The sequence below is a fragment of the Aquila chrysaetos genome, chromosome 2 (genome assembly GCF_900496995.4).
Source record: "Aquila chrysaetos chrysaetos chromosome 2, bAquChr1.4, whole genome shotgun sequence".
Classification (NCBI taxonomy): domain Eukaryota; kingdom Metazoa; phylum Chordata; class Aves; order Accipitriformes; family Accipitridae; genus Aquila; species Aquila chrysaetos.
In genome coordinates this window covers 16,976,024-17,097,919 of record NC_044005.1, presented here as the reverse complement: position 1 = coordinate 17,097,919, position 121,896 = coordinate 16,976,024, and the positions used below count along the sequence as shown (strand labels likewise).

At 41.2% G+C, this 121,896-nt stretch overlaps 1 protein-coding gene, 1 long non-coding RNA gene and 1 pseudogene across 3 annotated transcripts; 1 reads left to right on the top strand and 2 right to left on the bottom strand.

Moving 5' to 3' along the window:
- Nucleotides 1-17,730: 17,730 nt before the first annotated feature.
- LOC115350523 lies at nt 17,731-18,691 on the bottom strand (annotated as a pseudogene).
- Nucleotides 18,692-21,190: 2,499 nt separating this feature from the next.
- On the bottom strand, nt 21,191-22,220 carry LOC121233792. The gene is made up of 2 exons (XM_041128674.1): nt 21,590-22,220; nt 21,191-21,551 (listed from the first exon to the last, which is right to left on the bottom strand). Exons 1-2 carry the CDS (start codon nt 22,129-22,131, stop codon nt 21,191-21,193), a joined length of 903 nt encoding a protein of 300 aa, XP_040984608.1. The 5' UTR covers nt 22,132-22,220.
- A 15,855-nt stretch (nt 22,221-38,075) lies between these two features.
- LOC115335591 lies at nt 38,076-83,999 on the top strand. 2 transcript variants are annotated; one of them, XR_003921470.1, is made up of 3 exons: nt 38,076-38,573; nt 48,057-48,351; nt 77,621-83,999. It is a non-coding gene; the product is annotated as an uncharacterized LOC115335591 (long non-coding RNA). The 2 variants fall into 2 exon arrangements; XR_003921468.1 differs by lacking the exon at nt 38,076-38,573 and adding an exon at nt 47,048-47,601.
- Nucleotides 84,000-121,896: the final 37,897 nt, after the last annotated feature.

Below are 121,896 nucleotides of genomic sequence, written 5' to 3'. Positions count from 1 at the left end.
GAAAGGTTGATTAATGACTATAAACAAGCACAAGATCTCTTAAACCTATCCAAGTAGTATACTGGTAGTAACCGATCTAAGTATGTAAAATACTATAATAACTAGCATGAGTGACAAATTCTTCAAGCAAACTGCTTTTGCAATCATACAGTGTTTTTCGATATTCATTCTTGCTGGGGAATTGAAACAGTGGTTGTTATCTAGATTATGTAAATTGAGTTTTGCGCTGGAAATATAATTTTATTTTTTAAGATGTGTGATATGAAAAAAATACGAGGGTATTTAAAATTTCCCCTTGAAAAGCCATTCAAATTTTAAAGAGGAGTCACAATTAAATATTACTGTTAAAGATGGATAGTAATTTTTTCATCCTTGCCAAGACAGGATTTTTTCCCCACAGTCCAGGATACTTGAGTGCTTTGTCTTCTATGGGGGCGAAGTCCTTGATTTTCTTACCATGATACATATTTTGGTGTGGAACCTGCTGCTGTTCTTGGTAGACTTATTCATTGTGTAGTTTTACATATAGATCTAATAACAGGGTCATTGGCTGATTTTTTTTTTTCCTCAGTTCTGTTTCATTGTCTACCCCTATAATTTCATATCTTAAGCTGATAAGGCATGAAGTTGTCTACCAATTTGCTTGTGCAGTGCCTGGTAGACCTGAATTCAAGTGGGATCTCTCAGTATTATGTCCATCACAATTAGCTGTTTGTGTTGCATCAGCAGGAACAACTCTTCTGAATTTGTGCAGAACTTTTAAACGCTCATTTTATGCACCCCTTTCAGTTATAGACTGGCTACCTTATATTTTGCTAATCATGCAGAGATGTTGCATATTTTTATCTGTGATGCCCTTTTCAGCTCTGCCTGTACTATCTGCTCCTTTCATTTACCTGCTTTTCTCTACCCTTCTGTTCTGCTCTGCATGTCCGTTTATCCCCTTCTCAGGTAAATGATTCACAACTTTTTGTGGTATATTCCACAAAGTCCCAGCTGACAGCTTTTGTTTGGCTTTTGTGCTTATTTGACTGGACCCTGTACAATTGGACAAAATCCTGACTGGGTTTAGTGGAGTTGCTTGTGATATAGATTAGGACAGAACTGGTTTGCTAAGTGTGTAAAGTCTCCAAAAATCACTGCAGTATAAGGAAAGGAGTGGTTAAAAAGGAGGTCTCCTGGGTCTCCTGAAAAACTTCCAGCAGGTTATTTCCAGTTCAGATCAAAAATACTTCAATGACATCTCCCCTGGTACCTTGATATTTCCAAATACTGTCTCGTTTAGAAACCAGAATGGCAAAGACACTTGCAAATGAGAGTGGGGCTGATAAAGAAAAGAATCAATATGACATTTCAGCTCCTCAGGTAATGATGGCTGCTGTGTGTGTGGAAGAATGAGCTTACAGTTAAAAAGCACAGTTTGTAATCATAGCCTGTGATCCTTTTCTACCTGCACCACAAATTTCTTGTAAATCACTTAATTTCTCCCAGTCTCAGTGCCTATAGCAATACAAGTTCTTTACCTTGCAAAGGAAATTGAAGTACAACTTTGTTTCTCTTGCAAAGCAGTATAGTATCCATTTGTCGAAAATCAGTTTGGGATTCATGGACTGAAGGTGGTTTTTTTTTTTTCTTTCCCTTTTTTTTTCCCTTCCCATGCAAAATATTTGCACTCCTGACCCCTCTTTCATCTGCTTCATGTTCTAGTCGCTTGTCAATATAAACAATCTGAGAGTTGGCAATATTTCATGTGGGGCCACTGCACTATCTTCAGCTTCTCTGCAATTAATATTCTGTCTTGTCATTTAAGTTCAGCCCTGTGTTCCTAATGTCAGGCTGGCTTTGTTTAATATGACCAGCAAGGTAGCATATGTTTCTAGGTTGGGTCCCACTGCGGCTTCTGGAGGTACCTCCCATTAATCAAGAAGGCTACTTTGTCATAGTGCAGCTAATGTTATCACCAAACTTGAAGTACAAGGGTGGAATAATAATGACTCCTGTTTAACTAAATAGAGTTAACACAGCTGAATAGCTTCCTTGATGGTTTATTATATTAGTCTTTCAGAACATTGACGGATTTATTTTTATTACGAAGAAAGCTTTTTTCTTATGAAAATGACTTGGGACCACAGGTCAATGTTTTTCATGTCACATCTCCATAAGAAGTACATTGCTTCATTATACTTTGTATTCTGCTACTGCAACCTGCATGTCACTTAAATTTATTTGTCATGATACCACTGCCAGGCTGCCATTAAATTGTTAAAGGATATTCAGGAAATGTTGTTGCAGTAACCTTTAGAGGAAGACATATGGAAATGGACTATATCTGTTAATTAACTTTTTGATATGCAAACCTTTGGAAGTGTAAGGCCTGGTATGGGTCACTACATGTGAGCAGAATATTTAGTGATGATGATTACGTTTTTTCTGTGAGACAACAGACACTCCAAGTTTGAATTATCTATCTACCTATTTAAACTAGGAGATGAAAAAGTTGAAGGACAAAAATGAAGTCCATAGAAAGACCACAATATTTGTCTCTCTTCTGTCCATCCACACTGGTCTCCAAACACAAAATGGCCTGTTACGCCTGCCTGTCTCGACAATGTTTAAAAATTGCAGCTCACAGAAAACGAACAGGCAGCATAAGGGATACATTAGAAAGTAAAACCTGTTAATCGGTTTCAGAACTCATGGGAGAAGCTCCTGAGGTGTTTCAAGTTAAGCTGAACGAGGGGCCCCAGGTCTTGGACAGCTCACCCTCCCCTTTGGAGAAGGAGCTGTCAGAGAAGAGGTTGCTAGCTCTGAGCTAACAAGCTGTGATGGTTCCCAGGCATGTCCTGGGAGTCAAAAATCGGACTGCAGGCAGATAAACTGAAGCTGGGAATGATTAAGCTTTCCTGCTTCAGAGACTATGATCTCTGACAAGATCAGTATGTTAAGTGTTATTTAGAATATTAATTGTTCATACTTAAAGGCTGCTCAGACTTTCTGAAGCTAGAGTTCTTAATACTGATCCCACAGTAATACAAGTACTTGAAGATGGCATAATGCAGCACTGCTGAAGAAAGAGGCTTGCTGCTTTTTTGCTTGCTAAGCTTTAATCTGCACTGTTTGCCTGACGTGGTTTGGTGGGGGCCTGCACAAATCCTTGTGGGAGCATAACGTAGCATAGGAACATGCTGGTGATTTGGAGGTGACAGAAAGGAGGAGCTGTGTGTACCAAACCAAGTTTGGAGTTACAGTGGGAGCAGTAGTCCCAACAGGTAGGTGCTGGCAACATGGAATAGCAATAAAGGTAGAGTGACGTTGAAGCAGGATATGTACTTGCCTAGGCAAGTATGCTTAAGTGAAAATGTACATGGATAAGTGTGATATATGTGAAAAGCATAGTGATAGACAACAGAAAGGAAATCCACAGGCTAGGGAAGACAGAATTGTTTGCTCTGAAAAGAATGATGTTGTCCATCAAACATGGCAGGAAAACCCAATTTTGCAAGGTTTGACCTACCTGACCCTATTGTATATTAGGTAAGAACTGCAGCACAGTCTGAACAGCCTGAAAAATGGGTAGGGTGCAATTGAATACAAGCTTTGTTCCTGTGCACGTCAAGGTAACGAAGAAATAAAAAGTTTGTGGTAAACTCAGACAAAAGACTGATGACTAAATCAAGCTTTTTCTACTTTCCCAAGCGTTAGATTAGCGGGAGATTTCATAGATGGCATTGTGAATTCTGATTACGTGCACGTGGCTAGGAAGCTATGCTCACAGCATCTCTCCAAGCGTTAGCCTGTCTTTGTTCTTTTGGGTTATTGCCTGGTACAAACAGTATAAAACAGGCTGCAGGAGCTCTATAATCAAGCTGAAAATATTCCAAGAATGCAGCTGTGGCATTACATGTTTGAGAGGAAAAACTACTGAGAGACCAGAAATATAGGAAGCCAATATAGTTATTGTTTCCATGTTCATTGGTGTCTCACTAGGTGAAAACCAAAACAGAGGCACTAGAAAGAACTGCGGTGTATCTTTCACGCAAGTTGCTTCTCACTACAGTGTATTTCAGTATCCAAAATTACATTTCTGGAAAGGTTCTTCCTGCTGAATTTGCTGTTTTCATTAGAGTTATTATTTTTCATTATTGCTTATAAGATTAGGGATAACCAGTAATTCTCAATTTCTTGCTTTTCTGAAACCAGTTGGCTCTATGAAGCACAGGCCTAGATGTGGATGCCCACAAGTTTTGCTTGAATTTTGGGGTAGCAGTAAACCCCTAACCTGTTTAAGAATTTGCAGTTTTCACATGGTTTGCGTGAAATAAAATGCATTGTAACATAGACATAGAAGAAGATAAATTGCTTTAAGGAATATTCCAATGCAGTTCACTAACCATTAAGTATCGTTCTACTTTTGTGAGCTTAAATCTCTACTGACATGAATCTTTTATATCCTGCAATGCAACTTGTAATACTTGGATAACTAATACACTTAGAGCAGTTTTTCATTAGACCTGAGAAAGTTTGGAATTGCTCATGACCTTTGAGCAATTGAGTCTCCATTTTGTGGTATTGAAAATTTTTTATGTTTTAATAAACAAGTATTCTTGAATGTGTTCCTGAACTTGATTTTAGCCATTACTGGTGGAAAATAAATAAATAAATAAATAAATAAATAAATAAAAATTTGAAATGTGTTTTTGAGACCAGCAATTTGCAGGTCTATTTTCTGTGTTAGTGGTATACATTATTTCTGCACCCTTTTTATCTGTGGCTCTTAATGTGAGTTTATTAGATGGGAATTAGAACTAATTACATTAAATAAGATGAGGAGACAATGACAGAGAAATAAAGGGGTATTGCGAAAGTCACAGATGCAGTTATAACAAAACCAAGGCCAAAACTCTTCTATACATATAATCATGTGCCAAATTCAGCAACTATTTGTGGAAATTATATATACTGAAATGATGGCATGTTTAACTGGAGTAAGACAGAACAAAATTGTTGAACTTTTTATTAATTTAAAAAACATATTTGGGACTATCCTGAAACTAATCATATTTTTAGGCCAAAATGGGCTGAAAACATATGTTTATTTTGCTTAGAACTCTAGGTTGGTACCACTGTCCTTTCTGATTGATGGCTGTGTGGTTGGGTTGGCCTCTGAGATGTCTTGGGGCCCAAGTTAAGTGGTCCTCTGCCCAAAACAGCTTCAAGCCCCTACCATCTGTGCAACCCCACTGCCAGGATGCGCTGGGGGATGCAGTTTCCTATGTTGATGTAATTCCAGGCTGCCCAACAGTAGACACTGAGGACCTCCCAGTGGCTGTCCACTATGCAGGACAGGCCTCAGGGACCTGCAGTCCAAACCTGTCCTGCCAAATGCTTTTTCATTTTTGTCATGTTTACTAAGTTATATGCACCAGCTGTACTATAGTAATTGTTTTAGTACTCTAATGCACAAGGAAGGTAACCTAGATTCAACAAGGTAAATCACTTTTAACAATGAGGTAAATCACCTTTAAGAATAAGGTAAATCATCTTAGATCAAATTATTCTGTATTATTCTGAAGATGTTGAGGGTAATACTCCATACATGTGCAGTAACCAAAGAATAGTTGCACTACAGTAACTTTGTGCCTCACTGCTTGTGTTTAGGCTCTTACCTACTGGGGACAATGAGGTAGTCTGATGTGTTTCTCTCCTCAGTTAATAGAGGTTGACTTTTTATATTAAACATACCATGGAGCTAAAAGGTTGCCCTAAGGCAGCAGGGCAGGAGGTACATCAGATGAGGAACAGAAACTTGTTCCTGTGTGACTCCTTAGTTTGCACCAAGGACCTTTGAGCAGCACCCAAGACTGTACTTAGGCTTGTGTTTTCAGGTTTGTAACATGGACTTGGGATGCAGGAGGCAAGAGCTGGAGATGGTGAAACACATGTGGTGGGAGGTATGAGGGCATGGAGAGCTGGATCCTAGTAGAAGGTGTTAGTCATGTGCAACTGGAGAATGAAGGAAACAGAATAATTTAGAGATAGGAGGATGACATGTGAAATGGAAGTACAAATACAATTCTTTACAACTGATTGTGATAAGTCATTCCTGGGTCTCTTTCTGCAGGGCTGCTACTTGCCCAGTAGGTTGCCATGCTGTACCATGACATGGGGCTATTCCTCCCCAGGGGCAGAACTTTGCATCGTTCCTTGATGAACTTCATGAGGTTTCTGCTGTCCTAGTCCTTGAGTTTAAGGCCCTGTGTATTGAATCGTGGCTTGGTATCTGTTGTAGCCATCATTCCCCTAAAGTGGACATTATGTTAGCCTTTAGTAATCAGGGACCTCTTCTGATTTGCTGCAGTTTTTCACAGGTGATAGGCAGTAGCCTCACAGTCATGTTGGCTGCCTCTGTGGGCATCCAAACCAGCACCTTAGATTTGAGTATGTCTAGCCTGTAAGCAGTTCCTGGCCTATTGCTCCCCTGCTGCTGGTTGCCCCTCTTCTTTGCAGACTATGCTATACACAGAGGTCCAGGAGGAGGCTTTACCTGTGAAGACAAAGGCAAAAAAAGGCATTCAGCCTTTCCAGTGCTGTTCACTACTAGTTCTTCTCTGCCCATCACCACACCCACATTTTTGGTGAGCTTCCTTTTGCAGGCTCTGGGACCTGTAGAATCCCTCCTTGTGAAGCCTTTGACCTTCAGATGGCTTTGGCTTTCCTGATTTTGTCCCAAACCATGCAGTTGTACTCATGGTTCATTGCCTCTTCTTGCTTCCATTCCTTGTACACTCACTTTTTGCATTTTAGTCATCAGCAAGCTTCTTCCTAAGCTAGCTGACGCTTCTCTTTTTACTAGTTTCTGAGACTGTGAACTGTTTTGCCTGTTAAAAATATCTTAAAGATAACATCTTCTCTAGTCTTTTTCTCAGAGATGGATGGATGGATTGGAAAAGAGAAAACAGTCTGAAAGAAAAAACTTCAGTATAAGCAATCTGTTTGACAAAATCATAATCAAATGCAAAAGTTATTAGGAGAAACTCTAGGGCTACAGTCTTTAGCAAAAAATGTTTTACTGCTATTGATATACTGAAATATTTTTTTCTTGGTCAATGTCTGTTCTTCATTGACCTCTTCTCTCCCCACTATGTGTAGGGAAGGAGCACCATGTAACCAGACAGCTGTAAACCTTCAGCTGCAAACCACCGATGGGAGTCTATAGACCACCAGTTTGGGAAACCTCTGCTTTAAGCCTCTAAATGATTCAACATTTGTGTAAGTCAGATACATTCTTGTATTATGTAGCTAAATAATTTTATAGCCATGTTCATTATAATGCTAAGAGGTTCAGACACTGTATGAACTGTTTACTAATGTAAATTGTGCCTCTAATAGTTAGGTGATAAAAGCAGAAAGTGTATGTGAGCTATAAATATGTCCTTAAAATGTGCATGAAAAGCTGTGTGCTGTTTACAGTCTGTTAAAGGGATCCTTGCCACAGTGACACATGACTGTCTTGTATAGGTATTTTAGTGGTTATAAGGTTTGGGATTTTTTTTTTTTTTGTATGAAACTTTGGCTTAAAACAATATTGCTAAACGACTAAGGTCCCATTATGTTGGTATTTAAGGCAAGGCTCAGCTATTCTTGTTTAATAATCCAAATGACATATAGAAAATACTGTGTTGACAAACACTCAGAAAATGTTATATTGTCCTGGCCAACTTGAGTATTTCAGGCAAAGACAAATATTAGTATTTGGACTTTTACTTCCTCAGCTGCTCTGCCCTTTTTTACTTTAGAATGAGAGATATTATGTAAATGCTAAAGTATTACAAGGGGAAAACAATTTGACTAATATAGGTTGAAGTGTCTTATGAATGGAAACTGAAACACAAGCTATAGACAAATCGCTTAAGTCACTGTTGAGATGCATCCATCTCTGGTAATGCATAAAAGCTAATTAACAGTGTGGTAAACTGGAAGTAATTCAGAGGGAAACATTATTAGATGAGAAAGTACAAAAGCAAGTGAAATGTCTTTCAGTCTACTGACTAAGGATAGGTGAATATCTACAAATGTCCATAAGTGACCTTGACAGCAAGGAGGAAGAGTCTGTTTGGAGATGTTCCTTTGGGTGCTGTGTCTGTAGTAGTAATAGCATAAAAGAACAGGTGATCAGTTTGTAATATAAAAGACTAAGGCCTTTTCCATGCTAATGTCTGGCAGCTATTGAGGGTGCATCCATACAGCCCCTAAATGCAGATAAGAAGTTTTTGCTGTTTGAGCACACTCTGGTATATGACGAGCTAATGTAAGTTGTGGCTTTCTATTGTGTATATATAGCATCCGTAAGTGGAGAACAGCAAAAGCACTGAATACTGAATCCCATGCTTGGATATATTTCAAGGCAAGGAATAGAAAAGCCATTGTTTCATGCATTTAAAGCTAAGCTAGAAACTGTTGCTTGGAGCATTTTGAGAACAGTCCTGCTCTCACAAGGAGGTGGACTTAATACTCTTACTAAATTCTTTTAGACTGTATTTCTTGTTACTGGATGATAGTTTCCTAGTGCCAGCCCTGGCTGACTAGGCTCAAAAACATTACTCACCTCATACATCCGTTGCTGTAGACCTTGCTGTTTTCATTCTGGGTTTTGCTTTGTAGGGACACTTGTGCTTAGAACACTTTGTGGAAAATAAGTGCTCAATCTGTGCCAGCTCCTGGTAGTTGAATTTTCCTCTCCTGAATTTTCTTACCATTATCTAGATAGGTTTGGGATATGGAGTTGGTGAACAGCAACAGGTTACTACTGATGTGATCAAGGACAACTAAAATGCAAGACGAGCCTCAAATCTCCCTTGATTGCATGTCTTTTGCTGTCAGTTTCTTTCCTCCTAGATTTTTCAGCATTTTCCTTTGTTGTAGGTCTTCTATGCATGTTATATGTGTTCTTACATCACTGTCAGAATGATGGGACTTTACAGCCTGAGCCCTATTTCTTCTACTAAAGTGATAAAATGAAATGGATCTGTCTGCGTCTTTATTTGGGTTAAGAATAATTAATGTTCTAACAAGTTATTTCCCTTCCATCCATGATCAGTTAATTCTAGGAGCTCTCTTTGTTGATATCCAGAATGAAGTTTTAATAGTGCTGCATCTTATTTTGAGTGCTATTGGTGAAACTCAGTGATTAGTCAACCTATCAAACTGTGCCGTTTAAAAAAAAATTGTAAAGAAATGAGCTTGCTCCTTGCTTGTTTGAACTGAATGCTTGCTCTATGTCTTATTGACTAGCCGGTCATCTGAAGAGTTCACATACAACTCATTGATGCCCATCAGAAATACAAGAACAAAAAAATACCCGCCAAAACTTTTTAGAGTATTTTCATGAACAGCTTTTGATGAGTTGCTGTTTTGATGGGTGCCTGAGCTCTGCAGATGAAGGTCCAGCAGAATTCCTGGGAAAGAGAGCTCTGTAGCAACTGGAAGCAAAGCTGTAGTAGATGGATACTTTCACTTAGCCATTGCCCTAGTCTGTGTGAGCTTGCAGTCAGCCGGCAAAAGGAGCCAGAAATATTTTCTTGAAAATGTGTCTGTTTATATGAGTGAGAGTATAGATCTTCTAGTTATATTGGAATAAAAGCAAGACTGAGAGAGATGGAAGATGGTATGAAAATAGCAATTTGAGTTATTGTCACAAGGGAGCATTACACATGGCACCACATAGTGCATGAGTTAATCATCACAAAATTCTTTGGAAGTGAAATAAGAAAGTAGAGAACATGACAAGAATGATATTCAAATGAAATAAAATCTTATCTGAAAGTTGTTTACATTTTAAAAAGTAGATCTGTAAATTAAGTGTAGATGAAACTGATTCATGAGAATTCAAAGAACTTGGCAGAATTCGCCCATCCAGTGAAATTAATTTGACGCTATTTTTTAACAGTTGATCTATTTTCCCCCGTAAAGTGTTTATTGATTGCAGCAGGCTCCTCCTTGCTGGAGACTACCTGAATTCTGTGCAGCACCCCTTAAGAAAGCAGTGCTGGCAAACCAGGCTCAGACATGGTGAGTGAACTTCAGTATCTTTGCACCTTACGTGGTTCCTTCACAGGCGTAATTTAGAGAAGTGCTGGCAGTGCATAGTGGCTGCACTCTTACCTGGACTCTGCAGCAGCATGACAGATTATCACCAAACCTGTGACACCCAAGATCAAACCTCCCAGCAATTTTCCCAATTGCTTCTGACGAGTATCTTCCCATTGCCAAGTTTGGCTGTTTTACTCAGTAGAAAGGGGCCAAGTGGGGCTCCCCATAGGAGTTGCTATCCTGGTGCTAATCCAGAAGTAACCAGGAAAGAGAGAAACAGGAGGAAACACAAATCAAGAATGTAAAGTGAGGAAGAAAAACATGAAAGCGACAGAGACAAACCACTTCAGAGAAAAAAAAAAAAAAAAAGGACCGAGGGGTAAATCTGCTCCCTGTGTCAGATGCATCCCTGTAGCTTCACCAGTGCAGTCCTAACCACAATGGATAACCTGGTGGAGCTAAGGCATTCCCTGAAACATGGCATTTGTATACAGGACATTTCTGCAGCATGATGTCTTCTAAAAAGCAGCTGTGTAATGTGTGCTATCCAACCTGAAAAATTGGGACTTTAATGTTGGTATGGGTCATGACATGGTTACAGATCTTAAGTAGTAAGAGTTACATATACCCCTGAAATTAATTTGACTGCTGTGTACCAAAATCTAATTTATTTTCTTATTGTCTCCCAACCATTAAATTGCTAGAGCTGAGCTGTATAAATGCTTTAAAGAAAGGCATCTCCTAGTCACTAAGGAATATTGCAGAAAATTTGCCTTCCAAACATGGTTATATAACACCCACTTATTTTAATTAGACTTTTGCTCTCAAAGTCCCACTTTACCTAAGTGGCATGATCACTGAAACACAGTAGATAGCAAATGCAATCTATCTGCTCCTTTCAGCAGTGACTTTGCCTTTAGTATTATGTCTCTCAGGCATGTGAGCCCCCAGCAGCTGCTTGCAGTGTTGTCTGTTATTAGTGCTTACTCAGAATGGGTCTTGTTCTCTGCTATTAGAGGTGCAAGAAATGTCAGTGTAAGCATTGCATAGCTTTAATTCTCCTACAGAAGAGTAGTCCTCTGGGAGGAAAGTCAAATAAACATCAGCCTAAACTGTACTCCAGATAGCTGAAAACCAGGATCAGGACCAAACCCAATTGTTCACTAGATGATGCTGACATTGGTCTTTTCTCAAGAAGAAACACCAAGCAGAGACAATTTTTTTAAAGTAAATAAATTCCAACTAATTAAAGGTTTCCCTTCCTTCCAGTCTTACTTGAGAACTATTACTGTATTAAAGTCTTTGGCAAGCATGAGAAAAGTGTTGTGGTTATATCCATTAACTCCTTTACCCCTGCAGCCAACTGCCTTTTCTTCCTGTGTTTTCTGTGACATGTCCTGTTGCAGAACATGGAGACCTATTTGGGCAAGCACTGAATACAATTTCAGTGTACAAACAAAAAAAGAAAGCCAAATTGTACATTTGTCATATCATAAAAGGATAATTTGTGTATATAGGTGGCAACAATCCCTGTCTATTTTTTGGTCCAGGATTCTTGAGCTTCTACCTGAACAGACCAAACAATTTGTTTCCATGTAATTTTGTTAAGCCTACAGGAAATTCCTGATAATTGTGCTATGCTTTGTTATGATGATGAATTACTGTGTATGTTTCTGCCATGTTCATTAGTCTTACTTTGCAATTCTCACCATGCATGTGCATTGAGATGAATTGGACATTGAGCCTAAAAGGCAGTGCCCTTGTGAACCATATTGTTTTAGGGTCACCTTTTGTTATTTTGCTTTCTGACATCAGCTGCTCTTTTGATTCTGAAAATGGGAGACATCATAGTTTTTTCTCTCACTGTCTGATTTAGAGACTGAATACTTTATAGAACATTGTCATCCCTTAGTCAAAAAGTGGGAATTAATTCCAAGAATAAGTGCCTTACACAAACAATAAAACAATCCTACATACATATGTTGAGAAGTGTTTTAGAAAAGAGGGAGAACAGTCTTGGAGCAAAAAGGAAGTGTGGGCTCTGCCTGGGGAGAAGAGATATAGCTGATAAAAATTCAAGAGTATATATAATGGTAGGGGAATTTGAGCAAAGCTGTTTAGGGAAAGAGAATGAGCAAGGTAATAATCGAATGATACAACCCATAGTAAGCATTTGCAGCAGTTTATTTTACTGAGTGGATTGTTTACTTCTTAGAGCAGTCACTGCAGTCAAGCAGGAAAAGAAATGCAGTCAAGCATCTGCTGTATGTCTTCTTTTTCTCAGTGGACACTGCAGTTTTTGCCAGACATGACACATACCCAGAAGAGGCATGTTGGGAGGAAGCTCAAAGACCTTACTCAGTCGTCTAGCAGTATCTAATCTAATAAAATAGCTAACCACTTAATGGATAAGTTACATGGGGAACTATACTTGTGTAAACCTGCATCCATAATCACATTTCTTATGGTCAATCCTACAAAAATGCTGTAGTGGAGAAGTTAAGATGAGACTAAATGCACAGAGATCACATGGTTAATAAGATTGTCTGAACTTTTTTAGGGAAATTGATTTAGGGAACTGATTTTTACAGAACATTAGACTATTGGCAAAATTACTACTTTTTGCTTAGGTTCTCTTAATGAAAGGCAGCTTCTCTTTTTTTGTCAAATACAGACTGTCAGAAGATGAAGTTGTGTTTCTATGTAGATACACTGCTTCAGTGCTTTGTGAGTCTTTTGTTGCATGATATCTCAATTTACCAAAACTGTGGTGATTTTACAGTAAGGGGGTCAGCACCAAAGTGTCTGAATACATTTAAATGATTAAAGGTTGCTAGCTGATGCCATCCAAGCTCCAAGATATTGCAGCACAGGCCAGGTCCAGCTTGGAGTGTAGCCAAGTTTGCCATCTACTGAGCCTGCATGAAGAAGCTAAGAGGTGTGAATTTTTAGCTCAAATACTATCCTGTGATAATGCATCTAGATGGCTTGCAAACCTGAGCTGATATGAAATGTGGAGCGAGTTAACTCATGACCATCTAAACCTGACTGTATAGATATGCCTTAAAATGACCCTTAAGCCCCAAGATCACTCTTCTGTAACCCTTTTGAAAGTGATTACTGGTGCTTTCTGCTTGATTGATTCTGAAGACAGAGTATGCAACACATCCTTGTACTCTTGAGGAACATATATAAATGAGCTTGTGCTGTGCTTTTCTCGTTAGTCTCCTCTTGAATTATAAGAGGGAAACCATCATAAGCCACTTCTTACAAGTGCTGCATACACTGTGGCAGTGACATGGCCTTTGCAGATATAGCTCCTGTTCAAGTTCCTAAATTCCAGAGATTCAGCTGGCAACTGAGATGCCTAAATTTGTTATGCCTACCTGTAAGAGTCTGTTTGTGGGATAGAGGCTTGCTTCAGTTGCCCATACACAGGAACTGCTGCCATTTCAGATGCCCTAGAGTATGCAGGACACCCTGATGGGTCTGGGAGACCTATTGTCAGTGGGAGGATAGGCAGGTCATGCTGTCTCATTTCAAATGGCACTGCCTCCCTCTGTGTGGGCAATGGATTGAGCCCTCAGTATCAAAGCCCTTATTAGAGTCAATAAAGATCAAGCCTGGAGTCACTGGAACTGAGCGAGTGATTCAGCTCAGCAGCTGCTGGTTCCCTAGGTCAGGGTGAACTCAATCTTGCTCTAGATTGCATTGGCTAGATTTCTGCCGAGTACAGGAGGTGGATGAACAACTGATGCATGTGTGCGTGCCTACATGTAAATAACTGTGTTTAGATAGCCTAAACACAAAGTATTTTGAATGGTCAAGAATTAATTTTTAGAATTTGAAAGGATAATTGCAGAAGCTTTCTTTCAGAACTAATACAGAGCAATCAGAGTACCTATAAAGTTTAAAGATCTTATGGTAGGTTATAACAGGAAACAGAGGTATTTACCTTGTATAAAAAAGTTAACATATAAGGCAGACCAACTAACAGATGACCTGTCAGGCAGGTTCCCAAAGGAAAACAGAGTCTATTGCTTTAAAATAAGTTGTTTTTAAAATGCTAGAAGACACACTAATGATCGGTGAAATATCAGCAGAAGCTGGACAGGGAGTAGATAGCATCACCACTGTTTTTGGCTGCTCTGTTCCAAGTAGCTTTGAGGGAAATGTTTTCCCATTCCTCATTAATGAAGAGCTAACAGGAAAAAGGTGCATCATTTCCTTCAGTAGTAGATTTTTCAGGGAGTAAAGGGCTGAGCTTTATGTGCTGTTTCTGTGCTACAGGGCTGGCCTTGTTGCACTGAAGACAGAGGTGCAGTAGCATTCACATGTGCAAAATTTAATTACTCTGATTTATCAAGCAATTATTTTTCCTACTAGTTTTATTTAACTGTGGGAGATCTCATCCTTTCTTTGGGTGTAATGAGTGCATTTGCTCCAGGAGGCAATTTGCCATTCACAGATGAATTCTCTTTAGCAGTGACTTTGCCTTTATTTTTCATTTTCAAATGAAATTAACATTCTCAGTTTGTTAGTAAATTTGAGTAGAAAATTTATTAGTATATGAGAACCATGAATTCTTTATTGCATGATGACAGAGCTTCTGCAGGAAAGTGATTCCCATCCAAACCTTCCTTTTAGCTAGTAATGTTAAGCCATGCTGGTAGAAGGTGGAAATTTTGAGTTTGCACCACCAGGCTGGAGAAGGTCTTGTATTCAGTTTCTATTTCCTGCAGGAAAGCACTTAACTTCTAATCTATAACATAAATTACAATCACCACTTCCATTTTTCAGCCATTTAAGTGAATTAAGTTTCCAAAATAATTTATATAAATGCCAACATCCAAGAGACAGTTTGAACCTGTAAGTGTCTGACTCGCACAAGCTTTTAGTACACAGTTTCAGCAAGGGGACAGCATGTAATCTTGTTACTCTTACCTGTGATTAGCACAGTGCTCACTATATTTACTGGTGATTCTCACTCCCATTCACAAGCATCTAACTCTTCCTTGTATCATGGGAAGAGTTTGTTTGTTCTATCTTTGTCTGTGGTTTCTTCTGAGGGATCAGATAAATCAAAGGAGGTGATCCTTATTCTGAAAAAATGGGCTCAGTGGGGAAGTGTGGTAGGTTGTCCTGCTCCCACTGCCCTGGGGATAAAGACAACCCTTCTCTGAGAGCCCTTAGAAAGAACCATTACTGATGAACCCTCAGTCACAGGATGATTGGGTTTGTATCAGTCACAAGATGTGACTTGCATATGGCAAAACTCCAGATTTCGGTGGTGAGGATCTACAACCTGACAGCAGCCCTCACGGGGCTGTGGAAGCTGATTCCTTTTGTTTTTGCCTCCATTCCCTGTCTTTTTATGCACACTGAACATTTTCCTGTGTTTTGTCCATTTTACTTTTAAGCGTATTCCATTGTGAACTTCTGTTTTTCTCATTTGTAATTTCATATTATGTACTCTAAAATACTGTGCTAAATTGGTCTTTATAACTTCCAATTCATGTGGAGCATCTCATCATGGTCCCCTTTTTACCAAGCCTTCTTACACTTTTTTGCATCACTGCTTATTGCATGCATATAGGGTGGCATCTTACAAAGCCTGTAACTTAGCTTTCACCAAATCCATTTCCCACACTGTTGGCAGCAGAAAACAGCCTAATTTTCATTAGAAAAACCATCCAGTTGGAACGAAAATAATTAGGATGCAGCAGAAAAAACCCATGTGGACCACGACAGGAGAGAAAATGCTCTTCACGTGGTTTTGGTTTTTTGTTTTTTTTTTTTTTGCTTTCATTCTTGAATTTTTCAGAGATTTTGCTTGATTGATCTGTAATAGATGCATTTAATATAGTTGCAATCTAGGATTCACAGGATCTCACAGAATCACAGGAGGTTGAGTTTAGAAGGGGCCTCTGGAGACTGTGCAGTCCAAACCCCTGCTCAAAGCAGGGTCAGCTACAGCAGGTTGCTCAGGGTTTTGAATATGTCCAGGGATGGAGATTCTGTAACATCTCTGGGCAATGTGCTGCAGTATTCAACCACTCTCAAAGTAAGTGTTTTTTTATGAAGTTTGAATGGAATTTCTTGTATTTCACTTAGAGATCACTGCTTCTTGTCCCTTCAGAGCCTCATGTACCACATCGTGAAAGAAAAATTCAGTAATATCTTTGACAGCACACAGAGTGAATTTTTTAATTAATCTATTTATAGTGTCCCAGATACTAAGGCCAGAAGAAGCCATTACAGCCATGTAGTTTAATCTCCTTCAGAACAAAAACCATAAAGTCACTGCCAGTAATTTCTGTATAAAGTTGAATAATCATCTGTTGCAAGACAGTATATTTCATAGGAAGGACTCGTATCTTCAAATGCAACTAGAAGTAATTGAGAATCTACCACATCCATTGGTGATTTGTTCTAGTAGTTATTTGCCTTTATCAAAAAATACAAGAGAAAAACAACTGAGAAATTCACAGAAAATAAAGCAGGAAGAGACTCAGGATGCCACCGCCCTTACCTGAAGCTGTGTCATTTATCCCTAAGTCTTTTTGGATAGGTGCTTGCCTAACTTTTTCCTTGATAAATGCTGGTGATGGAGACTGAGCTTCTTTTGTGGACAATTTAGGTTGTCCAAAAGTTTTTCAAGTGCCTGTCTTTGAATTTTCCTTGTTGGTATTTAAGTGTGAGACTTGCTTTGTCCTTAGTGGTCATGGAGAATTGCTTAGTCTCTTCTTTACAGCTATACTTCGTACATCTGAAAATTGTTAAATCTCCTTTCAGATTTCTCTCCTTTAGAATAAATGACCCCTTCAACCTTTCTTGAACAATATTTTCTTGAATTCTATAATTCTTCCTGCTCTCTTAACTCATTCCAGATGGTCTAGACTATTCTTGAGGAGCAGTGCTTTTAACTGAAAATGTGCTCCAGTGGATGCTGCACCAGCTCTTGCAGACAGCCTTTCATTTAGACAGTATGTTTGCCTTTGACAATGTTATTGCCACATGCTCAGATCTGATCTGCTTTAATCCTCAGATCTTTTACAGCAGAGCAGATCTGTCATTCTGTATCCTCTATTTGTGTAGTGTAATCTAAGTGTATAACTTTACTTTTTTTTTTTTTTTTTTTTTTTTTAAGCCCCAGTATGAATCCTAGTTTTGCAGGAGAGTAATCTAAACCTGTTAAGATTATTTGGAGTTTTGGTCCTAGACCTTTCAGTGCTTGAAAATCCAATTTTGGTATGATCTCCATATTTAATAAATACAATATATCTATAATGTCATGCAGGTTATTTATAAAAATATAGTATAATAGCAGATTCTGCATCCTTTCATTTTGAATGGAAAAGCCCAACATAGCTGTTGATACAACTTCCAGCTCTGAAAGTCATGAAGCTGCATATTGGTTGAAACCAGGACAGCCTACCACAGGAAAGTTAAGTATATACTTAGTGTATTTTTTCATGTTCTTCCCTGACACCTGCTAGTGGCTTATGTCAGAGAAAGGGTACTCAGCTCAGTGAAGTTTAATTTTGACTTATTATAGAATCATAGAATCACTTAGGTTGGAAAAGGCCCTTAAGACTATCGAGTCCAACCGCAAACCTCACACTGCCAACCTCACAACCACTAAACCATGTCCCTAAGCACCTCGTCTACAAGTTTTTTAAATACCTGCAGGCATCTGCCTCAACCACTTCCCTGGGCAGCCTGTTCCAATGCTTGACAACCCTTTCAATAAAGAAATTTCTCCTAACGGTCAATCTAAACCTCCCCTGGTGCAACTTGAGGCCGTTTCCTCTCGTCCTATGGCTTGTTGCTTGGGAAAAGCAACCGACACCCACCTCGCCACAACCTCCTTTCAGGGAGTTGTAGAGAGCGAGAAGGGCTCCCCCGCTCAGCCTCCTGTTCTCCCGACTAAACAACCCGAGCTGCCTCAGCCGCTCCTCATAAGACTTGTGCTCGGAACCCATCAGCAGCTTCGCTCCTCTTCTCTGGACGCGCTCCGGCACCTCAGTGTCTTTCCTGTAGCGAGGGGGCCCAAAACCGGGACACGGTATTCGAGGTGCAGCCTCACCAGTGCCGAGCACAGTGGGACCATCACTTCCCTAGTCCTGCTGGCCCCACTGTTTCTGATACAAGCCGGGATGCTATGGGCCTTCTTGGCCACCTGGGCACGCTGCCGGCCGGCGACCAGCGCCCCCCAGGTCCTTTTCCACCAGGCAGCTTTCCAGCCACTCTTCCCCACGCCTGTAGCATTGCATGGGACTGTTATAACCCAAGCGCAGGACCGCAGGACCCGGCACTTACCCTTGTTGAATCTCATACAGTTGGCCTCAGCCCATCCATCCAGCCTGTCCAGATCCCTCTGTCGAGCCTTTCTACCCTCAAGCAGATCAACACTCCTGCCCAGCTTAGCGCCATCTGCAAACTGACTGAGCGTGCACTCGATCCCCTCATCCAGATCATTGATAAAGATATTGAACAGAACTGACCCCAATACTGAGCCGTGGCGAACACCACTTGTGACCGGCCGCCAGCTAGATTTAACTCCATTCACCGCAACTCTCTCTCGTCCATCTAAGGGCATTGTCCGCTTGCTTCTTGAATACCCACAGGCTTGGGGCCATGACCCTTTCCTGGGAGGGGCTTGTTCCACTGCTTGACCACCCTCTCGGTGAAGAACTTTTTCCTAGTATCCAATCTGAACTTCCCTTGACGCAGCTTTAAGCCATTCCTTCGTGTCCTATCACCGGACCCCAAGGAGAAGAGATCCGCACCTCCCTCTCCGCTCCCCGTCCTGAGGAAGTTGTAGACAGCAATGAGGTCACCCCTCGGTCTCCTCTCCTCTAAGCTGAACAAACCCAGTGTCCTCAGCTGCGCCTCGTAAGGACATGGCCGCTAGTCCTTTCACCGTCTTTGTTGCCCTCCTTTGGGCACGTTCTAATATTTTTATATTCTGCTGACGTTGTGGAGTGCAAAGCTGCACACAGTACTCGAGGTGAGGCCGCACCACTGCTGAGTATAGTGGGTCAATCCCTTCTTTCCACCGGCTAGCTATACTGCGCCTAGTGCACGCCAGGAGATGGCTGGCCCTTTGGGCCACCGGGGCACGTTGTTGACTCCTATTGAGCTTATCATCAACCAAGACCCCCAGATCCCTTTCCAAAGCCCATACACTTCCGTTTGCCACCTGAGTTCCCAAAGGAGATTCCTGGTCAGCCAAGCCAGCCTTCTGTCCCTCTTGCCTGACGTGCGACACACTGGAATTGCCCGCTCCTGTACCCGTAAGAAATGGCTCTTAAAAAGTGACCAGCATTTATGGGCAACAATACCCTCGAAAGCAGATTCCCAGGGGACCTTGCTAACTAGCTCCTTGAGCAGCCTAAAGTCTGCTCTCCCAGAATCCAGGGGAGTAGCTCTGTGGACAGTTTTTCCCATATCCCCAAAGATTTTAAACTCAACCGTTTTCTGATCACTGTGGCCGAGACAGCCACCAATCATCGCTTTACCCACAAGACCGTCTCTGTGTTCGAACAACAGGTCTAGGAGGGCACCTTTCCTAGTCAGCTCCCGTAGTACCTGTATCAAAAAGTTATCTTCAACGTGGGCTTCAGGAATTCCCTGGGCCTGTTCATGTCTGCTCTATGACAGTCCCACTTAGCAGCTGGGAAGCTGAAGTCGCCCATAAGGACGACACAGGGCGACTGATCCAGAGATTTCCCGTGATTCCTTATGGATTCGTACGTTGGTGTCATCATCCTGGCTGGGTGATCCATAGCAGACTCCTGCAGGAACATCTGCTTTGTTAGCTTGTCCCCTAATCTTTACGCAGAGGCTCTCAACCATGTCGTCCCCAGCTGCAAGTGCTGTACAGTCCAACCCCTCCTTTACATACAGCACTGCCCCTGCGCCTCGCCTGCCCTGCCTCTCTCTCCTGAAGAGCCTGGAAGGGTCCGTCACTGCGCTCCAGTCACAGGACTCTTCCCAGCAAGTGTCCCTTAGGCCAGTGATGTCGTTGCTCTGGGACTGAGCCAAGGCCTCTAGCTCCTCCTGTCTCTGCCTCGCACCGCATGCTTTAGTGTACAGATGTTTCAGCTGCGCTCCAGTGTATTCAGTGCATCGTGGAGCAGAGTGAAAGCTCTGCGCACCGTTCCTCCAACATTGTCCTGCCGTCCCTTAGCTTATCACTAGTAGGCCTGATTTTATTCCTTCCCCACTTCAAACCTAGTTTAAAGCTCTTTCAGTCGGCCCCGCTGACTCGTGAGCAAAACCACTTTTCCCTCATTGAGAATGGTGAATCTCATCAGGCCCCAGCAGGCCTGGTGTCGCGCAGACCATCCCATGATGGAAAAACCCCGAATTCTGCCAGTGACGCTAGCCTCGGAGCCAGGTATTGATACGCAGCGTCCGCTTGTTTGTTTCAATGTTATTCCGTGCAACTGGGAGGACAGAGGAGAATGCTACCTGTGCTCCTGATCCCTTTACCAATCTGCCCGAGGCCCTGAAGTCTCTTTTGATCACCCTCGGGCTTCTCATCACGACTTCGTTGGTACCCACACAAAGAAGCAAGAGCGGCTAATAATGTGAGGGCCGTATAAGGCTAGGAAGTTTCCTGGTAATGCCTTCAACCTGAGCCCCAGGGAGGCAGAACGCTTCCCAGAAAGGCAGGCCAGGGGAGGAGTGAATGAATTCTTTAGGTTGCTTTGCCTGGGCGTGTAGCTCGTGCTTTACCTACTAAATTGTAAACCTCTCAACCCACAAGCTTTCCCGCTTTTACCCTTCAGATTGTCTCGACCATGCCACTGGGGGCAAGGGATTGAGTAGCTGTGTGATGCCAAGCAGCCTGCTGGGATTAGCCCACAGCACCTGGGAAGCCAAAGCCCAGTGAATCATTGAGACCAGAGCCCACTGCACCAGCTCTTCTGCAAAATGCTCCCTGACTCTGTGGCAGCTGAGCTGTCAGCACCCTATGCCCGCATTCCCCGACAAAGAGACGCACGGACACTCACGGACGCAGCCTTTGTCCAAACAAGAGATTTATTGACATCTTTGCACGCAGTAGATCTCCCGGAGGGAATGGACTCTCTCAAAGAGGGAGGGCGGTCACTGTCCACCTGGTAGCAGGCTTCTCTGTTGCAAGGCTCCTTGCAATGGCCCCTTCAGCTGCATCGGGTCCCACTCCGCAGCGTATGCTTTTGCTGTGGAGGAAAGCTGCAGCAGCAATTTCCACAGCCAATTGAGGAGCGTGTTTTCCATGTCCAGCGCGCTCAGTTCTGCAGCACAGCGTGTCCTCCACCAGCCGCTCCCTCGTGCAGGTGCGCTCCAGCTCCACGTGGAAGCTGGAGTTCCTCGCCGCCATCTCCCCTGCAGTGCCCAGCTCGAGGTGGAAGGTGTGCCCACGGTGGGGCTTCGGGGGCATGAGCAGGCAGGCAGTAGACAGCGTCATCCTCACGGGAACTCCGACCTTCTAAGGTGCTGCTCGTACCAATGGCTGGCTTCAGTCATGGCATGATAATTTCCCTTGCCTCCTTGTTTTTGGGAGATCCGGATAAACTCCTCCACCGTTCGGAACACTTCGTCCAGTTCCCTGAAGCGCTTGGCCCATTTTGTGCCAATATCCACTGCAAGATAGTCTTTTGCTTTTTGCTCCACCTCATCCGCCTTCTTTCTGCAGCTGGCCTCCTTGCTGCTGCTGGCTGGCTGACGGCTCCTTTTCCTGAGCCACCAGCAGAGCCCAAAGAGCGGGAGGAGCAGGAGCAGGACTCCAGCAACAGCCCAGAACTGCCACTGCTGCAAGGCAGCGAAGAGCGGGGCTCCCCAGGCCAAGCCGCTCTGCTCCTGGGTCCTCTGCTCCAGCTCCCGCGTCCCCTGCTCCAGCTCCTGCAGCAGCCGAGTCATCTTCCAGCTAAGATACTCCTCACGCTGCCGCACGCGCTCACGTGTGGCCTCATCCAGCTCATCACCGACCATCTGAGCATTCCAGAGGATGGTTCGCACAACCTTGGCGAAGAATTGTATGGCAGCCATGGCCTGCAGGAGGAGGGAGAGAAGGGGTTCGGTGGGGCTGGGAGGGAGGGAGCTGGCGTCGGGGGGAGCAGGGTCGGGAGCCGCAGGGAGCTGGGGGCAGGTAGGAGAGGGGGCGAGGCAGCCAGGAGGCAGCAAGGCCTGCGCCCAGCCCCGGTGGCGGCGGCACCGTGCCCTGCCCAAGGTGTTCCCGCGAGCAGCGGGGCCCTCGATGCAGGCTGAGAACCCCCCGCCCCGGGGGCCCTCGTCCAGCCCAGCCTCCCCCCGCCTGCGCACTCACCGCTCGCCCAGGCTGTACTGGGGCAGCGCTGCCCGCTGGTGCCTTTTATACCCCCCCCCCCCCCATTGTGACTCGTCCCCTCTGATGTCACAGGTGCCAGAGCGCATCACAGGCACGCCCGCCGGCCAGCCCCGGCCTTCGGCCTCACGCCGGCTCACAGCTGCCTTGGTGTACTGGTGGAGGCTGGGCTAGAGTTCTTGTTTTCTTCACGGGAGCTTGCGTGGTGCTGTATTTTGGATTTATTACCATCTGCCTGCCAATGGCAATCTCATAATCACGGAACATCCTGAGTTGGAAGGGACCCCCGAGGATCATCAAGTCAAACCCCTGACTCCACACCGGGCAACCTTAAAGAGAAATCATAGAATCACTTAGGTTGGAAAAGGCCCTTAAGACTATCGAGTCCAACCGCAAACCTCACACTGCCAACCTCACAACCACTAAACCATGTCCCTAAGCACCTCGTCTACAAGTTTTTTAAATACCTGCAGGCATGCTGCCTCAACCACTTCCCTGGGCAGCCTGTTCCAATGCTTGACAACCCTTTCAATAAAGAAATTTCTCCTAACGGTCAATCTAAACCTCCCCTGGTGCAACTTGAGGCCGTTTCCTCTCGTCCTATGGCTTGTTGCTTGGGAAAAGCAACCGACACCCACCTCGCCACAACCTCCTTTCAGGGAGTTGTAGAGAGCGAGAAGGGCTCCCCCGCTCAGCCTCCTGTTCTCCCGACTAAACAACCCGAGCTGCCTCAGCCGCTCCTCATAAGACTTGTGCTCGGAACCCATCAGCAGCTTCGCTCCTCTTCTCTGGACGCGCTCCGGCACCTCAGTGTCTTTCCTGTAGCGAGGGGGCCCAAAACCGGGACACGGTATTCGAGGTGCGGCCTCACCAGTGCCGAGCACAGCGGGACCATCACTTCCCTAGTCCTGCTGGCCCCACTGTTTCTGATACAAGCCGGGATGCTATGGGCCTTCTTGGCCACCTGGGCACGCTGCCGGCCGGCGACCAGCGCCCCCCAGGTCCTTTTCCACCAGGCAGCTTTCCAGCCACTCTTCCCCACGCCTGTAGCATTGCATGGGACTGTTATAACCCAAGCGCAGGACCGCAGGACCCGGCACTTACCCTTGTTGAATCTCATACAGTTGGCCTCAGCCCATCCATCCAGCCTGTCCAGATCCCTCTGTCGAGCCTTTCTACCCTCAAGCAGATCAACACTCCTGCCCAACTTAGCGCCATCTGCAAACTGACTGAGCGTGCACTCGATCCCCTCATCCAGATCGTTGATAAAGATATTGAACAGAACTGACCCCGATACTGAGCTGTGGCGAACACCACTTGTGACCGGTTATTTTTGTGTACTTATTTTCCACTGTTACATGTTAACAATTCCGATCATTTTCCCATACAATAAAGTAAATTGATTTAATATGATTTGATATTGAAAGGTCCATGTTGGCGGTCGCTTTTGTCTTTGCTGTCTTTTAGGTGTTTGTGAATGGTTTTTTTGACCATTTGTTCCAGTATTTTTCTGGAACTGAAATTAAGCTGAGTGGTTTTCTCTCCTCTTGCCTGTCTCTCCTCTCTTTTCCTTTTTTAAAAAACTGATGTTGGAGTGGCTTTTTCCAGTTTTATGGAGCCTTACTTATTTTTGCCAAGTTTTCACAAGATAATCATTTATCATTCCTGGGTTAAAAAGCTGGGTGAAGGAAAATACGTACAGAGAATTTTCAGTAAGCCTATCTTATCTTTTACCTATTTTCCAATCTTTTTGTCACTGTTCTGCTTTTTATTACTCATCTCTATCTCTGCTGCTAATTTTGTTAGCTGTAAGATCACAGTTCACATTTTTAATGAAGACAGAAGGAAAGATAACATTAACATTGTGACCGTCTCAAGATTCCTGCTGAGGAATAGACCAACATTTTTGGGTTTTGTTTTTGTTTTTGTTTTATTAATCTTCTACTACTAATAACGTAAATACGGAGTATTTTCTCCTATATTTTATATTCTCACAAGTTATGTTTTGCCTTTCTGATTTTATCCCTAGACTGTTGATACTATACTTCAGGATACTTTGTGCCTATGAGTTGTCCTTTTTTTGTTGTTTGTTTATTTGTTTTTAACAGTACTAACAGCTCTCCCCAATTCCTTTTGCCCTTTTTACTGACATTATGTAAAAATCTGGCACTTCCACCTCCCAGTGTTTATTGCACTCTGCTGTCCTAAGCTCCATGATTTACGACGCTCATGTTCTCCTTTCTAACCATCTGAGGACAGTTAATTCAGTCATCTATTTCACGGTCACTCTCAGACAAGTAACTTTGCATCTGCACATTCTCAACCAGTTCTTCCAGGCTGGCCAGAAAGACAGCCCAAAGACCTTTTCCTTTACTTGCTGTCCTCACATTTTATAGAAACAAAAATGTCACCAGGACATTTCAAGACTTTGCTGCTAATATGTTCCTGCTACCTTCCTTTCCCAGTGGTTTTCTAGATGATGAAAGCGTTCCATCACAAACCTGTCCTGTGCTCTTCATGTTTTTGCTGGTTACCTAGAAAATGCCTCATTCACCCCATCTTTGTGAACATACCCAAAACATCACAGCATCCTTTTACTGTCAACATTTCAGCAGGTTTTTATTCCTCTATCTCATGGGATTCAGACGAATATCAGTATACCCTTGATACAAAGAGAAACATGTCGTTTGTTTTACTTTTCATAGAGCTGAACAAGTTATATAGACTTATGTCTGCTAAATAATTAAGTTGGGTAGTATTGCAGCATTCAAATGCCGATAACTTCTGAGTCAAATTATCTGTTGGTATAACTCCAATGACTTCAATACGGTTTCTCCAGCAAAGAATGACCTATATTTTCCCCCTGAAAAGGAGGAAAAAATATGCAAGTCTTTTCTTAAAATCTGAAGTTAAGTTTTGATTTGAATATAAGAACACACAAAACATTTGTGATATCTTTTCTGACCAATGTAACTATTACTTTAAATGTTATATCCAGGATAGTTCCTAGGCCGTAAATAGTAGTATTTCAGAGAAAAAAAACCCACAAAACAACAAGATCATGAGAGCAAAGACTTAACTCAGAACAAAGAGAATATGGCAATGAGGCAATGAGGATTTCCCTTTTATATGATGAATTCAGATTTTAATAACTAAGTTCTTCTGCACAACTGCAGTCAATTTTTTCATCGCTAATGTAGAAGTTCAAAGAAAATGTTCTTTCTAAAGATGAATGGAGAGAAAAAGTTTATAATATTATTGACTTCTTTAAACCTATATCATATGATGGAATTATGAAATGGAAATAATATAGACATTCCTTAGACTGTGACAGGAAATACAAATCATGTGAATGGAAAGGAAGTTGTACTGAAATAAAGGCATTTCAGAAGATAATGAGTTCACTACAAAAGGGTCTTCTGTTAAGTATTTCCTATAATTCTTTTTTCAGTGGAGCACCTAAGAAGAGACAGGAAAAGATGCATATGGATACATCACTTTTTTGTTCACTAGCAGCTGAAGATGTATTCAGGCTGTAGGCAAACTGAATGCAGTGAGGGTTGGAAGAATAGAAAATTCTGTGTCCAATCTAGAGTTACTGTTTCCTGGTTAGTACAAAACCAAACCAAACCAATAAAACCCTACATAACTGAATTACTGATACTTTAGTTCTGAGTTAACTTGTTTAGCTAAGGGGGAAGATTATCCAGCCACAGTGATTAGAGGCATTATACCTACAAAGATCAATTGAATGTGTTTTCTGGATCTCAAATGTCATCAGGAAAGGTCTACTAAGTTGTGCAAAGCTGAGTTTAGTTCTATATTACATTTATACTGTTTCAAATAAATTTTCTTGAAAAGAGGGCCTGGTGCCTAAGGAGAAAATTTAGGGCTGAGAGTGACCTGTTGAATTGAAGTCTTGGGAATCATTGTTCTATCAGGAAAGAATGACCTACGAATTAGCACTTGCCATGGCTTTGAAAAAGGTATTCACACTCAGTGCTGGTGTCTGGGCTTCTGGGTTTGTACGTAACACAATATCATGGGTTTGTGCAAATAATTACAGAGGAAGATTTTTCTTTAAATTCAGTGAGCTGATCTCAAAGATATTTTTCACTGAATCCAGAGATTAACTTTAGGAATGATGGTAGGCCTGAACACACAGTCACTTGTATTCCCTTATTCCAAATGGCAACTGCTAAATGAATCCTCCTCTGTCAAAAGAGAAAGAATACCTTTGTTTTCTTGTGAAAGCCTTTTCTCCTTTTTTTTTTTTTTTTTTTTTTTTTAATACCATTTGGGACTATAATAGGAAGGAAACGGGACAGGCAGAAAATTCTGGTAATTCTTTGCTTAGAATTGTTTTGTTTTTTTTTTTATTCTTGTACTCAGATATAAATTCCCAACACCAAAGAATGAAAAAATAGGGGAACATTCTCAAAGGTGATACAACTGGAGCAAAATTTCCAGTGCCTGAAAAAGCATCACCTCAGACAGACAGAAGTGCCTTTCAAATAGGCATTTGCCTTTTTCTATGGAAGTACTTGGTTCATATTGTTTAAAACCCATCCTAACAGCATGAAAGTGATGTCTCACTTGCATTCACAGATGTTGATCCCCAAAACCATGTTCACAGAGCAGCAGATACCAAAATTGAAAACATCTTTGGAAATTTCATTGTAGAACACTTGAATACAGCCCTCCTCTGTGTTTAATCTTTGTCCGTGTTCTTTTTACCTAAAGCACATCCTGTGCCTCATGTGCACTGGAAATCAAATTCAGGAATTACATAATTGGCTACAAGAGGAATGAGTGGCTGCCTTAAAGGGTCATTTCCTGTTCTGCTACTTCACAATAAAGCTGAATGAATTCCTGTTTCAATGGAAGTGGTCACTAGAGGGAAATAGAACAGAATTTCGCCCCTATATTTTAACGCTGAAACGGGAAAACCAGAAGTCAATATCACAAAAGTGCTTTTGGTGTACCTGCCCTACTTTACAATAATTTAGAAGGTTTTATGTTTCCTTACATTAAGCAATTAATATTTCTTCTTCTTCTTTTTTTTTTTTTTTCTTTTTATGAAAAGGGCATGGGAAATATCAGACTTGAAAAAATATCATGTATTGGTTTTAACTTTCTCCAGTATACACCAAAAAACCTGCTAAATGAAATTTGCTTGTTGCCTTATTCTTTATAACATGCCCTTCTGGTGGAAAACCATACAGCTTTCAAGTTTTTGATGGGCAAAGCATCTGTGTTGAATTGGACTATGCATAATATGGGCTCTAAGATTGTTAGATTGATACAAGGGATTCTTTTTTTGAAGAGTTATTCTTTTTTTTTTTTCCTTAGGAAAGCCATATCTGCATTTTTAACTTTTCACACCTTTTCTTTCTTCTTATCTAATTGGTATTCTCTCATGATTTATAAAGAGGTATAGAACATGTATTTTGTTATAACTGTAGAGAAATCAAGTACTGTAACAATGAGATATTGTATAAAAGGATAGAGAAATATTTATGCAGATTCTTGTGGAATTTTTATGTGTTTGCTGCATATAAATTAGACCTATAACTTCACTGAGGAGAGACAAGAATAAATAAGTTCTGAGAGCAGAAAAAGTTGAAGTTTTAAATAACTTGCTGAAGGACAAAGCTGAAAAAACTGGTAACAAAAGAAAAAGGGGAAAAATATATCTGTTTTCTTGGGTGTAGTTATGAATACCACTGTCATTTATGATATATATGTACTTGAAAGTGTAAAGACTGTGAGATGAACAGCATTCTAAGAAATGGGCACATTAGAGAAAACCTTTCTGTAAATTTGATATGACTGAGGACTCTCTCCTTGTTCTGGCTTTCATTACGAAAGCTTTGTGGAATTACACTAAATAATAATTTATTAAGTAAATTTTGCATTAAAGTATAAATGGGAACAGAATTTCCTTTATTTTATTCAGCCTGAAACAGTTTAAATCAGAAATACAACTCTTTGTAATGATCACCCATGCAATGGTGTTGTATTTTATGAGAATCAGTTGGGAGAAGTTTGTACAGTAGGTGTTTAGAAAAAGAAATACAATGTAATAGATGAACTATATTGCAGAACTAGATAATTGGTCCTGGTATGTATGCATGCTTGTTAAATTATTCCACAGTCTATGAAACAAAATATATTTTTGTGAAAAATATTGCTAGTTGGTTCTCTTCATCTTCATGAGCATGTGTATAATATATTACATTAAAAAACCAAACCAAACTGTTAGAAGACCATTAAACTTGCAAAGAAAAAAAAAATTGAATATTGAAGATTAATGAAAGAACATGCATTATCACCTAGTATACTACAGTTCCTGATAACCTCAAAGAGGACTGTTTAGTGTGCAACTTACTGTGTATCATATTAGGGTTGCATTTAGGGGCTAATGCTTCCTAGTAAATGGGACCTTCCTCATAAATTATCACTCCTCTAAAATATAATCATTATCCCATCTAAACAAAAAAAGTACCTCTCCAGTTCTCCTTCCCCCTGCAAACCCAAAACTCATTTGCACATATTAGAAGCTGTAATTTATTAAATACCTGGAATTTTGTAATGAATGGACAACCTTTGTTCTCTTTCCTGTAGTTTACCTGTGAAAATATTACCTGGTCTTTGTTTCATGCTGAGTTTCACATGTATTTTTAAGATCATAAGGAGATGCTATGTTGAGGAAATAGTATATGAAAATGATATACAAAACTCTGTATGCCCATGACTGTATTAAGACTGTATATGCAATTACAATGCTGTCACTGACTGACTTTTAGGATCTTAATCTTCCATTTTAAGACAATTCTATGGCAGCTGTTTGATAGAATAAGTACTCGATATATCATTTGAAATACTTAGTGGAGAATAATATTATTATCTAAAATTAACTGTGGACAAAAATGTATGCAGTTGGAAGGCTATAAGCCTGTGCAGACCAAAAGAAGCTTAATGGCTTTGTCTTCACAGGCGATGATATTTTCTTCACAGAATATAAATATCTTTTTCATTCAGTATTAAGTATTAGAAGAAAACTTACAAGTGAGGGGTGGAAGTGATGTTTTTTAAAAAAGGTGTAGCCTTTAAACATATATCTTCTAGTACAAAGTCATTCAACATTTATGGAACTGTTTGAGTCTTCCAACAGGTCTAGGCATGTGTCTGTAAAACAAAATATGTTAAAAGTGATTTAGTGTGCACTTGGTCCTTGTGCACCAAGATGACCAAACTCCCCTTCATTCACAATAAACCTCACCCTGTTCAAGCTACTGGAACAGAGCTGGCTGAGATGAGGGGCCTTCTCAGAAGGTGTCACTGCCCAGGTGCTGCTGATGGCGAGACGCAGATAATGTTCAACTATGAAATTGCTGTGGGACAGCAGACCTGGATAGTGCTCTGGTGGCTTTGCTGAGTTATGTTTTTCCAAAACATTCAGCCATAATATTCACAGAACCTTGGTCCTAATGTTCCCCATAAATTTCAGGGTCATAATGGCATTACAAGCTAATTCAGGGGCTTTACTTGCATTTTCAAGCAGCTGAAAGTATCTAGCCTTTAACCATTGTCCTTCTCTAAATAATTCAGGCTTACAGCAATCAGCTAAAAACGTATTGTCCATTAAATCTGCTGTGTTAAAAACAAAGAAACAGGTCTTTTCTTTCCTTATGCTAAGAAGTCACAATCAGGCTCTAACAAGAAAGCTTAAAAAAGAAATTATTTTTCATCATTTTTAGGAGAAAAATAAATAAAAAAGAATAAGAAATTACCAATTGTGAAGTTAGATAGAGTTTAGTAAAATACTGTGTTAGCACAAGAAGTTATTTCTTTAAAGTAAGATGGCAAATAGAAAAGCTTGAGCTTTTATGGCTCCTTTGAACCCAGCTGCTAAAATACTTTGTGAAATTTAACTATTTAGGAGTGTTTGGAATTTAAAACAACCTGGTAGAATGGTCATGTTACTGAAGGCTGCCCAGCAACAGGAGCTTAAGGTGGAGAGTGGAGAAAAATAAATTACTCAGTTGAATTGGTAGAAATTATTTGATGTAGTTAGAAGGCAATTTCCTGAGTTGGATTTTGTCCAAGGTTCTGCAGTTGTCACCTGAAGCTTATGGGAAAAGCCACAGGATCTTTCATGAGCACAAGTTATTGTGACCTTTGCTTTAATGCCTCAGGACAGAAGATTCAAGATGGTTTCTCTTGACAAAGTGCTGGTACAGTACAGCTATGGGTAACGATACTATTTATTTATTTATTCCTTGCCTGTCTTAAGTTTCCGTATTTTGTTGTTCTTGGATAAACAAAAGAGTTATTCTTAAAAAAATAGTGTAACTATACAAGAAAGCTGGTAGACTAAAGTCAAGCAGTGTTACTCTTCAGTGGGGATTGTTAGTTAAGGAATGCAGAGCTAAGATTGTAAAAAGCTATTTGTAATGTGAATGATACTAGCATTTACGAAATTGAAATTTTGCTTCCTAATGACTTCATAAAATGGTGGGGCTCTTTGATATTCAGTAGGGCAAATGTGCAAAGCAGTATGCCAGAACCCAGTGTAATCTGCTTCCAAGAATGAGGACAAAAGTGGAAACTAAAGACCAAATAGCAGAAGATTCTGTAGGAATATAAAAGAGTAAAATATGTGAATGGCAGTGTGGAAGTGGACTGAAAAGCAAAAACTTTCTTATGAATAAGAATTGTTTGACTTCAGACAGTGTTTGCCATCTGTGGATTGCAAAGCGTTCTACTAATTATAATGAAAGCATCACAATGTCTTTTTGTGGGAAGTAAATATTATGTCTGTTTTGCATATGGGTAATGGTGATACTAGCTCTTGGTCTTCAAATACTGCTCTCAACTGCTCCCTTCAAAAGCTGCAAGTTGAAATGAAATTGAGCTGTGATGATGAAAAAAATAACAAGCTTTTTGGACCAAAATCCTTTTAACTTTTCCAGGTTATTTTTTTATAAGACAGTCACAGGAGTGTGCTTACACAGTGAGACTGCTCATTGTGTCTGGTTAAGCCATGTTAATTAGAAACAGGACTACAGACTCATTGTGATATTCTATTCCTCTGTATGTAGCTTGATTGATATATGATGGTTCTGCTGAGTTAATGAGTCACATGAGTTGCAAACATACTTTCTTTTTTGTTTAAATGGAATTTAAAAAATGTTACTGCATGTACTGTTCAAAGTACTTAGCAAGGGACTGTGGTCACTGTGTAATGCAGTGTCATGAATGGATGCCTGGGCTGAATCTTTCATATGTGATCTTTTCTTCAGAAACCCCAAAATTTTTCCCATGCAATGCATGTATCAAAACAGCAACTGATATAAAATATCTGCAGTTTATTTATCTGTGGTTTATTTATCTGTGTTTATCAAGCTTACAGACTAGCATATGGTGAGAATGGTTGTAATACATTCATAATATTTAAGCACTGTCTTTTCTTGAAGGTATGAAATTAGAGAAAAAATGAAAAGAAAGAACAAAATCTGTCACATCTGTTCAAGACACGTACACTAATAAAAGTCTGTTCCTACAGCTATGCTTGAGAGAAAGGTGGGTGCTTCTGGCAAGCAGACAAAACTGGATCAGAGTCAAAGGTTGACTAGATGACCTCCTGAGGTCCTTTCCAACCTGAATTATCCTATAAGCCTATGATTTTTAAAACACTCGTTTTCGCCCATACTTGTTGCCATTACATCCAGGGTTGTGATCCCTTTGGGATGCTAGCTGGGCAGCACTGACACTCACTAGGCCTTAAATGAGCAGCACTTGGTGGAAAACAATGTATGATATTAAAACTGAAGCAAGGAAGAATATGAAGTGGTATGTTTTTGTGGGTCAAAAGAAGTTAAAAAGCTACTACTTTCAACTTTTTCTTACCAGCTACGAGCTGGAAATTGCCATTCTGGTCAGCTGAGACACGGTAACCATCCGTAAGAGCATACCTAATCCATATAAATGCAATGCAAAATTGCATAACTTAAACAGCTCCTTTGGCAGCTTGTTGGTGGTGACTTAATTTATGAATGGTATTGAAAGGATGGGGCAGCATTTTCTGAAATTGCTCCAGCTCAGTTTGCAAGAACACGCCTGGGTCCTCAGTGAGAATGTAATTTGTTTCTAAGTGTCCAGATCCCAGACACCTATATGTCATGTAGCAACACTGAAGAACTTGAAAGAAATGCTTTCAGGTAAACTCTTCAGTAAAATCTTAGTCCTGAAAAATTGCCTAGAACTGTTTAAAAAGATGAATGACCAAATTAGGATAATGTTCACCTTCTTTTTTCAGTTATTGCCAGTGATTGGTTCCTGGTGAGTAGATCAGGAGAGAATTTGATCCAGGTAGTTAATTCCATGACATGATCAAATTGCAGTTCAGGGAATCTTCTTCCTTCTTACCTGATTCCAGATAGTTTCTGCTAGGATTCCAGGCTGTTAGCTTCACACCTTTGTCTTTTTGCATGTATTTCAATGCTATCACACATTGCCCTCCTCAACCTATACCTCTGCTCTCTCTATCCTTCTTCCTACACTTTTTTCCCCTTGATATTTCTATTTCTTCTTTGCCTTAAGCCTTTCCACCACTACTTTTATCCTTGAGTTTGCTTTCAATCATCTTTCTTCTTTCTGTTCCACTTCCATTTTGTAATTTATCTTTTATCTTTAGGGGGCTGAGGGGTGATTGAACACTTTAGAGCTTTTTTTCAAGAGCTGATGGACCTAGCTTCAGAGTGTGATGCACTTTTGAACCCTACATAGTTCATAAAAGTCTGAGGAAAAAAAAATGGCATTATATCCATGTATCCTGACAGCTTATTACAGTATTCCCCCATTCATCACATGCATCATGTCTGCAACAAATGTGTTGTAACCTTCTCTTAAAGCAGCTGAAAGATCAGAGTGATTTTCTTTGATGAAGGAGTTTCTGTCTCTTTCTGGACCATGAAAAAAATGCTGCCTTTTCATCAAGCTTGGCTTAGATATTTGGACACTTGAACATTGAGCATAGGACAATAAATAAAAAGTTGTTTGTCAGTTTAGGCTTGTGTTGACACATGCATTGGCATGCTCTAGATATGTTTATATACATGTTCTACTCTTTTGCAGGGAACATAATATACTTTGATCTCTAGGGGACTATCTCAAGACAGCCCAATGGCAGCCTGTCCATCTGTGCAGTGTTAGAACTGATTCTGTATCTAACATAAGGGAAATGTTTGATCTTAACCAAAACTAAACACAGTTCTTGAATTTCTTGCTGCTGTTGCTACAAGTAGAAATGATCACAAACTGTTATTTTAAAATATGGTGGAACTTAGGCCAAAACTGAATCTTAAGCTTACTGACTCAATTTCCTCATTCTTATGTATAGGGTCTTGTTCTTTAAGCACAAATAAATTTATTCTGCGTATGAATATGGATATGCACAGAGCACATCAGGATTTATGTTTCTGGTTAATGTGAGAGACTGAAGGAGTTAATGTCTCAAACATTGTGGTGGGGCAAGTTCTGCTTAAAGACAAACCCTGCACAGCAAGGAACCAAGGTGAAAAGCCCATCAGCTCAGACATCAGCAACAGGAGGGGGAGGGCATGCTGTGGGGTGCCCAGCTCCCTGTTCTGATAAGCTGTTCTGATACAAAGATCAAACAATGGCCACCTCTGCAGGGAAGGAGAAGTTACTCCGCAAAGGACCCCCAAGCCCAAGGGCTCACAAACTTCTCATTAGCCTGACAAGTTCGGGTGCCCGCCCGAAGGAGGGGCAACGATGATAAAAGGACACAAACTGAAGCCCCGGGGTGCGCAAGCCCAGCAGGACTGGACCCGTCGGCTGACTGGACCCAGGACCGGTGAAATCTCTCTTCCTTTTTCTCTGTCTTCTTCTCTCTTTCCTTTTCCTTTTCCACAATCCCTACACCTCATCCGTTTCAAGACATAAACCGTTGACCAAGTCTGAGACTAAGAGTAGATCCAGCTGCTCCTAGGCCCTTCTCCGAGGAGGAGTCTGGAAAGCAAGGGGGTCTGCTCTGAACCTCGTGACTCGACGGGAGGGATCTCCTTATTCCCTGAATTGATGTATATGGTTACATGGTTTACAGAAGTAGTCTTATGCCAATTCCTGTTGTGAGAAACCCTGCCACCTACTACCATGACTCCCCAGTTCAGTTTGCTTCTGTCATGAATAAAATATTTAACTGACCGTTTGGTGTTGTTTCACCTTGATTTAGCCTGAGGGAATTTCAAATTAAACACAACTCGTTGGTCTGTCCAGACTGGGTCGTGACAGTTAGGAATAAAAGTAACAATCATTGAAGACACCAGTTTCCACCTCTGTTTATGTCTGTGTTCCTTGCTTATTGTTTCTTCTTACAAGACTCTGTACCCTGGACAGTGCTAACTTTTAGTAGTAGTTATGTTTTTTTAGCATCTTCTTTTAGGTCTCAGGACTATTTTGCCATTTGATTACATTTCACCAAGGAAATTGTGCAGGATATATTATTCAGTGAAAATAACTTGCCAAGATGCATAGAGAGAATTGCTTTGGCAAGGATTCCCTGAGCAGGATACAAAGAAAAAGTATATTTGGAGGTCTTTGGTGCTCAGGGAGATGCATGTATTATCTAAAATGAATTGATCCCAATCTGTCAAAGGCTTTTTTCATGCTAGGATAGTATGTGGCAAAATCTAAATGACACAATACAGCATTATATCATGCTTGCTAGGATCCTGCCTCCTTGAGGGGCTGTATACCCTCACACAGTTTCTGCTGACTTGCAAAAGGAGCTGAAGATGCTCAGAGGCCTTCCTGGGATACTCAGACTCTCCCAGGATGAGAGGGGGATACCCATAAGCCCTCTGCAAGGGTAGTGTCACCTTCATATGCAAAAACAACCTTTGGAACAAATTCAATTTTTACAGTCAGTAGCTGAAATGCCATGTCTCATGGAAAACTATAGATCCTCTAGTGTTATTAATATCCTAGCTTTGGGACGTACACACGTTGACCTCTATTCCTAAAATGTGTCTTTGAGTGCTGGAAGTATTTTGTACAAAATATAAGGCAACCATTTTTACACAAGGATTATTGGACCTGATGGAAGAGGGGTAATTCAGACATTCAAAATAATTTCTAGAGGCAGGTGCATTTTGTAGTGTCAAAACATTGAAGTTCTTGATGCTTAACAAGATAGTGAAAAATTTCATGGCCACTGGCCTGTTTCTGAAAGAAGCTACTGATATCTTGCATATCTCTAATTTTTTTCTCCTGCTGCTTAATGCTAAAATGGTCCAGCCTTTCAAAAGTCCATTCAACATCAGACCTCTTGAAAGATTTCTCAGGCTGGGAACCCACAATGGGAACCCTGGGCACGCTAAGGAGACAGAATGCATGATAAGCATATTTAGAAGTCGAATGTGAGTTGAAAAAAAGGATGGGCATTGAGATTTCTGCCATATAACACTTTGGCAGTGTTATAACACTTTGACTTTGTTGCAGTGACAGTGCTGGGGGTAACCCTTCACCTGTGGTATCAATCTACCATAGTGGGAAATATACATTAGTGTGCAGAAAGCAATGCATGCTGCTTCAGTGGCAGTGGTGGTCGCTTTTTGGGTGGAAGTGCTGCTCTTTGCTTACGTATGCTGTGATAGATGGTGCAACCACTTTACTGCTTTTTTATCACACGGGTATTCCATGTGATGCTCTGTCAAAGGCTTGGCTGGAGAGCAGCCCTGTGCTAATGGGAAGATTCCTGAAAGGAGCAAACACCCAGCCAAACTGCAGAGTTGACAAAGAAGAGGGAAATTTTCTTAGGGACCCAGAAGGGTCTGAGTGGAGTTGATACAACTCAAAATGTCACTGGAAGTTGGTGGACTGAGAGGCAGGCTGAGATTTCCTCTGCAATGCTCAAAAAGCTGTGTTCCCACCTTCCTATCTGCAGCTTTTCCAGGCGCAGTGGGCTTGCTGAGCATCCAGAAAGAGTATTTGCCTTCCACCTGGGCATCAGATACAGAGAGGGAGTTGCCAGCATATCTAATGCATAGGGACATATGAGCAAATGCTTCCCCTACAAGAAGATCAGCAGCCAAAGCATTATCAAGGGGCAAGCAGTTTTCCATGCACATATAAGCTTAAGATATTTGAATTGCAGCAAAATACAGAATTGTGAATATGGCAAAGAAAGGAATATGCAAACTAAGTGCTACAGCATTTCCAGGCAAAGCCCTGAGCTATCAATGATTTTTTCTGTGCCAAGGACGTGGGATTTGCTGTATCTGGCGTGTGCAGTTACCCAGACCTCAAATGTGGAACATGGCCACCCCCCCATTTTTCATATTTTCAGTGTATCACCAGATGCACATTGACTCCAGCCTCTCTAACAACTGGGGTAATGGAAATAGGGGTTAATTTTTTTTTTTTTTTCAAAATGTGATGTTTTTACTGGTTGAAAAGGGCTAGATCAAGCTCTGCTGTGAGGAAAAAACAACCCAAAGTATGGCAGCGTTAATAATTAGAAAGCTTTAAATTCAAGAACCCTGTGTTCTGCAAGATTTGGTGGCACTGCAGGTGGGTAGTGTGTGTGGAAAGTATGAAAGGTGACAGCTGGACTGTAAATTCATGCAGCTGGGGAGTTTCTTTGTTTTATGCTTGAATAGCATTTGGCTCAGTGGCATTTTGGTCTGTGACTGGACTCATCACACAAATAAATGGAATGTTTTCTTTTTGGCCCTGAAGGGAACAGGCATGTGTTTGTGCTGCATACATTATCTGAGCAAATTCAGACCCAGCATCACACTGTTATGTCCAGGAGAGCTTCAGGTCAGAGCCAGGTTTCAACCAGCTCCTTCCAAGATGTTTTTGGTGACTTTGTGGTCTAGCTGGGTAGTGATGTCCAGGGACACAGGAGCCAGTTGGCAAAGGTCCTCATCCACAACCTCTCAAAATCTATTTTCATGGGCTTCAGTGAGATTTGAATTAGGGTTTTTAGACTGAAGTGCCTATTGCTTGATGCCAGTATTTGGGTCAGTTATTCCAAAGTGTTCAGCACTTATGATTCTTGTAACAGCTTTCATAGTCATATTTTCCAGAGAGTCCAAAAGACCTGGTGTGTTTAGGCTATAGAAAGAGCTGTCACAAATGTGTTTATTTGTATCTAGGGGATGCAGCATTATTAAATGTTCATTCTCCACATATGCTCCAGATGATACTGGTGGTAATAAAATGTTCTGTGGTACTGATAAATGCTGCTTTCACATATACATCTCCAGTAGATGTTGGAGCTATCTGATACGTTTCTCAGGGGAGCAGAAACAATTACAGTAGTTACATATACTGAATTTTCTTTCCCTCTTCCTACCTGTTTGCCTCTAATAAACAGAAATCTTCTAATTTCCTTTGCACTCTGGCATGCTAGAAATTAATTGGGTGAATGTACATGCTGTTTTACTTTGCCAGAGACTGGCTTATACAACAGATTTTTACTCTGTAAGACAGATTTTGCTGTATTTGTGCTTTTTTCATCTCCCCCTGAGGAGTATTAACTCAAAGCAATCACAAAACACCCATCCTTGCCTGCTGCTTCTTGAACTGCTATATCGTCTTTGCTTCTTGCTTCTTTATTTGAAGCTTCTTTTTTTTTTTTTTTTTTTTTTTTAAAGAGGAAAGAGCAACAACCAAAAAACCTAAAGGCTGTCTCCCTTCCTAAAATCATAACTATTTGATGTGAGAAAGCTTAAACATGTAAAACACTTTTGTTCACATAGAATTTACTTTCAACAACTGTGTTCTTTCTGCTCAAATCAAGATAGGTGGAGTGCTCTGTAGAGTACAGTATTGGAAAAGGAAGACATGTACACATTTGGAAAATGCTGAGCTGCTTGGGAAGCTGTAGACACTGCATGTTTATGACTTGGTTTTCTAAGCAATCTCCAGAGCTTGAACGGATTACAGTGATATTTTAACAAGGCTGCTGGCATCCATCACCAGCTTTCACTTACTGAGAAAGCTAAAAGATGGAAGAATGTAATTATTTCCACGTAAGCTAAATGCTAGTGGCTGATTGTCACCAGAACTTTGATGCTTTAAAGTTCTTTGTCTCCTGTAAGGCAAACAGGTAAGTCTCACGGGCTTCTCTTCCAGCGCTCATTTTGGTAAGGGAGCAGGGGCTTACAGGGCACTCGTGTCGAAGGGAAATGTGTTTAATAGGAAGGCAAACTGTATTTCTTAAATTCTAAATATGCAGTATTGCGCATTGTCATTTTCTGTCTGTCAGGTTACAAATCCACTACCTATAAGAAATATTATTGCTTTCCATAGCCAAAAGATCTGAATCTCACTCCAAATTAATCCCTAGCATATGCAACTATTGTATACATTTATATACTATTGGAAGAGGATGTGTATGTCAGTCATCTGTGCATAGTGATATATCTGTGTCTGAATCTCTTTTTGTAATCCTATAATTACTTCTAGATTGATTACTCTGGTTATAACAATGTTATTCCATATGATAAATGTAATAATATATATAGGATTGTACTTTCTAAAGATTATTTTTGTTGAACAGTTTTTCCCTGAAAACATGATTTCCTGAACAGAAATCTTTGGGCAGCTTATGTTTCAGATGAGTTCTGCATCATTGTAGAAATACCGTGGTAAACAAGGGGTTTCCTAGTTCGCAAGTGGGAATCTAACAGCCTCAAAAATAGATATTTCTTTCCCTTTCACCCTTGAAAGAACACTTATTCTCTTTGAGTAATGGCACTGCTGTGCCTCTAGAGGTGAGGCTTCCTATTTGAAGACTTTTAACATAAAAGCCCTGATTACCATTTAGAACAAAAAACCCAAACCCCTTTGACCATAAATAGTTTTTGTCTTAATGAAGTTTTTTTGTTGTCCTCTGAGAACATTTGCTAGCTTATGTATTATTATTATTATTGAAGGGCAAAGATTTTACATGGTTCTCTAAGATTTTTGTTTACAAGAATGACTATTAGAGAAGAAAGCATTTTGAGCTAAAAAATAAAAATTAATACTTATTTTTTGTTTAAAATATGGTTGTTTACAGAAAGCAATTAATTTAAGCTCCATTTCCAATCTGGCTATGATAATTGAAACAAAGCCTGCTGGCAGACACAATTATAAATAAACTTCTAAGAATAATTAGATGTGTAATTAACAGAAGACTGAGTTATTATCACTTTCTCCTCTGTATAATAATTCTGCATAAAAAACATGAGAAATGGCTCTCATTAAAATCTCACAGCAGATCAATCCTCAAAAGGGAGTGAGACATTAAAACAAAGCATTCAGGATGTGCAAACACTGTGATTAATTAATTAAACAGAGAACAGCACCAAGGAAAAGCCTAAAAACAAATAGAATACTTAAGAAATCGATATATTGTAAAAGGTTAACATGCTTAGGCTGGTTTTAGTTTGGTTTGTTTTTTTTTTTTGTTTTGTTTTGTTTTTTTAAAGGGATACCTCAGAGTACCTTGCAGATCTATATTTGTATATTTTGCTTTTATCTTTTGGCTCTGAGAAATCCTTCTGAATATCTGTGCTTTATTCATCTGTAAAGTTTTCAAAATATTAATCAATGGAGTGAGTAATTACTTAGGAAGGATTTAAAAGAGCCTCACAGAGAATGGCTGATGGAGTTTGCTTTCCCCTCAGCTAAGGGGCATTCTCTGTCAAACTTCAGGGACTTGCTGAGCTGTTCTCAGTGACTTTCACCAGAAAGCTGCTTACAAAGATACCTCTGCTAGTGGCAAACAGAACACCAAACCAAACCAGCTGATGAGTCTTTTGTGAAGCAAAGAATAAACAGGCATGTTTTGAAAGGCTTCACCAGTCAAAATACTTGGATTCTGGAGAATGATGGTATTCAGAATAGAAATGCCAGCAGTTACTTAAATCTGGCTTCTGTCAAATTCCTCGAAATGCATTTATTCAAGTACTGTGCAGTATCATGCCAAAACTCATACTCTGCATTTTAGAGTATTTAGTAATGTTTAGGACTACTTTGGCTGCTGTGCAGTATTTGTTCTACTAGTATCCTGTGTGTAGTGCAGTAATTAAGAGCTTTAGGTGTTAATCATATGAATATTCAGGTTATGTTACTTAATGCTTGGAAGTTAACCCAGGAAAGGAAATTTCCACCTCTTCTACTAAAGGGGGAAAAAAAAAAAGAAGGAAAAAAAAAAGGAAAAAAAGAAAGGAGAGAAAAAAAGAAAGGAAAAAAAAGGAGGGGAGAGAGAAAGAAATTTTTGTTCTATGGTATTAAATAGTAATGTCATGTAATACACACCCAAGAGCTTAGCAAAACTGTAGTAGAACTAATTTAGCTAGTGCCTGTCTAATCCTTCATTAGCATACTATTTTTTTTTGCCCGGTGGGTATATTGCCTGTTGAGAAATAATGTGAGTATTTATTCAGTAGTAATAACTGTTGCTGCTTGAGAGCTTTTTTTTACCATGTGTGAACATGCTTATCTAGAAAAGGATTTCAGGCAGATGATCACCCTTGGGATTCAATGAATTCATGCGTTGCAAGTCCTATCTTACTGCACGGCTGTACAGCAAGATTACTGTTTTTCTAATGAGGTTGCAGTTCGAACACAGACACTGCAAACATACCACCACCTCTCAGAAAATAGTACCTGTTTTCTGGAGTGGTTTACTGTACACATGGAACTAGTCTATTTAAGCAGCATTAGAGGTGCAAGTCTGTCTCTATTCGTGCAACAGGCTGAGCAGTTTTTGTCTGAGACTGTAGTAGTCTCCGAAGAACACAGGCAAGTCCTCTTCCCATAGAAACTGGGCAGCGTTTTCCTACCTAGGTCAGAGGAGTAGGATCAGACCACTCATTTTGGCATGTAACTTGTATTTGTTGGGGGGTCATCAATACTGAACACAACTGCCACTGTATCTTGCTCATACAAAATGGCATTTTATGTCAATATATCCCTTTTTAAAATAAGTTGAGAATATTAATTGCTGTTCCATTTGTGTGCTAAGAAGTTCATTTCACACCAGGTTTTCTTTTTCTAAAGAAAAAAGATACTTAGTGTATGTATTTCCTGCAGTGAATATGGCTGTGCTACTAGCCAGGTAGTCACATTTTTGTGCATACATTTTTGATACAGATATATGGAAAAGCTATTTTTAGTGTTATGGTGATGTAAGGGAAGCAGTGCTACATTACCGGTACATAGCAAATCTAAACTGAAGCCAGCTCTGCAACAGACAGTTGTTACTGCGTATCTATTGTTACGAGCTATGCTGATGTAAATTAAGGATGATTTCGTTGAAATCAGTGAATGTAGGAGGTTTATTTCTCTATAAATGAAATTCAAATCAGATCCATTAAAATTTATTTCAGACTAACTTGGGAAAGTATGAACAAGCCCAACAATAAGTAACCACAAGCTGTAACCTTCTGTCAGTCCTTAGTGAGTTAGCAGTTAAGTTGTAGTAAAGCAGCATTTATTTGAAAAGAAAGAACAAATATAAAATGTTTTGCATTTTACTGGCTTTACTTACCATTGGTTGTACTATTTTCTCACTGTTGCAAGTTTTTGACAGCTATGACATCCGAGTCTGATTTGCACTGATGGAAACTAGAAAAGAATGAGACCAGTTGTCATAGAATATTGAAAATAATTATTACAGTAATATTATATTTAAAGTATGTTACAAATAGTTTTTAGGGATCCTAAGTATACTGCAGATAGATGGAACTACATGTACATCCTCTGTCATAGTTTTTTTTTTAATGAAAGTCTGTTTCTTAGATTTTCCAATTAATTGCTGCTGATGATCTGGAAATGCACTCACTGAAGATCAGACTCTCATCCATGTATTATGGCTTTTAAACTAAAAAGGCAAGAAATCAATTCAGTTGTTTGTGCTGCAATTGACTGAATAGTAATTGCGGCACAGGATATTGAAAGGTCGAAATGAGAAACATATCCAGAAAACTTCTTTGCAAATTATTTTCACAGGTTTTTAATAAAAATTTGGTTCATAATTGAATTATACCTTTTATTTCATACTATAAATAATTCCCATGATCTGTGCATATCTTTGTATTTATGTTAAAATTACTGTGTCCTTTACATACAATGCTGCTTTTAAAAATCTGGCGGGTACCAGAAAAGGTGAAGCTTGCAAGGAATAAAGTGATGGTCTCTGTTAAGTATTAAACTACGACTGCAGTGAAGGCCAATGGTTTGGTAAACAAGTTATTTCATTTGGTTCTAGTGGCCACGAGATACTGTGGCAGGCAGCTGGGTGAACTGGGGAGGAGGTTTCCCCTGTCACTCAATTCAGAGCCCGCATGGGTGGCCCTCTGCCCTGCCCTGTGGGAAGGCATCTCCTGATGACAGTGGCTGCTGAGGCGGTCTGAGCACCCAAGGAGCAATGCTGGCACACCTCTGCTTCCACCTCCCTTGTCTTCCCTGCTCCCGAGACTTGCAGGGAGATCCTGGGAGATTTTTCTGCTTCAACTTCTTAAAGCCTGACAGCCCGTGCCCACGTCTTCCAAGTCCCCAGGGGCCTCTGCTCGACTTCAGGCTAGGGGACAGTAATTGCCCAGCACAGTAAGGAGCCTGTCCGCCCTCACTGCCCTCCCTGCAGCACAGGCATCCACACCCAGCCAGAGAAAGGCACCGTTTCCCTGGCCTGGGCCACCTCTTTGCGCTTGCCGCAGCCCTCACTGGCCTTCTTCAAATGTCATCCTTCCACTTGGTCCTCTCCTACACCCTGGACTAGAACATATTGACAGAAGGGTCCTTTTTCCTCCCATTTTTCTCCCTGGGGACTTTCTCTTGTTATCAGGTCTCAGCCACACAGAGGAGCCAGTCTAAGATCTGAAGTGGGCTTCTGCCCAACCAGTTGCCATGGCTCATTGCACCTCCCCGTTATTTTGATGCCTAAAGTCTTGCAGTATGGGTCCTATCTGGCTGCAGCGCTTGAACATGGAGGGATGGTGCCGGTCTGATTCGGCTGCAGTAACCGACATGGTTTTGGTGGGACACCAGTTGTACCATTCCCCTGGGGGATGAGGGCTGACTGGGTCCTAGTTTGTTCTAGTCTGTAGGCTCACAGGACACTCATTTTCTCAAAGAGGATAATGCTACTATTGAAAGGATAGAGAGGTGGGAAGAGAAAAGGTAAATAGAAAATGGAATAGGAACAGAACACGTGCATTAGTTAGCCTTTTCAATGCATAATAAAAAGCATTTATATGAGATTAAATTCAAGCCTTGTGTAAGTGAAAGACAGATACTGTACTTGCTTTCTGTAAGAGACTGAATTTTATCTAAGCAGCTTTGCATTTTCTAAAAAAAAAAAAAAAAAAATTGCACAAATGTCGACATCTCCAAACCTACCTCTCCTAAAATTTCTTTTAATAATTTGATGGCTCCTTCTTACACTGCAGTTTGTTTTCATTTTGAAATCACCAGTTGTTGACTTGCTTCCTTTCTAAGGTTGTTTTGTTTTATTGCTTTGCCCTTCAACTGCCCTTCCCTTGCACTTTTTATGATATTTGCTCCAGTACAGAGAGCTTCAACACTGTTTGGTATTCTTCCTTGTGCCTTGTTTTGTACCTTATTTTTACATTAAATTATTAGTAATTTGTTGTCACACTTTTTAAAGATTGTACTGTTGAGGATAAAAACAGGCACCAGCATGAGTGTGAAGGGGTAAAAGTGGAAAAGATAAAACAACTACAGCTTATGTTGAGACCAGTCTTTCTTTACTATGTGTATGGTGAAGTATGTTCATGTAGACTTAATAATTTCTCTGTAAGAATTTGGGAAATCTCTCCATGTCTCTTTGTTCCCTTAGTATAAAAGTTCATACGTTTTCCTTGCTTTCATCACTCCCAAGCACTTACTCCCCTGCCCCCCCCAGTCTTTATCTATTTCTATATTTTTCATGTACTATCTACCTGAGATCTTGTGCTAGTTTTCCTCTTCTATTTAATATGTAATAAATCATTATACAAATTCAAAGGAAAGAATAGTGTTTTTTCCTTTATGCCCTTAAATTGAACTATCTTCTTCCACAAGTTGGAAGGACTCACTGACAGACACATACAACCTAGCTGTATTTAATCTCCTCCTTTATGTCACCCCACTTCATTCAGAAAAGAAAAAAGGAATATTGAAACACTATTTAACCCTATTATCACAGCTAGATGAAGCAGTCCCCCCTTGTTTCCCTGTTCCTGTTATGTGACTCACTTCCTAAGCCAGACACTGTCTCTTTGGTACGTTTTACTTTTGCATGCATTAATGTGCATCTCTGTACACATGTAGTTTCACACTCAGTTTTCTGTACTCTTATGATCCAGAGGTCATTGTGTGATAAACCATTCCCTAAAAAGTGACAGAACAGTAAAGGCTCGGATAAGTTTTTAATCTAGAAAGGGAAGAGACTGAGAGGAGATCGTGAATTTCATAGTTTAGGTAGTTGCAATGAGAAATGGAGGAGCTCTTTTCCTCGATCGTTGTGAACAAGACAAGAAATAGTGTGTTTAACTTTGCAGCAATGGAGCTTAGAAATACCCTTTTTGTGGTTACAGTGGTGAGGGACTTGAATAAATTGCCTTTTAAAAGCATGGAATCTCCAGAAAGGGGACTTGTAAGCTCTGGTTAGAAAGCCATTTCCAAGGACCAGCATGTGTGGGATTGATCCTGCTGTGAGACAGAGGTGGGTTAGCTTCCTTTCAACTCTGCTTTTTGTCATTCTTCTTTGTCATCTAATGCTGCACATTATTGCAAGCAAGTAAACTTGTGGGTTAAAGGAAACAATGTCATGTATGAGCAGTGACACACAACAAAATACATTATTTGTATCAACCAGTGCTAGAGGAAACTCTGTTGGATTTATTCCTATCCAGGATCAAAGATGAGGTACTGTGAGAGACAGTCAAAAGAAATGTCCGAAGAGTCAGAAGAAGAGATAAAGGGAGAATCAGTTATACCAAATTAATTACATAAATTGGTGGCCATATAAATCAAGAACAGTCTGTGTTTATTGTGTGTGGTTTTAGTGTGTTTAACCTATGTTTAGTATGTTAGAAGACATCAGAAGATATTTTCATGGAATAGGTGAACTACAGGATCTCTTCCTTAGAAATATCCTGCTGTATTCTGTTGTTGGTAGGAGGCAAAATTACTTTCATTTACTAAATCAATACTCAAGTTCCCATATTTCCCTGTATGCTATAATTGAGAGATTAGGAATACCCAGTATATGCTCATATCAATAGACATACTGGATTAACTGAATATGTTCTGCAACCTGTTTCATATAGCAGCTCTGCTAACCTGATCTAAGGGTCCTTCCTGAGCTTTGAATATATGTGAAGCATCTGGCTTTGCTAAGAAAATGAGGCTAAACTGTAGATCTTTCTTTATAAAGCATGAAAGCACAGTGTGGTGGGGCTAAGCTACTGCCAGAAAAGTTACTCTTTTGCATAAGATAACCTGTCCCTTTTTCACAAAGACCCAGTGTTTACCATTTAGATAGCGCACACAAGCTATAGGTTGGAGTTTTTCAAAGGAGGATTAGATAATTCTGTCCATGTGACTGCAAGCTAAGGCAGTTCTCAGGGCCTTGCCCTTTAACTTGTCCTATCGCTGTAAGAGAGTAAAGAGCTGATCTAGCTCAGGTCTTTGACAGTAATCACGTGTGAGGAGTTTGGCCAAGATCTGATATTGCACTTACTGCCAGGTCACAGGGAGAGAAATCTTGAGGTCTTTTCGTTTCTTACATCTTACCTGTGCAACAGAAAGACAGCTTAGTCAGTGCTGAACAAATGCCATGATCTGACTAAGGGCTTATCCAAAATATGAGCACAAAGGAAATGTCTTGTTTTGGACAGTGTGGTGTTTTGGAGATTTTTTTCAGGCTCTAGAGCCACAGCAGTGAGTGGAAGCCCTGCCACAAATTGCAGTGGTCAGGCCCTGTTCAGGGTCCATCCACTCGGCATCAACCTTGCAGAAATCCTCGGTGTCGCTCCTATGGGGCCATCAGTCGAGGCGCTCTAGGAGGAGCCCCTTGGAGCCGGCTCCGGTTATCCAGTTATCCCATCTCTTTTACGGGCCAAAACTAAATGGCCTCATTGCTGCTTCTCTTCTGTGAGGAACTTAAACAGAACATCAGTTAAAGCAATGACAAGGCTATGTCAAAGAACTCCATTTTGCAGTCTCTGACAAAGACATCCAGGTGATTCCTCTGGACGGTGGCTCTGGCTTACTGTGTGCCCCTTCAGCCAGAGAAGTGTCTACTCTGTCTGAAGTGCAACATGATAAAGAGGTCAGAAATAAGTAATAGATTTACCCAGATATTGCAGGGGCCGAGCTTAAGTGGCCACAGCTTCTACTAGCCACTCACTTTTGAACCCATGTATTGGCATAACTATGGGAGTTGCTTGTCGTTTTAATGACCTCTTTGCAGTACGCCTGGAGAACCAGAGGGTTAACCCAGCTTCGTTTTTCAGAAGGAAGCTGCACCACCCTGGTTCACCTACCTCTCTCCATGCCTTGGTGGGTTTCCCACGGCTGCACCAGCCCCCCTGGCCCAGGCACCCCACGCGGGGTGGAGGACGCCCCGTGGGGCTTCAGCGGTGCTCTCCGTGTGAAGGAGGGCTGCTCGCCCGAGTCCTGCCGGTGCCGCGCAGGCTGGGGGGAGCAACCCCCCTCCTCTCCCTGCTGCATTAATGGGGGCTTTTTCCTTTTCCTTGCAAAGCTTCCCGGCAGGGCAGCCGGGGGGACCCTGGGGAGGGAGGGTGAGCGAGCCCCGGGAGGAGGAGGGGGGCGGGGGAGACCGTCCCCTCTCCCCGCTGCTGTTGCCGAAGCTGTGCCGGAGCTGTCGATGTGGCTCCCCAGAGTTAGTTGCTCAGCAACCAGAATCAATTAATATGCTTTGCAGAAAGTGCAGGGGAAGCCCGAGCTGCTGTCAGCGAGAAGGCAGGAGGCTGAGGGTGCCTCGGGATCCCACTCCCGCCTGACACCCATTCGGTGCCACCCCACCCTCTCCGAACCCACCGTTAGCTACTGTTCTTTATCCCCTTCTCCTTCCCTATGATGACTTAGCGCGTGTGTCCCCAAATCCTTCAGGCAAGGTATCTCCTTGCTCAAGAACTCTCCTGCTTCGAGGGTTTTGCTTTTAGATCTAATTCGTATTTTGGGGTTGTTTGTCAAGCTTTCTCCAACGCTTTTCTAGAAATTCTAATGTTCATGTTCTTTGGGAAGGGAAAGGGACAGCTGATGTTTCTGTCAGATGGTTTTAGAGATTCCTCAGGATGAGAAGGGTTGTCTGGTAGTGCATCGTTGAGCAGCAGTAATGAAAATGCATCATGTGTGAATTGGGAAAGTTTTTGCCTCTTCCTTTATTACAAGTAATCAACACTGCATATATGAGACCAAAGAGCTGATACTGATTGCTGTGAAACACATAGATAATAGAGTAAATGAGGGGTGGTTGGGTTTTTTTCTTTTTCTTTTCGGCATAGTAATTTCAGAGCTCCGGTAAGGTATTATTTTCTTTTTTTCTTTCTTTCTTTGATTTTCTTTGGAGTCCCTCTGATGACACCACGAATCTGGGAATGAAGAACTTCTTAGAGCTGATTGGAAATGGCATTGCGGAGCTGAAACTTAACTGGAGGAAATATATCTCCTGAAGAAGAACATATAATGCACTGTAAGGATCTGACTTCTGGTGAAAAATTCAAGCCTAGAGAAAACTTGTCCGCTTTGTTAGGAAGAATGGGTTGGACAATTTTCTTCAATTCCAAAGGATATCTGAATGCCATGCTGAGCTTAATCTCTGCAGCATGCTCTGTGCTTCTCATCTCTTCCTGATGCACTGCATGGTAAGGCCTTTTTCCTTCCTTTTAATAATAACCGTGTTTCTGTTATGGTGAGAGGTAAAAATAATAGCAATCATCAAATGAAAATTGAAAAAATGTAGAAAGCTAACAAAAGAATGTTTGTTTGTATGGTTGTTTCCAGGAGCAAGTGTCCTGATTACTGCAGCAGCTTTGTAAGATCATCTCTGTCTTTCTCCCTTGCTTTGTGACAGTGTGTATGTGCGTGTGTGGGTTTGTGCACACCTGTGCTGTCATTTGCACTTGGACTGGAACGTCAGTAGCTGTATTGTGCATATTTCCACACTAAAGAGGATGCTTAAGAATTTGTTTTGACATTTCTCTCTCTTTTTCCCCTCCCTCCATTCCCCTCCTCCTGCCTTCTCTTTCTCTCGCTCTGTCTGTCTCTCTGGGGTCATGGTGCTATATCTTCCCTGCACCTCAGTCGTGCACTGACCAATAGAAGGCAAAAATAGAAAGTAAAAGAAATCCTGTATCAACGTAAGAATAGTTCTCAATAAGTATTATCTGAGTAAATAAAAGATACAGAAGGGTTTTGAATGTCTGCAAGATCTGCAGGTACGAAAGATTCACTTTATTTTATTTCCCATGGTGAATAAATATCAAATGCAGACTTGGATGCTGTGTTTTAGATACAGTGGGAGGCAGATCCTTTATACATGCCAGAAAGCCAAAAAATGACCACTGTGAATTACGACAATGTTACTCTTGATGACCTAAGTCATAAAATAAGCAAAGCCAGTACGAGATATTCTCATTTCATGTAATTTTTGTCATGTATTAGTGGGATGTTGAGAATTGTTATAAATGGCTCCAGTGGATGTTGTGAGGTATTTTTCATTAATAGCTGTAATGTGCTTTCATCTTCCTGGATGAAAGGTACTAGGGGAGTGCAAGATGATGTTATTAACTAACTACCTGACTTAACAAAATTTAGGGTCATTATCAGGAAATTGCCAAGCAGATCAGTAATTACATAGTGAGTATACTGAGATGGAAGGTTAGTTTTCCAGAAAGCCTGGTTTACTTGGACCTCTGTTTCAGAAATTAGGGTAGAACTAAAAGATGAAAGAGTGGGTATGTGAAATATATATATTTTCTTATGCATTCTGGTTGATCACTGAGTTTGGAAGAAGGAAAGTTGAGTGCCTCTTGAGGAGCAAACTGTGGTAAGGGCCTGCCCCCGCTCTAAGGGTAATCCCTTGCAAATCCCACTCCTTTTGATGGGGTTAGAAATGGACCAGGAGAGCGTTTGTAGCGGTTGTCCGGGGCTGTCCAGCTGGATATGGAGGTGACGGTTTCCTGGCAGCAGGTGGTGAGGGTGATAGGGATGCAAAGAGCCAAAGCAAAAAGGCCAGGCCAGGCCACACCAGGACTCATGAACAAGAATCAGAGCTTGAATACTATTCAAAAGATGGAATTTTGTGGTAGTTTCCAATACACCTCCTCCTTGTATGATGAAGGACTCCATAAGCCAGTTTTTAGAGAGAGAATGGCAATGCAGCTTTTTCAAATCACTGCAGTAGGAGGAAACAGACGATATAAACATTCCTGTGGTGTGACAATTTTTCAGTAGGGTTCAGAGGAACCAGCCTTGGTTCAAAATATGTATACATGTGCATTGAAGTAGATTTTTTTGTGTATTTTACCATCTAAGAAGTGTGACTACTAGAACAACCAATAAGGAAAACTGAAGAAGGACAACACAACCCATAAATGTCATTTTCCAGTCTTCACTGTTGAAAGAAGCTCTTACTTGTGGAAGTAGTCCCCTCAGCTCTTTATGTGAACAAGGACTGCATCCTAAATTCAGGTTTCCCATTGCAAATCTCTCCTCACATCAGCAGTTCTATTTCAATCAATGGGACAACTGTATGAGTAAGAGCTACTCATGTGAATAAATTATGGAAGGTTTTATAAGACCAGGCTCTTTGATTGTCATGGCAACAGATTTATTAGGCTTTGGGCATAATTTGTATTTCCCTTCTAAACAAAATCGTTTTTCCTTTTACCCACGTGAATCCTTTTGCCTTGTAATTAGGACAAGAAAAATAGGTTAATTACATTCTTAAAGATCATGCAACTGTACAGATACATTGTTAGAGAAGAATTATCAGAGTATGCAAAAGTTTACTTTTATTAGTGGTCTCCACATCCGAGAAGTGTATTCTTATTGGAATCATTCATTGCCTTATTTATTTTTGTGACGGTATTAACATTGCTACTAGGTATTGCCAGTTCTGGTAACTCATAAAAAAAAAAAAAATCCTTTAAGTTATCACTGATCCTATAAAAGTACTCACTATTATTAGGTTCAAGGTTACTTACCAAACTTTCCGCTACATTAAATATTTTCATATTTTAGTTAATACATGATGTTTAGCTCTTTGATCCAGGAACATATTTATCTTTAGGGTATAGAAACACAATATGAAGTCATAGTTATAGTAAACTTCCTACAGAATACAGATATATATTGAAATAGGAAGCATAAAATCATCCAGATTTTCTTTCCCTGTGCAATTTTGCATGCTTATAAATGTCTATATTATTAGGTTATATATCACATAACAAGAAATATTTCCTTCATTGTAATTTGTAAAGAACAGTTCCTTTTCAGAATACAGTGCATTGGAATTTTTTTGCGCATTATGGAAGAAAGAAAAATATTAGAAAAAAGAAAGCATAGCAACCTTTAAAATGTATCCAGTACAGTAATGCAGCAATAGGTTCATTTGTTTCTTTTATCGCTATAATAGCAACATATACATAACAAGAATAGTGGATTATTTTCTAGAGTGTGTGATTTTGAGAGAGAAGGTTTTGCATGATACAGGATGTTTGTTCTCTTAAGCAGATATTTCTGTCAATGATTTACTGTGACTTAGAACTCTTTCTTTAGTGACATTTTTAATCATTTATTTTAAACATTTGCACAACAGCTGTATTTGGTTCTCTCTCTCAATTCTAAAGCAAGTAAAATTAGTAATTTCCTTTTCTTTTAAGATATTATTCAATGAAGGTCTGATGCTGAAAACACGTCTTTCATTTCAGTCCATTGAACTGTTTCTTTAGATAAACTATGTGAATTAGAGCTCGAACCATCTGCATTATAAGGAAAGTTATACTGAACAGTGGAAATACTTTCCACACTTGCAGGAACCATTTCTAGTCAAGAAAAATGTGCTTTAATAATACAACACATAAGCAGTTCCTGTACTTGGAATGCCTTGAGCTGTCTTGATTCAAGATCTAGCAAAAACCTGATTTTTGAAAGGCCCGCAAAAATCCCTAAAACAAAACCAAACGAGTCTTAAACTTTTCTTGTTTAAACATAAATAGCCACAGAAAGAATATTTATCTGACAAGAAATTTTGGTAGATCAGCATCTGTGTTTTTCATAAACCAGGATAAAAAATTGAAAGGGTGTAATATTTTTAAAAATGTAAAGCTCTAAAAATCTGTATCTGTGGAAATACTGATTTCAAAATGACACATGTCTTTTTAAACATTTTTAATCAGACTTTCATTTGTTACAAGTAATTGTACTGATACCTGTTTATCTGTTTTTCTCAGTGAAAATTTGCAACACGGGAAATGTTTTGTTGTATATTTTTTAACTAGATCCATTATAGCTGTCCCAATATTTATTGGCTCTTACAGGTCAGTTCTTTAATTAGAAACTCTCTGAAGGGCCATCTTTAGCATTAGATGTTATAGAGCTCTATATTACTGATACTGAACAGCAGTTCTTACCAGGTCCATGGTAGACATAAGTTTCCATTGTGATTCCCTCCTTTAATTCTTCTTGTGCCTTCAACAAAAAGCGGGCCTCCATTGTGCTGAGAGTTTTATGGATACCAGAAGAAGTAGTTTCTACTACAAAAACCTTCAAGAGGCCTTCAAAAGGCATGCAGGCAAGCAGTAGAATTAATCGAGTATTAATATCCTTATTAAATAGATAAGGAACTGAGGAACAAAGAAACTGCCCAAAGCTATACTGGCAAGGGAAGAGTTCGGAATTGAACCCAAATGTCCTTATTCTCAGTTCATCACTGTCCCTGCAAGGTTGCTCTTCATTTTGTTCATTTTTTTGCTTAATGACTTGCATTTGGACTTTTAAGTTAATACTAGTTGAAGTATCATATGTGAAAGGGAATTACTGAGGCGTACTTCCTTTCTGGTCTGACACAGTTGTCCTAAAAATTATTTTTTCGCTCTCAAGCCATTCTGTGTGAATGTAACCATTAATTATGTAATTGCTGTACTACACAGGGGAAGTATTTCCTAGATTAAACAGAAAATTACTAAATAGAAATATCCTAAGCATGCCATACAGGTTCTGGGGGATGTACGTGTGTATCTCTCAATGCTGTCAGGGTTTAAGGACAGCTGTGGAGGTATGTAAATGAATCAAATTTCAACACAGAAAAAAATCCAGTTACAAGATAAAAAGACTGATGATTTGCTATCTAGAGTTCACACAGGTCATTATGAATCCAGCACCTGTGGGTAAAAAGATGACACAGAGAATATGGTACCTAACAGTGATTTTTATTAACCCCGGTATGCCTACTCTGTCCAAGGTAATTCTTTCAGCTTTCTATCCTCTTTATGAAAAAGGAAAAGACGTTTTGTACAAAAAGTACTTAGCTGCTAAAATTACATCTGAAGTTGGGGAAAAAAATCTGCCTTGGCATCTTAATACAAACCCAGGAAAATTTTGTACATGTCGAGAAGGAAAAAAAGCTTTTTGCAAGTGTGCCAGAGTTTTGGAATGAGTTCTGCAGCAGAATATCCCAGAAGCTTAAGGAGTATCTGCCTCACTCTGGTCTACTGATACAGCTCCAGCTGTGACATACTTCTGGATGCTGACAGGTACTGAACTTACCCAATTACCCAATGACTTATTAATGTAGAAGAGTATGAAAGTCTGATTAAAAGCAGTACTTCCACTGGAAACCTTATTTCACTTGTGTTTTATTCTTGAGAAATGTTAAGAAGAGAACTTAAAATGCACCCTACTGCATCAAGTACTCTTATTTTTTCTGACATGAACTTCTTACTGGCGTACAATCCAAAAGGGTTAGAAAGGAATGCCTTAGTCAACACATACTCCATCAGAGTGAGCAATTACATAACTTGCTTCAAAATACTGTTCTCCAATGCACAGAGCTCAGGGCAGCCAGGAGGATCACCTGCACTCTGTTTTCATCAGCAGTGATGGTGCACAGGGTTGTCCCCAGCCTACCTCAGCCCTCCGTCCTAAACTAGACCTAATGGTATCTGTAAATATCGTAAAAGAGGTTCTGAAAGGCTTTTCCAGCAAGCTAGCAATTTTTCTGTGGACGCTTCGATATTAGAATACATAAAAGTGTTTAAGTTCAAACACATGCTGGTGTTTAAGACCTTAATTTATCATACGGCCCCTAGTTTTTTTTAAATCAGGGGGGCTGAAGGATTCAAATACCTTTGAGGATCTGAGCATGGGGTTTATATTTGCATATTTTCTACAACATTAATAGATCAGAAAAGTAAATCTAATGATATATATAGTATGGTAATTATTGAACTTTGACAGGTAAGGTGGTTTTTAGTTGGGTAAGAAACATTGAAGAACCACTGAAGTCCATGAACATAAAGAATTTCATTCATGGTAAGAGCCTCAGAAACAAAAGGCCTGGAGAAAAGTTGATGAGCCAAAGAGATCAGTAAGCTTTGATGAAATAAGAGATTACAAAATGGGTAAAGGATGTCTGGTACATCTCTTTATGATAAAACAGAGTGGAGGAATGCCTGTTCCAGTTTTTAACCAAGCTAGACAGAAAAGAGTGGTATGAGTAGAAAACAATGTGGTGCTTGTGAATATAAATCATGCCTTAATGGTTTGTTATCCATTTAATGAGGATATTAATGCAGTGCATATTCTTAACTTCTGACTTCTGAAAATTTAGGACTTGCCATTTTATGCATATGTCTTTAGATATTGAAAAGCATCACTTTCTCCTCCATGTGAAACTGTGATGTATTTGATGAGAAAAATTAGGACTTTACTTTGACACATCCCAAAACCTAGCAATACTGTCTGTAAAGTGAGATGTTACTATGTTAAGAGTACCAGAAACTTTCCTTTAAGGAAGGCAAGTCTGATGCTTGAAAACAAAACCATTTAACTTTTTGGATGAGAAAGCAAGATGGCAAGACTGTTTATTAAGACCTGTGACTTGTGTGTTGTTGGAATTTCTTTTTCACTTTGTGCCCAAGCCAAAAACTGGTTGAAAGGTTTTTGTTCAGGTATTCACAGCAAATGTAACTTTTCATTGAATATGAAAGCAGTACAAAATATTTAGCAGGAGAAGGTAGGATTTTGGAAGGGCTTTTAAAGCATTCTTGAAAGTGGATCTTAATGGATGACCACAATGGCCCTAAGGGTAGTATTGTTTCTGTGCTGCTGAACATAGTACTTGTTCTCTATCTGTATTAAAAAAAGCTAGAAAACAAAGCTTTCCTTAGGAAGAATCATCTGTTTCACTGATGTCATATCCATTTGCTTTGGGTTCCTGTGTTTTCATTCCATAGCAAATGCTTTACTTTGCATCAAAATGCTCTGGAGCTTGGCACAGCTGGATGCTTTCTCAAAACACTGCTGTGGAAATGTGTCACAATCTACATTGTACCTGCTCCTTTGGAGCCACTCTCAGATATTGTTAACTCAGTATGAAAGGAACACCATCTTTGACATGACTTCATGCAATGCTCAGAGTGTTTCAATGTGTCATGTCACTGGGAACATCTTGAGTGTGCAATGTGATGTACCTTGTAATATGGTTTTAATATCACTTTAATATCACATCAGAGCTGACTGAGGAAGGGTTGGTCTGTTACTTCTGCTCCTAATTGTTATCCCTCAAATTCTCCATCTGTTTCTGTGCTTTGTAAAGGAATTGTAAGGGATCACTGGTACGTTTGGGTCTAGTTGTTGTCCCCACCCTGAAAACCATGCAATGGATGTTTAATGCAGAAGGCCCCACAGAGTATCTCCTCCATCCATTCATGCTCACCACAAAATAATTCCAGTCCTCCTCCCCAAATTTTAGTAAGCTAGGAAAAGACTACTAGTCACATCTGCAATGTCTCACAAGAGGAGATAGATCAAAAGCATCACTAAAGCCTTATATTCCTTTGGGGAAAAAAAAAAAAAAAAAAGTAGACCATGCCTAATGTTACAGGGAGAATCCTGCAACAGTTTTGCTGAATCTGTCTCCAGATTCGTTTGTGATCTCTCACCTGGCTTTCAGTAGATTTATGAGTACATGAAGAAGGCACACCAAATGGGCATCACAGGGATTTTAACGTCAGAAACACTAGTGTTCCCTACCTCACAACCTGTTCCTACCCACAGCCCTTCTCTGGAGCCTTACATGGAGGTGCAGTACCTCCCTGCAGAAGTCAAGTCACACATGGATCCCTGCAGGTTAAGCACAGGAGTAGTGCAGTGTGAATATGATGCAAACAGGCAGGATCAATTAGCAATTTCCTTCATAAAACAGAGGAGACCTTCATGACATCAGTTCTTTAGGGACAAATCCCGAATGTTTTACCAAGTTACAACACATGAATTACTATGTATCTTAAGAATCCGGTGGCATGTCCTCCTTGGCCACACATATCTAGCAGATGCCTGTACAGATGCATCTTCCCTTGACCCTTTTTGTGTCTATCCCAGTCCGTATGGACACACATCGCTAACTCCCATGACAGTGTATCTGGGTACACCCGTCCATTGCATGCGTGTATGAACTGAGCCTCTCACCCCTTCGGTGCATACATGCATACCCCTCCTGCAGAGAGACACAGCGGTGAGTTCACTCCCTGTCCTGCCTCTCCAGGGACCTCATCTCCCAGTCCCCTGTGGCTTATGGACAACTCCTCAGTCCTCCATGATACTGCTAAGAACAGACCCCTCAGCTGCGTAAATGATGTGTGCACAAAGGATGTCTCCCAGGTAATTAAACAAAACAGCCAGCATGGCTTTACAGGCCACAGCCATGTGTCTCTCTCTCTCGGTCTATGGGCTCTGTCAGCATGACCTTGTGGGCCGTATCCATCACAGATGATCCCTGTTCCTCAATGCAAAGCCCAAGCCTTGTGCACAGGATCCAGCTTTCACCCATGTGTTAGTATGTGACTGCTACTGCTTTTAGAAACAGATCCCACGGAAATGCAATGAGCTGAGATGCTCTGGATAGCTGTTTGGGTAAGGAAATTGCAACCAGGTAGGACTTTTCTACTTCGGCTGCTTGGTTTGCTTTACACTTTGGGTGTGAAATACAGTGCTTTGCATGTGAACGTGCCTGTGTCTTCTGTGCTGGTGTGAGAACTACCTTCCTACTTGGGATTGTCACAGATGGTGTGAATTGAAGAGGAGCCAGGAAATCAGCACTTAAGAAAGTCCCAATAGCCCCAGTTCCCCACAGAAACAAGTGGCTGGGCCAAAGCTGCTAACTGCTTCACACTTCTTTTTCTCCTGGTCTGGTGGTATGAAGTCCCATCCCCTTCTCTGCTTTTATAAAACGTAAAGATGCTGGTTTCTCCTGGAAATCAGGTTACAACCACTGTGTGAATCAGCTTCCAGGTCTGTTTGTCAGGGCTACTGAACCTTGCTTGTGTGTCCCAAGGTGAGGATTAATCTGTTAATGTTTGTAAAAAGCTATGTAAATGATCTGTATCATGCTGACAGGTCAAGTACTGCATTGCTCACTGGCTGCTCCTCCTGACAGTTTAAGATATATGCCAAACAACATCTATGCTTTCAAACGGTGTTCACTGATGTAGCTTGACTGGCTTAACCCTTTCGGGATTTGGCCCTACTTCTTCTAGCTTACTGATTGGGTGATACAGCACAAATACACAAGGCTGATGCTTTTTCACATCACCCAGAATACAATAAATGCATCAATTTATGCTTGTGCAGGACCATAAGCTCAAAGGAAACCTCTTGGATCTATTATAGCACATGTGCAATTCAGGTCCTGAAGGACACATGGAGAGCTAGGAGGCCAATCAGAGCTCGATGCTCTGCTTGGCTGTGGGCAAGAGGCAGCAGCAGAAGCTGATTCTGCGAACTGTTGGCAGGATTTGGCCCCACTGCACCCACGGGAGCTGCAGGTGCTCGGAATGGCTGCGAGGCTCAGCACGAGCCCCTCTAAGAATGTGACTCCTACCCAAGATGAGGGTGTGCTTGAAATCTGGGTGCATTTTTGTCCTGTGCTTGTCACATGGATTGCAGCTATTATCAGTTATTGAGATCAGGGCCTGAGAGTGGTAGATACTGTACAAACAGTAGGAGAAACAGGCTCTTGTAGGGAATTAAATTCCAAGTGAATGCAACTTCCATAACTAACTCTGCAAGCACACAGAACAACAAAAGGTGAGTAACTAGTTTCACTGGCTGCTTTACCACATATCTGGTCCCAGTTATCAGCATTACATATGGATTTTTAAGTTGATTTTTGATATGAATCATTAATACTTTCATTATCTTTAATGCTTTTTGTAGTGAAGATCATTTGCCACTGTCTTTGCTGATGTGTCTGGCGGTGTAGCTCTACTTTTCCTTAAATACCTAAGCTAGAAAGCTATGCTGCCGCATGAGGCAGGGGCTGCTCTCAGTACAAGCTATTACTAAATGAGAATAGGACAGCCAAAAGAAAGGGACTTTCTGTGAATCTTCATTGTCACACGGTCCTCTTCTTTTGAGGTTACTGGAGCTGATAACTTACTATGTGGGTCATTTTCAGGGACTAACAGGGATCTGGGGTCAGTACATATGCTAGCAATTTGGGTGACTAAGTTATGAAAAAGTTTTTTTTGTTTCTGCTACTAGTGCTTGTCTGGGCAACTTTTGCTTTCAAAGCCCAATCCAGTACCTGGTGGAGTCGGTGAGAATTGTGCCACTGATTTCTGCCACAGCTGGATCACACCACTGGCTGGTTTCATCACCACCACCGGTACAAGTTGCTGTGGTAGAAAATAAGAACAGACTGTGGCTTTGCACTTTGTTTCTTTATCTGAAACTTTCTTTCCATTCTCTTTCTGCTTCAAACATTTATCTGCTACATACTCAGGGTACTTCAGCAAATCTTCAGGGCGTATCTCTGTGTCTCTGCACAACGCCTTTGCACACAGATCTCCACTGGTATTAGCAGAGCTGCTCTGCAACTGGGTACCTCTGAGATTTAGCAGACGTCTTGGTTAGTTTCACTCAGCCAGCCTGTTTGTCAGCCACAAAACTCCATGAAAATGGTTTACAGGAACAGATTTCTTCTAACTCCTCATAAAATGACTGCATATCTCCATTTAGGGTGTTTATTTTCACTCGTACTAAACAACCTGTATAAATGTACCCAGCTGGCATTGGTGTAGCTGGATTAAGTAATAGGCAGAGGAAAGATGGTAGGGTGTGGGCTTCAGGGTGCATCTGATAGATGTATCAGGACCGTGGCTGCGCTTTCAGGTAGCTGCTCCTCATGGGGGGTGCAGGCCCTTGCACTTTCTAGGGGACTTCTGCTCCCACTTGGCTATGTTGGAGCTACCTCAGGCACGGTTGTGTGTGCAGCAGTCCTGTAACTGCAGCAGAGATAAAGCTGATATCAGTTATAAATGGCTGCAAGTTGGAACACGAGGAATTTATAAGCCATGTTTGGGAGCTTTTAAATTCCTTGTTTACTGTGCTGTTAAAAAAAAAAAAAAAAGGTGTAAGATTATAACAAAATAATGAAGACCAAACATCTGTAAATCTTCCTTTGCTGAGATGCCTAGTAATATTCTAGTGTTTACAGTTTTGACAGCAAACTGACACAGAACCCCCCCCCCCCAACTTAGCATTTACAAGAAGTCAGGAATGAGAAAACAGAAGGAAGGCAACAGAGACTCATGCTAACAGGGGGATTACGGCTCTTGAGAGAGGGCAATGTTCCATCTATGAAGAGCAGTCATTTTTGCAAGTCCCTGTTTTCCTGGTTAGCAATTACCACCTGGCAACAGTGAAGGAGAAGCAGCCCATACAGTGCTTTGACAAGGTGGGAATCATGTGCTTTAATGAAATGTTTGGTAGCTCTGCACAGCATTTTCCCAGCAGCACATACCTGGGAAGAGAGTGATAATGAGCGGGGAGGATGGAGATGCAGTTTCTCGGAGCCAGGATTGTTCATGCTGAACAACTTCCCAACTGCAAAGGGTGTCCCCATGCTCGCGGAGGTGCCCCCCGGGACCCCAGAGGCCCTAACGCCCCAGTCCCCACCTGGTGCTTTGGCCACTCAGCCATCCTTCCTGTGACAGGCAACAGCATACAGCAAAAATGTTATTGCAAGTGCGGGGTGGAAGAGTTTGTTCTTAACTGGTTGTGAAGTGTGCAGAGCGTGGCACAGTCGTCATGCTGGTAGAGCATGGTGTACATGCAGGTATCTATGAGAAATCTATTCTGTCCTTAATTTGCAAATACCTGCATGTGGTGAAGTGCTGTGCATTTGTAAGTCATGCACATTTTCTCCTCAGTAATGTTTACCTTAGCCTCAGGGAGAGTGCAGAGAGCGTAGCTGTGACCAGAATGGATGACTTCGTCAGAGGAGGGAAGTTACCCAGCCTCACTGACAGATTTTTATGAAGGGTTTCCCAAGGCCAGCCTGCAGCAGCGCATCACTATAGATACGCTTTTGACATTTGTAGTCCAAGAAGCAGCAGTGTTCAAAGTAAAACACTGCCAGTGGGTTTCTATAAAAAGCCTGATTCTTGGATTATTTGTGGAGGTTTAAATGTAGCTATGAGTTGTACAACCCTTTCACTCAGCTTTCACTCAGAAGGACTCCACCAGCCTACGTCCATCTTCCGTTCCCCCCTGAGCACAGTGAGCCGCAGCAATGCTGTTTTGCTCTGCAAACTACCTGCAACCACTCCCTGCTTGCGAGCAGCTCCTGCTTTGGCTTGCACTCTCCAAGCAAGCTACACTGGAGAAAGAACTGGAAAAAGGAAGAAGGAATTGGGAGCAACTGGAAGAGAGAGAGTCATGAGCTTGGGATGACATACTCAGGAGTCCTTTGAATGTTTTCTTTCAGAAATAAGCCAAAAAAATTCTCCTGGCCAAACCTTAGCTTCCTGAAAACTGGACAGAATTAATTTCTTCACCATGAAATAGATTATCCTTTTGGAAAAATAACTGGAGTCTCTCTTACTAACCCATGCAGAATAGATTTTTCCAGTTTTCCTATGGCTGCTGCCATAGGTCCTAGTCTGATTATAGGCATGAAATGTAGGCAAGTGTAATTATGATGCAGGCAGTTTTATGTGTCCCCAGACAAGTTTTCAAATAACAAAAAGAATATAAATATTGGATCTATGGAAAGAAAATGTCCATTATTAAAATCAACCCACAAGCTTGTACTGTGAAAAAGCTTTCTTCTTCAACACAGCTGTCAGCCCCGCTGAGATTTTAAATTGGAGTTTGTCTAGTGTAACTCTCACTTTCTATTTAAAAAGCAAAGTCAGAAGCATTAAACTTTTGTCTTGGGTTTTTAAAATACGGGAAAGCTAATATAATTGCTGTACTAATGTAGAGTTATGAGCTTTCAGGCTCCCCAGTTTTTGGCAAAGAAAGGTTACGTCTTTTGATTCATGGAATAAGACATTTCCCTATATAAATTTGCCGTACGCTTTCTCTTCAGAAAATACTCTTCGTCCCTTCCTCTCCTCTGGACCATTTGGCATGGCTCTCTGGTTTGTAACTGCCTGTGCTTCACTTGAGAGCTGGCTGCATTTCAGTCACCAGTCACTGTGCAGAGTTTCTACATGAATTATTGCGGTGTGCTTGGCATCTGGAGATCTAATGAATTGAAAAGTATGGTTCAAATGTCAGACTGCAACTTAAAAGGCTTCCGGAGATGCAGAGCCAGGTCTGTGGTCTGACTGAGGCAATGCCCATGCCAAACTCAACAGAAAAGTCACTGAGGAACAAAGGGATGTCCCTTGTCGGACCTGTGGCGTGCACAACATGACTTCCAGCTTCAGCGTAAAAAAGAGTGGTTCAGAGGGTGACACAAAGTCCCAACCCTGTGAGGAGAACAAGGGTCGGATATGTTACCTGGGTCAGTGATGTTTGAGAGAAGCTAAGGACTGATAGGATAAGTGAAATAGGGCTTAGCTTGAGTTCTGAAGTTAGACAGGCTTGTGTGAATGCAGTTAAGCAGCTGGGAAGTCTTTGGAGAAAAATTACTTCAAAGAAAGAGAAATCTTTGGAAGGTTGCTTCTGTATCGGGGGAAATGGAGAGAAATTTAGTTTAAGGGTGTTTTTCTGAGTTGTGTTAATTTATGTTTATTCACCATTGGTATTGATTAACACTGAATTGACAGGATGGTGTCATTATTAATGCTTTATTAATCTTCCTTGGTATGTATAATAGCAAAAAAAAAGGGAAATCTGCACATTTTATTTGGGTTTTCTGTGCTCCTCCTTGGAGTCTCTAGAGCCATAGATCAATTGCTAGTGTTTAGTGACCTCCTGCCCAAGATTGTAGGGCCTGTGGGTGGGTCGTCTTCTATGGCTGGCACTTGTACAGTGCATAATCTGACACTGACCCTTGTAGCCTTATGGGAATGATATTTTCAGCAGGATGAATTGTTCTTGAATGTTTTCTTCAGTGTACTGTGTTACATGCCCAAACATTTTTCTCATCAACTTGAGCGTATGTCCTACATTTCCTCTCTGCACTTTTTGTTGCATGGTTTTGACTGTAGCCAACAGAAAAGGTCAAAAGACCTTTTACTGTTTCTATTTCTATATTTCTGTTAAGCTGAATTAAATTGTTGGTGCTGCAAAGTGACTTGTTAAAAAGCTTATGCTGCAAGACTTCAACCAGTATAAACTGAAGCTGAGCTTCATCAGTTTAAACCGGATGGTGCAGAGAGACAATGTTGTCCAAAGGATAGAGTGCTGATCTGGAAACCAGGAAAAAGAGTTCGGTTCTCTGGAGCTTCAGTGAGCAGCTTCATGAATTTAGATAAAGTTTTTCATCTTGCTCTGCCTCAGGTTTTCTGGATGGGTGGTAGAGTGACACTGTATTTTAAAGCATTTTGCACATTCAATTTTTCAATCGTGTAGTCTTATTCCTTTCACATCTAACATTAATCAGTACAACTGCCTGTTCAATTTACATTACAGATAGGTTCTGAAATCATAATATCTAGGAATGCTATGGTATCATTGAATAGGTTGATTATGTTTACCAGAGTCTGTGAGTATTCATTAGAAGGTATAATTTCTCAGTCCAGAATTGAACCAGCACTGAGTTTTGCCCATCGAGCAGCCTTCCAGTTCTTTCCTACGTAGTAAAGCAAATCTAGAAGTTTTCTTAGAGTATGACTGATTTCAGTCAGAATTTTCAGGTTAACCTGAACTAATACTTACTTTGGTCTTTTAAATTAACCCTCAAATGGCCTTTGGAGAAGTTTGGCCAAAGTGCCTTTTTTTTTTTTTTTTTTTTTTTTTTTTTAATAAATCCCAGGTATGAGACTCATGCAGGATCTTCAATTTTTTTCTATCTACTAGAATTTCCTTACACGTCATGAACTGGCAATACCTGGATCTCTCTTCTACGACTAGTGTTCATTTCCCAGTTTTGCTTCGTGAGAAAAGTCCTTTCTCTCACTAGAGCCTGAAGAACATTGTTCCACTGCAGGGCTGCCATATTCTGTGGGTTTTAGATGGTCCATGACCACAAGCCTTTTTTTTTACTGGTATGCTCATTTCTCCCAGTCACCTCCCCCAGCAATCCTTGATGGTGCCTTACAGCATGAAAGGGGAAGAAATAGATAAACATCTCCCTAGAGGACAATTTGGCTTTAAAAATACACGTAGAGCCAAATGGATACTTCACAAATGTGAGCAAAGTATCTTAACTAAGAAAGCCTCAGTCCTATAGGGATGGTGTAGCAGCTGCTAGAATAGAAAACATGTTTGTGTGAACATGCAGAATATGTTGGGCAACAATTCATAACAGATAATCACTTTGTTTTGAAAATTAAGTTGAAAGAAACGTTACCAACCTACTGTTTCTAGGCATGTTGCTATTCATTTACTTATCACATCAGTTCAGTGGGACTTGGTGCTCTCCTTCTGTGTTATAAGGACTCTGGGACTTACACACAATCATTTCCAATGACCAATTTTGCATAATTCAGATACTATGAATATTTTATTTATTATTAGCACCCTTTTTATTGCAAGCAATATTTTTAAAGAATCCATTTTATGTTAAAAGAAAATCAGGGTTAAATTTAGCTCTCTGTTCTGGGGGCATAAATCCAGATTAGCTTTCCTTTTAACAGTAATTTTACTCAAGGTTTTGTGAGTGGAATTTGGCTTGGTGTCCACTGAAGAAAAATGTAGCAAAATATATATTCCTCTCCCTAAATCCTTAAGAAGAATTACCAATATGCTACTGAATACCCTTAATATAAGCAAGCAGTGAAATATTTTCAGTTTTGTGGCTATGTTTTTGGTCTTATTCACATTTTATATGGGCATTGTTTTAAATTACTGGCACTACATTAGAGTATGTCAAGATGGATCATATAAACAGATACAATTTACCATGACCTTGAGGCAACATGATGTGTATGTTGCATTACATTAGCTATCAAAGTATGTTCTTGTCGTGGTTTAACCCCAGCCGGCAATTAGGCACCACACAGCCACTCACTCACTCCCCCCTGGTGGGTTGGGGGAGAGAATCAGAAGAGTAAAAGTGAGAAAACTCGTGGGTTGAGATAAAGGCAGTTTAATAGAGAAAGCAAAAGCCCACACATGAGCAAAGCAAAACATGGAATTCATTTGCTACCTCCCATGGGCTGGCAGGTGTTCAGCCATCTCCAGGAAAGCAGGGCCCCAACATGGGTAACGCTTACTTGGGAAGACAAATGCCATCACTCCAAACGTCCCCCCCTTCTTCTTCTTTCCCCAGCTTTACATGCTGAGCATGACGTCCTATGGTCTGGAATATCCCTTGGGTCAGTTGAGGTCAGCTGTCCCGGCTGTGTCCCCTCCCAACTTCTTGTGCACCCCCAGCCTCCTCACTGGTGGGGTGGGCTGAGAAGCAGAAAAGGCCCTGAGTCTGTGCAAGCACTGCTCAGCAGTAACGAAAACATCTCTGTATTACCAACACTGTTTTCAGCACAAACCCAAAACATAGCCCCATGCTAGCTACTGTGAAGAGAACTAACTCTATCCCAGCCAAAACCAGCACAGTTCCTTATATAGTACAGTAATCACTGCAGACAGAGAAAGAACGTGGGTTGTTAGGCATCCTGTACAGAGTTGGAAGACGTAAAAAAAAATCTCTCCAGATCTGTAGCCACATCATTTGTATCTTTTTAAAGAGGATAGGAATAAGCTATAGGACAAAAAATGAATCTAAATGGCTCTCCTCCCTATGCAAGGTGACATCCTTTGCTGAACAACAGAAATCTCTGAACATCAGGAAGCACGTAACTGGGAGGGTGAGCGAGCACTGGAACAGGTTGCACAGAGAGGTTGTGGAGTCTCCATCCTTGGAGGTATTGAAAAGCTTTCTGGATGTGGTCCTGGGCAACTGGATGTAGGTGGCGTTGTTTGAGCAGGGGGGTTGGACCAGGCGATCTCCAGAGGTCCCTGTGACTCTGTGATATCCACAACTCCCAACAGTGAGCACTTGTGATAGCAATGTGCCAGTGCACAGGCATTAGGAAATCCAGCTCTTCCCATACTCCTTTCCTCACTGCCCATCCTGATGGCCTTGCCAGAGCATTTGGCGAGTTAATCGTGACCTTTTCACTCCCAAATCCCACTTCTCTGCTGTGCCACAGAGCTCTACGCTGAGCCCTGAAGAGGAGATGTGTCACCTCATGCTCGTGTTTTCCCAAATGTTCTACTCCCCATACAAGCAGCTTGTTTCCCCAGGAGCGTGGGACCTGCACAAGTGGAGCTGCTGCCTCTCCCCCATGCCGTGCTTGCTCTGAGCACAAGCCAGAGGGGCAGCTGCTCCTGTGGATCGAGGGCCTGGCTCTCCTGGCTGTGCCGGGTTTGTGCAAATCGACCTTCAGCAACTCACTTCAACCTTCTGCTCTTCCCCCCTCCCCTTCCCATACTTCGTACTGTTGTAATTTTGTAAGCTGCTTGGGCTAGGTATCGTTCTCGCTATCTGTGTCTGGTTTCTAGCCCAGACGTCAGCAGGGGTTGCCGCATGCTGCTGCAATATAAATGACTAATGATGATGATAAAAGGTGTGGGAGTTGGTTGCCTGGAGTGTTATCCTACTTTGATAACTTTGTTTTAGAAACTAGCTTCTTCCTCAAATTGTCTGTTATTTTATCTTATTTGGTCTAATATTTTAAAAGCAGCAAGGGATTTTCAGCTGCCTCCATTTTGAAGTGTTCATCCCAGGACTTTGAAAGAGGCTTTGATAGTTTCAGAGCTTGGATGGTGTTGCTGTGACAGTGCCAGTAGCCTTCAGCGTGAGTTGCAGGTTATTGGCACCTTTAAGAGTCAGCTGCAACTGAGTCCTGAAAGAGGCATTCAATAGGGAAGTGCTCTATTTTTAAATTTGGGCTGATATAGGTAATAATTACACACAAAACAGCATGTGAAAAGAACATTATCAAGGTTGCACAGCTCAGCACTTGAAGCTAAGAAATGCTGCAACTAAAATTGCCTCTACTCCATTAATTTGCCACCTTGCACAGGTGCATCAGTCACAGACTATTTTTGCCCAGGATCTGAGTCTCGCTTGGTGCACATAATAGATGACACAGTTTGTGAGTTCAATACTTGATTTTCTTTTCACTGTTCAATGCATAGCTCAGTCTCTGCTGTGAAGGTAAAATTATTTCCCACTGGGGCATTCCAGGGTGTTCCACCATGCAGGTCCTTGCAATGTGCAAACACTGACTTATTTCCATTTATGGAACTTTAATAGCAATTCTGGGTATCATTGCTCCCTAGTACAGCTGGTAACCTCGGGCAAAAAAGAGTAACATTACAAGTATGCATAACTGTGGGTGCCCGATGTAATTTTTTTAGAGGACCTGGCAGCACATACTGCAGCTCCCATTGGCTTCCACTACAATGGCCAGTACTCACCACTTTCAGATATTCAAGGCTCCAGGCCCAAGGCAGGCTCTGAGAAATACAGAACAGGGGAGCAGCTTTGAAAAGCGCAGTGTGAATGAGTTGTCCCATTCTCCAGGGCAAAATCTCACGCCTGCAGACAAAAGACTGCTGCTCCTCTTCTCAGACTCTCCTGCCACCTTTTAAATTCTGAAAAAAAAATAAAAATTGAAGAATCGTATAAGCAAAAGTTTTTTTCTCTCCTCTTCTATGGCAAATGCACCGTGCTCTGACTGAAGCTGGAATTTGGTGGACAAAATAGTGCTTAGCTAAAGCCTGTCTGATAACATATGAACACAAGGAGGTTGAATTCATCCTGGATCACCTTTAATTGTGGCATTTTTGGCTGGTCTTTGCAAATGAATTACAAAAAACCCACCCAAACAAAGTATTTATTTTTTAAAAGCAAACTGAAAACCTTTTGCTATTCAAATTTTCATATTGGCAATCATCAATATCATTTCAACCTGTTGAAGTGCTGCAAAGATGCTTTGAGCTAAGAGAGTAATTAAACAGGAAAAAAACCTACAAGAGAGGTAACTTCTTTCGCAAAACTGATCACTTAAACATATTTTCAGATGCACAAGACCTTCTTCAGCACTTACATCAAGCCATCTCAGCTACAATAAAATTGAGAATGCAGTTCTTGCTTCAAAAGTGAAGATACTCGAGTATGTCACAGAAAAGGTTGCCAGGTTTTCATATGGGTAAAACAATAATTGGTTTCCAAGCATCATTCCTATAAACAGCAAAACTGAATGATTTTTTTTCCCAGAAAATATTTTTCCTGAGACAAATGGCTGGCATGTATCATTTCAGACAAAGTAGATATAATTTTAACAAATTATAAAAAAACCTGAACACAGCTTTCCTAAATCAGAAAGTGTCAGTTGGCTAGAATTATTTGCAGTGTCCCTTAATGTAGCTGTAATTAATTTGGGGGGTAAAGATATAGTTGGAAGGAAAAGTGAAAATTTTAGACTTTCTAGATTGTTGTTGTACCCACAAACTAATAGCTCATTTCTACAGAAGCTCTAGTGTTATATCCCTCAGGCTTCTGGATGCTCTTCTGGTGCACATTTGTTTTGTGAGGAGAGGTCACATCTGAGGTAAAGGTAGTTTGATCCATTACAGGCCCAATTATCTTCTGGCCTTGGCTGAATTTAGAGATATTATATAGCAAAAAATTAACACAAATTTGTGTCACTTTTCCATCTCTTAATATTTCTTCAATGTCTTCTGAAACAGCTCAGTTTCCATTCCAACATGCAGTGGTGAGGACAGATCTTCAAATTGCTTATGACAGAGGTTATGTGCCTTCTGGCAGATAATGGAGACCTGTCTTTCTCTAAGACTTGGGTATTGTATTTTTTCCTTTTACAGGGCTTCAATGTATTTTTGTTCCTAAAAGAGAACCCTGGAGATGCCCTTGAAATAGAAAATGGGGTGCCGAGATCTGAAATGATGGAAAGAGATGCTTTAACATCTTATTCTTTCACATAGCTATTTCAGCTAATGCTACTTTTAGCTGGGCAAAAATGCAATTTTTAAGGCTTTTAACAGTTGTGGTTCTCTTTTTAATCTGAATATGGCAGCACTCAGGTGTGCTCACTGTAGAGTTTTTTTGTTGTTCTGCTTTTTTAAGCTCAGGAAACATGGGCAAAGGACTAAGAGAGAGAACTCTGACTTCAAACTTCAAATCTTTATTCTGTTGTAATTTCTGGGGCGTGGGAGGGAGAGATGTTAGCCTTTTTTTTTTTTTCCTTTGAATGAAAAGTGTCCCTTCTACCAACCTTGGTATGTATAAATTATAAAATCTTTGGAGTAAGGACAATAGATCTTTGGTGCACAGGCTCCACATTAATACCAGAAGCCCAGAAAGGTTTTGTCCTTTGTTGCTTCAAAACCCCCTCGTATAACTACAAAAGGCAGAGAGAAAGGCAAGAAAAATAACCAAGAGCATGGAATGGCTTCTGTACAAGGAAACAACTAGACAGACTGGGATTTTTCAGTCTTGAAAAAAGATGACTACAGCGATATGGTGAGAGAGAGACTTACAGCATTCTAGGTGGCTTGCAGAATAAAAGCCGATTAGTCACTCTTTCCCGAATTACATAATGAGGAATGAAGTAACAGGTTCAAATAACAGGTGGATACTTTTTCAGATGTCCCTTAATTACCTTTTGAGCTCATTGCTAGAGGACACTGTATAGAAAAAAATAACAACATGAGTTCAAGCAGCAATTAGACAAATTTAGAGAAAGCAAACCTATGAAAGGTCATTAAACCCAAAGATGCTTCCTCTGGCAGAAGGAGTCCCTGAGCTGCAGATTTCTGGACTCTGGTTAGGTACGGTGGGGTAAGCATTACTACGGTCACGCTGTGCACCTTTGGCATCAGCTAATGGCAAGGGGACACCTGGTCAGCTGGACTGTGGTCTGGCTGCCTTTGGCTGCTTTTATGCCTACTAATACCGCAGTGTGTTTGGCCTTTACTGGACATCTAATAAGGCGGTTCTGGGAAATCTCCACTATGGCTAGCTCTTTCTGTGCCTTCCCCACTGATGGGAAAGGAGCAGTGGTGAGACGTGAAAAGACCTGTGCAGGGCTGATTGTTCCCTCTTCTCCTTCTCCATTGCAGCTGCTCCTTCTGGGACAGGAGCCCCTCAGGCTCTGCAGGACGGGGCTCAGCAGACACTATATGAAGAGGGAGCCTAAGAGATCTGTTCCCTGTCTCTGTGTCCACAATATGCAACTTTCACCTTTCAGCACTAACCGTTTGTTGCAGCAGAGCAGTAAATTGCCTGAAAATGGAGCACAAGCAGTCAGTATTTTTTTCAGAACCAGTGCATTTGCACACATTGCAGAGGGATTCATGCGAACAAAATAAACATAGACCCTGTCATTCTTCCTCTCTTCTGGCTGATAGATGGTATCAAGAATTAACCTCGGGAAGAGTGGGAGGGAGGAAATACTCTTTTGACTCAAAAGGTCTGAGAAGAAATACTGAGTATTTAAAAGTAGGAAAATGGCAAGTGTGCTGCAGTACCAACTGAGAGTCAAACAGTTCTGCTTCTAAGCATTAGCACCAAGCAACCAAGCAGAGTGCTGTGTGTCAGGAAAATGGATTGTGAACACAAAATAGGCCAGTCTAAACCAACCAGAATTATACTGAAATTTCACCACTCTTTGGACCCAGCCAGAAAATTAATAATTTCTGGATTTGAGAAATTTGGACTTCTAATTGTAAGTGCTTCCAGTTGTGTTTTAAATGGACTGTTAATTTTGATCAATAACAATTCATTCTTCATAGTGCATCTTGTATCAAAGGGGAGACAGCTATGTGTTAAAGGGTGACTTACCTCATTTCAGTCAGGTTTGTTTCTTTCACAAACTAGGACTTGTGAAACCTTATGAATCCTGACATGGGAGACTTTGCTGTAGGTGGAGGAGCCAAAGGCTGTTAGTGAGTCTGTGGATAGCACTGCCTGCATGGAGGCAGGTAAAGGAGACCCTGTAGTAATAGCCTGGTATTTAAGGATCATTATTCTGCTACGGATCATAGCTTTGTTTCTAAGATAAGGATACTTGCATTCAAAATATTTGGTCTCTTTATAATAGAGCTTAGCTATCCTGAGCATTTCAGGGTTGTGCGTGGTCCCAGCGACATAAATGAGGAGAAGGAAGGTAAAACTATAAAACTGGCTGCAAGTCCTTTGCCTCCTCTGAGTTCTGAGTTGCCTGGGGGGACAAAAACAGCTGCCAGAACAAACTGGATCAGACCCATGGTGGGGAGCAGGATGAGCCCTGTAACGCATTTCTTATTTGAATTCTGCCCTCTCAGAATAACCTCTTTGCTGCTGAGTGCTTCCCTTTATTCTAGAGGAGGTCTCACATTGCCGAGACCTTTGGAAATATCCTGGCTGTAGTGCTATAAATAGCATGTGTTTCCCACTGACTTAAACCTGTCAGCATAGCAGCAGCCTGACGTGGGTTTATTTTCCTGCTTGAGGACTACATAAGTGCTTGTGTCCTCTGTCCGCTGAGACATCTCTTCGCTTTAGGCACCGGTCTCTCTGCTCACTGCTGGGGAGTGTTATTGAACCTGGCTCACATTCCTGCTCTTTCTGATCTTTGTCATCTAATGAAAGACCTCTCCCTGGGCACCTTTCCTTGTCCCCCCTCTCTCTTCTCTTATGGCAGGTCTTCACTTTTCTCAGGTTTTCTGATTTCTACCCTATATTAGTTTCTGCTCATTCCATTTCAACTCACCTGCTATTCATAAATCCTGCACACTGCCTGTGCAAGCTGCTGTGTCTGAATGAGCTTTTAGTGAAGCTTCTTATGGCCCCAGAGCTTCTCTTGGCCTCATCTTGCATTTACATTGTGCCTTTCTGTTCCCTGAAATCCAGCTCTAAAAATAAATGCAAATGTGTGTCGCCGCACCCCCCAGTGTTTCTCTGAGCAGGATCTTGACTGATAGCTGGCAACATGGTGAGTCAGTGGCGTTTAGGAGAGGACTTAGCCAGGCAAAATGGCACAAGGGTCGGGAGTGGATACAAGGTCATCACAGAAGTGAGAATATGCCAATGGAATCCTTAGGAAAAGGACTGCTAACAAGCACAAATATGTGTGCTAACTTTGCCTTCCTCCCACAGACCACTAGCAGCAGTGCAGTGTCCACTTCACGGCAGGACTTTTGCTGAGCACCCAGCTTTCCCAAGTCTGCCCTTGGAGGAAAACGAGGTTACAAACTTGTGAGGAGGAAAGGAACAAAGCTCCATTTGGCTGTCTTGGTCAAGTGGGGTTAAATCCTCGAGGAGCCTCTCCTCCCTGCTTGGTAATTCGAGCACTTTGTGAGATAAGGGAAGGTGTCAGCTCCAGCAGCATCTGAACTCACACTCCGCTTTGTATGATTTCTATGCCCTCTTCAGTTTGCTAATCAAAACAAGTTTCCGCTGTGTGTTTCTTATCCCCAGAGGGTGGAACTATCCTCAGAAAATTAAAGCTCTCTTATCTCTTAATGTGTCATCACAACTAATAGCCTGGGGACTGTAAACAAGTTTAAATATCAAAACAATTTGGCTGGTGATTGTCTGTGATTATGGATTAAGAATACAAACTTTGTGCTCGCTGATATTCAAGCTAGATGAAATACAAGGAGCCAGATCCTCAGCTGGTGTAAACGGAGGTGGCTCTGCTGAACTCAGGGGAGGGATGCTGCTTTGTACCAGCTCAGCATCTGACCCTGGGAGCTTTTCAGAAGTTTTCATTCTTGTTTTTCAAAGTGCCAGATAATACCTGACAGCATGGGGCTGATCAGGAGGAGCGCTGAGGGCCCCCAGCAGAGCCCAGACCGTCCTCCCCTCCTCTGACTTCCCCGGGAGCTCTGCTTCTGCTGCCTGCACCCTCCACTCGCAGCCTCTTTGGGGAGCTCATCAGTAATGACTTAGAAGGGAAATTATTTAAGATTACAAAACTTTTTCAAGAGCAAGTCAAGGTGCCAGCATATTTAGAAGCTGACAGATATGTCGGGGCAGGTACTTTGTGAGGGATGTGCTTTGTATCTTCGATGTGACAAACATACTGCGGTAAATTCACAAACGTGCTCTTGCTGCTGCCTTTTCCAAAGCCCTGCCACCAAGCCGTCACCTTTAGCTCAGTCACTGCTCACGCTGAGAGTGAAGGGATGAGTAAGGGTTATCTCCTTTTGCTAGAAATGCTTTGTCTAGTTCACTGGACTGTTTGCAATGACGGTGATGTGCAACAGGTCCCACAGATTTGGGGAGATGGTAGTGGGTGTATTTTATAGCACTGTTGGATTTGCAAATTTTCATGTTATCATCTCCCTCTTTTGGAAGTATTTGTGTGGTCTCACTTTTGTTATGGATCATTTTCTCACATAGGCTGGGCAGTTCTTCAAAGATTCCCACAGATGAGAAACTGAGGCGGAGAGAGACTAAGCGGATTACCCATAGATATTGAAGAAGTCAGCAGTAGTACAAGGACAAGAATAGTGCAAGGAGTGTCCTAACCACTGAACTGTGCTTTTCTCCCCTGTGCAATGAAGAATACATGGAATACATATCTTTTAATGGATAGCTTTTCAGAATACATATATTTTCAAAAGGCTGATATTAGGTTAATAATGAAACTTTTACAAAAAGAAGTGGAAACATTAATTTTGATCTGGCAGGGAAGCACTTTCCTAATGAAGTAGCAATTAAATAAGAAGGATAGTTATTAAAGAACTGGTAAATCTAGTGCTCTCTATCCCTCCTATCTCAGCAGTTCTAGCAGCAGTTCTGGGTAAGGAAAAGGAGTGTTTGTGACAAGCGTGAAGCCCCACCAGAAAAATATAAAGGGAGCAATGTGTCATAAGAATCTTAAAAATATGAAACAATGTCAAATAAATGAAATCAATTTCCAGAAGAGAATAATAAAGGCTGAAAAAAGGTACCCGGAAAGCCAGAAGACTTTTCTATTTTCTTAATTGGGGTAATTATACTAAAACTGACAGCAAATATTTTCCCTGTAGCAAAAAACACCCACAAACCCCAGCCAGCCAAAATACCGCTCTGAGTGTGAGATCTGTGAAGGTTAAAGGCTTGAGTCTCCCATTAGGAGAGTGCTCCTCTTCTCCCAAGGTCAGTCCTTAAATGTGGAGAAGTAATTTTGATTCTGGTCTCACAGTTCAAAGTCAACACTTACCTTGATTTCAACAGTGCTATATTTGGCAAAGTACTAATATAATTGTATTTGGTCCCAGTCTTGTCCTGTTTGAATGTTAAACGCCTCTTAATACCAAGCCCATTGTGTTCTTTCTCCCTCATAGTTTAGGTGATGTATAAAATAGTGAGCAGAATGGACCCGCTGGAGCCGTCCCTCCAGCAAAACTAATGGTGCCAGTGTCCACACTAAGCATGCTTTGGGGGTTTTACTTCAGACTAGCTTTTTTCTGGAACCCTGCTGCCATGGACTGAAATTTCTTTTATTGTTTTTATAGCACATGAAGAGTTCCTGGAGCACATCTTTGGGTGTAGTTTCATCCAAAAAGGATGTAGTTCATGCAGTCCCAGGCTGCATCATCATAGCGTGAGCCAAATACAGCACATAGGCGTGACTGGAGCAACAGAGATGACCTCCAACAAATCACACTGTGCATCAGCCCATGTATAAACTCTCAGCTGCTGTTGACTCCTTGTTGTTCTTTCATGTTCATCATGTCCTGGTCACCAGCTTCTCCTTGCATATTTCACTGCAACACACTGAGGTCCTTCTCCCTCAGTTAAGACCCCTTAGTGAGATAGAAATAATCTGGCAGTCTGAGTTGTGTTGGCGGTGTTTGGATTTGAAAGCACTCAGTGTCTCCTTGCTAATAATTAGAACTTGCAAAGAGGAGAAGAGTGACTGTACAGCCCCGGATCAGAGATCGTGCAGCCCAGGGACCCCCCTCTCTCTCAGTAACCAGTAAAGGATGCCTGGGAAAGACTTTAATAACAAGGCAAGGATGTGGTGGTACTTCCCCAGAATACTTTCGTAGCTTCCAAAAAATTCACAACTCAAGGATTTCCTAAGCCAGAGGCTTTGTCTTTATATCTAATAGCTGTTGATATGGTTTTTTTCTTTTGTGATTTATTTAGTTACTTTTTAGATTTATGTTAATTTAAGGATCTAGCATCCTGCAGGAAGGAGTCTGACACTAACTTAATGCTGCACAGTTTGGATTTATTAAGAAAAGACTGAGAAAGTTAATAAGAGGGTTTCAGGTACCCCCATGCTGCCTCTGTTCACATTAATCCTAGAAACAGGATTGTCTAGCTCATGTGGTGCAGAGTCACCATGCCAAATTTAAGAGTGTCAGTGGATGCAGTGCATGTGCAAACCAACCACAGCTGGGGCTCTGCACTACTCTGTGTGGGTTTTTGTTGATGTGAATGGGAAACTCTGCCCAGACCATAGGATGCAGACAGGCCCACTGTACCTTCTCTGGCTTTTTTCAGAGCCAGAAGCGCTTGACCCACAAGATGCTTGGGTATGACCATATTTCTGTGGGAGCCAGAGTGGTGAATCAAGACCATTCGGCTCTTGTGGGAACCAGCCAGCAAGGACTTCACCCTCCCCTCAAATCCTTGCATTCCAGGCCTGGGATTTTATCAGATTGTATTTGTGATCCCACTTGATTTTTCAAATAAACAGTGAAATGCAAATATTTGGCCAGAGGGAAAACCTCCCAGTTACTGAAGGGGAAAAGAATACAATACCTGAATGACTCATGGCTTTGCGGGTGAAGTAATGGCTGCGCGTCATAGCTTGGGATGTGGGTTTGTGATCTGATGCCACATAGAGTGGATGTGCTTGGGTTGTGAGGTTAATGTAAATGACTTTGGTAGGAATTGTCCTGTGAATTCCCAGAGCCAAATTGCTTGTTAAGGTATCACTGACTGCATGATGGCAATTAGTAAGATAGGGAGAGCACCTGCCAGATGCAACCAAGCCCTCCTCTGGACACCAGCTGGGGGCAAATATGACAAAACCGTTCTGTTGCTAGAAGAGGTAGGACCTGCAGGAGGAGTTCAGGTGGCCGTGGCTGGAGGAACTGTGGGGATCAGGGAGTTTCTGAGGGCTGGAAGGGGGAGGGCAGCAGGAGCTAGCATCCCTGGGAGGTACCTGGTGCCTCTGAAGCATTGCTCTCCTGGGGCAAGTTAATTGAAGACCTGCTGGATGAGCATGCTCTGATGTCTGATGCTGTACCCCTCTGCCTGGTGCCCCCTGCTCCCGTTGACTTGCGTCTGCCATGGGTACGCTCGGGTTACTGACTCCCTTGTTCTTGTTTTCCTCTGAATCACTCGATGATGCTAAGGCAAAACACGTAAATGCTAATGCAAGTGTAAGTATAAAGGCCAGTGGCACCTCTGCAGACACCCGCTTCTGCCTTGCTCACCGCTAATCACTTGTACCTGCTGGGATTCAACACAACACCCGTTCTAGGAAGTTGCCCGCAGTTGCTCACTGTCCTATATATGAACAACTTGCAGATGTGACAAAATACAGGTTGTTTTGCCTGGATTTTCTGTTTTCCGTCTCAGTCTCTCCGTTGCAGGATTTCCTCACCTCTCCCACTCCTTTCCGTCTTTTTTCTCGGTACTCTGGTCGCTGCTCTGTGGCTGCGCAGCCCAGGAGCTTGGTAGAGCTGCAGGTCAGGGCTCCCCTCTGGTGATACCTGCTGGGGGGGACGTGTGCCCACCCAGGTGGTGGCCTGTTCTCAGGGGGCCCTCCCCACCCTGAACATCCACGCTGCATGGGATCTAGCAGTTTTGCTGTGCAGGTTAGCGGAGGGAGGAGTGAGGGAAGTGCCTGTGCCCCCTTTCTCCTCCAGCCAAACCCCTCTTATAAGTAGGAGCTGTTGGGGAGCATTTTTTACTACATCCTACCACTGCTTCCTGCAGCAGAAACATCATGGGGTATGGTTTACAGCTTGGTAGACAAGAGCAGGGCATCGCCTGAACCCAGCTGTTGGCAGATCAGTTGGCTTTGGGAAACCAGCCAAACTTTTTCAGTTTTCTGGGGCACTCTGGTTTGCCTGTAAGATTAGAATTTGCAGCATTAGATAAGCATGGATAAATAGAATTTATCCATTTCTAATTTGAACAATCCCATGTTTACCCAGGTCTTAACGCCCGGCTGGAAGACCAAGGTGTTGTCCCAAAACTCGTGGGATCGTTCACCTGGTGTGCAAGCCAATAGCACACAGAGTTGAGCTATTAGCTGTTTATTGCCAGTTCTGCACAGGAAGGGGTGCTAGGGGGTATCTCCGCAAAGCTAGCACACCCAGCACTAAAACAGTCATTCATTTATACATTTTAAATTAGCATAATTACCATACACATTGTTTATCAACCTTTTACTGGTGCCCATAATTCCATACCTTAAAGCTGATTGGTGTATAGTGCCTCGTCTTCATTTAAAGCTGCAGCATCTTTTAATTTTACTGTGCAAGCTCAGTGGGTGAGGGTCTTCAGGTGGAGGCTGGTATCCTAACTTCTAGAGGTGTGGTCTTCATATTATAATTAGTTAAGTTCACCTAGACGGCTTGTTTTCATGCAGTATAGCCAAGCTTCTTGGGCAACCGGCCCACTAAAGTTTCTGGTTCCTAGTTTTAGGTCGATTTGTTCCTTCTGTTCCATTGTCTTGTCAAGGGTTACTTACTCAAGTGATTTACATCAATTACTTATCTTTTATTCCCAAAGTTTATAAAAAAATTACAACCATAAAGATTTTCATATCAAAGGCAGCTTCTTTGTTTGTGGCTCCAGCAGTGCCGGGAGTCAGGGCTGGTCCCACATTTGAAGAATCTTCTTTTTTTAAGCGGTTCAGAGGCTGGGGCTGCTGCTTGGGAAATGGTTGTATTCTCCCTGCAGGCAGATCAATACACTTCAGCTCACTGCACTGCAAGTAACTTTTCATTGTACATTAAGAATGAGGAAAATAAAAGCCAAGATGGATGTTATTTTGGTTTTGCTTTTATTTTGAATTATTTATTAGGAAGTCACTGCTGTCTTCCTTCTCGCCAGGAGACAAAATGCCTTTGTCTTTGGTGATTTTTCCTATTAAAATAAACGAGGTCTTCCCAGTTTTATTTCCTTCACCCACTTGCTTCTTGGTACTGAAGTGTAAATCTAGGGTGTCTGCAACTTGACAAGATGGTCTCCTGCAGTCCTAATGCAGACAAAGTTCCCACTGGCGCCAGTGGAGGCACACCTCATTGGTACATTTCTAACCAGTTTTATAATGACATTGCAGATGAGTTATGTGTGTTATGAATGATTGCTGGCACATAAGCAGAGTGTGTTATGGAGGGTTATAAGTAATCTACAGGCTAGCTGAACTATCATTTTAATCAAGCATTTACTAAATTGCTAGTAAAAATATTAATCCTTTTAAAGTGAATTCTTAATATAACACGTTACGGGGCAAAAATTCTGCAGTTGGCTCCACTATTAATATGAGTTTGGAAACTCAAACTAACAATCCATTTTGATGTTTTCCTTCCTAAATCTAGGTTATCCTGAAGGGGCGGATAAAGAAACTGGCCACCAAGATGGTAATCACTAGTGGAAATGAAGAAGATAAAGGCAGTCAAGAAAAGGAAAGCAAAGAAGAGACCATCTTGGCAATGCTTGGAATTATTGGGACAATTCTGAACCTCATTGTGATCATTTTTGTGTATATTTACACAACGTTGTAAACTAGGAGGCATGAAAATAGACCAGATAAAACGGCCATTAAGAGTGACGACAAACATTGCTGACTATTGACAAGTTGTTTAATCAGAATTGACTCTGTATTATATTAACACATCATAAAAGCACTGCCTGCAGGCAGCAAAGGCTGAAGCACAATTAATTTAACAAGACTTTTTCACACAGTAACAAGCTTAACTCTTCTGTCCTGCTCTCTTCCTTTCAGTTTGGTTTTCAGTTTTGGGGAAAATGACTGCAATGATGTAAGTTGTAGCTTTGAAGAAAACCACCAGGGATATGTTGTTTTAACACAATTTAAAAAAAAAAAAAAAGAGAAGAAAGAAACTGTACACTATATACAAATAGAAATGTATACTCTATACCCGCAAAGATTGAACTCAAAGATAGCTTCATAGCACAGATCACGTGTCCGTTAGGTCAAATGATTTTTTTCTCTTGGTTTTGCTTTTACTTACATTGAATTTGACGAGCTTTTTATTTAGAATGAACATATGGTGCAATCATGAAAAAACAATTCCATTGAGCAAGGTCTGCCTAAACCTGATAAAATGTTGGGAGAAATACATTACATGGTTATTTTTCCTCTCTCATTTGCTTAACATCTGTGTCTGTTCATACTAATGTTTATAAATATATATTTTTAATAAATGTGCTATATTTTTAGCATGAACCAAATATTTGGAGACACTTGTATTCATGCAGCTAAATTTTGTTTGATGAAGTGCCCTTTTTGACAATGGATGTTATTTTTCTCAGCAATTATACAGCAGTCTTGTTTGCAGCCCTCTCACTGTGGTCTGAAGCAAGCTCACATCATGCTCATATGCATGACTTGAAGTTGGAATGTCAGCTGAAAAGCATTGCTGCTTAATACGGGAAATAGCAAAACATTGTAAGGTGACCTTTGGAGACTGGTTGCAGAAAGAAGGCTCTATTTATAGTTTAAAAAAAAAAAGCAAATGAAAGGAATATTGAGGCATCTCACAAAATATTATAAAATTCATAGAATTTATGGCTTTCAAAATCTGGTCACACTGTCTAAGTACTTATAGTGAAAGAAGCAAGCAGAGGTTTATGCAGTTGAAAAGAAAAATTTAGAGAGCCTGTGGTGAGGGGCTTAAGTGAAATCCAGACTGTAAATACAGAGTATATTTTAAATGTGAGGATCATTAACCCTTTATGCTTCTCTGACGTGCTTTAACTGAGGTCAGTGCAGTGAAATTCTCTGACTTGTGTTTTTGACAGGAATGTACAATGATGATGATGATCACCATTTTTATTCAGAGTTCAGTACCTATAAATATATGAAGCATTAAAAATATGAGACCTCAATTCTGCCTCAAGCTGTCTAAGTACGTTGCCCATTAGCTCTGACATATCCTCTTAAAAAATAGGTCAATTAATTGTTTACTGACTTGAGGTTTGGATTGCGTCCTCAGATACACAGGGGGCATTGCTATTGAAGTCAGCTGGAGCTGTAAAAAGTTTGATCCTAGAGTCTCATTGATTTTGGTGATCAGTCCTGTCCCTCTGGAACCAGTAATGAGCTTTTCACTGGTTCCCAGGTGGTAGAACTGGTCTCAAAAATACAGAATTTCATTGCAGGATATAAAAGCAAGCCTGGAAAACCCTGAGGGGCACGTCTCATAAACAGGTGTTTAGTCTCTTGTGGTATCGCACATTCAGTAACAAAACCATTAGGTGAAAGGAAAAGATCAGTAAATAAGTTAAAATGAAATTCAATATGAAGACTGAAGGAAAAAAGAGCAAAAATAATCTCATGTTAATGAAAACATGACAGGGTGAGAGAGGAGAGAAAATGAACACAGGTTTGAACAAGCAGAGAACGGCACAGAAAGAGGGTGCCCTGCACGCCGGTGTGGTTGAAGAAATATTTGTGTTTGGATGGTGCTGGTAGTGCTGCAGGTCTTACAGAGGGTGAGAAATGTTAGTGGCACCGTTCAGCGGAGCTGAGTGAGGCTGATCTTGGGTTTTAATTTATAGTTATTTACTGGTAGTTCTAAGGAATTAGCAAACTCTGCTTTTTGATCATCTTGAATGAAAAAAAAAAAAAAGGCTAAAATATAGTTACCTTCACTCCACATTTTGTCTTCTGGTTGAACTACAGCTGATCACAGCATGGGCCAATAGCATTGGCACTCATGTCCCAGCGCGCACCAGCCACCCGGCTAACTCCAGCCTGTCCCTCCTGTTGGCAGGGTCCTCTCTGCAGATGTTCTCTTGAACCTCTCCTACTCCTTCTCCAGCAAACACCAAAGCAATCTGCCTGAGGCTTCTACCCATCTTCTAGAGGGGAAGCCTGGGAAGGGGCAGTGTCCGAGTCAAGAGATGAGCCCTGATGCCTGATTTTTCTTTGCCTCTCTCTGTGTCAAAGGATAATACCTGTCATCATCTTGTGGGCATGAAGATTCTTAATGAATGAAATTTCATTAAGTACTTCTATTAATATTACAAATTAAAGCTCTGCATTGTAAAACAGCATATAACCCCCCCAATCCCCTAAAGTAAAGTAGCAACTTTTGCAGCTTATCACAGTTGCACTCCTTCAGACATGGTCCGGCGTCTTCACCGACAGGCACTGCAAATAGCCCAAACGTGCTTAAGCTGAACTGGTGGATCAAAAAGCCTAAGGGCTCTGTGTTTACTCTGCCTTTCCCAAGAGAAGACCCGTTAGGGGAAGACTTTCCAACTGGAGGCGTACTGTACTTTGCCTGTTAGTCTTAGCGTAGGCAGTGTATCCAGGTGCCTACCTCTCTGCGCCAGCAGCAGCCGTGTACTGTGTGCTTTGCCACAGGACTTTCATTGCACCCTGAAACGGGAAGAATAGTTTATCCCATTCCATAAAAAGTTTAACAGTATTTTAATTTTACAGGTTTCTGTTCACAGATAGTTCTAGAAATATCCTAGGGCAAGTACTTCTTAAGTAGATTCATTAAGTATTCATTTAAATAAAGATGAAGTGTTTCCTTCAAGGGAAATTTCTTTACCTTTTATTTGGTATTCATGAACACTGGTATGGGAAAAGTATGTCTTCAAGAATGACTGTGGAAGGGAAATGTTTTATACAACGATCTGAAAGTGTGCCTACCCAGGCAGCCGCACGCAGGCCTGCTTTCGGCTGAATGCCAGCTGGAGCCAAATTACCCTCATGCTTTTTTATGTGAGCAGTGTTCAGCATGCATCTATAAGAAATATTCAAATAGGTAACATATATATCATGGATACCTTACAGTCAGTAACTGCAGTATAAATAGTTGAATAAAACTTCTTATTACAGGTGCTGAATGGTAAATCTGCTTTGGCAAGGAAAAAGCTGATAGTCTCATTTTTGGCTTGACTTGTAGGTAATGTAAATAGTTTCTAAAGTAAATTTTTAAAAATAAAATATTACTCCATTAGTGACAGGAACTTTCATGTTTGCATTTGAGTAGAAGGAATTTAATATCCAATATCTTAATAAGATATGAAAACATCACCTTCTGCTTCTGTCAACTAGAAATACCATTGTATTTTTAAATTATCCTATGTAGTTTAATGGTTTGTGTTATGGGAGTGAAAAATATTTTCCTCAGGTGACAGGAAGGTGACATGCTCCCTGCCAGTGTCTGGTGTGTTGTGTGGTGGGTACAGAAGGCTTTCATGAAAGAAGAAGATAAAAACTAAATCACGTTATGCACACAACAAAGTGAGGAGAAAGAAGAAAGATAGGTAGCCGCTCTCATCCCTGGTTCCTATAACTGCCACTGAAAACTCATCATCTCAGGAATCATGTCTTTATACAGGAATATATCTTCTTGTGTGCTGGCTGACAGGGCATTTTTTTTCAATTATGTACCTTTTCCTCCTTCTGCTTGCACCTCCACAGCAGTGTGTGGCTCATCACACCTTAGGAGAATTTTTTACATGTACCCAGCCTGGGAGCCTCTGGAAGTTGCTGTTTTGGTTTATAGTGGTGTAAAGGTCTACTATGGGACAGAGTTTTATTATTTTAAGGTCAATCAGTAATCATCTTTATGTTATTGTCTGATAATCTAGGGGATACTTTGCTGGTTGAATTCCCAGACCCATCCCTCCCTTGGCCCACAAGTAAAATTTTGATTCAGTAGACCTCCAAATACAAAAAATCTTCAGTTACATCATGATAAAACTTTAGTATGAAGCATTGCTTAAGTCCAAGTGTCTTATATTTCCATTTAATTTATATCCTGGAGCTCATCCCACATGCCCCCGGGTCTCATCTGTGTCAGGAGGTCTCATTGTTTCTGAGTGAGAATTGATGTTTCAGAGTGCATTCTGGCATAAGCAGAGAACTGCGTCCAGAGAGGGGAACTGGGATAAAAAGTAACTGAATTAAAACTCCAGGAAGGCAGCACTGCAGAATTTACTAATTAAATAGTTTGAGGCTTGGCTGGAGTACTTTGTTTCTGGCTAGCCAGTATTTTGGAGAAAAAATATTATTGTTCCTTGGAAAGTTTCTGGAAGAAATATGTCTAATTGAAAGAAAGAACCTCATTGAAAATGTTTCAGCAGCAATTTCCAGCAGCAACCTTCCAAATAAAACACCGACCAGGCCTCCGAGTGACTCTGGCTTGCTTCCCAAGAGCATGTTTTGGCAGCCCAGGAACACACTGCACATATATGTAAGCCCCTCTTGTTTACTGAGAGGCTTTGTCTTCTTTGGAGCAGAATGCACAGATTTACAAAGATTTAAAAATGTAAGGAATAGTACATTATGCAGTCAACAACAAAAAATGCTGTTCAACTTTCTTTCCAGCAGATACCCTGCAGACACCCTGCAGAATGTGCACTGCTTCTGTGCCTGGCTGTGCTTTTTGGAGGGTCTTCCCAAAAAGTCTTATACACTCAGTGTAGCTTTCCTTCCCCACCACCGATCCAAGAGAAACAAAACCTGTTCAGCGTGGAAACCTCCACGCCAGGCTGAAATCCCACATGCATCCATCTTGATTTATCTACATATGAACCATCTGGTATCCAATAAGACTCTCCTTGTCTTAAGCGTTAGGTTTGCTTATTTGCATTTCACCTGGGGACTCAGGTGGTGAAAGGCAATTTGTAGGGTTGAAAGCACCCAACTGTTTCCAATGATACAACTTTACATAATGTAGCCGTTACCTAGAAAGGTGCTTGTTTGTCCAGAAATGTGCCTGCCCCGTGCCATGCCCATGGCACGCAGTCCTCCACGTGTAGTGTCTCACTGACAGAGTATCCGTGACTGTGAGGGGGGTGGGTTTGGGCTGTAACTGGCCCCTACAGCAGGGTTTTGTACCAAAGTCTGGATCCCAAGTCAAGCTCTGTAGAGTGAAAGGACATCCTGCTTTGCTCATGGAAGGTACTTAGCTGTGTTCACAGCACCGGGATCCCTTCTTCTGCAACCAGTACAAATTCAGCTTAAGGTGATCCATGCACCACTCCTGACCCTCTTGGTAGCTGCAGAGCTTCCTTCCCTCTGGGTGAAGAAAACAGCTTTGGGCTTCCCTAAGCTCCTAGAATAGGGAGCAAAGTCCCTCCTGCAAGGCAGAGGTAGCAGCAGGAGCATCCATTTCTTGCTGACAACAACCAGGTCACTTGCCTGGAGTGCTGATGGGGACCCTTTTCACTCCCATCATTGTACATAGTCTGGGAAATGCAAGTTTATTAGCTGGCCTCTGGGTTCTCCACAGGCTCAGTCACCAGTTAGACTCAGGCAGACTCGTTTTCTGATGCTGAAACTTTGTTATACTCGCATGCCTCCTGGAGCCAGGTCTTCAGGAGTAGATTAAAGGCCCTGATATCTTAATCTGGCCTTGATATCATGAAGGTCTCACCATAACAAGTCTCAGCCATTGTCAGTCTCTCTGGCAGCAAGGTGTTAACGGACTAGCATTAGCAAGGGACACCAGATGGGAGCCACAGTGAGCCGGAGTTGGTGCAGAGGAGGCTGGCTGCTTTGGAGACAGTACTTACCTACCTTCTTGAAGGGCAACGGTATTATGGTGGATTGATATTGGTGGTGGGTAAATGTAATAAAATGTTGCTGTAGCAGGGGCATGATATCTCACCTTTAGTTCCTGCAAACTCAATGGGAAAGGCTTTATAAATAATTCTGGCTTTGTGAATTTAAGATATGGATTAAAATTTACTATATATGTTTTCAAATTTTAATGTGCTGCTTTTTTTTCCCTTACCAATCAATTCAATTTTAGTTTTGCAGATATTATTCTTATTTTTGTAATAATGATGGCTAATGCAAAAATGTTGGTAATGGATGCATAAGGAAAGAATGAAGATGACATTGTCAATGTTTTATTAATTTGTTATTGTGGGCAGGAAAAGTCAGTCAGTGGTTTTCTTTGCATCCAGTGCACATTGTTAGCAGTATTTTTATAATGATTTGAAACCATTATTTTTGGAGCCTAAAGGAATTCTGTGGGACAAAGGTTCATCATTTAGAGCTGTGCATTTTCAAAGAAATGCCAGCAAACAGAGAAGCATATGAAATGTTTGCATTAGCTAAAAGAAAACAGTGTCAGATATATACATTATTAGCAGATTGAAACTCAAAAGTGTGACCACACAACTATCTTTCTTACACCCCTGCTGACATTGCATAATACACACCAGGCCATAATTTAGATGCTCACACTTCTAAGACTATGCATGTACATAACTCAGACTAAGGGTCTAAGCTCCTTTACCATTAATATGCATATGAATATGTATTTGCAGGTTTGGGGCATTAGCTGACAGTTAGCTGACAATTCAGCTATAGCAACAATGCAACTAATCAAACAGGGAAAAATACAAAATTTCCTGTACAATGAGATATTTCTCTTTGCCCCATTGACCTTATTTTCAGCTGATCTGTTTGAGACTATGATGATGAGAATGATGCTAAAGCCTGCCTAATATAACCAATGAAAGAATCAAGACAATGGAGGAATATTCAAACTATATCTTCCATGAGAAACTAGGCATTTCCCTAAACTGCTTCAAAAAAATATGTGCTGAATGTCTTACGTTTTCCTTTATATGATTCACCTTCAGCCAACACACTAAATCATTAGTGGCTTTATCATATTTCTATTTGATTGTATAATAATATTTATGTACAGTTTCACTAAGCTGTGCAAACACTAGCAAATGGATTTTGCATCCTTTGTCGCTTTTTAGGTTTTATAAGCCTCTTCCTAGTACATACTGATCTCCTGTTTTAAAGATCAAGAAAAGAAATATAACCACATCCTTAGAGCAATATACAATTATGTAAACCTCACTACAAGTTTAGGTAGAAAGTATATGGCCATTTACAGAAAACAGAGGGTCTTACTTCTCGAGCCTGTTTGTATGGCCAGCCCCAAGTGACCTCAATACTGTGCTGAGTATGACAGTCCTACAAGATTAGGTTCTTTTGATTTTAGAAAAAAGAGTTCAGCTGTCAAACTCCTTGAAGCAGTGCATTGCACCATCTTTGCAATTTACAGAGCAAGACGAAAAATCTGATGACCATAGACGGTTCTCAGCTCCTGGCTGACCTTCCCCCCATGGGGCAACAGCCCTCGGTGCACCCTGACAGACCAAGTGCCCAGTGTCCTTTATACTTGATGAAAGGCACTAATACTCAGGCAATTAATTTTCCAAAATTTGAAATATCACCATTGCTAATGTGCCTGGTTCCATTGGTGCAAAGATGCAAAATAACACCAGAGCTATTAGCAAGGCAGTAGCCAAACGCTAGCACGACTCAACACAGACCCCGTGCTATTGTATTTGGGTGTTAAAACACCCAGACATGGGGCTTTCCTACCACTCCTGTGACTTCCCATCATCAGAGATGCTGAAAAAAATGCTTTTTCTACCCACTGAGTATTTGTTATTCTTTGCAATTATTTTTGACCTGAGCTAAAGCAAAACCCTGTCATGGTTTAACCCCAGCCAGCAACTAAGCACCACGCAGCCGCTCACTCACTTCCCCCCCACCCAGTGGGATGGGGGAGAGAATCAGAAAAAAAAAAAACAAAAAACTCATGGGCTGAGATAAGAACAGTTTAACAGAACAGAAAGGAAGAAACTAATAATAATAACAATAAAAAAATGACAATACTAATAAAAGGATTGTAATATACAAAACAAGTGATGCACAATGCGATTGCTCACCACTCGCCAACCAATGCCCAGTTAGTTCCTGAGCACCGATCCCCCCCTGGCCAACTCCCCCCCCCCCCAGTTTATATACTGGGGATGTCATCACATGGTATGGAATACCCCTTTGGCCAGTGTGGGTCAGCTGCCCTGGCTGTGTCCCCTCCCAACTTCTTGTGCCCCTCCAGCCTTCTTGCTGGCTGGGCCTGAGAAGCTGAAAAATCCTTGATTTAATGTAAACACTGCTTAGCAACAACTGAAAACATCAGTGTGTTATCAACGTTCTTCTCATACTGAATCCAAGACATAACACTATACCAGCTACTTGAAAGAAAATCAGCTCTGTCCCAGCCGAAACCGGGACAAACCCTCAGCAGTTCAGAGATTGTCACAGAATGGCATTTAGAAACAACTGTTTGTTGCAATTTGGTTTTATATATTTTAAACATGTTTTGTTTTGGCTGTTTTCCTTTTCTTAATAGAAGATTAATTTCAGACTGAAAAGTTGTTTCAGATTAAAATCAAAACTCAGTTCCAAAAAGCTGTAATACTTTGCCCACCTTTTTCCCGAATGAATTTTCATTGGCATCAAAGAAATTCCGTGGAGAAAAAAACACAACCTTTTTGTTGAATTATCACTGTCTCACTGAAAACTACCTGAATTACAATGTTCAGACCAACTCTCTCAATCATCAGTAGTCCTTGTGTATGTGGTAGAAGGTATCAAATAAAGATTCTTACTGCTCTTTGATTTCTTCAGTTATGTTTTCCTATTTCTCCACTTACTTTCACAAAGATAGACGGTACCTCTCAGGGCCAGCAAAAACCCCCATAACTCTTGTGCTTTAACCCCAGCTTCATGGTTTCCTCCCTGAGGTGGCCATCCCCTACGTATGGAGTCCATCCCCGAATCTGCGTCCGGGCAGCCGGAGCCCTCAGCCCTGCCTCCCCGCCAGTGCTGATCCACCCTGGGGATGCCATCCCATGGACAATGAAAACTGCTCAGCAAGAGGGAGCGTTGGCTGCAGGAGGCTGAGACCTGGCTCATAAAACTATGCTATGTGAATCAGCAGAGTATTCAAGAGTATTCAGCAATGAATGCCTTTTTAAAAATTTATTTTGGTTTTTGGATTTTTTGGCCATTCGTATATCTTTCATAAACCGAGACCACCCCTCACCGCGTAACTCTTGTGCATCAGACTGCTTCTCCCATGAATTTGGGAGCACTAAAGTGAGATAGAAAAAGAGAGGCTGTGAGATGTCTGCTTGTCATTGACAATGCTGTAGCAAATCTTCAGAGGTACCAAATTCAGCCTGTGAGCACACAGCCGCCTCTTCCCTGTGCCTGGCTGTTGGCTATGTTGTCCCCCATGCTCTCGGGGGGAGTGAGGGGAGCATGCACATTTTTCACATCCTAATTGAGTTACATGCTCAGCTGGCTTTGCTGTGGTGAGAGTGACTATGGCAAAGGCCAGGGTGTCAGGGGACCATGGCTGGGGTGTCTCTGGGCTTTGAAAGGCTTCTGTTCAGCATCAGAGTCCTGCTGGCATGAGGTGGCCACCTCATGTTTCCGTGATGTTTATCTATCACACACTGGTACCAAAGCTCCCCATTTCATGCTGTCCAGGTTATGATTTCAGAGGGAAAACTTGTCACATCTTTGTTTGTCAGTGTTTTTTTAAAATGCTGTACTGAAGAAGCAAAAATAAAGCAATGCCTAATATAAAACAGAAGAGCAGCCAATGATTTCTTAAGGTGCCTCTGAATGTCCCTCTCAAAAACACATCCAGAGAAGTGGCTCTCAGGAGCTTTGAAGGGCCCTTGGCAGCATCTGGTGTCATCCTCATTCCCAGCAGTCACCACTGCTCTGATCCAAGTGGACTGAAAAGGTGTCTTCCTGAATGGGACCACGCCATCTCCTCTGAGAATGTTGTGTGATGCTGCAACCCCCGCTCTCCATGTTTTCCTGTATGTGTATTTTCCTAGAAGTAGACTAGAATAGAACAGGACAGAACAGAATAGAATAGAATAGAATAGCATAGGATAGAATAGAATATTTCAGTTGGAAGGGACCTACAGTGATCATCTAGTCCAACTGCCTGACCACTTCAGGGCTGACCAAAAGTCAGAGCATGTTATTAGGGGCATTGTCCAAAAGCCTCTGACAGGCCTGGGGCATCGACCACCTCTCTAGGAAGCCTGTTCCAGTGTTTGACCACCCTCTCAGTAAAGAAATGCATCCTAATGTCCAGTCTAAACCTCCCCTGGCACAGCTTTGGACCATTCCCAGGTGTCCTATCACTGGATCCCAGGGCGAAGAGCTCAGCACCTCCCTCTCCACTTCCCCTCCTTAGGAAGCTGCAGAGAGCAATGAGGTCGCCCCTCAGCCTCCTTTTCTCCAAACTAGACAAACCCAAAGTCTTTAGCTGCTCCTCATAGGAGCTCTCTCACTCCTTGGTAGAGTTTGAAAAGGGACCAAGTTTCTGCATCCTTGTATTCCCCAGACTCCTGCCACTTCCATGTGACAGAGTGGGTGGGAGGACCACGGGATGAAGGCCTGGGAATCCAGCTGAGACTTTCCTTCTCTAAAATTTGTTTCTGTTTAGTTTTGAGTTCTCAGATCATTTAGGGATAATTTGTAAGTCCAGCTCAGCTTTTAAGAGTCACTTATGTGAGTCTTATTTGACTTGTGAGCACTATGGTATTTTAAGAATTACAATAGTAGCACATTTCATACACAGTGCCTGGACTGCTCACAGATTCTTCATGTAATTGCTGGAATACTCCCATCATCTCAGACACATAATGGAATACAAAAATAATAATCAGAGTAGAAGAGGTTAGTCATTTAAATTGATTCAAACGTTGTTGCTTGTACTGAAAACAAAGAGTCCTAACAAAATCAATGGCAAAAGTAGGGTTGCTTTGATGCCACAAAACCTGAAGAGGATCAAAATCCTGTGTTATTAAATTACCATGATTTTCCTTACTTTGAAAAGAGGGGATCCAGCTAATCGTTTTGGTTCTGAGGCATCTCTGCAATTACCAAATGAGCTCAAAATTTTCATATACCTTTTTGTCATGTTGCAGAATATAGCAAAAGGTCCGAAAACAATGATCCTTGTGCTGTAATTCCACTGCCTGGAAACTAAATAAAGAAATCAATAAGCATGCAGAATGTTTCTCCATCAGCCCATGCTGGGTTTGCAGGAGGATGTACTGAAGTGTGGCTAACAGTAAAACAGAGTCTGACTAGTACTTTCCAATATCCTTTCAGATCAGTAAATTTTTATTTATAGTCCTTGTCCCCTGTACAGAGGATGGATATTCTTCCTTTCAACGAGATGGTTTCTTCCTTCTGTGTGTCTTTTTATTCAACAAATCCTACGTGATAATATTGTTGCTGGTATGTCATTGCTGAGAAGTAGTTTTAAGAAAAGAAATTAAATAGTCCAGTTGTAAAAATAAAATATATGTCAGTTTGTGCCAATCATTTCAAGCTACACAGAACAAAATTTATAGATCCTTGCAAGCAATAAGCACTTTTTAGAAACCATGATTTCCTAAGGAGTGGCAGAAGCAAAAGGATGTACAGCATATATCCAGGGGCTCTTTGAAAACTACCTTGGAAAATATAAGTTTATTATGTAAAAGTTAAACATATTAGTTCATTTCAGTGGCTTTCCTTTGGTAAGATTTTTTTTCATTACATTCACATATATACAGGGTGGTGTTTCCCAGCTCTCAGTCTAGCCCCTACTGAAGTTGCATGACTGGAGCTGAAGGCAGAATCTAGCTCCCAGGTCTGAATCCAGCAGAGCATTTATATTTGTATTTCTCTCCAAGTGTGCAGTCCTGTTGGCTTTCTGGGCTGCCCATAAGCTTGAAATAAGTATGTGCTTAAGTGCTTCACTGGCACAGGGCAGCATCCTGCAGCCGCACTAAAGCGTTGAGTCCAATTTACTTTTCAGGGAGGTTATTACCGTTTGAAAGAAGTATTTCTCTCAAATAGAAGACGGGAACAAATGTCCCAGAGCACTCATTCATTTTCCTCTCAGTCCCTTCCCTCCTTTCTGCAACTCCCTTGTCCTGGTTTCCTGGCTCATAACATCAGCCCTGTCAATTCTTTACAAAACATCACTGCTAAAGAGTCTTGCTTAACATTGCTAGCTCTTTCTGCTTTATCTGTCTCAGATTTAAATGGAAAACCTCTTCCTTGCCCAGGGCCCTATTTTCTCTTTTGATCCCATTTCAACCCCCAATGGCACCGGCTGTTGAGCATCAGCATTTCCCACAGCCAAAGCAGCTGTGGGGTGTTTTCTATTGCATACCTGGCATGCCTTGCCCTTTCTACCAGCCCAGCTCCTTTCCTTATTTAAAGCTTCGCAGAAATACATCTGCACCATGTAGTGACAATGTAGTTGCTCCTTGGCAGAGCTTTTTCTGGCTGGGAACAAAAAAGGCTAGTGAGGGAGACCTAGTACCAGTGCAGCTATAGAGAGGGCTCTTGGCAGGGTGGTATAAACTACCAGGACTTCTTGGACTGAAGTGCAACCATCAGAGCCCCTAGGTGAAATGCCGTGACCCCTAAGGGAAGAGCAATATACAGGGATCTGTGACTGCAATGATGCAACAAGCGCTGCGTTGCAAGGACTGTCTAATATTCCTTCCTTACATGCTTTGGTAAATACAGAAAATGCTGAGGGGTGAGGCTGTCAGTGTCTCTTATAATGAGGCCTCTGAAGTTTTTTGATAAAGCTTCTTAGAAAAAAGAAATCACTTTGGTTCATTGTCTGGTAGAATCCCATTCTTCCCACAGTATTAGTCTTTACTTACAGAACTAGTGGTGGTGATGAAGCTGATTTCATGCTTACAAGGTCACAGCTAATCTAATCAGTCTGTAAAGAAACTGCTGTCCAATATATTTGCCTATTTGCAATTCTGTATGCTTTTTGAGCCGTTTTTTGTTTCAGGGGATTGGAAAAGCTTTAGAAGACACAGGCAGATCTAGTGATCTTACGTCTTGAGATCTTACGTGCTCCGTCACAGCAGATGTGGCCATGCTGGTGGTGAAGGGGATTTGGGATCAGAGCGAGTGCTCTTAATGAAGGCAGCGTGGCTCTGTGAGCAAATACACTCTCCTCAACATGACTAAGAGCAGGCTTCAAAGAAACACTGGAAAAAAGCAGGGAAGTATGAGTCATCTGTAGAATGTCAGTTTGCATGTGTCTTTATGCAGCATGTAATTATTTTTATGCACATGTTTAATTAATTTTTCTTTGTATTTCATCTGGGATTACATTTGTTTGTCATTCTCCTTGCTGGGTATAGCGTCACGCTGTTACAATGTCAATGACTGTTTTGGCAGCGGGAAGCCTTTGAAGAACACTGCAGCAAATGTGGCTGCCCTGAAAAGTGGTCCGAGTTGGAGACAACAGTCTGAAGGTATTCTGTGATGAAAATGATACGTTCCATTGCACTACTCCCTCCTGCACCTGTGTCCAAGGCCAAAGCTCCTGGCTGGGGCACAGGCAGAGAGGCTTCAGGTTTGGAATGTGCTGTGCTGGCCCTGACCCTGGCCCTCTCTTGGCTGCAAGAGACACAACTGCTGAAATAGGAACCTGCCCCGTAAACACCCTGCCTGTAAAGGGCACCCTGGGGAAGGGCAGTGAAATTTGGGGCAGAGCTGAGATGCTGTTGAAGCCTGTATGCCGAGGTAGCAAGGAGTTCTGGGGAGAAGATGACCTATAAAGCCAGCTTCTATGAAGTGCAAACACAGAGAAGTGGTCTCAGAGCAGGATGGGTGGGAGTGTGCTGTGGGGTTTGCGGCTGGAGGTCTATGGAGGCAGCTGAGGAGGGGGCAAGGGCAATTTTCCTGTTCTTCCCTGTTCCTTCATCTCCACAGGGATAAACCTGAGACAAAAGACTATTGAGCTGTTTTGGTTAGGAAGAAAGCAAAGTATTTTGTCCAAAGAGATAAAAAAATGGATAGAATTTACTTTTGTCATCAGGAGAAAAGTTGTATCTTAGACAGGGCATTGGATTCTTTGGTTTTTTCCCCCTTTACCCATGAGAAGTGGGCTCTGACCCTTCTGGAAAGGTAAGTTGTTAAAGCTGTTCCCTGAAGATATGCTTTGCTCATGCAAGGTGACAGCAGCCCATGGCTCTCCTGTGTGGTAGAGCCTGGGACATGAGGGAGAGAGGAAATCTTCCTGCAGTAAACCACAGCGTTACTTTCAGCTATTAATATACTTACTGCTGTTGCATGTGAGTTTAACTCATGAAGATCTGTGTCTTTTCCTCATTTAAATGAGAATGTGCCATTGGAGTCTCCTGTAGCTGCTGCCCTGTGGGTATGTGGTAGGTGGCAAATGGGAGGGGGTCTGCTCTGCCCAGGTTGGGATACCGCCGAAGCGAAGGGCATGAGGGCACCTCTGGCCAAGTCTGTGAAACCCCTTACCTCACCTAGATAATAAAGTACAATCCAGTGGCATTAAACCAGTACAAAACCTGACAAAATTGGGCTAATTAAGCAATACCAGCTTTGTGTCAGATGTACAAAACCTCTTTGAGAATGTCTCTACTCTAAGGAGTAAAACTGAAATAACCCAGTTCAGCACAGTAGAGTCTCAAGGAATGAAACTGTTTTGAGCAGAAGGAAAATCCTGACTGCCACTTGTTTCTGGCATTTTCCCAGCATGCTTTCTGAGCACAGGATGCTCACCGCTGGCCACATCCCCTCGTCCTCTCTCTGCCATCTCATTGGCATTACTGCAAGGTTTCCTTTGCTGTTTTCAACCTTTGTTTGCTGGCTGGTATAACCTTTTTCTTTACAAAAGATGTGAAAATTTGCCTTTCTCTTATGTGTTTTTGCATTTGATGTGTGTTTAGCCTATGTGCTTTGGGGCATATAACTTTTTCTTGTATGGTTTCCTCTTTTGCAATATTTGGGAAATTAGGAAGTTTTGATACTGTGCCTTTCTTTACCCATGATGCTTTTATCTCCATTCTCTATGGCTATCTCATAACATGGGTTTGACCCTTTATATTTGAAGTCCTTGCCAACATTTTGCTTGTTCTAGCTTTTTAAAAGCCATAAGTAACACTTCTGCATTCTTACATATTTTTCTAATGAAAATGAATTTTCATTTCTAATGAAATTTCATTTCTAATGAAAATTTTCTAGTGAAAATGCATTGGAAAAATTCATTTTTCCTGTCCTATGATAGGGCAGGAGAAGCATGAAGCAATTCCATCACTTATTTCGGTATTCCTGTACTTACAGCCAGGGACTTCAGTCCTGCGTGCTGCGTCACTGCTAACAGAGCTATTTATAATCTTTTCATAGTAACTTCGGCTGGTCCATCTCCACCCATTTGTGAGATGAATGGTGTGCTTGGATCTCATTTCTTTATATTTACAGAGTATCACAGGTAATGACTTAATCTTTCTTGGAAGAAGCCAGCAAGCCTCTGGCAACCCATGCTCTGCACAAAAAGATCCTTGCTCTCACACTGTATGAAAGTAAATCAGGAGTTTCATAACTGCAGGACCCAGACAAGAAAAATTGGAAACAGTGTTGAACTTGCCAAGATATAAGACAAAAAACAAAAACATCTTCTCTTGCCTGTAGCCACAAGAGCAATGATCAAATTAGTATCAGGAAAGCTTCCTGACTTGTCATATATATTAAGATGCTACTTATGCATTTGCACTTTTCTGTAGGTACCTCTTATCTTTTTAGAAAAAAAGATAAATTTCCCATGTTTAACAGTCTTTTGTGCAGAGCTTTCATTTCTGAAAGATGCTTGTACAATGCATCATGCACTGTAGACAATTCAATAGAGACGGGACACCCTTATAGAGCTAAGCTTGATGTGTATCTGAATCACCACAAATGGGGGAAAGTTCAGACATTGCCGTTTCCCACGAAGATGACTAAAAGCCAGAAGCCTTGATCTGAAAGCTGGTTACTAGTTTTAATTGAAACTTTTGAAGTGTATTTTGCATTTGACTCCATCTTCCATATAGTTAACAAAATGTGCAGAAAGTGTTCCACAGTTCCCAGAATGTACTTGACCATGGAGGGAGCCCACACTCTATGGCCAGTGTATGTTTGATGAGGAAAGGTTTGATCGGTCCTTAAGACTTAGCCTGTTTTAGCAGTGGTTCTTCTAATTCAGATGAATACGCCAGTGGTTTCCCAGAGGTGTTATGTTGAGCACTGGTGACACACAAGCTGTTTGAAGAGGTTGTATGGCCCTTTTGAGACCTGCTGCTGCTTCCTATTCCAGTGACACTGGTGGCTGCTCCTGGACAGAAAAATATTTGCCAAGTTGTGGGATGAGTCAGGCCAGCTAAATGTTTCCCATTCTTTGTGATTTCTGTCTTCGTTGCTGGTCAGGGTGTCTCCTTCATAGAGATGTGAGGAGACATGGAGGCTGTCAGCTGGCTGGTACAGACTCTGCAGTCAAAAAGCCCTACCAGACCCAGCCAACGTAATCCTCTGTGGGGCCCGTCAAGAGTATTCAGAACTGGAAATGACTACTGTATTGCTTCTTTCTCTCTGCTTTGGTTTGGGATCCTGTGGATCTTTTCTGTGAGATGTGAAATACTGGGTTCCTTAAGCTTGTGTACCCCTGCCAGTCATGGAGGAACCTAGCATCCAGGTGGGATCCATACCTGTAGAGCTGCTTGCGGGGTAAGGTGCCAGCCAGCTGTAGCGTGCTTTTCCCCACGGCTTAAAATATTGTCAGAGGGAGAATCTGTGGAGGATTGCTTGTCATCTGATTGCATTATTTTTCAACCACATGAGCAATAAATATTTAAAGTCTGGTTGTAGGCAATGTAACAACTCTGTAAATGTGCAGTTCTGAATACAGAAGTGAGAGGCTGATCTTTTGTTTTAAGAGGAAACAAATACATCTCTGTTTGGCATAAAAGTGTCCTCCTCCCCATTCTGTAAGGAGGAATATGTTGAGGCAATTTTGCTGCTATGAACGAAGGTGGAAACTAAAGGCAGAAAAGTACTGCTGCATATTTATTGCTATCTGTTGTGGTTTAAGCCCAGACGGCAACTAAGCGCCGCATGGCTGCTTGCTCAGTCCCCCTGCCTCGGTGGGATGGGGAGGAGATCGTAAGAAAAAGGTAAAACCTCGTGGGTTGAGATAAGGACAGTTTAATAGGACAACACAAGGAGAGAAGAAGTAGTAATAACAATAATATTAATTAAAAAATGTCTAAAGTAAATGATGCACAATGCAATTGCTTACCACCTGGAACCCAATGCTCAGCCTGTTCTGGAGCCATGGTCCCCCCTCCCCCTGGCCAGCTCCCCCAGTTATATACTGAGCATGATAACATGGCATCGAATATCCCCTTGACTAGTTCAGGTCAGCGGTCCTGGCTGTGCCCCCTCCCAGCTTCTTGTGAAAATTAACTCTTTCCTAGCTGAACCCAGGACTCTACCTCCTGGCTATCCTCTGTTCTTTTCCATTTGTCAGATCGAAGTATTAGATCAAAGCCCAGTAAGGAAAGGCAGGGACTGAGAGAGGGAACTGAGAAAATTGAATAGCTTCACTCTTTCTGCTGCTGCTTGTTCTCTCCCTGCCTGTCCCCACCATGTTCTTTCCCACAACAGAGAAGCTGTGATCAGTAATGGAGATAGGAAGCAGTACGGGAGTTTTTTCTGTCTGTTTTTTCTGAGGTTTTCTGTCTTCTCTGCAGCATCATATGAACTTCCACTATTCTAAGTAATTTGGTTTTAAAGGAATACTTACAGCTGTTTTATGTAAACTAAGATTGACAATTGACATAAGCCTGAAGATGTTGGGTCCGTATCGACACTAGTGGAAGAGGGCAGCAGTAACGGAAGATATGAGAACAACCTGTGGAAGTGATTGAAAGATAAGTGCACTGTAGGTGTCCTTGGACATTGACTACAGACTTTCAAGTGTGGAAATAAATCCAGACCTGTTTTGGTGTCCTTTGTTATGATTAAGTTAGAATTTGTGCCATTGAAAGAGCTTTGAAAGGAAAAAAAAGTACTCTGACGTTGACTGAAGGAAGATTTAGGTTCTCAGTTGATTTAAGTCAAGTAGCAGAGCTACAGCTGTGGGGGGAGGATCTAGTTCTACACATTGCCCTCTCTAGAGTTTCTGGGTTTTTTTTTCAAGAGAGTTTCTTGTATTTCTTTGGAAGTGGTTTTACAAAGAGTTTTTGCAGTTGAGAAGTAACTCAGTGATTTGACTCATGTGGCTTGTTTCTCCTCTGTGAGGCATAATTAGTAAAGTTCTTTGAATGTATAAATGATTAGCAAAATGTGATGATGTGTGCTGCATCTTACATCCCTGCTGTTTCTAAAATCCATTTAGTGAACAAAAACCCTAGTGGTCTTCTCAGAACAGGCCATTTTCAAACAACTGTTACCTACCAAGAGAAGTTTCCTTTTCAAAAAGCCCATCTGAGGCATAGTAGAATATTTATTACATGGCTGGCAGTATCCTTCTGCCTGAGGGATGGACTGCAATTACAACATGGTAAATATTTCATTAGAACAAAGCAAAACTGCATGGGAAGTAGCCTTCCCTTTATTTAAAACATTTATTAAAATACAACGTTAGAATCTACATGGGAATAATTCTTTCTACCCAATCTACCAACTAAGCTGCAATTTTAGGCAAGACATTTTGTTATTACAAAACCTTGCATATTAGAGTAATCTATCTTTCCCTCTGAGAAAGATGGACATCTTAACACAGATTAAACTTAAGTGTACACTGATGTTCTTTATACAATTCTAGCTGCATTAAGGTAGTAAGAGTTGGTACAAGCAGAGTCTAGTCCCATTACAAAAATCTCTCTTCAGAAGGATGGTGTAAATGTAATTTAAGTGCAAGACCTAAACATAAATGAATGTTGAAGTCTGTGCACAAGAGTGGGAAGTAGTCACTTCAATACTGCATAATGATGCATGTGCAGTATTGGAGAGTAATGGTCTATATTAAATACCTTCTGACTTCCATTTATTTAAAAAAATGTCCGCTTTTCTGGAAAATGAAAAAAGACCAAAGACAACCACTTTTTTGAGTGTTTGCCCTACTGCAGCAATTTTCTTAGTGAATAGAGAAGACGTCTAGGAGTACATATGAAGAATGAGGTCTTATTGAACAGTTATCTGGCAATAACTCCTTTTTACTGGAGGTCATCTTTCTATTAGAGGACCAGATTAGACAACATTTAGCCTATAATACTCCAGTTTATCTGCTAGAGGGCTATGGTTAGGCCCCAGGTCTGTAGCATGGTCCTATATTGGTAACAGCCTTCTTGCTTCTTCAAAGGCTAAGGAACTAAAAGAAAAATGTCACCTCCTCACTGTACCAGTCACAGGGAGCTCAAACCCGTTTTTGCCCCTATTTTCTGTGATTATTGGAGAGATGCCACTTCCAGTTCAGGTTTTCAGGCAGCTGAACTCCTTTCCCGTGATATCTGTTCTCTGAGTAGCAGGACTTTGCTCAGTGTCTGTCTTTCTCTAGGCTCCTGGTCAGTCCTTCCCTGCCAGCGATGAGCGTGCTACCTACTTTGCTTTGAATAATGTGTAGGCTAGATGTCCAGTTTCAGTATGGAAAATCACTGTTCCTGAAATTGCATGCTGTGGTCACGTAGGAATGTGAAGTAGACCTCTCTGTTGAGCATCCTAGGCCAGCCTACTGTCCCTCCTGTGTTAGAGACTCAGTTTTGCTCTTGATCTCTTCTCTAATCCCTTACAAAGTTTCAAAACTACTTGATTATGCCACAGTATGTACAAAACCATTTCCCATGGATCAGTGCTAACCTCGTAGCATGACTTCCCATCTGTCCCAGCTGCTGCCTCTGCTGCTGCCCAGTGGTGAACTTCTACAGGGAGCTCCAACTTGTCTCTGGGCCAAATGCACCTTTTCATGCCTGCGTGAGTGGTCACCAACCCCTTTTAAGTTGTTCTGACCTGTAAAGAAGCAGGATGACTTTAGCAGAGAAGAGTCAACCAGAAAGATTTCTGGCTCACATTAGTTAGTCCAGAGAATTTTATAGTCTTATTGGTGTGCTTTGTCCTAATACCCTGAGCTCTGATAAGGACTTCTCCAACTACACTGGAAAGCTGACACACTGCAAAAGTTAATGTACAGTGAAACCTGTCTCTAGACAGCCCTTACCATTCTTGATGTTATAAGCATACAGATGCTGAAAAGCTGTGTCCCCTTCTTTAAAGCCATGGCTGTTTTTCACCCCAAGAAAGGGATCCTGCAGTAAATCTGCTCCGGGTCATAAAATCACCATTCATTGCATATGGCATGAGCTAGCTCCCAAAACGCAGTGTCAGCTCCAGAGTCCAAAATGCATTTAGGTTAAATGCCGGTTTCCTTTGGGCAGCCTCCAGACTCTGAGGATGCAACTGCAAAGCATTCTAGTGAGACTCACAAAAATAAAGCAAATGCATCACAAGTGAGTCTCCAAAGTGCACTCCCAGGGCTGGGCTTCCATGCAGTGTAGTGCAGAAGCCCCCGAGCAAACAGAGATTTAAGCCAACGCGTTGCCAGAGGACTGTGCAACTGAGCCTGAGCCACAGGAGCCCACAGTCGTGTTGCTGGCTCTCCCCCAGCCTGATGGGAAGGTGGTGAGGGGAGGCCATGCTGCTCTTCCCAGTGCCTCCTCCTCCAGGGTTAGCAAAGACAGAGTCATTTCAGAGCCCTGTGAAGCAGCTCTAAGCTACTTAAGCTTAGATGCTTTAAGCTTTTTTCTTTTCTTTTTTTTTTTTTTTTTTAATTCCTTCTGTCACAGGTAGAAATGAGTTGCTCAGAGACAAGGAGTCTGAATACGTAAAGTTGGCCACTGGGATGCTAGGTAGTGCCTGAGCAGTGGAGGTTGAGGATTTCATGTGATAAATACAGCCAAAGTAACACTAATATAGCATTTGGGTGCCTAATTCCTTTGGAAACCTAATCCTTGCACTCCCCTTTTGTGGGTCACAGGATTAATGCAGCAGCTTCCTTAAGCAAGGTAGTGAGGCACTCTGTGCCTGTCTTTTTACTTAGCACTAATATATGCAGCACTCCACATGCAAATAACTATGCCAGGATTTGTCTAGAGTCCTGTGCCAGAGACAAACTGTACAGCTCTATCTTCATAATGCTGCTTTCCTTCACTAAGAAGTCAGAGCAATGAAATCTCATAGAAATGCATTAAAACACACTTGTATTTAGAAGCAACAATGGATAGCTACAAATAAGTAATGCTCAACAGTAAAAGATCTAAAGTGGGGTTATAGCTTTAAGTTAGCAAGACAGAAAGTAAAGGGACAAGAAAGTTTAGGTACTTGCTGCCTCGTGGGAGGTTCATGAGGATGTACCAAAATGAAGATGGGTCTTTGGAGTTGCATTCCTCCCAGAGAGTGGTCTCTTGGTGGGAGTGTTGGCATACCTCCAGCAACATCCCTTAAGGTTCTCTCATATATTTTTTTCCTTTTTTTGATGTTATGAGTCCCCCAAACCTCTAACACTAGCAATTTGCAGTTGTATTTAATACTTTAAGTAGTTATTGAAGGCATGAATATGTTGCTATCATGTGATGAGGTACTCTTAAATTCTGTAAGCTAAAATCTTTTCTGCAAAACAAAGCATGTGAACAGCTGGCTTTTGGAACAGTGCCTTGGTTTGCCTTTTTGATCATGAATTTCTACATCTCTGTGCTTGTCTGGATTTTGTTAGAACAATTTTTACATCCAAACTCACATGTACGTCATCTGTCAACCAATTACTGGAGGTTATTCAAAGGTTATATTTGAAGTACTCATTTGAGATATAAAGTGAGCATTTCCTTCATTGATAATGATTGCTGAACAAAGGCTTGAAAATCCTAAAGGAACCATCAGAATAGATTTGAACTTCTACACTATGGGAAAAGCGTTGTGAATTCAAAGTGTGACCTTGACAGAAACAGCAGGTAGCTGTGCTCACACCTTCTGAAGTATGAGGGACACATTTGCATAATTGACTGAAGGTGCTTTTCATGTGACTGACATGTTGACAGCAATTAATTATCTTAATATTTGCTTGGGGTTCTGAGCCTGCACCAAGTGATTAAAGATACTTTTGGAAATTAGTGGTTTTGTTTGCACTCCTTCCTCTAATTGTTTGCTAAATAATTTACCATCATTGTGTTTCAAGTCTCCGAGTACTGTAAATAGTACTTAAATAGTATGGGTTAACACAGAGGAAAGTAAATACAAGTGTGTAAAGAGTGTGTGGAAGAGGGGAGGAAGGACTGAGCACACCTGGCCTTTAGGGGCAGAGGTTAAGAGGAACACAAGTATTTCCTCACCTAAATAGGAGGTGATAATTTACACATGACTGGTACCAAAGAGCTGTAATGCTTCAGGCAGACCTGCAGGATCTATCTTTGTTATGTGGAGGTTAAGTAGACTGTTACAAACTTAAAGACTGTAGCAAGTTTTCCAACAGTTTGCATTTCTGAATATCAAGTAAGGCACCGAACTAGGTCCCTTCAGAAACCAAACTCTCTACCCCTCCCTAACAGATACCTCTTTTGCTGCACCCATTTGTTCTCAGTGGCCCTCGTCTGAAACTCACTGGGCATCTTTCTATATATTTCACTGTTTTCTTGAAGGTCATAGTGATGCCTGCAGTGTTCAGGCTCTTCCGTAAACGTGGTGGATATCCTTTCAGCATGACTTCAACTTAACATATGTTTCACCTCTTCATGCCCTACCAAATGCATAGCTCCAGTTTGTAAGTATGTCATACATTGCTGCTGTCTTTTCTATTGAGATGAAATAAAGCAAATGATGCAGTGAGGTTATTTAAACAGAAATTAAAATTCTGGGAAAGATGCAACAATGGAAAAGTTCTGTCTTTGTGATTTCTGATCTGATTTCAGAGTTGTGAGTAAAAGGGAAGCTATGAGTCTATTACCCTTTTGACTGTGGTTATCTTGCTTAATCCACTAAAACCTCCGTGACTTAGCTAACACCATGCAGTCCAGAAGTCAATGACCGAATAATTACCAGAAGGCATTGGTCAGCCTTAGACGGCTGCAGTTCTTGCAGTTGTCACTGCTATGCCTCATCAAATCTACAACAGAAACTTCTAGTACTAGGAGAGAATTCTGGCCAGCTCAGACATGGTATCCTGTGTTAGTCCTGGACCAGCCACCTACCTTGTGTGTGACTCAGGTTGTGCATATATATGACTGATAAAATTGATTATGCTGATGTGTTGTAAGGCAATGGCTGAAAGTGTTGACTTCCACAAAATACTGACCAACTTCCCCTCCTCCTGTGTGACAATGCAGCCCTTCATTAATCCTCAGGAGATCCCACTACTAAGGTCAGCTAAGTAGTCCTACACAACAGTCCAGCATCAGTAGATGCTGAATAGTTGTGATAGCACTTTTTTGTTAGATTTAATTCAAGCAGTGGTGGGTTCTCCCCATATCCTTTACAAACATGGGAAGAAAAAATTAAGCAAAGCATGAAGAAAGAAAGGATGGGAATCCTCCTATATATTTATGAACAATCCATCCACTTCTATTCTTTGGCATGTTCGGGCTATCCATGTGCTAAATCTTTGGTAAATGTAGTTTCACTCTGCTGAAATTTCTCAATAAACCTGTAGAGAAAAAATTCATGGGGATGACATGGTGTTAATGTAGGAAAATGCCATTTGCAAACCTCAGAACAATCCTGATTGATTAACTACACTTAGTCCTTCTTTGCTAGACAAAAAAAATAAAAGGAAACGTTTGGAGTGCCTTGTGCCTCAAATTCCCTCGTGCCTCTGTTCATGTAGTGAGTCCTTCCCATTCTCGGTAGATGTATTGGTATTGTTCTCCACCCAGCCAACCCACTGGCTATCCATAAACTCATATTGGCTAACTCTAGATGACCTATAGACCTCTGGAAGTATATCAATCTACATAAAGACTTTGATGTGCATATAAATGAGACTGGCTGAGTGAAAAGAACCAACAGTAAATACCTTTTTAAAAAAATGTAAGGGAATCCAGGCCATCTGCATCTCTCCTTCCTACTTTTCTCTCATATATTCAATCCCACCTTAGTCTGTTCAAGTTGACCTCTTTCTCCAGTCTTCGTGCTTTATCTTGGATTTATGCCTTTCCATTTATTCTAATTTTTCAAAGGAGACTTCTTGGATCACTTCTTTATTTAGCTAAATATGCAAGATATCAGCAACATTAGTATCATGGAAATTTCCTTGTCTACATCCAGATAATAGAGCTTAACAGTTGCCAGATTTCATACTTAGGGGTGCAAAATGAGTTCTGGGATATAAAAGCCTCAAGTGAAAGAACCACAGTAGCCTTTTCCTAAGCCTTACACTATCCAAAGGAGTCCTTAGTTTGCTTTCAGTTGATCTAGCTAAAGAAAACAGGCACATGTGCTCAGTCGAAGGCTTAGGCTGAGCTCTTTCACACTCACCAGATCACCAAATTGTTTTATACTCAAGTATCACTTTTTGCAATTACAGTTTTTTTTCTCTTTCTGTAGGAAGAATGAAAAACAAAACTTCATATTGCACAACTTGCTGAAAATGTCTCATGTCAAACCCAGAACAGCACAGACAGAACTGAGTCACTCCAAACAACACTGATTCATCTTAAAATGAAATGCATGCTTTCTCGAGCAAAATTCTTACCCTTTAAGCACATTAAGACTGGTACACAACTGTGCTCTTCTTGTGGCAACTCTTAATAATGCCTTCCCTCCAGTTACCTCTTGCAGGTTTCCTCAAAAGCCCTGTCCTTCATCCCTCAATAGTATCCAACACACATCCCCTCCCTTGTGAAAGGCACATACGTATGTCCTGCTTCCTGGATTAGCTGGTTGTCAAAGAGCTGCTTATTCCTCAGGCTTCCAGTGTATGACTGTCTCTTCTTGCATTTTTAGTTCCTACTCTTCCAAATGTCTTTGTCTCCCAAACAGCTTTCCCAAAAGATGGTGTGTCTATGTTCCAGGCACTTGCTCATGATATAAATTAAAGGAAGTACATGATTACCTGTATTTGGCCCTGTAGATATGATACAAGAGAAATCTAAGCCACAGACTTAGTCTTGGACTCTGTAATCTGGAACCCCCCACATGAACTTTGGAAGTTGTGTCACATCTCCATATGCCCGCACACCAATGCAGTTACATGCAGCGGGAGAAGGCAAACTGAGCTGCTGTGTGTTGGCGACTCACCTAAGTAGTTTTTCAATGGAAAGCCCCTCTTTGGCATACAGCTCCCAAGCTTTGCAACTTGGTAGGTGATAGTAAAGATAGTTAGCTCCAATACTGAGCCATTGTGTTATTACATCCATACTCGTGTTATAAACCATGCTACCCAAACTTGCTAAACAACCAAAAGCCTCTCAGCTTTGTGCCAGATTAATACAGGCGGATCCTTCCAGTTGTTATTTGGCTGTTCTGAGTACTTGGCCATCATCTGTTCCTCTGCTGTGCGTAGCAGGGCTGACAGCTGGGGACAGGAGTCACGGCTTCAGTTCTCCAGATTCAGAGAGAGACAGTGATCAGGCTTCCAACCCCTGAAGGCTACCAATTTCCTGACTGTTAAAGCAGAAAAAGCATCCACATATAGATAGCAGGGCCAACCTTTGGAGACAGAATGGCAGGACAAATTCCCAAATCTGGTTGAATATCAAATAAATAAATAGCATTCTGCCACAGAAACCTTGAAATGTTGCTATGCTACTCACAGACTCATGCATGCCAGCCATGTTCTCACCCCTGGTCTAGGCTAAGCTGTACACAGTAATGGAAATCAAAGAGCATGTGCACTGCAGCCTCGTTATTGCCTCTACATTATATGCAAACATTATATGTGTTCTTCTTGACTCCGTATAGATTCTTCATGGTCAGAATATTTTTGAGACACCTGAGGCAAAATTCATTCTTTTCATGCCCAGAAAATAATGAAGTCCTATCTGGAAGAAAAAATACGCTTTTTATGGATGTTTGATTACATACGAAATAGCAATATTCTGAGTTCCTTCAGCTGAATTTGCTAGAGGAACTACACTTATTTTCTCTCCTTTCCTTTGCCTCCAGCTGCCTTTTCCACAACAGGACTTCCATTCTTCTTTGTCCACCTATTACAAAAGCACAGTCTACAGGAGAGTATTTATGCAGAGAATGGTACTGCTGCCATCTACTCGTTGAAGGAAGCATCAACACTTTCTTGTTAATCATGAACACAGCTCAGTTTATGTCCCAAATCACTTTTGTTTTCCCTAAGTCTAAATATTTAATTAGAATTTTTATCTCACTTGTGCTATGCATCCACCCACGCTTTCTTTTTCCCTTAGCCACAGCAACACAAAACAAGTAGTTGCATGAACGTTATAGTTTCCTATTTCATGATGGGATTAGGAGTACCTAATAAGATGCCAGCTCTGACAGAAATGTTTCCTACAGCTGTGTCATTAATAATGCCTCTTTCTCACAAGGATTCTCTTGACTTCTGCTATAGCCGAGCTCGTACTACACTGGGGACCTTCATTTGGCAGACTACCCTCGCAAAATTTGTCTTTATGATGTAAAAATATATATCTACTGTAAACCCAGTTCCTAATATTTTTTTGCATTTGTGTTTAATGGATCTTTAAGTTTCACTGAGGTGCCTGCCTGTGATTAAGAGAAAGTTTTGGTCCTCTATGTCCAAATCACCATGACTAAAAATTTAACTAAAATTGAAAGACTCCAAAGGGCTGTTACTTGCTCAGCAGGACTCCTCAACATCTCCGTTCCCTTTGACATGAGCGGAGGCCTTTTTCTGCTATATGACTTGCCTTCATGGTGCTGCTGTGATTAACATGCAGTTGTGTGCATTTTGCTATCTGTGTGCCTAGCAGGGGAATGCTGCAGTGAAAATTTTCTCTAGAATGATTTCAGCTAAAACCCCCCGATTTTCCTATTTTCTCTTTGTGCTGTTTTTTAATTTTGCTGCCTAAGTGGCACCCTATCAAATCAGCCACACATGCAAAAAAAAAAAAAAAAAAAAAATTCTGAATACCAGCTTAGCTGCATTATTGGAGCACAGACATGCCTGATTCCTTTATAGAGTGGGTATTGAGGACACTCTTACAACATTTAAGGGATGTTGTTTCCAAAGTGTCTCACTGCTGAGCCTTTTTCTGTCTGGGGATTTGCTACATGTCAAAATTAATACTAAACAGCAACTGTATCTTGGAATTATTGGAAAAGACATTTTACAGATACTTTGGTTCTGGCAATGTTTGTGCAATATATAGATGTAAAGAAATAAAGATGACATTTTCCGATTTACAGGTTTAGTCCTCTTTAGGAAAATGTCTTGATTTTTCCTATGATACTCTTTTCAAATGGCACAAAATTGCTTTGTGTTTTAAAACACCCTTGCTGAAAGTTTTATACATTGGAGCTTCCTTCTGACTCTGTAAATGCCATTACAGCACCCAAAGGAATACTGTGGTCTGGAACCACTTCTAAAAGCCTAATGGCAGAAGAAATATGTTATATCTTGAAGAAGTAGGAACTAATGAAAGCATTCCACATTCTCTCTTTCTTTTCTATCTCTTTTTTGAGACCTTTACTACTGGGACATGAGTTCCAACTGAATTTTAAACCTGCTTGACTCATTCTTCTCTTGAGCTGCGCAAAGGGCTGCAAACAAAATGAGGTGCTGTGGAGGAGTCCATGGCCCAGTTTCATCTCTCAGAGTAACTCTGGATTAGTCGAGGGAAGCAATGATGGATTTACCATAAGGCATCTAATTCACTCAAGGAATTGTTGCCTGCTTAAGGGGGAAGGGCAGCTGGGTGACATTCAGATGGGCACATTATGGTAAATGCATCCATAGGCTGTGCACATCCAGTTGCCTATTAACTTGTTTGTGAAAGAAAAGAAGCAGTGTGCAGCACCAATTGATGCCTCCAGTTGGCATTGGTCAGAGTTTCCGCAGAATGACAGCTATCCTTCACTATGAAATTCTCAGACAGAAAGTGATAAAGAAATTCAGATGATCATTTCAGAGAATATAACTTTTATTATGATTTATTTCTAAATGTCTCTGCTTCACTTGTGTGCTGTTAAACTAAAAAAAAAATAGCTTTCCTTTCAAGCTCTCACATGAGTAAAGCCATTTTTTTCACTGCTAGATTCAGTGATCTAATGCATCTTTCACATCTATAAATGCTGAAACAGGATCTATTAATAGCAACTCTGCACCAGGGCTTTTCTAACTATAAATATTTTGGTACATACACTGCAGGAAGCTCTTATAATAAAATAATAAACAATTTCATAATAGTAAGCTTTAGATTCACAACGTGATGTGCTAAATTATGTCCAAATTTTAAAATGGATCTCAGTAGATTTGTAGGGTGTGTTAGCAATAAGTTTTATCAACGGTTTTGAAAGAAAGAGTTTGAGATAGGCAGCTAGAAATAAATTAATAAGGAAATCAGGAACAGAGAAATAAACATTTGAAGGAACCTACACAAGATCTCATACTTAACAGCCATCTTAGTGCTTCAACAGTCTGCCCGAAGTCTTGTCTTTATCCTAGAAAAGGCTGATGTTTCTGCCCCACCACGTAGAGTGTGGCCATTTTAACAGCTGAGACACAGACCTCCAGCAGGGAGAAGGGGGTGAGCAGGTGGGGTCTGGGCTGGGCGCAGGGACATGGGTGGATGGGAGGAAAAATCTGCCTCTGCCAGAGAGTCACTCTTTGATGCAGCAGTTGATCCAGGTAGGAAACTCCTACCGTTCCCACTATTTTCTTTTCATCATCTTTTGGAAGCTTTCACCTGAACTGTGCTGTGCTGGATGTACTTCTCTGTACAACCACGCTTTCACAGGGAATGGAAAAGAGAAGCAGAACTGAGAATAGGAAACTTAATAAATCCAATCTGTACTGAATATATGTTATTTCAGAAAGTCTATTGGTCTCTGGTGTGGCACTGTACGGGTCAGTTAAAGATAGTAGTTCCAATTATTATTTTTTGTAATAGAAAAGCATAAAAGGGCATCTCTGAAGGCGTGGGAAAGACTTGCCTGAGAACTGGAAGCTGGGAGGATAGGAAGGAGAAAAGATTACTTTGTATTTCTCTGTTACTATATTCCTTCCTCAAACATTTGCTACTGGCCACTCTGAGACAGGCCACAGGGCAGGAGGGACCTCTGCTCTGCCCCTGTGCATCTGGGCTTGAAGGCTTGTTCCCAGGCACAAGGACCAAGGGAAGAGGCCGTGCAGGAGGCTCGCGTGGGAATTCCCAGTGGACCAGCAACACACACTCCCAGAGCCGCCACTGAAGGCGGGCAGACGTATCTCACGGTCACCATCATATTCTAAGATCTCATCAGAATATTTTCCCATACACATTTCTGTTCAAATACGTGTGACAAAACCAGTGGTAGTAAGCTGTATCACACAAATTCTGGAAAGCTGTTATAGCCTGTGCTCTCGTGCACGCAAAACATCTCAGTTCTGTCACAGACTGTGCCCGGGGAGGGAGGAAGGATGCTCTTCGTATTTGTGCCCATTCTGGAAACAGTGCTCAAACTGATCCAAAAAAGTGTTCTTTTTCCTCCAAGGTGATACTCTGGATGGTGATTTCTTACATGGCAGGGACATCTGCTGGTGCTAAAGTAATCCTGCAGAACATCCAGTTTATCCCAGAGTCACCCCGGGGTGCAGCCAAGGGGGCTGAGGGAGCCTGTGGTGCAGTGCTGGAGGGAAGGGGCCTGAATGGCAGGGAGCAGACATCCAGCCTCTTGACTGCTCTCTCTTTGTTTGCAAAGAGGCATAAGAATACTACTTTGGAGTACAATTTGTTATGGAGATTAATTTAAAACTTTAATCATTAAGAAAACTCACTATAAATCGAGAATCGTACTTGTTTTAAGGCACCACCAAAATATAAATCATACACTTACCCAACTGCAGTGAAGTATGCTATATGACTAATACAATTAGTACACAATTCATGTATGGACAGCCAGGATAATAATGCTGGTATTTCAACCTCAAAGTAAAATCCTTTGCATTAATATCTGTAATAATTTATCACAGTAGGAGGAAAAATAGAATGAGGTTAGTGTTCAAGTACCTGCAGAAGTCCCAAAAGGATGGCTGTTTGCCACATGTGAAGAGCATATCTAATGAACATCACAATACCTATTCCTGCCAAACACAGCTTCTTTAATGGTTTCTGTGAATGATTTCCGTGCTGCTGAAGGTGGCTGGTTGTGGTGCTGGGATGGCTGAGCTTTCCCCTGCGCTATCCCCATCCTCATTCTCCATGATTTTAACATGCAGCAGGGATTTCAGTAATGTGACTTGCATATCACTAACTAGTTCCTAGTTTACAGTGGCTCTGGAGAAGTTTATATGATGATAGAACAATTATTGTGCAATATTATCACTATTGATTTTTGGACCATGTATTTAAAATTTGGAGGGGAGCTGGGAGGGGAGGTGCTTAACTAAGAACCCTGAGACTACTAACTTGCAATTTACCAAGCCTGTCTTGCTCTCAAAAATCTATGCTTTCATAAATCAGGCCAAGAGAAATGATGGTGATCTCCAGTAGTATTCAAGAAAAAATAATGGAATTCTACCTGAGAAAAAAATGTCCACTTTTTACTTTCCAGCTTTCTGTGTATAGGGAATCACCAGTATTTTATAAATAGTCTGTGTTTTGATGAATCTGTATTTATATATGTGAAAGCAGCTGTATAAGGGAGGAAAAGGGGTGGGGGTGTATGTGATGTGTATGTACATGTGAGATGTTCTGAGGCTGTTATGGCATAGCCCTACAGACTGGCTCCCTTCAGCATCTCCTTATGGAGCCTGAGAGCTTTGGCCCAGAGCCTGAGGAGTTGAATAGCCTTTCCCTACCAGTCCTGGGGAGAAAGATGGTGTAAGCAGGAGCCCTCTGATGTTTGTTGAGCAGACACATATTCAAAAATGGTAATGGAAGCTCATTGGAATGAGTCACAACAGAGTAGGTTAGCTCAGCTCCGTTTTTATGCAAGCTTTGTGATATTTAAGGGCATGTCTGTTAAATCTCACTGTTTCTGAAAGTTGCTATAACATAAAATTAGCAAGGAGACCCTGCGCAGCACCATGTTCCCAGGGTGTCTGTGGAGAGAGTTAATTATTGTATTGTATTGTATTGTATTACATTACAAACCATCCATTATTATTTTCATTATTATATTACACCACAAACCCTCCATTTTGCAGCTGGAGAAAAAGAAAATTTTCAGGTTAAATCAGAAACCTGTTTTATGTGATTTTTTTTATTTGTTTGCTCCCCCCCACTTTATAAGTAAAACTATAGGGCCAAAGTGTTCTGCCTTCCTCTGGGCAGAGAGCCCAGGCGTGGGAGGTCTCAGCTCGTGTAGCCACAGTCACCTCCTGGCACACGGGAGCCTGTTTCGGGAAGGGTTGAGGATGTGAACAAGGATAAATTTGGTGTATTTACACCAAGAGCCGCAGAAACCATGCCACAGTGGTCGCAAGGGGGCAGAAGCAGCCCAAGATGAGGTCTGCTGCTCAAAGGTGGCTTTCTCTACTCTGGATTCCTTCTTTTACGTTCAAACTCATAAAATCCTTTTTGAACAAAAAATGTAAGCACACGACTTAATACAGTTAGGCCCAGATTATTAGCTCAGTCCTGAAGAAAAATGTCTGAAACGATTTTTGTTAATAGTCTGATGAAGAGATCAGCTTTTTTGGGAGCTGAGTCTTGGGAATAAGGGACTCCAGGGAAGCCAGGGGTTTAATAGCATCCTTAACCACTTTCTCACTGTTCTCTTAAAACCCAGTTGCAAGACAAGTTCTGCCACTGGGTAAAAGAGAAAATGCAGAAAATATACCAATTTCTTAGGGTGCAATGCACTTAAAACTCAGTTATCTCCCCTTGCCCCTCTTTGTATGTTCATCTTTCGGTTCTGATACCAAAAGGTTGTTTTCATGCATTCAGCTTTAATTATATAAGTATCCTTGCTAATTCCACTGAAGCCACAACAGTAGAGCAAAGATATAAGGCTTTTTGGGATCATGGCCCTATGGTGTAATCTTTTTAATGCACAGATAACACCTGACCTTATATAGCTGGAAGTCCTGGAAATCTCTCTATGCACAGAAATTAGCTGCAAAATTATTTCAAATTACTTCAAAGAAGCATCATGAGATTGGTCTCTTTGCATCGAATTATATACATTTCTGTATTTAAAGCTGAAATCCAAATGTGAGCCTACTCCTTCCCGCCAACAGCTCTGGATCTGACGGGCGTGCATCATCCCCCCCTCCGCGCGGGGTGTAGAAACAGCCTTCCAAGGTCCTGCTCTGCTGGCTCATGGCTTCCAGCAGCGTGGAGGAGCCAGTATGGGCAAGCACAAGCCCTGTTGGACTGGGTACAGAATCTAAGCCACTCTAAACAGATCCAGAACTTCTGTATTAGACAATAACCCTTTAATTTAGAGCTCTGAGCAATGACTAATTTTTTCCATATTGCTGAATAACTTAGCTACTGAAATATGCATTATGGACAAAACTTGTAATGACCATTTTTAGAAACAACTCTATTTATCACTTCATGAAAAGGACAGACAGAACCCCTAGAGAACTTAGCTGAATCCCCTGCTTAATGTAATGCATGCCTACTGAATCAAACCAATTTATTAATAGGGAACTTAGTTTACTGGGGAATGGAATAACATAAATAATAATATAATGATACAATAATATAAAATAAATGAAACACAGACAATAGTATGAGTGGTGAACAGACTCAAGAATCAAACCTTCTTGTTTCATGTCATTTGCATGTTACCTTCGGGTAAAGAGATAGACCTTTGCACATGCTTGATCCTTGGGTAGCCTGAGACACCAAAGAATTTGGAGATAAGTAAACAGCTTCCTATTGCACCAGTCCAAAGTGACTTTGTATTCTCGTCTGTGTGACCTTCATTACAATTTAGAAGTGGCATGAAATGAAATCTTGATTCTTTTCAGGGATTTCAAACCGTGATTCATCTTACAATGTCCTAATAATGATGGTTTCTACTTTCTACTAATTAATTCCTAAAATTGCAGATGTCACTAAACTAAGACGGACAGCAAATTCTTTTGCTGACAAGATTAGAGTTCAAAATGTCCCTGGCAAATTGGAAAATGGACTTAAAAATAGGATGAAATTAAAAAGAAGCCAGAATTAAATTAAAATTAGCCAAAGGCATGATATATAAGTGGGATTAATCATCCCCATTGATACAGGGTGGGGAGCAACTGTCTTCAATAGTTTTGAAGAAAAAAATCTGGTCTAGTATGGTCACAAACTGGCCTTTGGTCAGTCGTGGATGCAATGACGCACTTCACTCCTAAGAGAGAAGGAGCAGTATGTTTATTGATATAAACCAGCAATTTAACAAAGTTTGATAGTAAATGCAACCGTGGTTTAACAAGGTTTGAGAGGTGTCCCCACTCAAGGGGAGATCCTGGTGTGCAGCCCGCTGCCATGCAGGAGAGCTCAAGGGGTCCTGGGCTGTCCACTATTTATGGAGTAAGATGATTGACTTATAGTCATATTCACATACCAGCCATATTTCAGTTGGTGCATGCTCAAGTAGCTCTTGGCTATTGACCCGTTATCTGTCCCCCCTGAATCCACTTTGAGCCGGATGCAGCCATCATGACCAGACACATCCATTACGACTGCCACTGGTGGTTATCACTTGAGCAGGGTTACAGGAAATAAAGGTCAGGTTGGGGGCAGGAGAGCACACCGTCACAGTCAACCATGTCATATCATTACAAAAATGGGAAATGTCATCCTAGGATGTATAGTCAAGAGTAAAACTTGCAAGATATGTGAAATAATTCCTTCCAGTGTACCCTTCATTGGTAAAGATTCAGCTCAAATACGTTATTCACTCCTGAGTGCTGCCGTCGAAGGAATAGACCTATGGGATCTGCTTAGTTTAAAGAAGTGAGGATTAAAAAGAGTTTTGGCTCCCTGCTATGAGGTGGGAAGGCGGAGAAGAAGCTGTAAGGAGGTGTGGTGGGTTGACCTTGGCTGTCTGCCAGATGCCTACCAAGCCACTCTCTCACTCTCCCTTCTCAATGGGACAGGTGAGAAAATAAGATGGAAAACCTTGTGAGTTGAGATAAAGACAGAGAGATCACTTAGCAACTACTGTCACTGGCAAAACAGTCTTGACTTGAGGAGGATTAATTTAGTTTATGGCCAATTAAAAATAGGTTAAGATAGTGAGAAACAAAGACAAAACTAAACCCACCTTCTTCTGCTCCCTCCCACTTGTTCTTCCCAGGCTCAGCTTCTGTCCTGGCTCTTTTACCTCCTCCCTGAGCTGCACAGGGTGATGAAAAAGTGGGGTTGTGGTCAGTTCATAACCTTTCATCTCTGCTGCTTCTTTCTCCTCATATTGTTCCCCTGCCCCTGTGTGGGGTCCCTCCCAGGGGTACAGTCCTTCAAGAACTGCTCCAGCATGGGTCCTTCCCACAGGGTACAGTCCATCAGGAACAGACTGCTCCAGCATGGGTCTCTCATGGTCAACAACTCCTGCCAGAAAACCTGCTCCTGCGCTGGCTGCTCTCCACAGGCTGCAGTTCCTGCCATGAGTCTGCTCCTGTGTGGGGTCTCCATGGAAAGCAAGGGGGCCTGCCCTGAACCTTGTGACTCGACGGGAGGGATCTCCTTATTCCCTGAATTGATGTATATGGTTACATGGTTTACAGAAGTAGTCTTATGCCAATTCCTGTTGTGAGAAACCCTGCCACCTACTACCATGACTCCCCAGTTCAGTTTGCTTCTGTCATGAATAAAATATTTAACTGATCGTTTGGTGTTGTTTCACCTTGATTTAGCCTGAGGGAATTTTGAATTAAACACGACTCCCTGGTCTGTCCAGTCTGGGTTGTGACACAGGGTCTTTTCCACAGGCTGAAGGGGAATCTCTGCTCCAGCACCTGGACCACCTCCTCCCTGCCTTCTTCACTGACCTGCATGTCTGTGGGGCTGCTTCTCTCATATTTTCTCACTACGTCTCATCACAGCTGCTATGCAGCATTTTTCATCCTTTCTTAAATACGTTATTACAGAGGCACCAGCAGCATCGCTGATGGGCTCAGCTTTGGCCAGCAGTGGGTCCATTGGAGCAAGCTGGAACTGGTTGTATCCAACGTGGTGGCAGCTCCTGGTGTCTCCTCACAGAGGCCTACCCTCCTGCTGTAAACTCAGTACAGGAGGATAGCTTATCCTCCATGAAGATGTTGGTTTGGATGAGGAATACGTGCTTAAATTGCAGGAAGGGAGATAGGCGTTAGCCATTCTTGTGGTGAGGCCAGTGAAGCAGCAGGATTTCATGGGAAGACTATGAAATTTTGATTACAGGATGTGTTTAAAAACAGACTGAAAAACCTTCTGTCAAAAGTGATTGTATTACAGAGTAGGGGTAGAGGAGACGGCCTCTTGAGACCCCTTCCAATTCTGTGATCTTGTCAGGTTGAAAGAATTAGTTAATTGGTGTCACATAAGGTAACTTTGCTCTGGGCACAAAGCCATGATCTGGGACTTCAGTTGACTGATTTATTATATTTGCTTATTTAGTATTTTGTGATCATTTCTTAGATATTTTTTTTTCACCTCTTCTTTCGTACCTTAAGTTTTTGTGCTTGTATAGTCCTTTACCTGTAAGCTATTATCTGTCTGTCTGGAAGTTTTATAGTGCTGTCCATGTCCATTAACATTCCTGTTCAGTTTTTACTGCTTGTAATCGATAGCAACAGTAGTATCTAGCAGACTTCATAAAGTGTTTGGCTTCCTTTTGCTTTCTGGCTAAAAATTTCTGCTTTGGGGTTTGCCCTTCAAAATGTAGAATATATTCATTTATGTTTTGTTTGTGCCATCAGCGTGGCTCCTGTTAACAAACAGACCGTTTCTGAGAGTGAATATTTTCTGGTTATTGCATTTTTCCTCAGGTGCAGGCATCATACATTCAAATATTCAGTGCTGACCTCTTTCTTTTGGCTGTCTATACAGCCTGTTAATGAGCTTGAATATTGCATTAAAGGCTTGTTGACAGCTCCCCAGAGAAGAGTAATCTGGATGGAGTAATAGCAAGTAAATATTAAAGTCTGTTCCCAGGATACTCAGCCTGTGAGCTTTGCGAAGTGAGGAAGGCATTTTGCTCTTCATGCTGTGTTGTAATGGTAGAGGAGGGAGCACACTGCTGCTGCCCATGTCCTCGTGTGAAAACCCAGTGCCAAGATAGGACAAACCAGATACTATCAGCCTTTACCTCTTTCCCTGCCCTTTCCTCTCTTGGTTCACAGGAAAAAAGTATCTTGAGCATAGGGATTGGGAGGGTTCCTGTCCTGGTTTCAGCTGGGATAGAGTTGTCTTCCTAGTAGCTGGTATAGTGCTGTTTTGAGTTCAGTATGAGAAGAATGTTGATAAGACACTGATGTTTTCAGTTGTTGCTAAGCAGTGTTTACATTAAATCAAGGATTTTTCAGCTTCTCAGGCCCAGCCAGCAAGAAGGCTGGAGGGGCACAAGAAGTTAGGAGGGGACACAGCCAGGGCAGCTGACCCAAACTGGCCAAAGCAGTATTCCATACCATCTGATGACATCCCCAGTATATAAACTGGGGGGAGTTGGCCAGGGGGGGGCGGATTGCTGCTCGGGGACTGACTGGGCATCGGTCGGTGAGTGGTGAGCAATCGCATTGTGCATCACTTGTTTTGTATATTCCAATCCTTTTATTATTATTGTCATTTTTTAAATTGTTATTATTATCATTATTAGTTTCTTCCTTTCTGTTCTATTAAACTTTTCTTATCTCAACCCACCTGTACCAAAAGTTTTACATTTTTTTTTCCAATTGTCTCTCCCATCCCACTGGGTTGGGGGGAATTGAGTGAGCGGCTGCATGGTACTTAGTTGCTGGCTGGGGTTAAACCATGACAGTTCCCAACCTGCACAAGAAGAGAACCAGGAGTGCTGAATGTGATGTGGAAAGCACCAACCTGGCAGCCTACACACAGCCTGTGTGAATCTTGGTTGGTCCAGTGGAGCCCTAGCCCATACCTAGGACTCGCAGACACTGTAGTTATACATGTGAACTCAGTAATACAAGGTCCTTTAATAGCTATATTTGTTTGAGCATTACATTCACATTAAAAAGAATATCCAAGGCAATTAACTTTATTGCAGTACTGAATTAGAGACACTAAACTCCTCCAGGCCAGGAAATTTAGATAAACTATAAACTTTTCTGAAACACATTTGGTTTTACCTCTCATTTCCTGCCCTTTTCATAAACACTTATAAAGGTTTCCCAATAAACTATCATGCAATCAAGATGACTATTTACTTTAGAAAACCTCCAGGGTTTTAGAAAGAGAATAGTACCATGCTGAAGTTGCGCAGTGTAAAATCACAGCTGGCCTTATCGGGGTAGAAAGTTAATTTGGAACATCTGCAATAAACTAATGACCCCCCTCAAGCCATGAAGAGAAGGTAGTGCACTCTATATCTGTGCTTGTGTTAGTATTAGGGAATGAAACCAAGTTATTGGGATAGGAAGGAAGGAAGGAAGGAAGAAGTTATTCTGCAAAAACTCTCATGGCTTTCTGGTTTTAGGCATATTGAGAAAAATTTTTGACTTCTCAGTTTTAATACTGATTTGCCAACTTCTGGTGTTTGAAAAGCTAAAGGCATCTGTCACTTGCTTTTTGTTTTAGAGGAAGCAGAATGTGATAGAATTTGGTCACAAAAGAATGAGGTACTCCTACTCATTAGGCACTCCTGCTATTCCAAATCCCAAACACAGTTTGCTAAACTCAGCGCATGCAGAAATACAAGAAAATCAGCATCAAAACCACAGAAGTACCTTCAGCATATTGGCCGTACCCAGCATTACTTTTTAGAAATGATTCCTGAAAAGGCTGCCTGACAAAGATGTGAGCATTTGTAACCATCTGAGAAAGTGAGATGGAGACAGCTGCCTTAAATCCTGTCACTAACAACCTGCTATGGTATACTCAGCAGCCTCTCCAATTGAATTAAAACCACTGGAGGAAGTAGAACAGTTCAGTTTACATGTTGCCAGGCTGTTATTCAAACCCTTCATTGGAAACACCCAAAGCAAACACCAGCAGCAACGAGGGCAAGAACAGTGCACATTAATGTGAGACTACGCTTTTGACAGTGCAGAAAACAACACTTTCTCTCTAAGTCTCAAGGAAAAATAAGAAATGTAATCGGAATCACATACTGAATACATGATGATTATTTAGACACACCAGGTCTGACAAAAATATACACTCATGCTACTTTTTCTTATGTCCCACTGTTTTTTCAAGGTATAGTAATTCCACTTAGGAGTTAGTAATGAAGTGGCAGTAAACACTATTTTAAATTGCAGTTTGTAAAATGTACAAGATATGTTGTCATCTGACACAGCATAAAAATATTTAATTTGGATGTGTAAATGCCTTTTAATACCCAGAATTACAATAGTAGAATATTGTGACTGTAGTCACTTAATGAGCACTTTGAGGAAAGACAGTAAATGAAACAGGCTCTGACATCCAGTGTACACCTACACAGCTTCTTTACCACCTGACATTTCTAAATGGGCTTCCCTACAACAGTATTTGACAAGTGATGAAAGCTGCGTTGTTAAATCTGACAGTCTCTGAAGTCTGTATCTCCAGGACATTTATTTTTTTTTAAAAGCTATCAGCTTTGGGTCTTCCTGAGCAGAACTCCTACTTTAATAATTGCACCGGAACATTAAAGAAGTCCACTTGTTTATCATGCCCTATTTTCTAGAAGGAATCAAGGATTTAAAGACCTCTGTCTGAGGCACCAAAAAAAGGACCTGAATTCTTGGAAGGTAGATGCACAGAATCATTTATCGCCTTTCCAAGAAGCATATAAAGTGAGTAATGTGAAATACAAATGTGTAGCATATCATAGTAATGTTATATTTTTTAGAATATACAATATATATTATATACAAAATTATAATAATTATATAAAACCACATACTGAAATACAATTATGTAATTACATTTTATAGTAATATATACTGATATTTACTTTAAAATACAAAATCCCTTATTAGCCTTAACATTTAGCTCCAAAATGTGACCAGATCTTACATCTTTAAACCCCTGAATTTTATTGTAATTTGCATTTGCCAGTGTAGCTGATTTGGGGTATGTGTTTCAACACTGTCATTGTTAAGTGTGTAAGAATATGATGTGTATATAATATCCGTTGAATGAATGACTGCCCCCTCCTACCTTTCCAAATTCCAATACCCCAGTCAAAAAAAAAAAAGTATTTATGATAATCTGTTCCTTCAAAATGCTCTAAGAACCAATTTCCCCCTGAGAGAGGTGTGTATATTCATCTTCAGTAATAGTTGGTCCAGCCATTTAAGGAATGCCTGAGATCCCCTGCCCTGAGGCACTGGTGTCTTGCTCTGAGGACTTCACATGTGACAAACTCAGCAGATCTGAGGGGCTGTCCCATAAAATATAGCAGCAGTCCTTAGTACGATGACAGAATCACAGCCTGCAAGGCCGTGTTCCTACTACCTGACCATGGTCAGGCACCCTCTTGTGCTCTCTCCATCTCTCTGAATTGAGTTCTTTTTACATAGATCATTTTCAGGAGGAAGAGTGGAGAATAACCATCCAAAATAATGTAGTTGAATATTTAGGAAACTCTAACAGAGATGGGGAGATACAAGCTTGGATATAAAACTATTTGATATTATCCTATGCCCAATATTTAGACCCTTAAAACCCTGCTTAGTTTCTACATAATACTTCAATATCTGCCTTTGTTGTAGGTAAGTTCCCTAAATATCTCACTCTGGACAGGTGAAGAGCCACCTTCATTTTGACAGGGTACGCCTGTCTGTCCAATTGCTGTGCGGACACATAAGCTAGACATTTCTGTGGCCATCTATCTCAGTGACAGGGCTCAATCTCTTAATTGTTTCAGCCCATGCCTACCAGATAAGATACTATATAAAACAGCAGTAAGGCCTCCTTTTCCCTGAAAGCCACCTGAAGTACTCATCCTTCCTCTGCTGCCAGAGTAAGCACATATTATGCATCTCCTTAGAGAGTTTCCTGATCATCATGAATGGTTTATTGTGGACTGGACTATTCCTTCTCCTTCTCATGGAGTCCCTGCATATTCACTGCCCTCGAGAGACCAAGTGAAGAAGAGCACCAACTAGGAGGGCCGAAACCTATTTTCCAGTTTCTACATCAGTAAGTAGTTAAATATTTTACCATTCAGCATCACAGACCCTAAAATCTTACAATAAATACCTGCCAGATTGTGGACAGGTGTGCAAATGTTGCACCAAATAGCAGAGTTGATCTATACCTTTTCTTTTTCAGAAATTCTCTGCAAACATACTTTGATCTCTGCAAAAATGTTTCTCATGTTCAAAGTAAATTACATGGGCAGTGTGAATGAACAGGATCTGAGTGTCAAAATCTTGGATATAGATGAACATACCTAAATATCTGAGATCTAAACAAGTATGTTGCAAAATGGTTTATAATAATAGGACAGGCTCACCTGTAATTTCCAATCCAAAGCACTTTGAAACTTCAGGGTGGATAGAATCTGGGTCTGAAAGTATCTCCCATCCTGGTCCATCTCTGCCTGAAAGTGAAATGTGAAATGCTTTGTCCTTACCTTTAGGTATGTACTTACAGCAGTGCTATGACGAAGCCATGCATTTAGGTTGTTGCTTAGTGCCCGGTTCATGTCTGTGCAGCTGAGACCCAAGAAAGCGAGAGTTATGGTGTCTTTTTGAACTCAGTTTTTAGATGGTAGTAGATGTTTCCTGTGAATGGGTTATTTGACAACTTTTTTTTTTTTAAATAATGCTGTCTATATATCCTCATGCTCTTGAATAAATTATTTATGTTTGAAATGACACAAACCCTCTCTGCTGCTGTTCCTGAGTTGAGAAATAGGCCTGGAATTGATTTACTGGAGAGCAAGACAGAGTTTTTGTGGTTCATGAATCAGTATCACCAAACAAGCATAAAGCATCAAAAGCACTCAGTGTGGAGAAATTTACTGTAGCTCTACTGTGGTTTACGAGGGAAGACTGTTACAGCTGCTCTTCGCCTCTGTCTCAGCTCTTCCTGTAGGGAAGAGATTTGTGGCCTATTGTTCTCTTTATGGAAATTGTGAGTTTATTAACAGTTTCTGTTAAATTCAGTAAGAGGAACTGCCCAGGACTGAATTCAACAAAAGCTAATCAAACTGGCTTTCCAGTGATGGGATCTTATTCCTTAAATCTTCCAGGGGAAAGAGTGTCTAAGTAAAGAGTGGAAAAGAAAACTGGGACCTTTGGGAGGCAAAGCTAAAAGGAGTCCTCTGTGTGTAGGAGACCTAGTGCTCTGGCAAACCATATCCTGAGCTGTATTTGAAGAGTGTACCAACAAGTTGGAGAAAATGGTCCATCCCCTCTATTATGCACTTACGAGACCACCTCTGGATTACCGTATCCAGTCTGGGGCTCCCCAGTGCAAGGGAGATGTGGACATAGTGGAGCAGAGCAAGATCAGCAGAGGGTTTGCAGGATGTTTGGGAGGCTGGAACATGGGGTACAAGAATAGGCTGAGAGACCTGAGGTTACTCAGCCTGGAGAAGAGAAAGTGAAGGGATCTTAGTACTGTCTGCAACTAGTCATGGAAAAACGATGTCTTTCTACTATAAACCTCACCATCTTGTTTTATGGAAGACCTTTTCAAACTGAGTGAAAAGCATTTGTCACTGAACAAGAGATTGAAAAAAGGACTTTTTTTACCAACTCAAGCCTAACCTTAAGAAATTCTCACTAAAACAGGTAAGGCTTTCCTTAAGATTAGAACAAAATACTTGGAGTAAGACACCTGCCACAGCAAAAAAATTCTGTTCCTCTTGGACGTATCTTTAAACTTATTCAGTGTCTGATTTGATAGGTGATTTCTTTCATTACATAGTCAATGTATCTGGTTTGATTAGATCATGGTTTATTTGACTTGATAGGTGGTACGTATTGGTCCATAAAAGATGGATCAGTTTTGACAGGTGACATGGCTTGGAGCTCAGTCAAAAACATTGATACTTCTGTGAGATGTTCACTTTGGATAGTGATGTATCATTCAGTATAGCTTACCAAGGGGGTCCATGCTTTAATAAATATAGGGTGTATTTACAGTATGTAACCAAACATACTTTTTCTCAAATACTGAATTACGGAGCTTCAAAGTGTCTTCCTCATCATTACCTTTGTTTTAGGTTTATTGTCAGGAGTAGAGTGTGTAGCATCTATTAAGAATGAATGCACTGTGTTGCTCTTTTCAGTTATTACAAATTTTCTTAATGTGTTTCTTGCCCATGTCACTGTGCCATGTGTGTTATTTGTAAGGTCTTTAGGAGAAACTTTCATTTACTCGATGCTGTATAGGCTCAGATGATCTATTCTCTTTTTAAATACAAATTTTTATTTTTTTTTGCATTATTTATAGAGCTAAAACCAAAAAGTTTCAGGTTAGCACTTGTAAGGCTGTACCTGGTGTATGATATCCCATTCTAGGACTTGTTTTCAAGAGTGATGCAGATTAATTGGAGGAAGTAGAGAGGAAAATGAAAAGAGGTCAAGAAAAGCTCATGAGGTCTAGAGAGTGTGAGCTGTGTAGAAAGGCTGAAACATTTGTGGTTGTTTAGCTATGGGAAAGAGGAGAAAGGATGGAGAAATGATAGCAGTCTTTACATCTCTGAATGTTTGCTATAAAAAAGAAGGCAATAATGTGTCCTCCATACCAACTGAGGATGAGAGCAAAGTAATCCATTTAAATAGCAAAAAGGTAAACTTAAAGTTAAATATTAGGAAAAGCTTTCTAACAATTAAAGTAGTTAATACTGAAATAGGTTGCCTAGGGAGTTTGCAGATCTATACCACATGACAACATCACTGGGTATTTTTAAGTCCCATCTCAGGAAAAGTCTGGATTCTGGCCCAGTGTGGGAAAATTGACTGGATGGTCTCTTCAGGTCCTATTCAGTCTTATTTTCTGTGTCTCTGTATTAACTCCATATATGTATAGCCACAGGTACAACTTCTGTTCCCCACAAGATATGTTTCTGGGTTTCTGCAGCTGGCAGCAACCAGAAAGGTACGACTTTGCTCAGTTTCTCTGGCCAGTGACTTTAGAAAGATGTGACTTTTCCAGATTTACCCCTGTGCATTCTGTCCTGTGTTAAGGAGGATTCTTGTTGCTCCACTCCAGGAATGTATTATTTGTTTTGCTAGCTGTTCAGCATTCATTACGTCGCATCCGAGAGAATTGAGGAAAGGGAATCCACCAACATACCGATTTCTTCCATTCATTTTTCACTGTCTTTAGCCCTAGGGTCAGCTTTGCCACTCAGGGAGCAATATGCTTTGTGATCTAAAATACTGGGGGCAGCAAACCAAGTGTAATCCTTGCTGATCATATCAGTAGCTTTCTTTTTCAACAAGGAAGAGACTATTTGCTTTGCTTACACCCATTGTAGATTCCATCATGGGATCCTGCACTTCTCTATCATTTCCCTTTAATGCATTCATGGTCTTTTAATTAAAGTGAATGAAGTTGGTCGTGATAAGCATTGGCAAGCGCGAGGGAGGAAAAAATTGGTGTCTGCTTTTGTAAGCAGGTTATTTTGTATTATTTACACCTAATAGCACTGAAGTGTCTCACTCATAAAATGCAGTGGGAGGTATTGATGTGTCACAAATAATAATTGGTTCTCCAA

What these genes read in the sequence shown, in the direction of transcription:
- LOC121233792 (XM_041128674.1), bottom strand. Translation starts at nt 22,131, where the DNA reads ATGGCTGCCATACAATTCTTCGCCAAGGTTGTGCGAACCATCCTCTGG. An exon ending in ATGACTGAAGCCAGCCATTG is followed by an intron (nt 21,552 to 21,589) that starts GTACGAGCAGCA and finishes AGTTCCCGTGAG; the next exon opens with GATGACGCTGTCTACTGCCT.